Source organism: Budorcas taxicolor, chromosome 19, assembly GCF_023091745.1.
Source record: "Budorcas taxicolor isolate Tak-1 chromosome 19, Takin1.1, whole genome shotgun sequence".
NCBI lineage: Eukaryota > Metazoa > Chordata > Mammalia > Artiodactyla > Bovidae > Budorcas > Budorcas taxicolor.
The window spans coordinates 31467714-31611892 of NC_068928.1; the positions used below are offsets into that span (position 1 = coordinate 31467714).

Consider the following 144179-nt stretch of genomic DNA (forward strand, 5'->3'; position numbering starts at 1 on the left):
TTGACACTGGGGCTTGGCAGCAGAGCATCATCAGTCATTGAGGTCAGGGAGTCAGCAAGTGCACACTTGAAGGGCTGCTTGGTATTAACACAAAAGGCAGCTACTTGTAATGAAGGAGCTGCAAGCAGCCAAACAGAACAAACAGAGAAAATTCACAAAACCAACAAACAAAACCATGTTCCATCCAGCCATTCCCTCCAGGCAGATTCCAGCTTCAGCTCTGGTAAGACTTCTTATATTCTAGTTTGAATTCGCTGCTCCCTGACCTCTCAAATCAATGATTAAAATTAGACACATGTCTAATTTTTCTTAATACGTGCACATTGTCCTGCCTGTTTAGTTCAATGCATGCATGCTAAGTTGTTTCAGTAGAGTCTGACTCTTTGCAACCCTATGGACTGTAGCCCTCCAGGGTCCTCTGTTCCTGGGATTCTCCAGGCAAGAATCCTGCAGTGTGTTGCCATGCCCTCCTCCAGGGGATCTGCCTGACCCAGGTGGCAAAGAGTTGGACATAGCTTAGCAACTGAACAACAACACATATTATGTACTAGATTAATTACTTAAGAAATAATCCCTCCTTTTCCAGGAGTATATCAGAAGGATTATCCACCATCACCAAGTGGGACTTATTTCAGGAATGCAGTGCTTCTTGGTCCACACTGGTTCTCTCCCTCAGATCCAGTGGACCCGCCCCATGCTCTTCTCCCCTCAAGAATACCCAGCAGAAAGGACAACTTAGAACAGACATCCTTTGATTCAGCTATTTATATCACCTCATATGAGAGACTCCAGCCATTCCAAGGGCTTTTCGTCTTATTTCCAACATGCTCTTTCTTTTAGACCACAATAACCCCGGCTTGTTATTTGTCTTTCAAAGGCCTTGGGAGAACCTATTTGATAGCCTCAAGTTTCGCAGAGAGTCTTATTTTATTTTTAACTGGAGGATGATTACTTTACAATATTGTAATGGTTTCTGCCATACATCAACATGAATCAGCCTCAGGTATACATACGTTCCTTCCCTCTTAAACTTCCCTCCCACCTCCCTCCCCATCCCACCCCTCTAGGTTGTCACCAGAGGGTGTTTTAATTTCAGTCTCTGCATCTTAGAGAGGATGTGTTGGCAAGGAAAAAATTTCATCACTTCCATTTGCTTCACTTTATCCAACTAGTAAGCTTCCCAGGTGGCGTTAGTGGTAAAGAACCCACCTGCCAATGCAGGAGACATAGAGACATGAGCTAAAGCAAAACTGTGCACTCAGCAATGAGCAGAACGCCGGGGAGCCAATGATGACCTTCTTGAGTCCTGCATTTGCAACCCACATAATACAAAGTGAGAATTTCACAAAACAAGATGACTCCCAATACAAGTATATAAAACCCATCTCCCAGAAAACAATGTTCCACTTTTCTTTGTGTGAAGTTTAAGAAAATGCCATAAAACATCATCTGATTGAGGCCCCTGCGGTACCTGTGGCTGACACATACTTGCTGTTATCATTTGTTTGAACCATTTCTCCCATCCCACAGAGCAGAGAGCAAACAGCTGGTTAGCCCTTAAATGAACATGATGGTGTAAGAATGATGTTTCGTGTGCACCCAAGGAAGTCTCACCGGATAAATAAAAGGTTGCTCATTTATTTATGATGCAAAAAATCCATTGTGCATTCAGCGAAAAGAAGCATCAATTATTTATTCAGAACTCCTGTCTCCAAGAACAACTTTTTGTGTTCATGAGGCATGACTGCTTTTATTCCTCTAAAACATGCAATTTTCTTTCTGACAGTACTGGGTGGTACTCTCAGAAAGCACGTGGCATTGTGGCGACTTGTGCATTTGATAAAGGATTTCTAGCTGGTCATACCCTTTTTATCTGATTCCCCCCATTGCCCTCAGACACCCAGGAGTCCTGAACAGATGCAAAGAGTTCATTCATTCATTCACTAGCAACCTTGTTTCTTCTCCCTCACCCTGAGACAGACCTACCGCATCACTAAATCATTCATTAAACTCTGGGGTCAAATATCTTCCCATGCATCACTACTTACCCTAACCCTAGTGAGGGCGTGATTAAAGTGACATCATTTCTCAAAGGCATTTAAAAAACAATTCCTTGGAATTGTATTATTTGTTTTCGTGTGTGTGCTCAGTTGTGTCTGACTCTTTGCAACCCCAGAGACTGTAGCCTGCCAGGCTCCTCTGCCCATGGAATTTTCCAGGCAAGAATACTGGAGTGAGCTGCCTTTTCCTACTCCAAGCTACACATATACATACACAAATATGCTTATTTTTTGGATTTCCTTCCCATCCGGGTCACCGCAGAGCCCAGAGCAGAGTTGCCTGTGCTATATAGCAGGCTCTCATTAGTTATCTCTTGTATACGTAGTATCAACACTGTATAGGTGTCGACTCCAGTCCCCCAGTTCACTCCACCACCACCCTCTCTCCCTTGGCTTCTGCGTATTTGTTTCCTATGTCTTTGTCTCTATTTCTTCTTTGCAAATAATATCATGTTTACCATTTTTCTAGATTCCATGTAGATGTGTTCTGGCAGATGTGTTATGAAACCTAATAAAGCAAAGGAAACAGTAAAAATCAAGTTGAGCTCCGTAAAAGATAGCTGAAACACTCGTATTCCACTACATCTGAATTTTACTTGATGGTGTTTTATTCATCTTTATATTCTTGTCACCTATGCCTAGAGCAGTGCTCACATAGTTGTAATAACTGTTGAGTAAAAAACCCACAGAATTTCTCTCTGCTATTTCCCCACTCATACTCTAGCACCTCCTAGTAGCCGGGGACTTGAAGCTTCCTTCTGGTATTTTCTACAACCTTAACATTTACACCCAAATTAGAATTCTCACCACTCAAATTCATTCCTGGTTCTCATGTAAAAGCCATATTAAAATGCTTATTCTATTAGCACCCATGATTCCAGCTACCAGAAATCTGATTAAACTCATTAAGTGGAAAACGGAATCTCCACAGAAGTCAGTCTGCTGTTTTTCCCTAGCAGAACATTTTGGATGAGTAATTCCCTTTTCCTTGGCTTCAGTTTTCTCACCCAGATTACCTGGTTTGTAATGTCTACTTTACATTCAAGGTATTTTCGGAGAAATGAGTTCAGACAACCATCTCACGCTCATGTTTAGCTGTGTCTGACTCTTTGCGACCCCATGGACTGTAGCCCGCCAGCCTCCTCTGTCCATGGGGATTCTCCAGGCAAGAATCCTGGAGGGGTTGCCATTTCCTTCTCCCATTAGAGGAGAGAAAGGAGGTAAGAGCCAGGTTAGGAGTGGCCCAGCTCTCCCCACCTGGTCCTTAGGCAGGTCAGCAGGATGACCACTCCAGTGGGGCTGGAGAAGTACGGCGGTGACATTTGTGTCTGTCTTCCCTGTGGAGCTTGGGGAGGTTAAAACCCTTTTCCCTGATGCTGTAGGGGAGAAATGCCCATGATGGGTGTCTCGAGGACTCAGAGTCCTTAGGCTCAAGAAGGGCACCAGAGGGTTGCCTTACACACTGCCCCCTGCCCAGAGAAACACAGAAAAGGCTAACTGGGAGCTAAACGGGTGTGTATGAAGAGACCTTTGTCTGCAGCAGGAAGGACGAGCAACACACTGGATGGGCAAGTAACTGTAGAAAACGGCGGGACAAGGAAGCAAAACCCAACGAATGCTGGCTCTACTGAGGACCAGACACTCCATCCCCCAACACACATGCGCGCGCGCGCACCCTGCCTGGGCACTTGGCAAGACACTGAAACACAGCGCTATGTGAACTGAAAGATCCTAAAATTTACACACTCAAGAACTTATTTCTTGAGTTTCTATACATAATTTTAAGTTCCTGGGGATAGAAAAAAAGAAAACAGTGGCATAGGATCTTAAAAGAGAAAAGAAGATTAGCTGGAGAAAACAAGATGTCTGAGAAGGTGAGTTTGTGGCCTGAGAAGAGTAACCATTCCTCAGGGATCTCAAGGGTAGGGCAGGAGTCGGGAGACACAAAGAGAGAAACGTTGATGTTTTGCTCTGGTTTCTTAGCCCAGTGGCCTGCCTTTGCCAATGTGACGTAGAGTATGTTTACCTCTCCTGGCTGGGCATCCACAACCAAATTTCTGGTAGTTTAAACAGGTCAGAGGACAGATAGCATCACCGACTTGATGGTCGTGAGTTTGAGCAAGCTCCAGGAGTTTGTGATGGACAGGGAAGCCTGGCATGCTGCAGTCCTTGGGGTCACAAAGCGTTGGACACGACTGAGCAACTGAACTGAACTGAACCTCAGGGCAAGGAAGAAGCATTTTGATAGGTGACTCAGGGGGGACTAAATCAGCTTTCTCTCAGCCCTAGACTCTCCTTTTGGGGAATTAAAAAAAAAATTATTGGAGTATAGTTGATTTGCAACATTGTGTTAATTTCAGGTTCACAGCAAAGTGAATCAGTTATACATATACATATATCCTCTTTTTTCAGCTTCTTATTCCATAGAGGCCATTACAGAACATTAAGCAGAGTGTCCTCTGCTATACAGTAGGTCCTTGTTAGTTACCTATTTTATATATGGAGCGTCCCTGGAGGCTCAGTAAGGAATCTACCTGCAGTGATGCAGGGGATGCAGGTTCAATCCCTGGGTCAGGAAGATCCCCTTGGGAAGGAAATGACAACCGACTCTAGTATTCTTGCTTGGAGCATTCCATGGACAGGGGAGCCTGGTGGGCTACAGTCCAGGGGGTCGCAAAGAGTCAGACACAACAGCAACTAACCCACACACGTCTTATATATAGTAGTATGTATATGTCAATCAGAATCTCCCAATTTATCCTTACTCCTACCTTACCCCCTGGTAACAATAAATTTGTTTTCTACATTTGTGACTCTCTGTGTTGTAAATCAGTTCATTTGTACCATTCTTTTTTTTTTTTAGATTCCACATATAAGTGACATCATATTTTGTCTTTCTGTGTCTGACTTACTTCAGCCAGTATGACAATCTCTAGGTTGGTCAGTGTTGCTACAAATGGCAGTATTTCATTCTTTTATATTCTCTTGATCTTGCCACTTTGGCCCATGCTCACTCTCTTGGAGCTTGTGCATTGGTTCTTCCAAAAGGACTCAACTCCTGGCCCCGGGGCCCAGACACCTTCCAAGTGCCCAACCTCTCACTATGAGAGCCCATACCCCCACCTAGTTTCTAAGTCCCTGGATCCCAGAGGCTGATGGAATAGAGCCAACTCTGTTTTGATGGAAACCATATGTTTGTAACTTCACGTCAGTGTCAGATGGCAAGACTCAGAGTAGAAGCTCTGGCTTCTTGTTCCAAGGGGTGGCTGCTTGCCTTAGGCTGGTAAAGATCTGTCTACAGTTTGCTGGAATAACCCAGTGTCCCCAAACTCCACACAAAAACCCCTTTGGCTGGACATGCATTCTCTCTTGGTTCTTCCAGATGAGGAGTCAGAATAGCCATCTTGGATTTGAAGCATCGTGTTGCCCACCTGACATGTGTCCCTGCAGAGACGTGGTTCACCTAGGAGGCAGTGAGGACAAATCCCAGCTTTGTTGCACAGGGTGGTGGAAAATATGAGTCACTGAACTCGAAAGTCACACTAGTGCCTGCTGCTGATTACAAACCAAGAGGAGAGCCTGAGATGGGCAGAGTCCAGGGCCAGGACCACCCTCTCGGGCCTAAGCTCAAGGCCGGGGGGTGGGGCACAAAGACTCCTATTGTTTACACTGGGGCTGTGTGATGCCCTGTCAGGAAGCCCCCTTCACAAACTGAGTTGCCTCTGCCAGCCCTTGGAGACCTGGGGAATACACTCGCCCGGCCTTTGGTCTGCATGTTTAGACTCATGCCACACTGAATTTCATCTGGGAGGAAAAGCTGTTTCAGATGACCATGAATAGCAGCTTTCATCAGCTGTCACTCCCCATTAGGGCCGGCATGACGTGGAAATGTACAAGAGGCTGGGGTGGAAGCAGCTCCTTCTATCCTAAGCATTCATTGACTTCATTTGAACTGTGGTGCTGGAGAAGACTCTTGAGATTCCCTTGGACTGCAAGGAGATCAAATCAGTCAATCCTAAAGGAAATCAACCCTGAATATTCATTGGAAGCTGAATACTAAGGCTGAAGCTGAAGCTCTAAAACGTTGGCCACCTGATGTGAAGAGTCTACTCACTGGAAAAGACCCCGATGCTGGGAGAAGATTGAAGGCAAAAGAAGGGGGCAGCAGAGTATAAGATGGTATCACCAACTAAATGGACATGAATCTGAACAAACTCCAGGAGACAGTAGAGGACGGAGAAGCCTGACGTGGTGCAATCCATAGGGTCACAAAAAGTCAGACAGGATTTAGAAACAGAAAAACAACAACAGAATCATTTTTAAAAGTTAAACAGTCCATTTGACTTTCCCCCCTCATCTTGCTTAGCCTCATCTGACTCTGGGGCAGAAAAAATATAGTACCTTAAGGCCAGACCCGGGTGGAACTAAGATGCTGATATGGATGGGGGCTCCATTCAGTGTTCTTTCCCTTGGAGAAGTCAGCTGCAAGCCTCAGCTTCCTCATATGGATTTGGCCTTGAAGAGATAGGATACAGTTTCTGTTTCAGGAGAAATGGGGATAACATCCCTGTGGGCAGGTTTCCTGTCTTATATATGTCTTTAGGAGCAGAGATGGACTTCCTTCAGTGGAACTTGGTAAACTAGCTCTCTTAGGAAAAAAAGAAAAGAAAGGCCATATTTGTAGTGTTTGCTAATTCCCACAGTGTAAATACTCTTATCATGGTTGAGTTTAAGGTACCAACATTGTAACCGAATGTGGGGTCTGACTGCTTGCCTCTCAAAAGCCAGTAAAAAAGACCAGGTGGATGGAAAAGAGAGTTTGCTTTATTTTGGATGCTGGCAACAGGAGGGGATGTGGGGGGAGGGTGGACTCCTGTGCAAAGATCATCTCCCCCATCCCTAACAATCAGAGGGCAAGATCAACATCAAAAGAATATATTAAAAAACAGAGAGAGAGATTGTCAGGTGTCAGTCAGAAGAGGCTCACTGAAGGGCTCAGAGAAGGGTAGTAGCTGAAGTCATGGAGTGATTGGAGGAAGAATTATGAAAAAAAAGCATTGCAACAGGGTCATGAAAGGGTCAGAGTGTGACGACCTGCAGAGAAATTAGGAGGAAGGAGAACAAGAGTAGAATATTCCAGAAGGCATGAGCCAGACACGTGGATTGTCAGATGGGTAGCAGGAGAGGAAGAAAGGAATCACAAAAAATAGCATCTGAAAAAAAAAATCCAAACCAATTATGGGAAGATTAATAGTGGATTAATAAAATTTTTTGAACAAGAAGTTTCTAGAATATTACTGTAGTGGTCGGGTGAAGTCAGGGACATAAAAGAAACAGGATCCTTTTCATTGATCTGTCCTTGGACATCAAGGAGATCAAACCAGCCAATCCTAAAAGAAATAAACCCTGAATATTCACTGGAAAAACTGATGTTGAAGCTGAAGCTCCAATACTTTGGCCACCTGATGCCAACAGCCAACACATATATAAAAGACCTTGATGCTGGGAAAGACTGAGGGCAGGAGGAGAAGGGGGCGACAGGATGAGATGGTTGGATGGCACCATTGACTCAATGGGCATGAGCTTGAGCAAATTCCAGGAGATAGTAAAGGACAGGGAAGCCTGGCATGCTAAAGTCCATGGGGTCACAAAGAGTTGAACATGAGTGAGCAACTGAACAACTCTCCAGAAACAATCTGACATTGAAACTTCTGACCAGGATGCTGTGTGCATTAAAAGATGACAGTGGATGTAACATCTGGCATGGATGAAAAGGATACAGGAGTCGTACAGAGCTAGGAGTTGACTAGCTCTGGAGGTCAGTTGACTTGGCCCAGACAGCCTGCCAGCGCCCCAGTACTTGCCACAGAGAAAGGTGGTCCCCATAGCTGTATGAATGAGGGATGAACAACCAGAGAAAGAGGAGACAATAGGATTCACTCATGAAACTTTCTTCGTGGTTTTCTTTACAAAAGTGTGGTCTCTAGGGGACTTCCCAGGAGGTCCAATGATTAAGACTTCTAATGCAGGAAGTGTAGGTTCGATCCCTGGTCAGGGAGCTAAGATCCTACATGCCTCTTGGCCAAAAAACCAAAACATAAAACAGAAGCAATGTTGTTGTAACAAATTCAATGAAGCCTTTTAAAATGGTATACATTAAAAACATTTTTTTTAAGTTCTTTTAAAATGGTCCATATCAAAGCATGCATGCTCAGTCATGTCCTACTCTTTATGACCCCATGGACTGTGGCCTGCCAGGCTCCTCTACCCATGGGATTCTCCAGACAAGAATACTGGAGTGAGTTGCCATTTCCTCCTCCAGGGGATCTTCCCAGACCAGGGACAGAACCATCATCTCCTGCATTGGCAGCTGGGTTCTTTACCACTGAGCCACCAGGGAAGCTTGACTGTAGCCTACTAGGCTGCTCTGAGAGATATAGACCAAAAGGCTTTGACAATGGCCTTCATTATCTTCATCCAGAAAATGTGATAGAAACCCCTGACCCCCTTTTTATTATTATTTTTTTTTGCCTCAAGGCTACAGCTTTACCCGCTGAAAGGGCATTCATGGCCAAGCCTGTGATGACAACATGGCTTTTCTTGGTTGCTCTCGAACATAATGAAGCAGAGAAGAAAAAAGCAGGCCTTTGGATTCCTAGCTTCACCAGTGGCTAATGAATCAAGCATGGCATCCCAGGATTCCATGGGTATTAATGAGCAGTATGTGCAGGATTTATGGGGGCATATGGTGGTGAGAAGGGACTCAGCTATGAACTGTTCCCCTGGAGTCGGGGCGCTGCATGCCCAACGGGGCAGTTGGGTGCCAAGGAACAGATGTCTTCCTGCCCTGGTTACTCACCTGGGTTCTGTAATGAAGGAGGTCCTGGCTGACAAGTTCCTCCAACACTTTTAAAACCACATTTCCTGTGAAAGTCTCTTAGAGGAGAAGTAAGTTAACGGAAAGCACAGTGAGGGGCCAGGATCAGGTTGCCTCGGGAAAATATATTCAAATTCACTCAAGACTATAGACCCGGCTGATGTAGCTATTCTGACATGACGTGGTAAACTTAGAGGGAGTTTTTCACTTCTTTCACATGCCTTGTCCCTATAGCAGGGGTGATGTTCCCCCGAGCCCACACAAGAGAGGCCCCCCAGACCTCACTAAGAGGGGAACTGTTTCGTCCTGAGTGATGTGAATATCAGCGACAGCTGCCATTTATCAAGTACCCATCACTCGCCAAGCCCTGCTCTCAGAACCTGATGCACACAACTTTACAGAATCTTTACAAGGATTCTAAGGATCTGATGTCATTGATATCTCCATTAACATAGGAAAGAGAAGCAAATTAAAAGCACCATCATCTGACTCTGTGCTCTTTGGAAACCCAGATGGAATACCCTCTGGGCTCTGGTATTCCAGATGTAGGTCTGGGGAGCTGAAATGTGATGAAGCTGAACATACTATCAAAGAGGTCTCATACTCTTTGAGACCCCAGGGATCTTGTCCAGCTTTCTTTCTAAGCCCCATTTCTCCATTTGACCCCTTGAGCTCATGCCCTGAGGTCTACAACAGGGATGCAGACAGAGTCATCGTGTGCAGCAGCTTTGGCCAATTGGTAGCAGGTTCTCTAAGCATGTGCCTGGGGAGGATTTTCCAGGGATCCAGGGTTCGATACATCATTGCACTATGAACAGAGAATGGCATCTTCTGTGAGTGTGGGAGGCAGTGGACAACACAAGGGAGCCAGGTAACATCCATTCCCCCACAGTGGTGCCATTGGGCCTCCACTGACCCTCAGTAGAGACCTGGAACAATAAACCGGCTCATTAACTCCGGCGCTCTGAGACGCTGCTCTGTGGCAGCACTGTGCTGTCTCGCACCTTCACATCGCCAGCAACAATCCCATCCATCCTGGGAGGCTCAGGTCAGACATACTCCCCTGAAAGATGGTCCACGGTGATGAGGCTGGAGACTCAGAGAGGAGTTTTGCCAAATACTGGCCCTTGGTCAGAAGTAATTTACTTGAATCTCCACGTAAAATAAGACAGACTGTCCCATAAGTAAGCGCCAGTGAATGCCAGCAACAGATCCTGTATTGTATGAAATGGGTGCCGTTTGTTACATACAATATAAAACACAAACAAAATCTATTTTATTTTTTAACAGGAATAACATGGAACAGAAAGCGGCCAACAAAGTACATACAAACAGATGGTTTTAAACTCTTTAAATCTCTATCACAGAAGACATACACATTTCATGTTACCAGAAAGAGACAGGAAACCTGGTATAGTGATGCAACTTAATAAATATATTTAAAATGGGATTTTCCAGTTTTAAGCTTAATTTTATTTATTCATTTTTTTGCCATTCCCAGAAGCATTCAGGATCTTAGTTCCCTGACCAGGGATCAAACTCGTGCCCCTTGTAGTGGAAAGATGGATTCCTAACCACTGGACCATCAAGGAAGTCCCTTAAGCTTAAAATTTCAATTTATTATTATTGCCTATAATATTCTTTTTTTAACTTTATCACATCAAATGTACACTTAATACATTAAATGTAATTAACACATTAAACATTAGTGTCTAGTTTAAATTACCAGAGTAGATAAGTTAAAGAATTAAGAAAATTCTCAGAGAAACATTTTGAATAAAAGACCTCAGCAGCTTTGTAAGAACTAATCAAAAATTATGGACTGAAAACAGAAGAAAAATTGTATTTGCTCAGAGAAAAAGAAAAGGTCAATTGTCTCAGATGAAGCAAAATTTGCAATACTGAAAAGAAAATTCAAAGCACATAAAAGCTACCTTTTCGATGATTTAGTTATAGAAAAATATTTTTAAGGATCTTTGAAAGGTTTTTTTTTCTTTGTTAATGGTCATCAAATACAACCAAACAACTTGGAACTTCAAATAGAGTGCCCTCTTAATAGCATATATGTAAATATAATTTCTACTCCAACAAATATGAGAAAATAAATTACATTGAATCAACATCCACTACCACCAATGGTCTCCTTTCAGTTGCCTTTGCAATCCAGGGGGAATAAAGTAAATAAACATGTGCCATCGGCTTTAATAAAACCCAACCATCAAGGCAAACGATTAATTTGCTTGTTTTTTATGAACCTTGATACATTTACAAAAATCCCTAGGAAGCCTAGACGTACCCTTGAAAAATTACAACTTTTTATTTCAGAAAAGGCAGAGAAGCTAAAACTCTTTAACCAATTTGATAGATATATAAAATGCTAATAGTTCTAGTCTGTAAAGCCGGGAGCCTTGTAAAGTTTTATTTCATAGCACATAAGTCCTATTTCATGGTAAATATCTTCATTTTATAGAAGTGCTACTAAAGAGCACTTGCGTCATGTTGAGGTTTTGCAATTGTAATCATGAATTAATTCCATGACCTCAAAACAGTCTGATAAATACAACTTCTCAGTTTGATTAACCTAGTTTATATTTGGAGAAGTTGAACAATACCCTTGCCAGTATATGAGTTATCTTCTCTCATCAGGCTTTTTTTCCCTAAAGTTATCACTTGAAAAATCAATATATTCTAAACTTGCAAACCATCATCTTTCTTCCTCTCCTTTTTTTCCCTTTTGACCACAGTGTGCAGTAAGTAGGATCTTACCTCCCTGACCAGGGATCAAACCAGAGACCCCTGCATTAAAAGCGCAAAGTCTTAACCACTGGACCCCTAAGTAAGTCCCTTCCGCTTCTAATAAAAACAGGAAATGTGAACTTATGTTGTCTCCATACCTGATGATTACAGAAGTGGGATGTGGTATACACTGGTATTAAGTCTGCTCAATCCCTGTGCCAGTGACAAGAATTCTTAAAATAAAGACAATATTCTGCCATGTGGTTGCAAAGGTCTTAGAAAGGATGTGCCACTGAACTTAGGGGCTCCAAGGAATAGTCTGTGATGAACATGGAAAGATCCACCTTCAGGGGTGCTGATGAAAAAAAAGTTAATATTTGGCATCAAAAGGCTTGAGCAAACTTTAACATGGACACAATTAAAATGTGTCATCATTAGGGTTCACCAAGCCATCCTATTTTCAAGTTTGACAAAAACAAGTGTTTATCCTTACTGAGAGCTTATGGGAACATTTAAGACCATCTCACCTACTCTCTGAGGAGCCAGGTGAGCCTCTAAGAACTTTAAGGATTTATGGAAAGTCACAAGAGAGAATGGGGACATGAGGCCATGGGGGCTGCTCCTTGTGGCTTCTGACAGCCCTTCTCTGGCGAGACCCATGGTCCCTCCACCACGTAACTCTGAGGGTTTGCTTCCTGCTGGATGATTTAGAGTCAGCAAGCCTAGGTGGACTCCCCGCTGCCCACGATTTGTTTCTGCAAAATAGGGGGTTGTGACTGTGGACTCTCAAACACGAACTCCGTCAGTGGGTTTATGCTACTCCTCTCTCCCTCCATCTCTGCTTCGAGAACTTCAGGATTCAGAAGTTTCCAGTGTGTGTTTGAGCAGCCTTCTAATTTCAGGGTGAAATAATCTTAAAATGGAGAGCAGTTATCCCAAGTTGCATAATCTGTGTGGAGAGGCCAGGAAACGCATAGGGAGATAGGGATATACCTGTGTAAAATTATTCATACAAACAGTCATGTCCTAAAAGATAGAGAGGGAGTCTGTAAGGCTTCTAAACAATAGCTACTAGAAACGCTGAAACTTACATAGTATTTGCTATGTGCCAGGCACTGGGCTTCCCTGGTGGCTCAGATAGTAAAGAATCCACATGCAATGTGAGAGACCTGAGATCAATCCCTGGTTTAGGAAGATCCCCTGGAGAAGGGATGGCAACCCACTCCAGCATTCTTGCCTGAAGAATTCCATGGGCTGAGGAGCCTGGTGGGCTACAGTCCATGGGGTTGCAAAGAGTCGGACACGACTGAGTGACTGGGCACACACGCACTATGAGGTGCCATGAGGAGCCAAATTTACAGAGACAGAGAGTAGAACAGAGGCTACCTGGGGTGAGGGAGGGGAGACGGGGAGTTATTGTGTAGAGTTTTAGGTTTAGAGTTTCTGTCTGGGAGGATGACTTTCTGGAGATGGATGGTGGTGATGCTTGCCCAACAACATTATGAATATGTTTAATGACACCAGATTATACACTTCATGGCTTAAGATGGTAGATTTTAAGTGTATTTTATCAAAGAATTTTTTAAAGATCCCTTTTTAAAAAGAGAGTTCCAAAGATCCCTTGGAAACTAAGTAAATTCCGAAGAAATTTAAGCCAAGTGGATTCAACTATTAAGACCTTAGATGTCAGGACATGAAATAATAGATATTGTCTTTTTGGGTCACTCGATAGTGATCCTTGGGCAAGCAAGAGGCACGAAGCAGAGTCCTCATTTCTAAAAGGTTATCAGTGGTGATTCTCTCAGCAGTAAAGGATTCACAGAATGAGGTTCTATCTCTTTCTCAAGCAGGGAATGGATGGTGCAGTTGGTAGAAAAAGTCAGAGTAAAAAATCCACAGAAAATAGCATATGTCAGTGGAAAAACATGGTCTGTCTGGACCAGATCAAAGTGATGATGGAGGCAATGATTAACACAAGAATGAATAAGTTTCTTCATAGCTATATTTTACTGTTCAAGGTGGGAGGTAGTCTGTAAATTAAAGGGCCAAAAATGGATGGATTAAGAAAGTCTCAGTTTAGAAACTGTTATTAAGGACTTTATTTAAACAGATTTTTTTTTTCCCCAGAATCCAGAAAAGATATGGCCATAGAGTCAAGGATTGAGAACACCAGGGCAGCAGGAAAAAATGGGAAGTAACTCACAGTTCAAGGGTAGTCGTGGCTCCTCTGACACTGACACATGTGGCCAAGCAAGAGAGGAAGGAAATGTCTGGTGGCCAAGCTAGCACTGATTCTTATTAATAAAAGCAAATTTCAGCCACAATTTTTAAAAAATGTTTGGTGAGTTGGACAAATGATTGAACAGATATAGAAACTGTATTTTATTTTTTATTATTTTTTGACAGTGCTGCACAGCATGTGGGATCTAAGTTCCCTAGCCAGGGATTGAACCCATGCCCCTTGCAGTGGTAGCCCAGAGTTTTAACCCCTGGACTTTCAAGAAGTCCAATTGGTGACAGTCTTCAGTGGACTATGGCAAATAGTTAAAGTGATGGAAATGATAATCATTTTAAGAGACAGAAGAAAAATCGTTGTGACAGCCCCAGCCATAAAATGCTTCCAGACATTTCAGTTGGAATAAACTTGACAGTACAGTTTATCCTGTGCATTTAAAGAGAAAATGAGAAAAATTGAGGTTTAGTGGTACTGAATGATTCATGCAAGATTTCATCCTTTCTGGTCAAATCAAAACTATTCACAAAATTATCCACAAGTCCTGGGGTTTCATCATGAAGGCACAGAAAGAGCTGATGAATTGGAACATCATTAAAAAAAATAGAGAGAGAGGAAGAAGATAGGGTTAAGAAAATGGATGGATTGGACAAACCATCGATTCCTTTCATGGTCTATTTAAGAAGGAAGTGTTCCCTAGAGAAGGAAATGGCAACCCACTCCAGTATTCTTGGCTGGGAAACCCCGTGGACAGAGGAGCCTGGTGGCTTAAGTAAATCTAATGAATCTAATGAAGTGTTAGTTAAATCTAATGAATGTATAATCCTATTATTTATCAGTATGGCTATATCTATGACCTGAAGCAATGAATGGGGGAAAATTTAAATAATGTAGGAAATGAGAAAGACTGGTTAGAAAGGTGATAAAGAGTCAGACAAAGGTGGGCAGCACAGTTTTAGACACACAGCAGACATCATGGTAACAATACTAGAAAAAAAGCTGGTGGTAGTGGTTTAGTCATGCAGTCATGTCTGACTCTTTGCGACCCCATGGACTGTAGCCCAGCAGGCTCCTCTTTCCATGGAATTTTCCAGGCAGGAATACTGAAGTGGGTTGCTATCTCCTTCTCCAGGGGATCTTCCCAACCTAGGGATTGAACCCTGAGTCTCCTGCATTGCAGGCAGATTCTTTATCAATCCACCAGGGAAGCCCAGAGAACAATTAAAATGATGATGATAAAGCTGGAGAAACTAGAGTGAGAGTCAGTTAAATAATGAAGGTGTCATTGGAACAAACTGGCCTGAAAAAGCAGGGAAGAGACTGCTGAGAGAGCTAAGGACACACGCTGAACGACTGATGAGGGAGACGGACTCTGGACATTTTGATCACTTGCGAGATTTGCAACTTGAGTTAGGAGACAGGATGAGGCTGGTCAAAAGAGATCTGCTTCCAATTTTTCTGTGTATTCATTATATATGGCTCAGGCTAGTCGAGTTTTCCGTTCTGTTGATACAGAACTTTTTATTAATGGCCTCATCAAATAGCAGGGGCCAAACAGTCTGAAGAGGAGCTCATTATTTACAGCTGGGTGGAGGAAGAGCTGGATGTGTTGAGTACAGAATAATTTTACAGTTGAAAGCCGAGGCTGCTTGGTGCTTTTGCATCTTTGTGGATAAGAAGGGATAAGAAAGCTGCATCCTCAAGAAAGGTTTCGATGCCAGATGCTTGGATACTGGAGGGAAGGGTGTTTTTCTCTAAAAAGAACTTTTCCTAAAATGAAAAGTGTTAGTTACTCAGTCGTGTCTGACTCTTTGCAACCCTGCCAGGCTCCTCAGTCCATGGGATTCCCCAGGCAAGAATACTGGAGTGGGTTGCCATGCCCTCCTGCAGGAGATCTTCCCGACCCAGGTATCGAACCCATGACTCCTGCATTGCAAGCAGATTCTTTACTGTCTTAGCCACCATGGAAGCCCAAAATGAAAAGACACATTCTAATAAAAGTTGAAGAGTATCAGAGAAGGCAGAATAAAGGCCAAGTTTAGAAATAAAAAATAACATGATTTTGGGGCCAGGTGGTTACCAAAAGCAAAAAGTAACAGTAAAGAGTCTCAGTGAAAACAAAGGAATGAATCTAAAAAAAATAAGGATGAAAGATAACTTTTGGTATAGGATTTAGATATAATAAAATGTTGAGGGGTAAGAGGTCACCTAGAAGAGAAATGATATGGAAGCAAGAAGGGCGGGGGGAGAAAAGGGTGCAAAGATATTTGTAAGTTATTCAGTTGATGGGACATGTGGAGTTTGTTGGAAATGCTGAAGAGCTATAACAGACTAAACTTTTTTTTTTTTTTAATTTAGAAATGAAAGAAACTATTCAGACCTAACTACAGTATAAATATGCTTTGAATCATTCTATATAAAGGTAAGTTATTATTATTCTAGAATATTTACTGGGAGTCTTTGTGACAAAGAACAATTGATCTGAGCTTTAAAGGGTAAAATCAAGTGGTCTGAAATAAGAACTAGGTTTGGCTCTAGAGATATCAGTTGAGGTAACTCATCAAGAACTCTTGTTCCCTCTGAAAAACTGCAGGGAAACGACCGTCAAGTTTTCTCACTTCCTACTGTTCCTCGGTTGACCAGCTGTTGCAGGCTTGAAATAAAGAAATCCGAGCTTAGATAAGGATTTGTGGGAAAACAGGTGGGAGAAACATGCCTCTGCCCAGACCAGAGGCAGATGACCTTTCAGGAGTGGAATGCCAAGTCGCTGACCCTGGCCCTTGAGGTCAAGGATGAAGGGTGGGGCCCTGGAGGCCTGGGAAGTGTCCTTCCGAGAACATCTCCAGCTCCCGTCAAAGGCGTGCCCCCAACTTTCACCTCTGTTTCATCCATCTTCCTGTGGGCCCTGGTTTTCCTAATGTAAATACCACTGGGGAAATGGAAATCCATCTGACCTTCATCTCTGCTGGTGTCTATGTCAGATAAACAGACCGCTTTCCCTAGAGCTGAAGCTGAGAGCAGCCGCCTTAGGGGGACTGCAAGTATCTGAAGTGTGGGGTGGACAGCACGTAGCACGGCGCCTTTGAAGAGCGGGTAGAACTTAGACCAGTAGGTGAAGCCCATGAGGACACCAGGGATCCGTGGACACAGGTAGGTGAAGGCGGAGAGAAGGTACTTGGAAAGTGGACGGGAGCAGGGAGCTTGGAGGTAAGAGGGGAAAACCTACATCACTTCTCTTTGCAATGAAAAGAAGCCCCCGAGGATGATAAATACTCGATGTTTACTACAAGAAACATGTGGACCATAGTTTAACAATGTGTGGACTAGACAGCAACCTTGACGCCTCTGAGAAATTAGGAAGCTAGAAATCTAGCCTCCTCACATACCAGCCAGCCAGAGCTAGACCGTTTCATCCTGTCTGACCCTTTGTACCTAAAAGATCAGACCCAGGATGATGGGAATGAAAAGGGCTCAGAGCAGAATGTATGATCCCTCTTTCTTATTACCTTTGGACAGTGGAATTAGAGGAGAGTTAAGATGTTGAGCATATAGCTATTAAGAGAACACAGCCAACAGTTGGAAATTTAACTGGAAAATTAGGGTTATAGCCTGAAATAGACTCACTAAATATCTTAAATGTCCCACAATGGATTCCTATATTAGAAGCTATTTCTATTTTCAGCTTTATTTCCTCCTGACTTAATACAAATCCATTATTTTATTACTCTGTATTTGAGGTTGCACTGCTTTATAATTTTCCCCAATTCATTTTTTTTTTTAAGTTTTAAAGGTTCCAAAATTTCATGATGTGACAAACAGGTGTGTGCTTTTCCTCTCCACTGTTCTTACCTGTGTAGCTGAGACTCTGAATGCAAATCTGTTTTCACATTGATGAAGATATTTCAAGGACCATAAACTCCACGTAACACTGATGCTTCTTGATGTTTGGGTTTTCAAAGTCCCATTCTTCCACACAAGCATAGGTGGGGGTTTTATTTCTATGCTAAGACACATTTTTTAAGATTTTTTTCTGATGTGGACCATTCTTTAAAGTCTTTATTGAATTTGCTACAATATTGCTTGTTTTATGTTTTGGGTTTTTGGCCACGAGGCATGTGGGATCTTAGCTCCCCGGTTAGGGATTGAACCCAAATCCCCAACATTGGAAGATGAATTCTTTAAAAAAAATTTTTTTTTATTTTTTATTTGGCTGCATTGTTTGTTAGCTGTGGTGCTCAGGCTTAGTTGCCCTGTGGCATGTGCAATCTTACTTCTCCCCACCAGGTACTGAATCATGTCCCCTGCATTGGAAGGTGGATCCTTAACTATTGGACCACCACGGAAGTCCCAGAAGGTGAATTCTTAACCAATGGACTGCCGGAAAGTTCCTACACTAAGACTTTCACTGGGGTGAAAAACTCCATATTCTCCTAATTTGGGGAACCGTACCTTCTCTTTGATTCTATGGTGAACACATCAAAGACCTGGTAGAAAATGTAGCAGTAAGAATTCATCTTCCTCTGCTATTACTCATCCACTAGGGGTCAATTATAAACCACCACAGGTCCATCTGAATTTAGCAGATTGACAGAAGCCTAGGCATTGACCTCTATTTCCTGACACTTGGTTGCATCAGGTGACAAGAAATACTGTCAAGGCACTCTCGTGGAGGAGGACTGAAGCTGTAAGCCTTGAACTTGAGAAATACTCTAGAAATGTTTAATGATATTTTTTCATGTGAAGCTGTTTCCACTTCTCAGAAATGCAGCCATCCGTTTGTTACAAGCTGCTTCTGTGTCTCAGTTGTAAAAACCCAGCTCAGTAAAGTTTCTCTTTAGTACTTCTCTTGACAAGGCACACCCTTAAACTCTGATCTGCTTACTATAATGGAGTCATTTATAGAGTGAGAGAGAGAAATGTTTTCAAGAGAAAACCTAGAGTGCTGAGTGAAAGAATTACCAGTCAAGCACTAATTAGAATCTGTCTTTTTAGATCTGGTTTGGACACACACTAGCTGTAACTGGTTTACTTCTTCAGCTGGGAACCATCATTGGAACATCATTGGACATTTTGGGTGTGATGATTCTTTGTGATGAAGGCTCTCATGTACATTATTAGATATTTGGCAGCGTCCCTGGCACTGATTCACTAGGAGTACCCTATACCCTACCATGCTTATTTAGAACCCCGAAATATCTCCAGACATCACTTGGGATGAAAAATTGTTTTGAGAACCACTGTCTTCAACCTTAGTTTTCTTATCTGTACAGTGACGGAATGTGAGTGGAAATAGGTGTTGATTTAAGGAGAAAAGATGCCTTTATGGGTAATCTGCTACATTCATATAAACTATTATATTATTGATTTACAGGCAGATTTTATTTATTCACATATTAAATGCTGTTTATCTTCATAGGTATCAGATTTGGCAGATCTCAGCTGCCAGGATAAAAGTGTTTGGAAGAAACTTATCCTCTTTACCAGCCAGCTTCCCTGGTGGCTCAGACGGTAAAGTATCTGCCTTCAACACAGAAGACCTGGGTTCAATCCCTGGGTTGGGAAGATCCCCTGGAGAAGGAAATGGCAACCCACTCCAGTACTCTTGCCTGGAAAATTCCAGGGACTGAGGAGCTTGGTAGGCTACAGTCCATGGGGTCGCAAAGAGTTGGACACGATTGAGCAGCTTCACTTTCACTTATCCTCTTTACAACTGCAAAAATCAAGAGTTAATTGATAGACACATCAGTGTTTTAAACCCCTGCACAATCAGCAGAAGAAAGGATTCAAGTGTCAAATGGGGATTTAATCCTGATCACTGTCAAGGTTTACTCTAACTTTGAGGATCTTTGAAAATAAGATAATTGGAGTGGGATTAATACTCCAGGAATAATAAATATCCATTCTCTAGAAGCTTACTGATCTCTAGTCAATAGACTAAATTTTCTCTTAGTATTTACTAATCAGAAGAATTTATACACTGTAGACATGGCCCCAAAAGCAAACAATTCAGAATGAAGCTGCAGACCTCTGGTTGTTTTCTACATCTGAGAGGAGAGCAGCAGGTCAGTGGACATGACTGTGGAGCAGACAGCTTGGAGGAGGGGTGACTAAGAGGCTCAAATCAAGAGCACAGCCTATGTCTTAGGTGACGTAGCCAAATGGACATAAGAAATCTGAGTCCAAGTCCACACACAGCAAGGGGAAATATCACATAAAGGCAGAAATGGAAAATTCCTGGTCTGGGGTACACTGACCTGAGATATTCATACACTTGGTTAGGATAAAGAACTTCTACCATTCTTATGAAATCTTAGAAGGTTTTCCTGGAATGCTCTGTAGTCATCCATTTAAAAAGTTGTATGAGAAAACAAAACAAAACAAAAATCTACATTCGAGAAGAAGTTCTTTGCACTCAAATCTGTTCTTTTATTATTTCTTAACACAAATAGATGAAGGCTGCTGAATACAATGGTTAGATGTGCTTGTTTCCTTGTGCAAGCCACCTCTGGGTGAGGCCAAGCAAATGCTTATGAGAGAATCAGAAGCACAGACATAAGAGAAAAGATGAAAAGAGTGTAAAATGCATTTCTTGTTGCTGGTAGTGATGATTCAAGTAGAACAAAAAACAGGCTGTAGCGTCAGGAAGTTGAGGGCACAGAAGGGAAGGAGATCAGCTGGGAAAGGGGACCTGGATTTGGGGTCTACTTAACCCCCATAAAAGAGAATTAATAAATAAATCCAGAGATTTAAAGCAAGAATAGGATACCTAGAAACTTTTTTTTTCTTTCATTTTAATCCTGTGTTAGACTTCTCAAGAAATACATAGTTCACTCAATAATAGCATCTCTGTCAAATGCACAATAAAACTTCATATTTCAAAACAACATTGCGTTCTTTTGATTGACAAAACTGAGAAGAAAAAAGAATACTGTTTTAGAGTACTGGAGTGTCTGGTCCTTTATGTTTTGGCAGACATGGAAAACTTCCATGAGATTGGAGACATTTTCCTCTTGGGTTTAAACCTGTAATAAAATGTTGCTGACAGACTAATTATAAATGTTTTATATAGTTTGTGCATATGTGCTCTTCTCTAAACCAATTTAATTCCCATTAATGCTAATCTGGTTAATGCCCACTCACAGAGGAAAGGAACACTCTTAATAAACTATTGATTTATTTGAGCTATTTAAATGGGGAACAGGCAGAAACAGATGGGAGAATAGAAAAAAAATCACTGTTTTACCCATATCTGCATTTCTTAAGAGTATTTTCCAAATATTAATGAATATTATATTATAATTGGTATAAAGAGGAAATGGGGAAAAATAAAGTGACAAAGTGACAGCCCTCCCTCCACCCATAAAAAACTGAGGGCCTTGTAAATAAGATGATTTTTTTTTTAGTTCTAGCTCCAAGGTTAGAAATAAGATGTTATAAACAGAGGCAGACTTTCTTTGTTAAAAAAGAGGTTAAAAACTGAGGTTGATATTTGCAAACTCTTACTGAAGTGGGTTTTTCTTTAAGAAAAAAAATAAGGTAATCAAAACAAGAATAGGTAAATTCTGCCCCTACCACAGCTTGTCCTGCTCCTAGTGTGAGTAGCCACCTTGTTCTACATGCAACAATCCAGTAATTCCCCTCACTTCAATTCAGTCGGGATTTCCACCTCTTGGGGTGCTTTAGCAAGCCAAGACTGCCTCTTAAAAGAAGTTGTGTCCAGGACAGAGTAGTTTCCTTGACCACAGCTGTGTAAGATGTCTGAAAGCCATAGGCTTGCCTAGAATTCAAAGCAACAGGAAACCCTCCCCAAACTAGCCAAGCATTTCTAAAGGATGTCTGTGCCTTTTCCATTCTCCCTGGGAAGAGCGGCACAAAACAGGGAATAAGTGGAAGATGCAGTTTTGTCAAGGGTCCACCATCTGGCAGTAAGATACATCACTTTACCTCCCTGATACTCAGTTTCTTTATCTGTAAAATGGGGCAAATAGCCTTCCTGATCTATGTTGTTAAATCACAGCTGAGTATAAGGATCAAGAAAGATGTAGTTGAAAACACTGTGATATCCGAGAAGTGATGGGTAACCATACAGAATTATTAATCAGGAAAAGGTTTAAGAAAAAGTGGCAGAGGAACAAAATTAAAGGGAGAAAAACATCAGGAGAGATATCAGTTTTATCTGGGCTGTGTTAAAAAAGAGAGTGAGCTATACTCTCAGGAATTTCTTGAAAGTTTTAATGGTAACTGACACTCATACTTCATAACTGTGCACCTAAAACATAAAATAAAGATGGAAAATGGAGATTCGTGCAGGTTTCCTTTTTTATCGAAACCTTTGCGGTTGGTTGTTCATGCCAATGAGGGTGGAGAGGAGAACAATCTCTTTAACATTCATGGAAAAAAAAAATACTGAAACAAAATATCGGCAGGGCAAATATTAAACTGCTTTTTCTCTACCGATTGGTAAAAAAATATATTATCTTCTGATATTTTCTTTTTCTTTTTAAATTATAAGTTCACCCGTCCCAGCCGAAGTCGTGGCCCGTCATCTGGTAGAACTTGCGGTTGAAGGGCCGGTAGAAATCCCGCAGCTGCCGCAGCACCTGCGCGTCGATCTCGGGGTGGGGTCTGCCCTTGGTCTTGCCCAGGCAGTGGGGGCGGCCGCTGCCCTCCGCCTTCTTGAGGCAGGGGAAGCCCTTGGTCTGGTTGAAGTAGAAGTGCTTGTCCGAGATGATGCGCTTGAGGCCCAGGAAGTCCTGCACGCGGCCCAGCTCGCCGGCCGGGTCGCGCACCAGGCGCTCGCCGCTCACGAAGAGCATCTGGCGGGCGGGGAAGTGGCTCAGCCAGCGCTCCAGGTGCTCGGCGTACAGGCCGATCTGGATGGCGCTCCACGAGCGGTCCACCAGGCCCGCCGAGCGGTTCCGGAAGGCCAGGCTCTCGAAGCTGGGGATGTCGGGCCGCTTGGAGAGCGTCTGCGTGTAGTCCGACACGGCCCGCGTCACCGGGTCCCGGACCACCACCAGGAGCCTGGTGTCCTTGGACATGGCCGAGATGCGCGCGGGCGCCTCGCGCGTCACGAAGTAGCTGGGGGTCTTCTCCATGGTGATCTGGCCCTCCAGGGTCCTCGGCATCAGGTCCCTGTGCGGAGCAAACAGACCAGGGCGGGTCAGAGGTCACAGCTTTTCGGCCACACGTCTCCAAGTCAACACTTATTTAAAAATTGATTGTTAATGGGAGGTTAATTGCTATACAATGTTGTGTAAATTCCTAGTGTACAACAACGTGAATCAGCTATAGATATACACATACCCACTCCCTCCACCCACCCCTTTATCGCACCCATCGGCCCCATCCTACCCCTCTAGGTCATCACAGAGCATCAAGCTGCAATGTCAACACTTTTAATCCTGGCTCCATCTAATGACAGTTGTAGAAACATGAAAAAAAGCAAGCCGAATTTCAGAGCTGAGAGATACAGGAAGGTCCCTCTGAAGCTTGGAGGTCAGATATTCTCTTTCCACCTAAGATGTGAAGGCACCTTAGTTCAGAGTACAAGGAGTAGGAATCGACCTTCTCTGAGATCCTCTCCTGGTGTCACCTCTCCCTTACTTTCTGCCGCATCCAGCTTTTAGAGGGTCCTGAACATCTGACGTGAGAACCTCAGGTCCCTGGGTGGAGCAGAAAGGCACATTAGAGCCTGGAGCCTGAGTGCCTTCCCCAAATGGGCTCTGTGAGCTTCTTTCTAGGAGAGCAAGAGTCTTAGGCACCCAGAGCCAGGCGGCCTGAGTTGAGGTACCAATCGCTCCCCTTACTAGGTATGTGACTGTGGCCTCGGAGAAGCTGCACAGATACTCTGCGCCCCTAGATCCTCGTGGATGTACTTTACGGGAAATAATAATACTATTTTGACCTCCTACGGCTGTTGTGGTGTTGTATAATATTAAAGGTATTAATATACCTCGATAGGTTAGAAAAGTGCCTGGCACAAAATAAGTGCAATGTAATTTTTTTTATAATCATCAATCCACAAGGCTGTAAGAAAATAATCTTACTCAAACTCTTTTAGGTGAATTAGAATATTGTAATAAACACAATTATACAGCAGTGAGATGGTGTTAAAATACCCTGAGCCCTTTTTGTGGTTTTCTTATAAACAAATAAATTATAATCAACATAATATCACTGTGTAGTACACAAAATATTTCTCTTTATAATTTCTGAACTTTCCTATAACAAACAAGACTTATTAAATAATCCATCTTTTATCATCTAATAATTTGAAATGCCACTGTTACAATAGTTTAAATATCATGGTCTCTCTATTGTCATGTTGTTACTATCATGTTATAGTAATATATTTTAATGTACATCAAAGTAAATTCTGACTCTGTTGTTCAAAACATTCTTGATGATTCTTGTCTGTTTATTCTTCCTGACAAATGTTAGAATCACTTGTCATGTGGGGGAAAAAAAAATTCTTGTTGGAGTCCTGTTGGAGAGATTGCTACCTAGTTCAAGCATAAGAAAGGATGGGTTTCAGAGCCAGTCCAAAAGTACAAGCAGGTGAAATAAAATCTATGTATTTTTTGAAAAGTGTACTGCCATTAAATCCACTATTTATCATAGATTTGAAATATGTATCTGTATGTTGTTGTTTAGTGGCTAAGTCATGTCCAACTCTTTTGTGACCCCATGGACTGTAGCCCACCAGGCTGCTCTGTCCAGGGGATTTTCCAGGCGAGAATCCTGGATCCCTGGGATCTTCCTGATCCAGGGATCAAATCTTGTGTCTCATGCACTGGCAGGCAGGTTCTTTACCACTAGCGCCACCTGGGAAGCCCCAAGTCATCTAATACTGGTGCTTTTGGGGGTTGAGGATAAGAAAGGGACTAGAATCTTCAAATACATTTACAGTTTCTTCTGTGGTTACTGTTTTTTTGTAATGATCTGCTTCATCTTCGGTGAATTTTGTCAATTAATATTTTTCTAAAAATCACCCAGTTGAGTAGTTGCAGTTTTATGCCCTGTCTCAACTATAATTTTGTGGAGTTTTTTCCTTCTTTCTTTCTAGTTTGGTAGATGACTTTTCAAATTTACTTATTTGCATTTTACTTTTTTAATGACATTTATTATTTTTCTATTCATGCTTTGCTCTTCCAATTTAATTAACTGAATGTTTAGTCATCTCAAGTAGTAAAAACATTTTGAAGCTACTATTTTCCCTTTAAGCACAGACTTGATCAGATTCCCCAAACTTCAACATGTACTGTTGGCCATTTGCATAACTTCACAAATATTTAGTAATTGCACTTGATACTTTTCCCTTTTGGTCCAGGCATTAGAATTGCTTTTACTTTTATTAAATTCTGATGGTTGACTTGCTGGTTTCATTCATAATTTTATTATTAATTTCTATGTTACCTTTGTAATAAAAAATGCACTGTGTTACATGAGTCTGCTTTTGTTCGATTTCCTGTAATTTTATTCCTCTTGTATACTTGCTAATTGTATATTATGAAAAATTTCAAATATACCCCAAAGTAGACAGTACTATAACATACATCTCACATAACTTACATCCAACTTCAAAAAGCAACTGACTGCCAATTTCATTTCCTTCCTAACCCTCTGTGTCAACTCCCCCATCACCCCAAATGAATTACTTTGACGTTTATCTCAGACATCATGTCAATTGCTTCACAAACAATCTGTTGCCATGTGCATTTATACCTGGCACAAATTCTTCAACATTCGTGGCAATAAGCCACTGATGCTGGCTTAGTTTAGTGATACAGATCTCCTCACCATTTGCTTTCTTTGATATTCTAGTCAGCTTATCTTTACTTTTCTTTTGGAGGAGAAATGATAATTAGATATCTGATTCCCGTTGCTTTTTTCCTTGTTGATTTAAGAAATCTGCAATTCCTTTTTCAGAACTTTTAACTGTGCCCCCATCCCCCATTTCTTAGGCACAGCCGAAGGTCTGGGTAAGAAAAAGCAAAGACCAGGGAGGTCTGTGTTGACACAAGGGAGACACAGACGGTCAACTGCCTGTGTAATGCTGGGGCCACACAAAATCCAGATTTTGTCACTGTGTACGTGTGTATGTATACATATTCACAGTGACAAAATCTGTGGATTCGTCACATATATACACACACATATGGGCTTCCGTCAAGGCTCAGCAGTAAAGAATCTGCCTGTAATGCAGGAGATTTGGGTTCAATCCCTGGGTCAGGAAGATCCCCTGGAGAGGGGAAGGGCAGCCCACTCCAGTATTCTCGCCTGGGAAAGCCCATGGACAGAAAAGACTGGAGGGCTACAGCCCATAGGGTCACAAAAGAGTTGGACAAGACTCAACAACTAAACAATGACGACAACAACAACAACAACAACACACACACACATACACACACATATATTCCCCTTCATGGAGCTGAGAAGTCGGCTAGACCAACCTGCTTTGGAAGCTAAGTTACACTTTTATAAGATGAGCCAGGAGATCTATACAGAAACTGTTGGACTATCTCAGGGAAGAAAATTGGATCAAATGTGTGAAAAAGTTCTGGACTGTAAAAAAGCACACATCAGACACCACTGAAATGATAAGGAGGAGTAGTCCATGATTTTTTTTAAGAGTCAGCATTCTCGCCTCCTTTCCTATCATCTCTGACTTTTAACCACTCGACCTCATATTTTGCCAGTAGAATAGAGATAACACCCTTCAGATGGGAGCTGCTGGTGGGCAATCTCAGCCTTCCTGCCCTCCGGCCCCGGGGAGAAGGAGACTCCCCAGCGGCCTGTCAGCAGAGATTACAGTCATAGATTGTGCCAGCCCAGAGGAAATATTATCCATATCCCTGAAAAACAGAAATGCTATTTTAAATTATCTTGATAGGGTAGGAAAAAGAGCTATCCAAAGTAGGAGGAGTTTGAAGAGGAAACAGCTAAAATAGAATTTCAGAGGAAAAACACATTAATTACTGTCATCTTCAAGATGAGGAAGGCGGACGGGATGGGGAGTCCGAGGGAACCAGGGGCTGCCGGCCACCTACTTTCTTCATAAAGGAAGAAATGCAAGTGCAAGTAAATCCTTGATGAGGCTTATATTGCAGAGAATTGTTGCTTTGTAAAAGGACTCATTTCAGAATTCTTTAAATAGCCATCTCCCTTTTAAATTCTTAGATTTGTTTTCATATTGCAACTTGAATTTTAATGCTCAGAAAAGAGCTCCTTTATCACACAAAGCAAAATGCACATATATGTTGGAATATAGTATTTCAAAGTGTTTAAGTGAATTTAGACATCTTCCTTCCTTACCCAAGTGAAGCATGTACTATGACTGTTCTGGATCAGGGCTCAGCCTGGGACACACAATACAAGAGCCACTCAAGCATGATGAGAGCTTCTCAGAAACACTGGGCAAGTGAGGGGAGCAGAGAGGTGAGTGCAATGAGAAGACATGTGGGTTTGTCTAAAGACCAGACAAGCTGGGGTACAGGGTAAGAAATTCCAGTGAATAATGGACAGGGTGGGTCCTCAGTTCAGTTCAGTTCAGTTCAGTCACTCAGTCATGTCCGACTCTTTGCGACCCCATGAATCGCAGCATGCCAGGCCTCCCTGTTCATCACCAACTCCTGGAGTTCACTCAGATTCATGTCCATCGAGTCAGTGATGCCATCCAGCCATCTCATCCTCTGTCGTCCCCTTTTCCTCCTGCCCCCAATCCCTCTCGGCATCTAAGTCTTTTCCAATGAGTCAACTCTTCGCATGAGGTGGCCAAAGTACTGGAGTTTCAGCTTTAGCATCATTCCTTCCAAAGAAATCCCAGGGTTGACCTCCTTCAGAATGGATTGATTGGATCTCCTTGCAGTCCAAGGGACTCTCAAGAGTCTTCTCCAACATCACAGTTCAAAAGCAGCAATTCGTCGGTGCTCAGCTTTCTTTACAGTCCAACTCTCACATCCATACACGACCACTGGAAAAACCATAGCCTTGACTAGACGGACCTTAGTTGGCAAAGTAATGTCTCTGCTTTTGAATATGCTATCTAGGTTGGTCATAACTTTTCTTCCAAGGAGTAAGCGTCTTTTAATTTCATGGCTGCAGTCACCATCTGCAGTGATTTTGGAGCCCAAAAAAATAAAGTTTGATGCTGTTTCCCCATCTATTTCCCATGAAGTGATGGACCAGATGCCATGATCTTCGTTTTCTGAAGGTTGAGCTTTAAGCCAACTTTTTCACTCTCCTCTTTCACTTTCATCAAGAGCTTTTTAGTTCCTCTTCACTTTCTGCCATAAGGGTGGTATCATCTGCATATCTGAGGTTATTGATATTTCTCCCAGCAATCTTGATTCCAGCTTGTGTTTCTTCCAGCCCAGCATTTCTCATGATGTACTCTGCATACAGGGTGGGTCCTAGGATGCCTTAATGTCCAGGCAAACAGGATTGGCTATTCCATTCACTTTGCAGGAGTGAAAATAATTTGGAGGCATTTTATAGTAGAAATGGGTAGGATAAAGGGGTAGAAACTAGAATTATAAAGAAAAATTAGAGATGCTTATTTGTTTTCTCCTGAAGATGTCAAGGAGAAGAAGGAGTTTCACAAGAAGGAGTTTCACAAGCAAATGAAGAATTATTACCAGGTGCGTGGCACACTTTTGTTCTTTGTCCCCAAAGAAAAAAAGAAGAATTCACCATAGCCAAAGAGTAGAAGCAACACAAGTGTCCACAGAAGGCTGAATGGGCAGACAAAACATGATCTAGCCATACTGTGGAATATTATGCAGCCTTAAAAAGGGAACAAAATTCTGACACCTGCTGCAATATGGATGGGCCTTGAGGCCTTTATGCTGACTGAAATAAGCCAGGCTCAGAAGGATACAGACTGAGTGATCCCACTTGTGTGAGGTTCCTAGAGGAGCTGAATTCACAGAGACAAAGTACAATAGTGATTGCCAGGGCTGGGGGCAGGGGGAGGGGGAGTTTGTATTTGATGGGGATTTTAGTTTTGCAAGATGAAAAGAGTTCAGGAGAGTGATCACTTAGCAATGTAAATGTACTTACTGCTACTGACCTGGGAAACGGTCAGTTAAAATGGTCAGTTAAAAATAGCTAAGATGGCAAATATTATGTCTATTTTAGCCTTATTTCTTTTAAAAAAAAGAACTCACCCAGAAGACAAAGATATCACATTGTATCGATAGAGATGAATCAGACGGCCAGTTACAAAAACGTATACACTAGATGAGTTCTCCTACAAAAAGCTCAAAAACAGGCAAAACCCACCTCTAGTGTTAGATGTCAGCTCAGCTGTTTGCCTTTGGTAGGGGGGCAGGGGCAGGATTAGTGACTGAAAGAGGCCACAGGGGCTTCTGGAACATCAGGAATACCCCAGTGCAGGATCTGGGTGCTGGCGACATGAGTGTACCCACCCTGTGAAACATCACCGAGTCAGATCCTAGGATCTGAGTCCTTCACTGAATGGTTAAAAACTTACAGCACATATAAAAATAAATGGACCAATTTTCTACAATTCTCCAAGGAACACATGGATTTCAAGAAGGGCATTTGCGAGACTTCCTTGGTGGCTCAGTGGTAAAGAATCTGCCTGCCAATGCAGATGACAGGGCTTCAGTCCCTGGTCTGGGAAGATCCCTCATCCAACTACTGCGGCCTGTACCCTGGAGCCCGTGCTCCACAATAAGAGAAGCCACTGTAATGAGAAGTCCATGCATTGCAACTAGAGAGTAGCCCCCGCTCGCTGCAACTAGAGAAAAGCCCGTCAGCAGTGAAGACCCAGCACAGCCAAAAATAAGTAAATAATTTACAAAGAAGGGCATTTGCTAAACCAACTACATCTCCAATTTGTGGAAGTTCAGTAAATAAAGGGACAAGGTTTGAGCTCCCATCTCTAGGAACCAGTGGTCCTCCCAGGGACCCCTTGCCCCTCACCCCGGGTAAGTTATCAGAACAGGAGCTGCCTTGCCTCTGTCCCAGATGAGATTCTCCCAGCACTTATAAGCACCTCGGAGTTCACAGTGTCACGGAGGATGTGTCTCTACAGTGTGGACGCAAGCACAGAGATAGCTGAAGAATGTGGTATGCTTGCAAAACATTTATCAATGGTTTTCTCCCGTAAGATAAGCTAGACATTATGCTCCAGTTTTTCGGAGGAAGAAACTGAGATTTAGGCAGGAGAAGCAGCAGGTCCAAGCTACCATGGTTGTCTATGGGAGAGGATGGATGGTCCTCCCAGTGCCCGTGGCCAGGTTATCCCTGTCGCACAGGATGAGAGAAAAGTCAGCAGACAAGAGCGATAGGAAAAGGACATGCAGAAGGTGACTTGGATGGAGCCAGTTCGATGGATGCAGACCCAGAAAACGTGAGAAAGTTACCCCATAGGGTGGCTGTGAAGAGGCTGAAAGGCCCAAATTGAACACAGATGAAGGAATTTGTCTGTTTGAAACAGGGGAGCTGCGTGAAATTAGACTGAAAAGGGGAGGGTGTGATTAACGTCAGTGAGAGATTAAATCTGAGTCAGCGTACAAGTCAGGATGGATCAGGAAAGCCCTGCAGGTAGTTAGATATATCTGGGGAGGCTCTTCCAGTGTGATCCCAGCTTGAGGAGCTGAGGACCTGGGTTAGGGTCTGATAATGAGGAAGGAAAAGGTGGTGAGAAAGGGAGGAATACTGATGGGGGGACGTAGGGGGCCACACAACTGACTTATGGAACGAACAGAGGCGATGTTTTCAAGGAAGATCCCAAAGTTTTACAGGTGGAAAATGATAGAAACTTTACTTTTAAAAAGCCCCCCAAACAGATAGCAAAAAAAAAAAAAAAAAGCAGTTGTGCTGCATAGCAAAAGGAACTCTGCTCAATGTTATGTGGCCTCCTGGATGGGAGGGTTTAGGGGAGAATGCATGTGTATGGATGGCTGAGTCCCTTTGAGGGTCACCTGAAACTGTCACAATATTGTTTGTTAATTGGCTATACTAAAAAAAACTTTAAAAAATGAGACCATTGCTACACTCATTTTTATTTAAAAAATAACTAATGGAAGAAATACATCACTTAATTTATATAATGAATAGATAGAAGATACTAAAGAATCTTTCATATGAGAAAAAAAAAGATTTCTGCCTAAGAATTCTAATGGAGTCAAAAGACAACACATGATTGCTTTTATCCTAAAACATGGCTCAGATGGATCATACATCTCCATGAAGAAAATGGAGTTTCATAGGAAACTCAAAACTGGGAGTAGAAGTGTGGATTCTGATGTTAAAAGCTATGTGACCTTAAGTGGATCACTTAACTTCTCTGGGCCTTGGTTTCTTCATCAGCAAAATAAGACCACCGTCTCCCATGTCTCAGAGGCCATCCCAGCTCTAAGGTTCCATGTATGTTCAGGGCTTCAACTCATTAGTAACCTGTCAGATTGAAAGTTCCGCCCAGCCTCGCACTTGCTGATCTCTTCTGAAGTGTGACTACCAATCAAATAAAAAGATTTTTGCAAATCATTAAGCAGGGCAACTTGGCATCAACAGAATTGATTTCAGAATCAATGAGGTTGAAGAGAATGCAGCTCCAGTAACAGACACCAAGGCAAAGTGCCGAGGCTGGTTCAGATGGAGGCTGTCCTCGCATCTCCCTGGTGCCTGGAGGCAGCAGAAAGACCAACCAGTCCATCCACCAGCTGAGTAATCTTGCTGCCTTCAGGAAGACAGGGACAAAGGAGACCCACCTCTCTACCTGCTTTTCTCTTTTTTTGGCCGTACCATGAAGCATGTGAAATCTTAGTTCCCTGACCAGGGACCAAACCCTGGGAACCAAGGGAAACCCATCTCTGCACCTCTCATCCTCTGTGGCCAAAACAGCAAAACAAGATGTCACCGCTAGAAAGTCAGATCCACAGAAAAGGACAGTCAGGAATTACCAATAACAGACCAATAACAGGCACAGAACAGTCAAGAATTCAATTCCAAGTGTCTTAGGAAGAATATGATAAAGACAGAAGCAAAGGAACCCATACTTAGCATTTACTGTAGACCAAAATATATTCTTTCTTGCAACTCACAACAGTGAAAAGCTAGAATTACTGGTGTAATTTCTCAGAGGAGGAAATGGGATCAGAGAGGTAACAGGAGTTGTCCAAAGACAGACAGTAATGAGTGAAAGGGACAGAATGAAAATCCAGGTCCATTCTGCCCCGAAGCACACACTCCTTCCACCTTCCTGGACCTGGGCAGCCAACCTGGGCAGGGGTCTGTTGGCAGATGGCAGATCCATTGCTGACCTTAAGTCACAATGAGGGAATATTACAGGCACTACTTCCCTATCCATCTCAAGAGCGTGAATCATTCTGCCTGGAATCTTGTGAACAGGTTGCAGACACTGCCTGTTTTTCAAAGGCTTTCTTCTGTAGGAGAAGGACCTGAGTTGTAAGGCAAAGGTAATTTACCTTGAGAAATAAATAAATCTGGCCCATGTACACATACATTTTTTTCCCCTTTTAGTCTCTGCAACCAAACAGAACTGTGTGTCTGTTTCTGGAAACCTCCGGCAGCAGGAAATTCTAGGGAAAACATGCTCTTTTCATGGCAATGGAGTGAAGGTGGTTCCCAGGGGACCCCCGATGGCGTGAGCCAGGAGCAGAGGAAGCAGAGTAACCCCCGTGCCGCTGGGCCCGCGTCCCCCGGGCCAAGGGCAGCTATGGCAATATTTCTTTTCCTGCTGGCATTATGTGGGACCTCCACTCCAAACGTGCCTTCTGAGGCTGGAAAGAAAACTCCCTCTTGCTGATTTTTTTGAGTTGGCTTCTGTAGAAAAGGAAGATGTATGGTTTTGGAACCGGCTCCCACAATGATCGAATCTCGATGTGCAAATCTGATAAGCAAACTGTCGTCGAGATATCCAAGCATCAGACTTAAAGGCAGATACATTTCCCAGTGCCCTGAAAGCCAGTGTTCCTTCTAAACATCTGAACAATCAAGTAGAGAGACAGAAAGAGATGGTTCTCATCCTCCACGGGCTTATGGACAAAGGAAACCAGCTTATTTCAAGAAAGCAACACAATGTTCCTTGGCACTGCAGGGGAGGAGAGCGAAGTCAAGGATTCTTGGTTGATAATGTGGGGGAGCCTCATGAAAGGGCAGAAAATACATCTGGATCCAGGTCATGGAGAAGGGCAGTCCTGAAGGGGAAGAGGCAAGGGTTATCTGGGATCATACATTCAATCCATAATCCTTGATGTCTGTGTGGGATCTCAGAGTTTCCCAAGCAATTCTATAATTTTTCTCATCTATGGACTCAGGAAATACAAAAATAGACCAGATCTTACAAGGCTCATTGCTCCACCCTCTTATTTTCTCCTTCTAAGTTTACTTCATTGGGAAACTCATGTGTTCATAAGATTGAAAATATCCTTTCTAACCTCATTTACAGCATCCTAAACTCTGTTTTATTTCTTTTTAAAGTTTTTTTTTTAATGTGATCCATTTCCAAAGTCTTTACTGAGTGTTACAACGTTGCTCCTGTTTTACGTTTTGGTTTTTTGGCTGCGAGGCATGTAGGATCTCAGCTGCGGGACCAGGGATTGAACTCACACTCCTGCATTGGAAGACGAAGTCTTAACCACTGGACACCAGGGAAGTCTCCAAAACTGTTTTAAAACGGTGTCTGGCTCTTGGGAACTGATGTACCTCTTCCAAAGTCCTCTCAAAATATCAAAGAATACCCAGAAAGAAAGCCCTAACCCCATTAAAAGCTAGACTTAACAGACCACCTAATAATAGTGGCAGAATCTATAAAGACAACCAGAGTCTAAGAGAGGACCTGGAGAAAGACAGGGACTTTCCGCCTGTCCACAGTGGGTCTATCTCTGGACATCTGGTGTTCTTTATGAATCAGGCTAGGAAGGGATGATCATTATTCTGTCCAGGTGCACAGGTTTCAACACTAAGGGAGACAGTAAACGAAGGGAAGCCTGGCATGCTGCAGTCCATGGGGTCACAAGGAGTTGGACACGATTTAGTGACTGAACAACAGAAATGTCTTAACGTTTCTAAATCTAGTTATAAAAAACTGACCATAGAAAACAGTATTGGAGCTGGAGTTATTGCAAAGAACTGACTCACTGGAAAAGAACCTGATGCTGGGAAAGATCGAAGGCAAGAGGAGAAAGGGACGGCAGAGGATGAGATGGTTGGATGGCATCACTGACTTGATGGACGTGAGTTTGAGCAAGCTCTGGGAGTTGGTGATGGACAGGGAAGCCTGGCGTGCTGCGGTCCATGCGGTCGCAAAGAGTTGGACACGACTGAGCCACTGAACTAAACTGAACTGACAGAAAACAGAGATAAACTGAAATTATATTAGGATCTAGAGCCTAAATAAGATTTATAAACTCTTAGAAGTGTGTGTGTGAGAGAGAGAGAGAGATTACAGAAAGACAGAGAGATCAAGAATAAGCTGAAGAAAGTCAGAAAAAGACAAAGACAATGACAATTTGCTATCACTTATAGGTGGACTCTAAAAAAAAGGACACAGATGAACTTATTTACAAACAGAAGCATACTCACAGACATAGAAAACAAACTTACGGCTACCAAAGGGGAAAGGCTGGGAGAAGAGGGATAAATTAGGTGTTTGGGAGTAACATCCAACGCCTACTATATATAAAATAGATAATCAGCAAGGACCTACTGTAGAGCACAGGGGAACTATACTCAATATTCTGTAATAACCTACATGGGAAAAGAATTTGAAAATGAAGAGATATATGTATATGACTCATTTTGCTGTACACCTGAAATGAACACAGTATTGTAAATCAGCGATACTCTCTGAGTGCTCAGTTGTGTCAGTCATGTCCAGCTCTTTGCTACCCTTTGGACTGTAACCCAGGGGAAACATGCCTGCAAGAAGAGAGTCAAAATACAATCTCTCCAAGTGGATGGACAGCAAGGTCCTGCTGCATAGCACAGGGACTGTATTCAGTACCCATGATAAACCATAATGGAAAAGAATACACGTTTGTATAACTGAGTCGCTCTGCTGTATCGCAGAAATTAGCACAACATTGTGAATCAACTATATGTCAATACAGACTTTTAGATATATGCAGATGCATCTGTATATCTTAGCCCTGAAGCATACAAACTTGCGTCAGTTGTGTCCGTCTCTTTGGGACCCTCTGGACTATAGCCCACCAGGCTCCTCTGTTCACTGGATTCTCCAGGTAAAAATACTGGAGTGGGTTTCCATGCCCTCCTCCAGGGGATCTTCCTCACCCAGGGATTGAACTCAGGTCTCCTGCATCTCCTGCATTGTAGGCGGATTCTTTACCTCTTGAATCACCAGGGAAGCCCCCAACCATATTCCAATATACAGTAAACCGCCCCCCCCCCCAAAAATATGAGCTGGAGAAAAGGAAGTAGATAGACTGTGCTCTTGTGGGGGCAGCATCACTGAGGGATAACTAGAGGGAGTCTCAAAGCAACCCCCCGAGCCAGCCTCGTGGTTTCACAGAGGCAGGAACCTCTGAAAAAACCCAAAGCTAGATAGACCCAAGACTTGGCTTAGACCCTGCTCACCTGAGCCCTGGTTCACTGTTGTCTCCACGATTCAAAATTCTTCTCAAATTCTAGAAATACAACGAGCTCTGGGTTTGACCATGCTAGGGTTTCAACTCCCTAAACAATAAAGTTCATCCCTGCAGGGGAAAGTCCCTTGTGGTCCTTTTGAGGCGGGAATGATGCATTAAATATGAGCCTCGATCAAAGGAAGGGCTGTTCTTCATCCTATCTGGTACTTTTAACCATGTTCCAAGATCAGCCATCCAGAGGAGATGTGGAATTCCTCGTGGGGCGGGCAGGGCCGGGGCTGAGGGTGGGGGCAGCTCTCCTAACTCTGTAGCCACAGCCAGGGCTGCAGCCATGGCCAGAGGCACGCACACCCCCAGTTCAGCTCATTTTGGCTCCAGACAGGCTTTTATAAACGACTGGTCTGAGGGCTGTCAGCTTCTGTGCGGCTGCAGACAGATCCTCTCATCAGCCTGGAATTATCAGCCCTTCACATACGTGCCACTACAGATAAGGCAAGAAATGTGCTTTCGTGGCTTGAAATTGACAATCTAAGGACAGTAGAGCAGCAGAGACACGTGAGGGCAGGATGAGAAAAACCTTGACATTTTAGAAAGCCTCTTTGTTACATTTGGATAAGGATGCATTTTTTTGTTGTTGTTGGTTTTGGTTTCCTTGATTTCTGTTTGTTAGGTTCTGGACACAGAGAGGGTGCTCCGCAATATGCCTGCCAAGTTTATTTATCTGTATGTATTTTTGGCTGCTCGGGGTCTCCACTGCTGTGCATGGGCTTTCTCTAGTTGTGGCGAGCAGGCTTCTCACTGCAATGACTTCTCTTGTTGCGGAGCACGAGGGCACTCGGACTTCAGGAGTTGCAGCACATGGGCCCAGTAGTTGTGGCATGCGGGCTCTCGAGCACAGGTTCAGTGGTCACGACACATGGGCTCAGTTACTCCTTGGCATGTGGGATCTTCCCAGACCAGGAATCAAACCTGTGTTTCCTCCATGGGCAGGCGGATTCTTTACCACTGAGCCACACCATAGAAAGTGAAAGTGAAAAGTAAAGTCGCTCAGTCGTGTCCGACTCTTTGCGACCCCATGGACTGCAGCCTCCCAGGCGCCTCTGTCCATGGGATTTTCCAGGCAAGAGTACTGGAGTGGGTTGCCACTTCCTTCTCCAGGGGATCTTCCTTACTCAGGGATTGAACCCAGGTCTCCCGCATTGCAGGCGGACGCTTTACCCTCTAAGCCACGAGGGAAGCCCACACTATAGAAGTCCCTGCCTTTAAAGTTCAAAGCAGGAAAATCAATGTGAAGCTGTAATTTTTCAGGGTCTGGGGCCCTGGCCTCCCTGGATGTTCTTTCTGAAGTGTGCCATCAGGACCTGCCATCAGCTTCCCTGGGTTTGAGCTGCAAAAAATGACCTACGTTCTGTCTCACTAAGAGAACTTCCAAAATAATCTCACTCTGGTGACATGAGACCAATCTCCAAAATCACGGTATCATTGTCAAGTGAGGCAAACGGACAAAACCAAGTTCGGGAGAGCGATCAGTGAGGGTTCACAGATCCACTCCATCGACGAGGTTGCCACCTGTGCGGCCCAGGAGAAAATCATGGCTCCAACAGGGACCAGGCAGCCTGCGGGTCAAATCCAGCTATTTGTCTCAGTAGCGAATAGTGAACACAGAGCCAGGTCCTTTGCTTACGAAGAGTCTGTGGCTGATTCTGAACTTGGACGGCAGGTTGAGTACTTGTGACAGAGACCAGATGGCCTGCAAAGTCTAAACTATTTATGATCTTGACCTTTTCAGAAAATGTCTGCCGACCCCTGCTTTAGGTCATTATTGCCACCAGAACAAAATTATCATAAAAATCTTGACGGTAATGTAATTAGTATTTTGCTGGAATGAAGCATGAGAAATGAATTGTACTGCAGAAGATGTAATTGCTCATGATGTGTGTGTGTTTCCATTCATTACTCACCCACACATCGCTGGTCCATCCATAGATCCAACTGAGCAATAACAATTAAATCGAGTTACCTCTGGTATTTTGCCTAAACTTTCAGACACATAAAAACAATAGATTTAAGCATCATTGTTTTTTGTTTTGTTGTTATTAAGCAGTATTTCAAATTCAAATATTTCTTCTATCAAAATAGAAGAACAGAATATATTTTGTTTAACCGTTTATTAGCTTGGTTTATCACTTTGGAAATGTTTAGACGCATAGGATGTTTAGATGCGTGAATAGTTCTGTCTAGGGACCTGTTAAGCACACAAAGAAGATGTACCAGGCCTCAGAGAGGTCATCACAGAGAAAAAAGGCAGACAGACAAAGCTTTGACTCCAAACAAGCCTGAGGGTCCCCAGGAACTGGACTTTCGAAATAAAGCAACTCACAGGGAGGCTTTCCACGGCAGAGATGCTTCAGGCGTGTCGCCAGCACCTTCGTGTGATGGAGCAGGAAGGAATCTCCCTCCTATCAGTTCAGGGACACAAACCACCGCAGGTTGCAGGGTGCGATCCCAGAGGAAAACAGCAGCTTTTCAAAAGACCTTTTTTGTTGTTGTTGAACTGCACTGGGGTCTTAGTTGCAGCATTCAGGTTTCTTTAGTTCTGGCATGTGGGAGCTACTTCCCTGACTAGAGATCAAATCTGGGCCTCCTGCCGTGGGAGCACGGAGTCTCAGCAACTGGACTGCCAGGGAAGTCCCCACGGCCTTGTTTAAAAATTAAATTAAAAAAAAAATTAATGTACACATTGAAAAGGTTCATTGTGGAAAACTTGGTTTAGAGAAGCCCCAAATTCTTCTACATTCAGATGTAGTATCTTCAAGTCTATCCATCCAAGGCTATTCTATGCAATTCTCTTTTTTTTAAATGCAATTCTTTATAACACTTGTGAAGTGAGATCATTATGTATGTAAACCATTCTGAACTGCTTTTACGCACTTAGAAATAGGAAATTCCTGACCTTAAATACATACTGACTTAATTTTAAATGACCATGTAGTAGGCTATGATATGAACTGCGACGAAGCATTCAGAGAATTCCTTACTGTTGGCTACTTAGGTTGTTTCCAAAGATAAACATTTCATTCATGTTTAATTATTCCTTTGAAGTAGAAGGGAAGGTGTATATATTTTAAAGATTTTTGAATCATACAGCAAACTGGCCTTCTATGAAAGCATTTAAACTTTATCTCTGAATTTTAATATATTATTTTAGATATCTTAGTTCTACTTCAATATATTAAAGTATGTCTTCTAATGCATTCATTTATACTGTGTATTATGAATATTGCATAATTAATGCCAATAAATATATGGAAATAATTTTTAAATATTTAATACTTATGTTTTAAGCCAGTGAACATCTTCCCAGACATTTATTAAGAATGCTATTTCTAAAGACATTTCCTGGTTATGTATTTTGGCCTATTATTTTCTACTGAGATGCCTTTTTCTTAGATTTTATTTCCTTTATATTGATATAAGGAGTCTTTCAAAACACCATCTGATGTCAAGAAATCACACTGACATTCTTGCCATCTTCCCATTTCAAACACATGTAATTCACAGCACATGTTCAATAACTGTTTGTTAAGTGAATGAACAAGTAAGTATCCGTTGAATTATTATTGTATGGTTACCTTTAGTTTTGACCCCAAGTGTAAGATTTTTATTTCGCAAACCTTTGTCAAGTGTCCACTTGGGTCAAGCACCCCACCAGAAAACGGAACAATGAGAATCAGAAAGACAGCAGCCCTACTCTCAAAGAGCTTGCCCTCTTGACAGAAAGACAGAATAGCAAAGGGGTTTGGGACAATGACTATAATAGGAGTGCTTAGATGTTCAGCGAAGGACCTGATCTGCCTAAGGGATTTAGAGAAGGCTTCACAAACACAGTGGTGCCTCAGTGAAGACTGGAGTAACAGCACAGTTGCACACAGTATGAACCTGAGACCCTGCAGGGTGGGGGTGAAGGCAGTCATCAGTGATGTTACATGCTGCTGCTGCTGCTGCAGCTAAGTCGCTTCAGTCGTGTCCGATTCTGTGCGACCCCATAGACGGCAGCCCATCAGGCTCCTCCGTCCCTGGGATTCTCCAGGCAAGAACACTGGAGTGGGTTGCCATTTCCTTCTCCAATGCATGAAAGTGAAAATTGAAAGGGAAGTCACTCAGTCGTGTCTGACTCTTCGCGACCCCATGGACTGCAGCCCACCAGGCTCCTCCGTCCATGGGATTTTCCAGGCAAGAGTGCTGGAGTGGGGTGCCATTGCCTTCTCCAGATGTTACATGCAGATTCACTTTTTCATGGGTTTCCCTAAAGCTTATCAGTCAAGTGGACCAAGGAGCAGAATTTTAGAAGAAACAGGGTTTGAAGCATGGAGGCGTAGAAGGTGGTGATTCAGGGAATTAGAAGTGGCTCAGTCTTGCTGGAGGATAAAACAGGAGGGATTCCATAGGTTCAATTTACTGAAACAGCAGTGTCAGTAGAGAAAACTTTATGCAAATGTGTGTCTACAGCAGCACCATCTCAAAATACCCAAAACAAGAAACAATTTACATGTCCATCATTAGGGGACTAGGTAAAAACTGCATATGCTATCCAAAAAACACTGTGCAAGGTTAAAAAGATATAACTGTATGTTTCAAATGAAGAAAGATCTCCAGTGTCGCATAAGCCATAAAATGAAGATATTATCTCATATGTGTAAAAACAGATGATAAAAAAACACTCGTGTGTTAAAGGATGTTTCAGTGATTATTGGTCTGAGTGTGTTGATGGCCCCGATTCTTGGTCCCTCGCACTTTCCTCGCCAATTGCCATGACTTTTACAGCTTTTTCGTCATGAACATGGAATCTATTTTCCCATGACTGGATGCTGAGTTCAGCCAGGTGACTTGCTTTGGTCAATGAGCATTAACGTTGTATAGTTATAACATTATACAATGTTATAGTTATACAATGTGTAACATGGTATAGTTATTTCAAGAAGAGGTTTGAAAAACCTCCTGCATATGCCACTCATTTGTCTGGCCACCACTGTGAGGTCATGTCTGGATGAGAGCCTTCTGGAGGGTGGACAATAAACAGAACAAAGTTCAGTCACCCAATTATCCTAGCTAAGTCTACCCAAGACCAGCCTTCAGCCAGCTGATTCCCGAGTCATGTGGGTAGACCCTGGCAAGATCAAGACAGTCATCTGGTCAACTCACAGCTGACCACAGACACGTGGACATGTGAACAAGGCCAGCTGCAATCTCAGGCCAGCCCAGACCAGAAGAACCCTGCAGCCTTGTCAAATAAGCATCCATATGTCTCTGAGGTCTTGTGGTAATGTTATGAAACATGATTTTAGCCATAATAACTGACATGATGTACTGGTATATAATATGGGCTTACCAAAAATCTGGACAGATGCTCACCAAACTATTAACAGGTTAGTGAGTGGAATTACTGATCAACACACATCTCCCAACACGAAAAATATTACTGTTCCCTCTAAGAAATACAATTGCTCCTTCTGTTTTGACTCATCTTCCTTAACTCATTCATTCTTAAAATACTTTCATTTATTTATGGCTGTGCTGTGTCTTCATTGCTGCAAGGGCTTTCCTCCAGACGAGGGGCTACACTCTAGTTCCAGCGCAAGGGCTTCTCATTGGGGTGACTTCCCTTGTTGTGAAGCTCGAGCTCTAAGGCGTATGAGCTTCAGTAGCTGTGGCTCCCAGGCTCTAGAGCACAGACTCAGTAGTTGTGACGCACGGGCATGGTTGCTCCCCAGCATGTGGGATCTTCCCAGCCCAAGGATCGAACCCATGTCTCCTGCATTAGCAGATGGATTCTTTATCACTGAGCCACCAGAGAAGCCCTAACTCAGTCCTAAAATGCCAAAAGCAGAGTAAATAAGAAAATAGACCCCAATCCCAGATGTCTTAAAATGAAGTCTACATGGTGACAGCACTGGTTTGGTTTGCAAAATGTTTTGAATGGCCAGCATTGGTGCCTGTCTGCAACACTGATGGTCTGGACATGAGTGAAGGAGCCATTTAACCTTTATTTTAGCCTATTTTTTGGTAAGGATGTGTGTGGCTCCTGTTGGGGGTGGGTAAGGCCATCAAGATAATGCTTGTGTCTCCTAGGAATGGGAAAAGCCATGATGAGAAACTGTTAGAGCTGCCTAAGACGCTGCACGCACGAGCAAACAAGCTGAAGGCGCTCGGTATGGGGAAGCTGATGATGTGATGCTGATGCGATGAGGTTACTTTTAGCCACAGAAATGGCCAACTGCTATATGATCCCTCAGTCCATGCTAAAGGAAATCAATCCTGAATATTCATTGGAAGGACTGACGCTAAAGCTGAAGCTCCAATACGTTTGCCACCGGATGCGAAGACCCGACTCATTGGAAAAAGACCCTGATGCTGGGAAAGATTGAAGCAAAAGAAGAAGGGGATGACAGAGGATGAGATGGTTAGATAGCATCATCAACTCAATGGATAGGAATTTGGGCAAACTCCAGGATATAGTGAAGGACAGAGGAGCCTGGCGTGCTGCAGTCCATGGGGTCACAAAGAGTCAGAAATGACTTAGCGATTGAACAACAACAATAATATGATATCTCAGACTCCTTGAGCTTGATTTAGTTTGGACTTTCAGATGATGAAAATAAGAGAGATCTTTTGTAAACACCTAGATACTGATGTATATAGTTATTTCATTCCCTTCATGCTGACCGTCTGGGAGAAGATATTATTATTATTTAACCTTCATCAAGTCTAGAAAAAGAGCAAGTCACTAGACACTCATTGATTGGGCTGGACTGTTCTTCCTATTAAGCTTCAACAAATACTGTTAACTGCCTTCAAGGCATTTAAAATAACCATAAAATTCAAAGTATCAGAAGGCCATCCCCTGGTATGAAGCACAGAACTTAGAGGTGGTTGGATGGAAAAATACTGTGAAAATGGGTCAAGTTTGGGACTAGAAGCATCTGGTTCCATTTCCTAACAATTATGTGACCCATAAGTGTCTTAATTTCTTGGTGTCTCAGCTTCCTCTTTCATTGAATGGAAATAATGAAATAACTCCATTATAAAAATCAAATTCAGTTACTTACTGTCATCTCCCTACTTTTGCCTTCAAAACGCTAAGAAGCCGGCAAAAGACCTATGAAGAACTGACTAACATACCATTGCTGTTGGCACTCTCCATAGTTCTTATAATCGAAAGTTTTGACTTGTTATTAAGTCCCCTTTTGCTAATATGCCTTTAATTTCTAATTCAGCTTGGGTGAAGATGTAAAGAAATTATTCTAACAGGACAGTTCTGTTATCAACCAGTTCTCTTCAAGCCATAGTAAGTTCAAGGAGAAACAAAGCTTTACATAAGATACCAGTCCAACCATGCATTTAAATATTACAAAAGCCTGGCTGGGAGACACACAATAATTTGCCCAACACTGGTGGCGCCAGTGGTAAAGAACATGTTTGCCAATGCAGGAGACATAAGAGATGCAGGTTCGACCCCTGGGTTGGGAAGATCCTCCAGAGGAGGGCATGGCAACCCACTCCTGTATTCTTGCCTAGAAAATCCCCATGGATGGAGGAGCCTGGAGGGCTATGTCCGTATGGTCCCAAAAAGTCGGACACAGCTGAAGTGACTGAACATTACTAATCAAATAGGATAAAGAAATCCAGGGCCCTACGCTCTGAGCCAGAGCAGCCTCTAAAATACTTCCTAACCAGTGCACATCTGTAGAACCAATCCATAGTGATTACAGCTAACAACGCTGGGTACTTCGCTGGTGGTTCAGTGGCTAAGACTCAAAGCTCCCAAGGCAGGGGGCCTGGGTTTAATCCCTGGGTCAGGGAACTAGATCCCACATGCCACAGTGAAGATCTAAAATCCTAAGTGCCACCACTAAGGCCTGGAAAAGCCAAAATAAATAAACAAGAATGCTCAAGAATAGGCAACATATTTCCATTTAGATAAATAAAATGCATCACTTATTCATAGGAAAACTAGAACCACATTCCTCTAGGCTGAGTTTGCTGACAGCTTGGTGAGGCCCTCTCACACCTGCCATCCAAAAGCAACATCATCTGCTCCCTTCCAAATTCTCCACCACTTTCATGCATTCTGCTGAACCATTCCAGTCCCACTGGAATCTTTTCTTCCTACTCAGGAGCAGAGGGCACACCTCCCAGGCCTGGGCTTTGGTGTTTCCAGTCACAACCACCTCCTTCTTGGCCGAGTGGGTCTGCAGATTCTATTCCAAGTCTCTCCACTTCGTGTTCTGCTTTCAGAGTCTTTGCTAATCGCTTGTCTCTTTTGAGGGGCACACAACAGCCCTTGCTTCCTTGCCCCAGTAGGCAGGATATTCTCTGCTTTCAGATGTCTCAGCCCTTCCAAATACAGTCTTGATCTTGGGAAAAGAAGTAATTAGCCTGATGGGGAGGAAACTACCATTTCAGCAGTTTTTTCCCTCCTGGGTTTTCAAGTAATAGAAGTCCAAGCCGGTCAGAATGAAGTCGAGGGCTTTTGGGTCTCAAAGCCCCACTAAGCTCCAATGGCTACAACTGGCACCCGGAGCTCATTAGTTCTAACCCGACCCTGCTAATCGCCCCGCGTGCTGAATCAGCCTCTGTGGACACTTGGAGGAGCATTCATTAGTGCTTTAACCTCCAAGTGGCCTTGGAGACCTAAGTCTCACTAGTTGACACACACTTGAAGAAAGGGGATGCCACGCAATAAAGGAAGGAAAAATGAGACTAGCCAGAAAGACACAACTTGTCCTTGTTATTCCTCTTGGAAGAAACGTGGTGTGTTATTAGGGGCAGTGTTCCCCCTTCTTGGTAACCCTGGCAGAGAAGTGTTTTTAGGTCTGTGGACACACCCTTCAGAGAGGGGTTCCTCAATCTTGACACTGTGGGCATTTCAGGATGGATAATCCTTTGTGGTGGGCGACCCTGTGTTTTGTAGGATGTGAGCAGATGACTTGAAGTCCCCAAACAATTGCAGCCAATAAGCCTCTACCTACTAGATACCAGAACCATCTCACCAGGCCCCTGGGGCATGACAACAACCAAACACGTCTCCAGACAAGTGTCCTCTGGGAAGCAAATTCATCCATGGCTGGGAAGCACTGCTTTAGAAAACTGCCGCCTGCACTGAAAAGAATAGACTACAATAAAATACCAGGTAAGAATTTATTAGACAGCATCACATAAAAGAAAGCATTCTTGTTTTTTTGAAAAGCACTTATTTTACTTTTTACTTTTAATTTATTTATTTTTTGGCCATGCTGCATGGCATGGGGGGGGGGGGGGCGGGTCTTAGCTCCCTGTGTGCACGTGTGCTCAGATGCTAAGTCATGTCCAGCTCTTTGTGACCCCAAGGACTGTAGCCCTCCAGGCTCCTCTGTCCATGGAATTCTCCAGGCAAGAATACTGGATTGGGTTGCCATTTCCATCTCCAGGGGATCTTCCTGACGCAGGGACCAAACCCGTGTCTCCTGCATTGGCAGACAGATTCTTTACCACTGAGCCACCAGGAAAGCCCAAACTGAAATAGACATCTGAAATGAGCTAGCAATGCTGAGTGTTTGAAAATGGATCAGAAGTAGGTCAAGACAGGAACTGGAGGCAAGAGGTAAAGTCAAAAGTGAGCTGTTACACAAGTGAGGAGGTTCATAGGGAGAAAGCAGGAGCTAGGTCTCAAGGGTTCAGCACTGAAGACTCTAGAATAAGGCAAAAGATCAAGTTTTATCCATTTTCCTCCAATACTTGATCCTTTCTAGGAAAAAAGTGATGTTAAGATCTGGCCATGTAGTTGTGCAGAAAATGGGTGAAATAAAGAAAAGACAAAGAACCTGGTTAGTTTCTTGAGAAGGAAACAGGATCAGGTGGTTGAGTCTAGGATGCTAACAATTGATAAAACAAAGCAGGGAAGGAGAAGGCTGTTGTTGATGAAAGACAAAACAGGGGATGGAAAAAACCACCTTTTAAAAAGTGGTCCTGACCAACAATATCAAAAATCAAATGCTGCAAAGATGTAAGGATGGTGAAGGCTGGTGGTTCTGACAACACGGTGGGCCCTTGCTGCCCAAGTAGAGAATGCCTGCCCCAAATCCCCTGCCAATTTCCCAAGGTGAGGCAGGCTCTTTCAGTGTCTTGGATAATGATTACAAAGGACAGTGCTTTTCAGGAAAGGTGTGGACACCTTTCCCCACCTCTTGTGATGCTGGGCAAGGTGGCAACAGTTGCCTGACAGCCCCACAATCACAAGGCTGAACAATCCATACACTTACAGCCATCTCGGAGCCACACAACCTTCCTGATTTCCACTTTCTTTGTATGTTTTCTTATTTCGCTGATATATTTTACCGTATTTATTCTCATTGTTTTATTTGCATTTTTCTCATTTTCTGGTTTTTGAATCTGAAGATTGATTTCATTCTTTGGTAATCTGATATTAAAACATGTGAGGGCTTGAATTCACCCTTTGTGTATCACTGACTGGACAAGTGCGACAGGTATCTAGTTTACTGTTTGTCCCTTTCCTAAAAGCCTTTTCCTGCTGATTTGACTTCCTCTTTTATTCAGGGATTCAGGAAAATGGTTTTGAATCTTGCAGTGGTTTCACTCATTTTATTTGTCCTTTTACTCTTACTTTCCCCTTGTGGTCAAACTGTGAGTTTAACATTAAACATTTCAGGAAACCTATTATCCTTCTTGTGCCTAAGCAGATAAACATTTTATCAATGTTTCGTAGCCTTTTGAAAAGATGGCCTATTTTCTGTTTGTGGGATACGTAGCCTTCTAATGCCTAACACACTCTGCTTCTGGCTGAAAGCGTCACCGTTCTGGGGACCGGGGCCCCCTCCCCATGGGTTTCCCTCCCCATAGCATGTGCTGCCCCCAAAACAACCTGCCCCAGTTCCACTCCTCAAACCCTAGGAGCTGTAAGGAGAGAGCGGAGACTGGACCGCCTGGGTCTGCACTCACCTACACTGCTCACGTCCATCCTTTCCAAATGCTTGTTTCCCCCACCTCCCCTTTCTGCCTGGGCTTTATAAAAACACAAAACAGAGACTTTCTGTGTCCACAAAACAATGCTTCAAGGGAAGGGGAGGGAGGGAACGGGGCATGATAAAATAGAATGCTCGAGGGGCACAGAGTTGATTTTGCCTGATTATACTTGGTAAATTCCCCCTAATTGATCTGTTTAATTATTGATGTGGAAAGTGTTTGCTTTGAGAGAACTGAGTCATCAAGGGCCCTCAGGACCAAGGAGACAGACATCACCTGCTATGGGGTTGGCAGTCAGGGCAAGACCGTCACCCCAGAGCAGAGCGGACCTCACAGGAGGGGAGGAAGGGCTGGTGCCCACGGCCAGCGTGTAGAGCTCTCTGCAAGTGTGTCTAAGACCCCAGAGCCCAGCAGCTCCTAGGAAGAGTGAGTGATAGCAGGATGGCGGGCAGACATTCCTGCAATGAACTCTCATTCTGCCACCGATCTTCCTTCTTCAACAAACAAAAATTTGTGCTCAGACTCCCAACCCTTGCCGCAGCTCATCTGCCTTTGTGGGTTCATCTCCCCTTATTGTCTGCAACTGTTTGGGGACCTCAAGTCACAAAAGCCGAATATTTAAAGTGTCAATGCAGTTTTCTGTAAAGGTGTCATTGAACCACTGGGCCAAGTGCTGATATCACAAATAATTCCCTCATTTTCTTCCCTGACATCCATCAGCATTCATTCTCTTGGCTCCAGGGAAAGGGTAGTGCCTCCTGGTGGGGTGGGAGGGGTGGTGAGATGGCTGGAAAAACGGATACTTGAATGTCACTGAAATGGAACAAGAATGGGAATGGTTGGATGGATCCAGCAGATTCTGATTTGAGAGTCAATTCAGAATGGATCCTAAAATGAAGGAAGGCAGTTTCTCTGCCTCTTTGTCTGTAAAATGTAGAGGTTCCACTGCATTCGCATTGAAATTCCTGCGGGTATTCAGGGCAAAGAATAAAAAAACTGACTAGGGCTGCCCTGCTGGCTCAGTGGTGAAGAATCCACCTGCCAGGTTTGCTCCCTGATCCAGGAAGATCCCACATGCTGTGGAGCAAGTAAGTCTGTGTGCTACGATTACTGAGCCTGTGCTCTCGAGCCAGGGAGCCGCACCTGCTGAAGCCCATGCACCCTAGAGCCTGGTGCTCCCCGACAAGAGAAGGCACTGCAGAGAGGAGCCTGGGTACCGCACCCAGAGGGTAGCCCTCACTCGCTGCAACGAGAGAAAAGACCACGCAGCAGTGAAGACCCAGCACAGCCATAAACAAAGAAATAAAATTATGTTAAAAAAAACTCTGATCAGCAGCAAATAGCATGGAAGGCTCAGAGATGAGTTAACACTGATCCCCCTTCACGAAAGGACCTGCAGGCTGCTGTGTGACCAGCAGAAAGGTCCCAGCTGTTGGAGCCCACAGGGTGCATCCCAGTGGGAAGCACAGACTTTGCTCCGGGCAGCTCTTGCTCAGTGACTGGACAAAGTGGTGACACAGAAGCTCAGCCCAAATCGGTAAGCCTCTGATGAGCGATCTTGGCTATGGGTGGACCACTGGGGCTGGCAGAGACTGTCTGGTCCACACTGGGTCTGCCCAATCCAGGTTCTTTCCCTTTTCCTCCACAGGCAGCCTCTTTCCAAGTCATCTTTTATACATGTAACCCCTCTTCAGGATCTACCTATGGGAAAACCCAAAGAATGATGGGGAATGAGATGTAACAATATGGCATAAAACTCAGGAAAGGATGTGGTGAATCCAACCATGTGGGAAAACATGGTCAGGAAGGAAGTGGCATCTGAGGTTTCCTCTGAAGAATGAGCTTTCCAGGTGGCACTAGAAGAGTCTTCCCAGGCGCTTCCCGCCTGCCAATGCAAGAGACTTAAGAGACGAGGGTTCAATCCCTGGGTTGGGAAGATCCCCTGGAGGAGGGTATGACAACCTACTTCAGTATTCTTGCCAGGAGAATCCCATAGACAGAGGAGCCTGGCGGGCTATGGTCCATAGGGTCGTAAAGAGTCGGACATGACCGAAGTGACTTAGCACATCTGAAGAATGAGTAGGGGGTTTAGTGGGTAGACAAAGAAGAAACTCAGCATTTCCAGCAGAGAAATGGATGAAAAGGCACACGATATAAAGATGCAGATGTGGGACTAAGCGCGGTGTGTGGGTACAGAGTATTCCACAACTGCAGCGGTGGAGGCAGCAGGGGGCACTGGAAACGTAAAGCTGGAAAATACAGGATCCGAGATATACCACCGTCACAGAAACCCTATAGGTACGGTCCTGTTAAAATGAAGCAGGACTCTATCATCCTTGCCCCCAATGTCCTCAGCCTGCCTTTAGTCTGTGAAAATACTTTAGCCAAAGAATAAGTTTAATCAGAGAGGTGAGAACATATAGAATCAAAGGAAAACAGTCAAAGGAGACCAAATAATAATAGTTCAGTCATTAAACCAAGCGAGGGACCTTTAGTTTCCCCTCAAGGGTTGCAGACAGTATTCTGAGCCATATCCTGTGAGCTGTCTTATAGATACTGAAGCCTCCACCAGGTGGGAAAAGTCACCTACATGATGACCAAACTGTAGCCACGACATAAGCTGCCACAATTCCAAGAACTGACCTCAAAGAAGTGGAAACAAACCGATCCTGAAACTGAAGACTAACTGTATTTAAAACAATCAAGGTGACACTGGTGAGACCACTGATGACCAATTTCAAGATGACTGTCAGAGCTGACTGTGCTGTTTCTGCATGTAGCCCCCTCCCTCAGCCTATAAAAGCTCTTGCCCACCAGTTTGGGGTAGGGTGGGGAATTGGCCTTTGGACCAGTGTATGCCCTTCCCCAACAGGTTGCCAGCATCCAAAATAAAGCAAACTTTACTTTCCACCAGGGGCTTCCCAGGTGGCACCAGTGGTAAAGAATTCACCTGCCAATGCAGGAGACACAAGAGATGTGGGTTTGATCCCTGGGTCGGGAAGATCCCCTGGAGAAGGGAATGGGAACCCACTCCAGCATTCTTGCCTGGAGAATCCCATGGACAGAGGAGCTTGAGGGGCTACAAGCCATGGGGTCACAAAGAATTGGACACTACTGAGCATGCACACATACACTCCTTTCCACCAGCCTGGCCTCTTTATTTGTTTTCAGTGGTGAGCAGCTGGTAACACTTTCAGTAACACTATTGGTTTCTAGACTATGGAAACGGTAACTCTGGGAGAATAAGCTACCCAAAGCAATAAAATATGGAAAGTTCCATAGCACGGTACTCCTGACAGCCCTAAAAAAAGGTATTTTACTTCTATGTAGGTGGTTTCCTTGGACGAATACCACCTGCTATTTGTCAGGGAGAAAATGAATTACTTGTCCCATGTTACTGCAAAATCAATCATATCGTAACGCCAATCTATCATGTAAAATTTAGCCTCCAGGCTCATGTTTTCAGGAAAGAAACTGGCACTTAATACTCTCATCCCCATTTACTTATTCAGAAGAAAAAAAAAAAAAGATCTGCCCATTGAGATCCAAAATAACTTCCTTAAGACTGCTATCAAATTCTAACAATGAAGTTCATCCATCCTGACAAAGTTTTCATTTTATAAATTAAAATTTGTTCCAATAAAACACAGAACAGCAGACGTCCCTGGTGGCATAGTGGATAAGAACCCACCTGCCAGTGCAGGGGACACAGGAAGATCCCACGTGCCATGGGCAACTAAAGCCCATGAGCTGCAAGTACTGAGCCCACATGCCTTGAGCCTATGCTCTGCAACAAGAGAAGCCACAGCAATGAGAAGGCCGAGCTCTGCAGCAAAGAGTAGCCCCTACTCGCCGCAACTAGACAAAGCTCATGCAGCAATGAAGATCCAATGCAACCAAAAATAAATAATTTAAAAAAAAACAACCCACGAAACAGCATTTGCCAAACTTCATTTGCGAAAACCCAAGAAACACACAGTCCTTTGGGTTTTCATTGTCGCAGGGGAAGCACTGTGCATGACAAATTTCACTTACTTTTCACAGCAAATCCTAGAAACATAACCCGTAAAAGTCCACCATTAAAGTCCACTTAAGTTGGTTGAATCCATTTCCCACTCATATTTGACCACAAGATCCTCCTGCCCTCATAACACCCACAAACACTAGAGAAGTAACATTATAGGGAATATATTTTGCTGGCAGACTTCAAGGATTTCAAAAGCATTTCCTATCGAAATGTCATAGTAGCAAACAAAACCATTGCTTTCACAAAATTCCATCTTTTATTTTTGAATTTGATGCCTTTGGATTCAAGGATAAAGTTAAATAGGCTTCATTCTCAGCTAGGTATGTGGAGGGTCCTTCCAACTGGTCATGGTGTGGAAAGTCCAGGGAATGGTAGAACCAGGAAATATTATATTTAGTATTTCTAGGGTCGAAAGAAAAGCTCCAAGCTGGAAGCACACATTGCAGGTATAATAAATGTCAGGCCTATGGTTTGTTGAGTTGCCAAGCAATCATCTATTGAATGAACTTTCTATTTTGCAAAACTAAAGAATGTTTGTATAGAGCTGTCTTGGTGTCCGTGACCCCATGGCAGTATTCCTGTGTCCATCTGAAGTTTTAGGGATATGAACAAAGTGGCACATTACTAAAAAAAAATGATGCAAATCCATCCCACACAGCTAGAGAAAATGTAAGCCAGTGAGTCATACTTTCAAATTTGGCTGAATACAGTGCTAAAAGCTCTTTGGAAATGTGTTAGGGATGTCCTACTAAGTGATATGCTTACTAATTTGATGCTTTCAAATTGTGGTGTTGGAGAAGACTCTTGAGAGTCCCCTGGACTGCAAGGAGGTCAAACCAGTTAATCCTAAAGGCAATAAACACTGAATATTCACTGGAAAGACTGACACTGAAGCTGAAGCTCCAACACTTTGGCCACCTGATTCGAAGAGCTGCCTCCTTGGAAAAGACTGATGCTGGGAAAGATTGAAGGCAGGAGGAGAAGGGGACGACAGAGGATGAGATGGTTAGATACCATCACTGGCACGAATCTGAGCAAACTCCAGGAGATGGTGAAGGACAGGGGAGCCTGGCATGCTGCAGTCCATGGGGTTGCAAAGACTGAGCAACTGAACAGCAGCTAAGTGAAAAAGGAGGTTAAGCAGGTGGGCTCTGGACACCCACCCTCCCTCATTAGTCAGCACAGATTCTATCACAGAGTAAGAGGAGCCATAGTTTTGTACAAACATTTGAAAACAGAGCTGTAATCTATCTGTCATTAGGAAAAGGGACATGACCAGGGGAAGAAATGTCCTCCTTCTCATTGCTCTAAGTAGATGCAACATGAAGTTCCCAGGGGATTCTCCTGGTTAAGTCCGATGTCTCCAGTCATTTTAAATGTACAGGATGTTTACAAATGAGTGGTCCAAAAACGATGGCTTCATGAGGTCACGGGTCAAATGCCAAAAATCACAATAATAGTAAGATAATTCACATACACTATCTCTAAGGCTTCCACCTTTCTGGATGGTGAACTGAAGTGTTGAGAGACTCAACAACTTGTCCCAAGTTACCCAGAGGGTAAGAGGGAGTGTTGGGACTTAAACCCAAGATGGGCATTGCTATTACAAAGTCATATTAAGTAATTCTAAAACCTCTAAGTGCAGTAACTTCCCATTAGCAATCTGTTTTACATATGGTAATGTATATATTTCAATGTTAGCCTCTCAATTCATCCTCTTCTTCGTTCTCGGGGTCCACAAACCTGTTCTCTACATCCGCGTCTCTATTTTGCCCTGCAAATAGGTTCATCAATACAATTTTTCTAGATTCCATATATGTGTGTTAATATTCGATATTTGTGTTTCTCTTTCTGATTTACTTCACTTTGTATAAAAGGCCCTAGGTTCATCCACCTCACTAGAACTGACTCAAATTCACTCCTTTTTGTGGCTGAGTAATATTTCATTGTGTATATGTACCACAACTTCTTTATCCATTCATCTATTGACGGACATCTAGCAATTATCCTCCAACTGAAAATAAATTGAAAAAACAGGAAAAAAAAAAAACAAACAAACAACCCTAGGTAACACGTGTTGAGATAGATACAGGACAAAGCAGATCAATCCCAATGAAACTCAAGGTGAGTTTGCTTTGCAAAACTTGGAGGAAACTGCTACCAACCAAAATTTAAACGGTACTTCAAAAAGCTTATATCCTCAAATGGCTTTCTCTACATAATCTTCCCAATGGCTACAGTCAGCATCATGCAAAGTCACTGCATGTGGAAACATGTTTAAAGGTTTGCAAATGTGACTTTTCATTTTGTTGGTGTCACACGCAAGGATGAGGGGGCATGACCTCTCTTCCATCCGGTGATTTTACAGCATTAAGTCAAGTCCTTCTCTCCCACCCAAAACCTCTTTGAAGAGGGGTGGTGAGTGTGTGCTCACTCTACTTGCCCAGGAATGATCCCAGTGGCTTCACAGTTTGATAAACATAATCAAGACCTGTTTCCATTTGATCTGCTCAAGCATCTATTCCCAAGGTCACCTTAGTGATATCCAGAATTCAAGAGAATCCATCTACTTCCCTGAATGTCTTGGTCCATTCAAACACTTAGAGAGAAAAGCATAAAAAGGTATCTGTGTACCTTTTACCATGGCTTCTCTCCAGAGTACATTCAAGGTGAAGACCCATGGATTGAGTTTGTTCAAAGAACAGTCAACTCCTTAGACATGCTTATTAGTAAATGCTCTCCTTCAATATCTAGAACCCTTTTCAATGTTCAACCAATTTTTGTCATCGTTGCAATTCTTGGGTGAGCAGCTGCTCCTAAACATGACATACCCTCTCATCAGAACAAGGAATTTGCAAATGGCAGCTGCATGCATGGGGGGTGGCTCAGAGGTGCTGATCTTACCACATCCCAATATCTGCGAGAGAAAACATTGAAAAGGTTTGATTCCCTTAAAATGTTTCAGGCAGGAAAGACTGCCTTGAATGTTATAAACTTGAATAGAAAAAAAAAAAAGTTCATTTCTTCTATCCCACCCCCCAACTCTGTTCCCAGCATCTTTGTCTGAACGAGTCTCAAAAAACGTGTAAATCTTGGCCCAGACTAAGCAAATCACCTTAAAAAGGAAGGTTGGAGAACTGTTTATTATTTGAAATGTCTCTCCCTAGACCTTATTTTTGATAAATTGGCTTCAGCTCCATTACTTCATGATATATCTCCCTTGACATTTAATTATACTTACTCCAAACACATTAAGCGAATCAGTCTGAACAGCTTCTTATTAATATGCAAATTTCTCCTTTGAAAACCCATGAATCTGTGAAAAATCTCTTTAGGCTTCCATTAAACCCACTCAGGAAGTTGTATACCTCACACAGACACTCGCTTCATTCACTGACTCAATGATTCAGCATTTACTAATTGTCTGAGTTAACTATTCTGGCCACATCAAGGGGAGGGGGTGGGGGAAGGACAGGGAACCAAATGGGATTCAGAAGCTGAACACTTAAAAGATGAATGATCAGAAGGCCAGGGCTGAATTAGCGGCTGTAATTAGAGTTGAAATTCAAGCTTCTTTGCAAACACAATCAGCCAGATGAGTTGAGATGGCCACTCTTTGCCAGAGTACCCCAGTCCACCAGTTAGCAACTCCTCTGGCCATTGCTCTCAAGACCAGGGTGGGGCAGCTGAAGGTGGGCTCCTGCATGCAGAGGGAATCTCCTTGCACGCACAAGTATTCTCTGTACACGTGTTTACTTACAATCGCATTTGCGAAAGACCTGGCTGTCCTATAACAGGAGACAGGGATCCAGATGGACTCTCCTAGCTCCCAGAGGAGCGAGATGAAGACTGAGAGGGACCAATGAAAGTTCGGACTTCAAATTGGCAAAAGTGTGGTCCTGAGGCTGTTGAGGGTCAGAAACAAGTTCCAGAAGAAGCCACTGTTCTCAAAATCAGGACAAGCAGGCTACATTTCAGGAGCAAACAGAAATCCTGGTGGGAGGGAGGCTTCCAGGAGGATCCAGAACCTGACGACTCAGAATGCAAGACGAACAGAGTGGAGATCAAAGCAGAAAAGGAATCTGGAGATGCAGGGTTTAGGAGAGAATTAAGGAATTCTCTCTGCTCACAGGACACTTAAGATGGAGAAAGGCCACCACCCTCCATTGTCCTCAGATGAAAGGGTGGGATTTGGGACATCTAGGCAGAAGATGATAAGAACATCTAAAAGCGGCATGCTGGAATCAGATTCTGGTGGTTTTACAATCTTGGTGGCCTCGACTATTTCTAAGAAATATATGCAGTTAGTAAACCATACAGTGACATACTGGTTTTGACTCAGGATGTAAAGGAAGAAAACATAACAGGCTATTTTCATGACATCTGCAAGGGCCACTTCGTAGCTATGTCAACCTGCGCCTTCGTTCCTGTAAACGCCTGATTTTCAGAATGCAAGGATGATGTATTTAAGATACTTGGAATGAGCAGGAGTCATGAATGATCAGTTCTGTCATTAAACACTCCTTAACGATGGGATGCATTCCATTGCCCTTCCGACCCTTCACCTGAACAGGTGGACTCTCAAACATGCAGTCTATTTTTGTTATTCCAGGCACTTTACAACCTCCTTCAACCACTGAATTAGCGAATACTGAACCATGCTGTGATACTGGGTTCCCATGAGTCTCTGATCACAAAATTCCCTTCAGTTAATCAGCATATCATCTTGTCTTATGTGTGTTTCTGTTTAAATACATCTCATTTAATATATCTTGTTGATTCATTAACACTGAACTTGCAGCTAATCGCACACTAACTCAGGCCTGAACAAAGCTTATCTAACACACTGATTTTCTCCATAAGAGCATATCACAGCCTTCCCATGCTCAGAAATATCAAATAGCACTTCAGTCCCTTCCCCACTGCCCCCTTCCCAACTATGGCTAAAGCTGCCAAACATATCAGTTGGTTAAACCATATCATTAAACCAATCAGTTAGTTCAAGGCATGAAAACAGAACCCTCCACAGGAGAAGCAGCTTCTTGTCTAAAAGTCACAGAGTCACGATGGGCTTTGTGGACATCAGATCCGCAGTCTCTCAGGGTCCATGATCAGAAGGGCTCCACCCTCCTTTCAGTGCTCTGCTGTTACAACTAAAATTTCATAATAATTTCTTAACAAGGACTCCTCCATTTTCACTCTGTGTCATGCCCCATAAAGGACACACCTGGTCCTGCATGGAGATAATTAATGACTGAGGGAGGACCCACCCTCAGATCCCTGGTCCAGTGCTTCTCACATCTGCATATAGTGACCCCACCTCTGAGGGACAGCTCACTTATGCAGCCCTGTGGCACATCAACTTTGTGCCCCAAGAATCCATCCATCCATCCATCCACCCACCCACCCACCCATCCATCCACCCACCCACCCACCCATCCATCCATCCACCCACCCACCCACCCATCCATCCATCCACCCATCCACCCACCCACCCACCCATCCATCCATTCACCTATCCACCCACACATCCATCCATCCATTCACCTATCCACCCACCCACCCATCCATCCATCCACTCACCCACCCATCCATCCATCCACTCATCCACCCCTCCATCCATCCACCCCTCCATCCATTTATCCACCCTTCCATCCATGCATTCACCCTTTCATCCATCTGCCCTTCCATCCATGCATCCACCCTTCCATCCATGCATCCACCCATCCACTCATCCACCCATCCACCACCCACCCATCCATCCATGCATCTAATCATTCATCTGCCTATCCACCCAACTATCCATCCACCCATCCATGCATCTGCCTCTCTTCCCACCCATCCATCCATTTATCTACCCATCCACACATCCATCCACCCATCCACACATCTATCCGCAGAGGGTGGGTGGGCTGTAAGTTGATCTCTCTGCACTCCTCGACTCGAACACACTGGAATCACAGGCTCTGCTCTGCACAGATCTGGTTTAACTTTATGACAGGAATGAGCTAACAGACAGGCAGGTTAGGGACATAATCATTTCCTGGATAAACAGCATGGCCTTGGCCCATACGGCTGCATCAGTGGCATATTTTATGCATATGTATTTTTATAAAGTAGCTAGAGAAATAAAGTGACCCTATATCATCTAAGAACAACAATCTGACTTTCTGTTTGGCCGGCTGCCCTGTAGTCCTTCCCTCCACAGCTCCTGAAACAGTCCCCTGCCTGTCCCTGCTACTTTGCACAAAGGTGAATAAATCAACGTAAAACTCTTACTATCTTATTTTTTCTCTACTCCCCCCAGTTGTGTCCTCCCCATCTTGAATGCTTTGAGAAAATTAATGCCCATGTCTCTGGCAAACGTATTGCACCTATAATTCAGCTTTAAAACAAGCACAACAGCAGTGGCCAAACCTTGGGGAGAAGGTTCATTTTTCACACGAGTAATTGAATCCTTCCCTTCAATTTCCTTTCAAGTATTAAAGACAACTGATGCCTCGCTGAAAAAACCTTATAAAATTTCCACCAGATACTTGTCAACTGAGGGTAGAGATGCCTCTTTTACAGGACAGGGATGAGGGGAGTGGGGAGAAGAGACTGGGAAAGCACGCCCTGGGGTTCACATGTAGAAGGTTATTCCAAGGTACTGAAAGTTAGGATCTTTTATTTCATCAGCCTCCACTTTATACCATCAATATTTCAAAAACATGAAAATCCGGACTTCAGTGTTTTCTTAGGTAACAATCTCACTGAATTTAACTGAGTTTTCAATGAATGCAATAAACATTCTTTAGCAGATTGCTTTCCCCTACCACTCTTTTAAAAAGTGTTTTCTATCAAGAAATATCTATTTTTTTGTTAAGTGCCATATTTGTGTATTTTAAGTGACACATCAATTTTATAGTATTTTCTACCCAACAGAAATGACATGTCTTACCCCTTAATTGTCAGACATCCAGCAGCTGTTTTCTGAAACAAAGCTCACTGTGGTACTGCACAGCTCAGTCACCTTTTGTGTTTACAAGGGCAATCCCACCATTTTTTCCAAAAATTTTTTACCATTCCCTGAAATGGCTCAGTGGTTCACTCCCAGTCATTCAGATTATCCACTGAGTAGCCCAGGTCCTCCAGCTCCCAATCCAGCCCCATTCTGGGGGAAGGGAAGTCCTGCAGGGTCTACCACTGAGAGGTCCCTGATGTTTTGTTTTTCCTTCACTTTTCTTCACCAAGAGTCTAGGCAGCATCCAAAGATACAAAAGCAGAAGAGTCTCTCAAGAGGAAGGAAAAGTGCCAGGGAAAATCCTACAAAACCAAATCCATCAGTAACCTCTTGGCCTATTGTCTCAGTTATCTACTGCTGTGTAACGAAGTGCTCACAACGTAAGCTGAAAGCAATACAAAGCATTTTGTATTTTAGGAAGAGCTTGGCTAAGCGGTTCTTCTGCTCCATGTGATGTCAATCGGACTCATGTAGCTTCATTCATCTTGGATCTCAGCTGGGGCTAGAGTAACAACATAGCTTCCATCATAAGTACGGGTCCTCAGCCGAGGGGGACTGGAGCTGGACTGGCTGACCTCCTTCTCCAGAGGGTGGGCCTCCTTGCACTGTGGGTCAGAGTGCCAAGGGAGCAAAAGCAGAAGCTGTCAGGTGTCCACATGGATAACTAAGTCTGGAACTGGCACCTCTGCCTTTGTCTACTGGCTCCTGCAAGTCACACAGCCAGCTCAGATCCAAGGGAGAAGAACCACCTTTCAATGGGAGAAAGGAATGCACATATATGGATGGGAGGAACTGTTGATGGGCATTGTTGGACACAATCCCAGATTATCACCCAGTGCTCCTCTAAACCAAGGTCCTAGCTCAGAGGAAGGTACTAAAGATCAGTGGGGGGATTTGTGGTCAGTCATCTCCATCATTCCACTTCAAAGGTTAGACCTGTTGCTGAGGAGCATCTTTTTCCTTAAACAACACTGCAAGTTTGCTATCACTGAGTCATTTCAAATTTGTTTGAGTTGCAGATCAGTCCTATCACCAGAAGTCAAGTTGTGGATAAAGCAGGAAATTTGTACAGTGGAATCAGATCATGGGCAATTCCTCAACTACTCAGTGATCACGCTCAAAGAGAATGAAACATATAATGTTTTTATGCTGCCCTGTTTGGTTCAAAAGAAACCCCAGCTTCCAACAATGCAGAAAAAGGAATCTCTCTTTGTTTTGTTTTGATTTTTACCATACGCCAATACAAAATATTTTTGGTGTTAAAAAAATTAAAATTAAAAAAAAAGAATCTCTTGGCCAAATTTCCAGGAACAAAAATAATATATGGGCTTCCATGGGTCTAAAAGATTCTTAGATATCATTTTGCCTGTAGTTCAGTGATATTAAAAGCTCACCATAAACCATGAAAGATGAGATTCCATCTTATATGTTTCAAAACAAAGTCACCACAGAACTACAAAGAAAGGGTACCTGCCCTGCCCCCCAGGCTTAGGTGAGTAAGCCCTAATTCCCTCCATGGAAACATTTTAGACTTGCAGGTCCAGGTTGATAGACTTTTGAGTTCCAGCAAAAATTAGTTCCTCGAGATACATCTCTAGTATAGATGACATGCAGTTTTATACAAAGAAAGTAAATGTTCTTTTTAATTTCTGATGGACTCTGATTACAAAGCTTTTCTAATTGATCAAAATATTCTCAAGCAACAATCTATACTGTTCTGGTGTTACTGGTGTCACTAGCTTCTTGACACTGGGCAAGATGTTTTTCCATTCTCTGAGCTCCAATTAACCGATTCAGCAGTGCTCATCAAAGGAATGTTTTATGTCCAGTTAAAGTAAAGAAGTAAACATCATTGTCATCAGCACTTATTCTTATAAAAGGCCTTACAGGTTACAAAGCACTATTATGCAACAATTTCATTTGATTTCGATTTCTAGGGTCCTTTCCATCTTCAACACTGTAGATGTGATGGATTAAAAAATGCATGGTCAATTGATAAAATATACCTTGTTTTAGCAGTTTGCTTTAAACAGCCAAAGAGTTTTAAAAGCTCCTGCAGTGGGGAAAATCTGATTTCTTTCATCTCTACATTTGTGTTGGACGACCACATATCATTTTCAAAATATTTTTCAAAACTTAAGGAGAGGTGTGATTTACTATTTAATGATCAGCTTCCACTCACACATGCTCTGTGGTTCATCAGGAGAAAATGACTGTAGAATAAGAACCTCCCAGAGAAAATGCATTCAATTTATCTTCTTAGAAGATCTTGGCATTTATTTCCACTGGGGGCTACCCAAAAGAGGGAAATGGAAAGGGGGGTGGGTCTCTGAGACTCACATCCTTCTTTGAGCACAGCAACTTTCCTTTTACCAGCTTTGTTCCATTTTGCCTCAGTGTAAAATTTCAGTTGAACCGAGAGTTCTAAGGTCACCAAATATTTGAAATCTACTGCTTAAAGAAACATATGTGGATTTGTAAATCTTGCTAAATCTACTTGTATATTGTGATACAATTCTCCTTACTGATGGTGTAAAAGATTTTTTTTTTTTTACTGAAATCTATGATATGAACTATTCAGACTGACCCTGAATATCCCCGAAGGCCTCCTTTATACTTCTACCCTGTGGTTTGAATGAGTGTTGAATGGATGCCAGACATTTCCTATCTCTGTGCTAAAGAGCCCAACACTACAAAAGAAGTCAAGCCCGGGAAAAAAGAAAAAAGACCCAGCCATAAAGTTTGAAAGAATCCTCAGATGTTAATTCTGGCCCGAGTGCCAGAGTGATTCACTGGTGAGAGCTGCTGAGTAATCGTACTTTAGACTTCTTAATCCGTGTTCTATTAATGGATTTTAGCCACAGCTCGAAAGGTTAGGAATTAAAGACCACATTTCCACCTCTTCTTATTAAATTATTCTAACCTCATCCTCTGTAATTCATCACTGTCTCAACTCACTCTTGGTGTACATGTTGGGAATGGAAGAGCCAGTTTGTATAATTACCCTCTCCACCTTCCCAAACATATTCTAAGAAATTCAGGCCTGAGTCCAGTTTCTTCGAGACTTGAGGGGCCAACTCTTCCAATTTTACATTCTGTGCTACAGAACAGCACCAGTTCCAAGAGACTCATGCTCCTTGAGAACTCTCCTCCTTTAGTGGAGGAGCTTGATTAGTTTCACTGTTGATTTAGGTTGAGTCTTCAAGCATCACGGCCGGGTGGCCATCTGTTGGCTGTTGACATAGTTCTCATTGGGTGGACACAAGTTCTGAAGGTTATTCCAATAAGGAAGATGCATGTCAGGTCTTTTTGCATCTGTGCAAAGTGCTGGTTTTCTCTGTTTTTTTTTGTATGTATAATAAAGCATGGCTGAAGAAATGAAAGCTTTGATCTAATAGTACTTGTTATGGGATCAGTGTCTCTTTAAAGTCCATGTGTTGAAGCTTTAAACCCCAAAGTGACTGTATCCAGAGAAGGTTAAATGAAGTCACAAGAGTGAACCTTAATCTAACAGGACTCATGTCCTTATAAGACAAGACCGAGACCCCTGGGATGCTCCTGCACAGCGGAGAGGCCACATGAGGACACAATGAGATGGAGGCCATCTGTAAGCCAGGCAGTGAGGTCCTGCCGCGATCTTGATGTTGGACTTGCAGCCTTCAGAACTGTGAGCAAACGAACTCCTTCCTGCTGTTTAGGCCGCCCAGTCTGTGGTCTTCTATTGCAGCAGCCCTAGCAAACAAACTGTTTGTTGTTGTCATTTAGTTGATAAGTCATGCCCGACTCTTTGCAACCCCATGGACTGCAGCCCACCAGGCTCCTCTGTCCACGGGATTTCCCAGGCAAGAATACTGGAGTGGGTGGCCATTTCCTCCTCCAGGGGATCTTCCTGACCCAGGGATCGAACCCATGTCTCTTGCATAGGCAGGTGGATTCTTTACCGCTGAGCCACTCAGCTGGGGGGCAGCGAGGCGGGGGTGCTCCCAGAGGTGCAGGTTCAATCTCTGTGTTGGGAAGATCCCCTGGAGGAGGGCACAGCAACCCACTCCAGTATTCTTGCCTGGAGAATCTCCATGGACAGAGGAGCCTGTCGAGCTACAGTCCACGGCATCGTAGAGTCGGATATGACTGAAGCAAGTTAGCACACACAGAGCCACCTGAGAAGCCCCAGCCAACTAATACAGCACCATCAAACCTTAAGATCTGCAATCATCATAAAAGAGATTTTTTCCAGGAGTCATTAGGTCTTTATCTGAGGGGCTAGGACACGGAAAATCTAATTTTTTTTCTCTGTGCTCCTAGGAGGAAATCTAGAATCTGCTAGAACTATAAAGATAAAGATTTGGGCTCAATTATAAAAAAAGAAGTTTTAATGGTTAAAGTCATTCAAAAGAAGAATGAACTCTACACAAAGGGAAATGAGATCCCTTCACAAAAATAACCGTTTGTCGGGATTTTGAAGCATCATGTAGAATGCTGGACTACTATGAGTCTAAGATGATTTTAAGTGATAAGAGTAGGACTCAGCAGACCTCTTATCAAAGATGACTGTTAACCAGATCATAATCTTGGCAAGTTGCATGGCATCTCTTAATCTCAGCTTCCAAAAAAAATTTAAATGTAGTCTTTCTTTTTAAAAAATGTTTATTTATTTGGCTGCATCAGGTCTTGGCTGTGGCCTGTGGATCTAGTTCCCTGAGCAGGGATTGCACACCGGCCCCCTGCATCGGCACCACAGCGTCTTAGTCACTGGAAAACCAGGGAAGTCCCCCAAAATCTCTTTTTAAAGCAAGTACAATTGTTGTGAAAATCAAGACTATTATGGAAGCATTAGATGAACGGAAACAAATCATCACCATCAACATGTTGTGTCGTCAAATGAAATGCCATCCTAACCCTAAACCCTAACCCTAACTAACCCATATATAAACATAGGCATACCTCATTATAGGGGATACAAGAAACACGGGTTCGATCCCTGGGTCAGGAAAATCCCCTGGAGTAGGAAATAGCAACTCACTCTTAGTATTGTTGCCTGGAAAATTCCATGGAGAGAGGAGCCTGGTGGGCTATACAGTCCATGGGATCATAGAGTTGGACATGACTGAATAGGCATGCATTTTATTACACCTGGGAGGCTTCATCGCCCTTGCATTTTTTACAAATTGAAGGTTTGTGGCCACTCTTCCTTGAGCAAGCCTATTGGCATCCTTTTTCCAACAGCATTTGCTTGCTTCGTGTTTCTGTGCTACATGTTGGTAATCTCCATGCTATTTCCAACTTTTTGATTATTATTATATTTTTAGGGTGATCTGTGATCAGTGATCTTTGATGTTAGAATTACAAAAAGATGATCATTTGCTGAAGGCTCAGAGAATGATGAGCACTTTTAGCAACAAAGTATTTTTTAATTAAAGCATGTACACTGATTTTTAGACTTAATGTTATTGCGCAGTTAATAGACCACAGTGTAAGCATAATTTTTATATACCAAAAAACCCACATGACTTGCTTAATTGCAATATTCTTTATCTTGGTGATCTGGAACCAAACCTGCAGTATCTCTGAAGTATACTCATGTCAGCATCACCCAGAACATCCAGCACAAAAAGTATCAGATGAATCTTAAAGAGTACCTTTAAGATCTCTTAAAAGATAAATCCTAAAGAGTATCAGATGAATCTTCATGTCCTGCCTGCATGTATATACAGCTGACCCTGAACAACATGGGCTTCAATTGTGTGGATTCACAGGGAGTTTTTTTTCAATTAATATTATGCAATACTCAGCTGGTTGAATCCACGGATGTGGAAACGAGGATATGGAAGGCTGAGATGGGGCTTGGGCATCTTCAGATTTGGTACCCACGGAGGCTCCTGGAATCAATCCCTCATGGATATTAATGGATGAATGTTTTTATTTCTTGTTCTAGGTTTGCTTTAAAAACATAAACAAGTGTTTATTGAAAAGGGGATCATCTAAACTCCTTGACAGACCAAACCCTGAAACTTCGCATGACGCCAAAAGAAAAAGCAGAGGGGAAGTAGGACAGAGGGTTCTATTTCCCCTAGGTGTAGCGGGATCTGTCTAAGCTGGAGGCGCACGGAAACAAACATCAGTCCTTCGTGATTAGGTCCAGGACGACCTTTGTAACTGAGGCAAAACTGCCTTTGCCATGAGTCACCCTTTGGAGGAAAGGGCTGTCTGCCCGGAAGCAGAGCTGCTGTCTCCCCTGCTTCCATCCATCATTTCTCTGGCGCAGCCCCAGCCTCTTCACTGGCTCCGCTTGGCTCACGTTGCCGTGGAGAAGAGATGTCAGGAGACTCTGACTCAGGTGAGCGATAAGGAGCAGATGGTGCCTCCATCACTCCAGCCCTTCAGGACACCCTGCTCCTCGGAACACGAGTAATTATTATAAATGGGTGGGTGATCGAAGGAGCAAAGATGCAGGTTTTCCAAGGGGACCTGCAAAGCCTCATCTTCTGAAAGGAAACGCAGCCGCAGAGGCAGGCAACACAAAGGAACCCTGATTGGATATTGTTGTTTAACAAGACGCTCCCTCCGCGGGTTGTTGTCTTAATCTGATTAATGAAATGAGGGTGCTAGCAAGGGGGTCAGCTTGCTACATCTCGTGGCAGACCAGGTTGGGCAATTCCCCTCTGAGCACCAATTCTCAGCACTCTTGTCAGATAATTGTTTATGATGAGATGAATGCATGTGGCCACGTCGGGCGAAGGAGACTGATGGATGGGTTGTTAATGACGGAAATAATCAGTTTGGTAATAGCCGGCTCCCGTGTTTGTCAAGTGCCAGTGGGAGGATTAACGTCCCAGAGACCCGGCGTCTTTATCTCCAGGCTGGAGTCTGACAACTGCCCAAGATCACCCATGAATTAACACCGTGCCTTCCCCAGACATCATTAAACTGCCCATGCAGATATGCCTACATCACGCTGATATCTTAATGACACCAGAGAGTATCCAGGTAATGAGACCAGGGGACAATGAGTGAATGGAAACATGGACCCTGTGCCGGCTCCAGGGAGCACTTTCCCCGGTAACCCACCCCATGGTTTGCTTATCATCAGGGCGGAGCTTTCATTTCTGGATTTTTCTTTCCCCTTGGTTTGCCATCATGACCTGAGAAAGCTTTTCTTCCTTCTCTAGACTTGAGGGCTAAGCATCTCTCTTAACAGAAGAGGTTTTCATATTTTCTGTCCCACTCCAGTGGGCCCCATTTCTGTGGCTGAGTGGCCTCTGAAATATGCCAACCTGTGCTCAGGACACGGATGAATGTGGATTCTGGATCTGGGGTGACATCACCTTGTCCATGAGGTCGTGGAAGAGACCTCCGTCCTGAAAGGGACTGCCTCCTGCTTGGTCTGCATCACCCAGGGCATCCAACCCAGTAACTTTAAAAGTATCAGATGACTTGTTATTTCCAGCCTCTTATCAATTTTAGGGGGTGCTTTTGTATGGGATCCCCTATGTGTATTTCTCTGCTTCGTTTCCACCACTCCTTCCACTCTTTCTTGTGTCATCAAATGAGATGACTAGATAGCATCACTAACTCAATGGACATGAATCTGAGCAAACTCTGGGAGGTAGTGGAGGACAGAGAAGCCGGGTGTGCTGCAGTCCATGGGTTTGCAAAGAGTTGGACACAACTTTGCATCTGAACAACAACTATACAGACTCTCTCCTTGAAGCTAGGATATAGGTACTCCCATCTTGTCTCATTCCTTTATCATCACAGGGACAGGGCGGGGGGGAAACGGATCTGCCTCCCTACTTTCTTCCTGCCAGCTCCATGTCACTCTTCTCAGCTTTCATCATTCTGCAGAGAATATCCCCACTGACCTCCCCATGGAAACTGGACCTCCTCTTCAGCCCCTCTCTTTAACTCCTCCCTTTACTGAGCATTCAGAGGCTCACTTTCCTCCGAAAAATAAAGAGTCTGGATGAGACCATCATTTTTCAAACTGCATTCTCTGAACAATTAACCTTTCTAGCACAGGGCCATGTAAGGATGTGCAATAAATAAGTGTTGAATAAATGAAAATATATGTGCATGAAAACATGGATTTCATAGACAGATAAGTTCAAAGAGAGCTGAGATACATGTGTTTAATGTTAAGGACTTTCAGACCCTGTGATGTTCTAAAAAGTACTATGAAGCTCCAAGACCCCATGGTATGCAACTTTTAGTGAACATCCCGCTGTGGAACTTGTGTTTTCCAGGTTGCCTAGGAACCTCACGGAACATACACCAGACTCCAAGATGACCAAACTTCCCACCATTATTCTACGACCTAGTAAATCATACGACCTTGTCTTTTACACAGAAACCTGCCCTCCACTCCCATCCATGTCAGGGAAGAGAAGGAGCCTTCATCTCAAGCCCTTTCCTCAGCATCTGACCCTATGCCTCACCTTTTAACACCTCGCTATTTAATGATACTAACAAGTCCAAGTCTCACTGTCTTCACTGACTCTGTCACTGTATTGCTCTTATATACTGTCACAATCAGTTCAGGCTCCTGTAACTCAATAACACAGATTGAGTGGCTTGAACAACAAACGTTCTTTTCTCACAGTCTGGAGGCCGTGAGGTCTAAAATCAAGGCAGTAGCAGATATGGCGTCTGCTGAGAGCTCTCTTCCTGGTTTGCAGATGGCCCCCTTCTCACTTCCCGCTCTTTCGTCCCCTCCCAGCTGTGACAGTGCATCAGTCTTATTTTGCTATTCTCCATCTCGATATTTGTGAATAATGCTGTTCAGGTATTTTGTGGCTTCCCCATCCATTCACGTTTTCTCATGACTAGATGGGAGTCAAGGATTTGGGGGAAGAAAAGCCCGCCCATGAAGACCCCTCCCTGCATTACACCAGGGGATACAAGATCTCAGGGGCTTCCTTAGTGGCCCAGACTGTAAAGAATCTGCCTGCAGTGTGGGAGACTCGGGTTCAATCCCTGGGTTGGGAAGATCCCCTGGAGAAGAGCATGGCAACCCACTCCAGTATTCTTTCCTGGAGAATCTCATGGACAGAGGAGCCTGGCAGGCTACAGTCCATACGGTTGCAAAAGAGTCAGACGTGACTCAGCAACTAAAACAACAAACAACAAATATTATATATGAAAGCTGTTAAGAGAGTCAATCCTAAGTGAAAGGTTGGTTTTGGTTTAGGGAGAAATTCAAACTGAGGGATTTATTCAGGACCAGGGAAAGATGACTGAGATACTTTCCTCTGGTGTAAAATTCCAAGGGCACCAAAAATTCAGTCATCAGAATAAATAAGATGTTCATGCAGTATTTTCAGAAATAAGAATTGATGCAAAAATATCAATCACGAAGGAGCAATCTTTTAAATAAAGGCAGGGTCACCATTTATTTGCTCAGGCAGCGTGTTCAGGTTCCCCTGACAGGCTTCCACCTTCTACCGAGCATACAGCACTGAACGGTCCTAAAACCCAGCTTGGATCTCACCTCTGCCCTGTTCTAAGGACCACATGCCTGTGCGTTCAGTCTCTTCAGCTGCATCCAACTCTTTGTGACCCAGTGGACTGTAGCCCCCCCAGGCTCCTCTGTCCATGGAAGTCTCTAGCAAGAATACTGGCGTGGGAAGCCATTCCCTTCTCCAGGGGGTCTTCCATCTCATCCTCTTTTTGTCCAGCTGACAGGCACTTACTGGTTTGATTTAGACCTGCGTTGATGGCTATCTGGCTGGCAATCCCTGGTTTTAGTTTCAAACACTTTAATTTTCCCTTGGCTGACCGCGGTACTTATCATCTAAGTGCCAAGGTATGTCAGGGCAAAATATGATTGTGACACTGATCAACACAACTTCCCTGTGAAGGTATGAATCCTCAAGGCCTGGAAAAGTAGACGTGAGGAGGGTGGAAGGGGTGTTCTTTCTACCTCTTCTTAGGTGGCTGGCTTTGGCTGTGTCAGCTCATTTGTAAACTGATTTATAAAAAAAGAGTCCCCATCTGTACTGAAATGTGTTTGTCTCCAGAACTCTGCCTACTGGCTGGGGAGAGAGTGATCCAACCAACTCCAGGATCAGGACCATTCAGTACTGCATTTGTTACTAACTTTTCACAGTGGTCTGGGGGACGGGGTAGGGGAGGGACTTCTCAAATGCAAATTAAAGCAAAGAAAAAAGTGAAAGTGTTAGTTGCTCAGTCCTACCCAACTCTTTGCAACCACATTAAATGTAACCTGTCAGGCTTCTCTGTCCATGGGATTCCCTAGGCAACAGTGGGTAGCCATTGCCTTTTCCAGGGGACCTTCCTGATCCGGTGGTCGAACTCGCCTCTCCTGCAATGAAGGCTGATTCTTTACCATTTGAGCCATCAGATAAAGAAAGGTATGGCTAAAACCTTCTCTCTTCCTGCCATGTCTGAGCCCTTGAACTTGAGAAGGGGAAATGGAAGCTGCAGATTGGGCTAAACAGCTTCCCACATCTAATCTTTCTGCAACAAGCTAAAAATCAGAAACGAGTAACATGCGAAGGCCCGAGCCTCGGTCCTGCCCGGAGCAGATTCACCACTCAACAGAAAGTCTTAGAAACAAAGCAAAGCAAAATAAACAAACAAGAAAACCCCCAAGAATAAGCCTATGATCTGTCGAATGGATAAGATGTCTCATCTATGAGACAGAAAGGCCCCAACTCAGGTTACTTTATAGAGAAGGTTCTTTTTCCTTTGAATCTTTGATTTTCCTTGGGGTCTCCAGCTCCCATATTTCCGTACCCTTGTCTTGTGTCTAATTTTCCTGTGGAATTCTGTCGGGAATTTTTATAGGGAAATTATTAAATCATCCCTTGCTCTGAGGTTCCTATCTGTAAGGGTTTCCAAAGGAATAAGATTCCTCCTAGGTATCATTTTAAGGAAAATCTGATAACAATGAGGGTGGTTAGGCCAAGACGGTGACAATTTTAAAAAAGGAAGTACCTGAAAGGGTGCATATTAAAAAGCAGACACCACTTTGGTGACCAAGGTCCGTCTAGTCAAACCTATGGTTTTTCCAGTAGTCATGTATGGATGCGAGAGTTGGACCATAAAGAAGGCTAAGCATTGAAGAATTGATGATTTTGAACTGTGGTGCTGGAGAAAACTCTTGAGAGTCCCTTGAATGGCAAAGAGATCAAACCAGTCAATCCTAAAGGAAATCAATCCTGAATATTCATTGGAAGGACTGAAGCTCCAGTACTTTGGCCACCTGGTGCAAAAAGCTGACTCATCAGAAAAGACCCTGATCTGGGAAATACTGAAGGCAAAGGGAAAAGAGGGAAGACGGAGGATGAGATAGTTGGATGTCATCACCAACTCAACGGACAGGAGTTTGAGCAAACTCCTGGAGATGGTGAAGGACAGGGATGCCTGGCCTGCTGTGGTCCTTGGGTGGCAAAGAATCATACCCAACTTAGCAACTGAACAACAATAACAACTTGAAAGGGTAAGGGAATGAGGTTAGAAATGATGAATGTAAAAAGAGATATTTTTTCTGAGAAATCAACACTATTTCATATTGTGCCTGGGAAAAAAAACTCTGGAGCATTCAGAAAAGAGTGTATCAGCTGACCAGAGGCACCTCAGACAAGAAAAATCTTCTTTTTTGAAGCAAGGAGTGCTTCTTGATTGCTTCGAGATGTGGACTTTTGGTGTCATTTGGACTTTTGGTTCCCCTGGGACTTCCACTTCCTGGTTTTTCATGATCAAGTAAATTTAAAATCCCTTTTTTTTCCCTTCCCATGGGGCAGAGTCAACTCATGAGCAAGCATCACTGTGGCCCAAAGGCCAGCCCTGTGAACAAGAAGTCCATGTGTCGTCTATTGAGTGGCCAGCCTGTGCACCAGGCAGGACAGAGGCTTGGAGTTTCACGGGTCCAGCTGCAAAGCCCATAGCCTGAGTCCAGCAGTCTGAGCAGCTTGGAGCCTTCGCTGACTGCAGGAAAGTAGCAGGGAAATTCACAGTGCTCAAAGAGGTAATTGCCAGTTATTGCTCTACTGGTTCCAATTTTAGTAGTAAATGAGCAATGTATAATGTATCAGGCTTATTAAAAAATAAAAATGAGAAATAAAAGTGCTCCAAGGGGAACGGCAAACCCGCCAAGTTTTCCCAGACTCAGTCATGACCAGAGCGGCCGTCTGAGCACTCAAGGTTCACATGTGCTGGCGTTCCCGGGCTGCGGTCACCCGCGGGGCACTCGGGTCACTGCACGGCCCTGACCAGTGCGTGGCCTTCTTCACCCAGTGCTGGTGACTCAGGAATTGTCATGTCCAAGCCCTCATTAGAAGCAAATTCGTTAGAAGCATGCTTAGCCTTCCTCCAAAAGAGAGAAAAGGCAAAGATTTCGTTTCTTAAGCAGGAAGATAAGAAGTTCATCGAGGTTTCTCTCATCTGCCGGGGTAGGTGGCGGGAAAGACACTATCCCTGGAACAGATGTCACCTCCCACCAGCATCTGTCCACCCTCAGCTCCTCTCTGGCTTCTTATATGGATTAAACTATGTGATCTGTTCGTAAGTGAACTCCTTGTAGGCAAACCGCCATCATTCTAACCTATCCTGCACCCTCACCTTGCTGAATAGTTCTTCCTGAATTCGCCTTAAAACCATTCCAGGTACCTGGCTTCTTAGCAAATAATAAACCAACCCTTCAGTCCAGAAGTGACAGCTGTCCCCCATGGACTCCCAGCCTACCTACCTCTCCTGGGCCATCACCCACTCCTCCCCAGCTTGCCACCCACATTCCTGCTGATCCGAAACACCTGGCACTCTGAGCGCAGGTAGAAGCCTAAACACCTCTCTGTGGAGCCCGCTGTCTGCATGCAGCTCCCCCCTCCCCAGCCACTTTGTCCCAGGGGCCTTCCCCAAACCCCTGCTCTTGTAAACCGACCCCAGGGTTCCTACAGTGTTAGACTAAGAATTCCCGATGGAGATGCACGGTCCACCCTTGTTTAGAGGGCTGACGTATTCAACATTAAACACCCGTTTCACATACACAGATTCAGCTTGGCAACAGAGAGAGAGGATGCCCTGAAATCCTACAGGCGATTTGTCCTGATATTCGGGAGGGGGGCTTCCTGAGAAAGTAAGGAGGGATGCTATACCTCTGCAATCTCCCCCTCCCCTGGGGGACCCTCGGGGTGGAAGCTCGTCACCCTGCAGCAGTCCAGACCCAATCAAAGGGTTTCCCAGGGGAATGTTTGAGTCTCTAAGAACTTGCCTTACATGTGGAGTTTAAGACCTCATATTCAGGGGACTTCCTGGTAGCCCAGTGGTTGAGAATCTGCCTTGCAATGCAGGGGACACAGTTTTGCTCCCTGGTCTGGGAAGGTCCCATATGCTCTGGGGCAACTAAGCCCATACACCACAACCACTGAGCCAGGGTGTCCCATCAACTAACAGCCAACGCAGCCAAATAAATAAATGAATACATTGTAAAAAATGGATCTCACATTCAAACAAGACACAACCCACTTATGATACAAAGGTGGCCCTTTTGAGTGAAATCATGACAATTAGAAAGATACTCAGCAGAAGATGCCAGGACAATCTTAACTATTTGAGATAAAGTGCCTTCTGTACCTTAAACCACACACAAAGCAAATTCCAGACGGGAAAAGACCTAAGTGTGCACAGGAAGATACTCTGTTTTCTATAAGAACCTGAAAACAGAGCTGCACCTGCAATAACTCCTGGAGCAGGATTCTCTAAATATAAAAGCAAAGGAACCCATCGTGAAGGTAAAAGATACCTCTGACATCATTAAAATCGCTCCCTCTCACATCCTTCATCCAGGCTTAGACAAGTGACAGAAGGAGGATAAAGATCTGGGAACCTTGTTCAGCACTGAAAAACAGTGAAGGGCGGCCTCCGCCTTCAGCTTCAGGGTACTTCTGCAGCCAGGGTGCAAGTGGAATCATGTGAAGGGTGGGTACTGAAGGCCGTGACCCTTGGGCACCTTTCCTAAGTGAAGTGCAGGTATGAGCAGTGGGTAGTGGCTTCCTTGGAGGAAATCCTCAACTCTCCCTAGAAGGAGAGAGGGTGAGACAGCAAGAAGAAATCACAGAAAAAGCACAGACTTGCTCAGACACTCAATGGCAACAGGGTTTGCACTCCGCAGAACCCTCAGGACAGCAGAAATTTCCCTGAAAGAGCACGTAGAGGCAGAGGAAGTATGTCAGACACAGTCACGTCACCTACTTTAGAGACGACTAGGCCAAACTGAATGAAAACAGACAAAATCAGCAAGCTCCCAAGTAGCTAAAGCCCATGCAGAAGGCAGCCATGGAGACCAGCAGGTTCACAGAAACAAACAGGGGGTCAGAGGACAGGCTGGAAATGTTTTTCTGGTAGGTCCTCTGAGATGCCACCTCTTCCCTCCACCTCCCAGCTGCTGAATCACTTAATTAGACTGGATTTTCATTAACTGAACCTCCTGTTTATCTGGGGTGAATCACACCCCCTATTTTTCGAGCAAATTAAAGGCCTGAATAAAACCTTGAATGTTCAAGTATGAGTCAACAGATAAGAACAGACATCAGTTCTAGAAAGAGAAGCCACAAAATTAAAGGAACAAAGCCTTAAATAGAAAGGAAGAGCAGAGGTACATTTTGAAGAGGAAAAAAAGATTTACAGTAAATAAACAAAACTTGAAGAAAGTTTTAAGTGATATCTGCCGCCTAAGTTCACCAAACTTAAATGTAGACTTTACAGAAATGGATAAATTGTGAAATACTAAGGATAAAGACAGGCTAAGAAAGAGCAAGAGTTGCCATATGATTCAACAATCCCATTCCTGGGCATATGTCCAGACTAAACCCTAATTCAATAAGATACACACACCCAGTGTTCACAGCATCACTATTCACAATAGCCAAGACATGGAAGCAACCTAAGTGTCCACTGACGGGTGAGAGAAGATGTGATATATATACAATGGAATATTCAGTTCAGTTCAGTTGCTCAGTTGTGTCTGACTCTTTGCGACCCCATGGACTGCAGCACGCCAGGCTTCCCTGTCCATCATCAACTCCTGGACCTTGCTCAAACTCATGTCCATCGAGTCAGTGATGCCATCCAACCATCTCATCCTCTGTCATCCCCTTCTCCTCCTGCCTTCAATCTTTCCCAGCATCAGAGTCTTTACCAATGAGTCAGTTCTTCACATCAGGTGGCCCAAGTACTGCAGTTACAGCTTCAGCAACAGTCTGTCCAATGAGTATTCGGGACTGATTTCCTTTAGGACTGACTAGTTTGATCTCCTTGCAGTCCAAGGGACTCTCTCAAGGGTCTTCTCCAATACCACAGTTCAAAAGCATCAATTCTCCGGTGCTCAGCTTTCTTTCTAGTCCAACTCTCACATCCATACATGACTACTGGAAAAACCATAGCTTTGACTAGACAGACCTTTGTTGGCCAAGTAATGTCTCTGCTTTTTAATATGCTGTCTAGCTTTGTCATAGCTTTTCTTCCAAGGAGTAAATGAATAATGGAATATTACTCAGCCATAAAAAGAATGAAATAATGCCATTTGCAGCAACATGGATCTATCTAGAAATTATCATACTAAGTGAAGTAGGTCAAAGACAAATCTCATTTTAGAGAAGGTTTTTAAAAAAATTGGAAAGACTCATAATAAAATGCTGAAAATATTAAAGGACTATAATGACTATATGCATAAATGGGAATAACATGTTCAAATACCTTATAGAAATTAAAAAAAAACTGGGCAGTTATTTATAGTATAAAGAGGTAATAAAAATAAAAATATGCAAGTGAATGATTTAAAAAAGCAATTCAGGATGGTGGTTGCCTCAAGGGAAGGGTGGGAGAGGCTGGAATCCAACAGGGACGCAGGCGACTTGCATTAACTTACATGACCAGCTTATGTCTTTGAAAACATCTATATCCTTCTGTACCTATGTCTGCCGCAAATATGGCAAAATGTCAGGTCTGGTACATGAGAAATTATCAGTATTATTTTTATGCTTGATGTATCGTATCTTTTAAAAATAGCTGGATAAAGGAGACACCAGAGAATAAAAGTCTTCAACATCAGACAAGCTAAATACTGAAGTCTGGTAACTGTCATAAAAATATTTACAAAATGCCAAGATCAAAAATAGCACTTGAAAAAAATGGCAAGGTTACTGAAAAGTAATTAGGGCTTCCCCAATGCCTCGGCAGGTAAAGAATCCGCCTGCAATGTAGGAGACACAGGAGATGGGGGTTCAATCCCTGGTCCGGGAAGATCCCCTGGGGGTGGAAATGGTAACCCATCCCAGGATTCTTGCTTAGAGAATTCCGTGAACAGAGGGGCCTGGCGGGCTACAGTCCATAGGATCACAAAGGGGTTAGGACACGACTGAGTGACTAAACAACAATAAAACAACTGCAGGAAAACTCTTTCCAATGTTTTCTCCTTTTAACTGAAAGAGACACCAAAGTTAGGGGAATTCAAGTGGCCTTCCTCACGTTTGTGGGCTGAGAACAGGTTGGTGAAATTCGAACAAATTCCAGCAGATCGTGCAACAGAGCACAAAACCCGAAATGCTCCTAGCCCAAGGGGGTGTGGGTGTAGAAGAGGCACCAAAGACCAGAAGCAATGTCTGCATCACCCTCATTTCTGGTCCTAGCACATCTAAGCAGGGCCGGCCCCCACCCTTCATGCACACGGTCCCAGCAGCTTTGGCCTCCACCTGGAACCACTCAGACAGGAGTCTCTGCAGGAGACCCAGGGCATCAGTATTACCAGCTCCCCAGGTGGCTCCAGGAAGCAGCCAACATGGGGAGCCAGTGCCCTGGGTGGAAGGCAGCCCAGACTCAGGCTGCAGCTGAGTATTCTGGTCTACTGCCAAGAGCCAAGGAGTTTCTTGTCTCAGGAGGTGATGCTGGTCTGGACTTCTCTCTCCCTGCTGCTGATGTTCTCCCAAGCCTTCTTCACAAGGAGTTGCCAGACCAGGAGCATCCCTAAAGGCACTGGCCACAGACCCCCCAGGGCTGGAGGCACTGGGGAATTCTAGCGGGAGATGGGCCCAACCGCAAACAGCAGCCCTTTTGTGCACTGAAGCAGCCACGACGTTATGTATTTTGCCAGCACAGAGGTCCCAATTAGGAGTGACCAGGAGAGGCTCTCGCTGCTGCTCTCAGCCGCCAGCAGCTTCCTTGGAGGACAAGCTCTTTGCGTTGACAGGGTTCACATTGCACTGGGAGCCGGCAGGAGAAACACACCCACAGCTGCCAAAGCCCGCTGCAAATTCAACCCTACAGACAGCTAACTCCTCCAGCAAAGCCCAGCCTGTCAAACACCCTAGAAATGGGGCCCAGTGATGGACTGGCCCCTGCCCCATCTCCTCTACCAGGGCCTTCCCGCACTGTCCTGCGTGGACCGGACCAGCAGTGTCTTTGGCTCTGTGTCCAGGGGAGGGGGGCTGCAGCCTGCAGCCTGCCACAGGTGCCAGAAGATGAGTCAGACACACATTTGGCCCAGAGGAGTCCAGGGTGACTCGCTCTGACAGATCCATCTGCCTCCGACAGACAGATGGACAGGCCCCAGCCCCTTCTGTGAGCACTGTTACATCCTGTCACCAGCGCAGCGGCCGGGCACTCACGGACAAACAGCGGGCGAGGCCAGTAACCCTATCCTATTCCTGACATTGCCGCCCCCTCCCGCCCCCTCTGATCTCCTTACATCCTGGGATTGAATGGCCCTATAAAAATGTCCAGCGTGAAAGACAGATTCAAAAACTGGAGAAACACTATCCGGATGGAGGTCCTTTAACACCCTCCCCCCAGGCCCCTCCGTACCTAACCCTAGCCCCCACCCCCGGCCGGGCAGAGAATTTATGGGCTGTAAGTCCTGTTTTTCTACGTTGATGGAAATCGCTGGCAAACATTTCCACCAGGGCCCAGCTCCATCCGTAGAGTCAAATATCAAGGCACCCAGCTGAGCTCCAGGAGGCAGGGTTTATGAAGCCAGCCGACGTGCCCTGTGACTGTAAACCATCTTATATTTACTATGACAGGAGCGTATTCGAGTTCATAAAAAAGATGAGTTTTCTCTAACTTCGGGTCCCTGGAAGGCCCGAGCTTCTTTTACAAGGGGATTGTGTATCAGGAGTGGATACAGAGCCTGAGGAGCTGAATCGGCCAGCTGTTGTTTGCTCACTTTGCTGGGATAACACAGTCGAGTCAACCCAACAGGGGCTCTCAACCAGGTTCCTCAGGTTCTCAGGGCTGCACTGAAGGTGGGTAACATACCTATGTCTGTGATGCACACTGCAGACGGAAGGCAGTGGGGAGAGAACCCGCTGTTCCCAAACTAGTTCCAACCCTCCTCCCTCTGGGGATATTGCTGTCATCGTTGTTCAGTCACTAAGCCGAGTCCGACTCTTGGCGACCCCATGGACTGCAGCACGCCAGGCTTCCCTGTCCTTTACCATCTCCTGGAGTTTGCTTAAACTCATGTCCATTGATTTGGTGATGCCACCCAACCATCACATTCTCTGTCACTCCCTTCTCCTCCTGCCCTCAATCTTTCCCAGCATCAGAGTCTTTTCTGGGGATGGATGGACCCCACTTGGAAAGGAAATGATGAGCCCTTCAGATACGCCACTCGAACCTTGAGGACGGTTAGATCACAGGTCATCCGTTCAGGGGGATAACCGTTTCGAAAGAAACAAAAGTTGGAGCCCGGGGAAGTGGAGGGCTTAGAAGGGCCGTATGCTACAGAAGAGGATGGCGAATTCTCGGCTCTTGGAGGCACCTGAAGGGTCCGTGTGCTGGCCGGTACCCACGTCCTGTTCAGATTGAGATGCACAAGGATGTTACATCAGCTGAAATCAGGGCAACAGGAGGAGGATCTGTGTAGGTAATCTAGGAGTCGGAATCTGGACAAACTAAGTAAAGGTCACAGATGTCCAGCCATTCTGCGGTTCTACCACAGGCTGGTAGGGGGAGGGATGCTGGGGGCATTTAGCTTCCTTCAGGTCTACAGTAGCTGGATAGGTTGGAAATTCAAAAGGTTCTTCCCAGCTTTGCCTCTAGGAACGACTGATACAAAGACATGTAGTCCGGCAAAGCATCATGAAATGACCTTTTCTTGAGACACGGGTCCCCCATGCTCGAGTTCCCTCGCTTTCTGGCTGTGGAAATGTGACCTCAAAGAGCATGGCTGGAGTGCCTTCATGTCTTGACTAAATGTTTCTGAGCTCTTTCGATGCTTTTCATCAACTATGAGAGGGCAATTTAAAAAGCACAAAACTCTCTGTTTGAGAAAATGAATTCTTAGGGACTTCTCGGGAAATAAGCAATTTTTAGAAGATGTCTGCTCTCTTGGACCTCGGCTGCAACATTTCAGCCTCCAGCCAACCCTGCTGGCTTTGGACCGGGCCCCACAATCTGAACTGGCTCTGGCCAATATATCCTGTTACTGTTTGTTCTGAATTTAGAGTTTCTGTGTACCGACAGACTCCCTCAGTTTGTCTCAAGTCTGAAGTCAAGGGGAGATTGTGTCAGCAGCCAACGGCCTCTGTGCAGTCCTAAATGGTAGGCTTTTTTTCCCTCCAATTTCAGAGCTTTTCACTGTACTTGTGGTGTATAGTTACTTGTTGCTGTTTAGTCACTAGGTCGTGTCTGACTCTTTGTGACCCCACAGACTGAAGCACGCCAGGCTTCCCTGTCCTTCACCACCTCCCAGAGCTTGCTCAGACTCACATCCATTGAGTCAGGGATGCCATCCAACCATCTCAACGTGTCGTCCCCTTCTCCTCCTGCCTTCAATCTTTGCCAGCATCAGGGGCTTTTCCAATGAGTCGGCTCTTCGTATCAGGTGGCCAAAGTATTGGAGCTTCAGCTTCAGCATCAGTCCTTTCAATGAATATTCAGGGATGATTTCCTTTAGGATGGACTGGTTTGATCTTCTTGCTGTCCAATTATACCATCCCCTAGATTGTCTAATTGCTAAATATATTGTGCAGTAGTGACAAATACATTGCACCCTGAAAGCTGTCCATTTTATCTTCCTTTTAAAAATGTGAATGTGTGGCAGGCAGATACTTGAGCTCCCTCTTAGTGAAAATTAAATGTTAATAAAACAGTAAACCCATTTTAAAAAGTCACAAAATCCTAACTATTAGCACTGACGCTGGGCACAGAGTTTTTGTTAATTAATTATTAATGAATGGCCCAAGATACTCTTATACAATGAAACATTTGGACTTGTCCCCCTGACCAAAATCAGCATCACCACTGCTCTGTAGAAAACTAAAAAGTTCAGGATTGATTTTAGGAAGCTTTTCATGTTAATCCAAGAAAACCCATTCTTCCATCAGCAGCACCTCAGGACATGTGTTAATGATAATTTTTCTACACTCTGATCTTTATTCAGTCTGTGCACAGCAACATGTATTTTTAATGCCTTGGTGTAGAAAACAGAAGTATGGAGGAAGTTTGAAAGGAGTAGAAATTTTCTCCAAAGATCCAGGTTCTTTGTGATGGAGGCTTCCCTTTCTGAGAAACGTATCCAATCTGAGAATCTTTCAACGTCTGAGTTTAATCCATTTGCATTTAGCTTGATTACTTATAAATTTGGACTTATTTTATCCCATCTTATCTGCTGCTTTCTAGATTCTATGTCTATTTGTATGTTCTACTGTTCCTATACTATGGGGGGGGGGGCGGGCAGGGTTGGCTCATTTTTTTTGCCTTCTTTCGGGTTGACTGAGTTTATTACGTATTTTATTTTACTGTCCTCCAGTTTGAAGTGATTCTTTCAGTGGTTACATGTAAATCGTTTGCCTGATGATTAACTTAAGAAAATCAAAAGTGAACATCCCTGTCAACATGGCCCCCACTTCACCTCTTAGTCTCACTAATAATCCAACCCACTTATTACTTTCATTAAGTTTCTTTTAAATGCACTAGCATGTTTACCCAATTCTTGGCTCCATGTGGCTTTTATTTTTAATACATCATGCTTTCCTTATGGATTCAGTCTTTCTTGATAAAATATGTCATTTAATAGCTGTTTCAGCAAAAATCTGTGCGTAGTTAACTCTATCTGAAAGTTCTTCACGTTCTGTTCTCTGGACATCTTATTAAATGTACCTTGGACCTAGCAAGTCTATTATCTGTGGCTATAAACCATCCTCTTCCAGTCCCCCATCCTGTTATCTCTTTGGTAATTTCATCGAATCTTTTAGTTATCTCTACGTTCTGGCTGTTTGGCTCTTGTGTTTGGTAAACCTATCAGATTGATCTCTTGGTTATTACTGCTTGTTTCTTCTGTTTCAATCTGCAGCTTAGCCTAGCCACTGAGTCTTTCCTTTCAACTCCAGTGTTCTTCCCACACTCTCTTTGGTCCTTTCCCAAATCTTTTTCTGCTATCACACTTTTTCATTGTAATTTTTACATATTTTAAAACGTCTTTAATAATTTAAAACAAGCTGTAAGCACCTTTCAGAGTGTTATATCTTTGAGGTCTGCCTGGGGTTTGCCAGATTTCCTGTCTTTCATTCACGGTTGATTACTTTTCTCAAGTGACTGAAATTGCTAATGGTGTCCACACCCTCTACTGTGGTTGTTCATGCTGGGGAATTCTCTTGGGAACCAAGCTGTAGAAAATCCAGAGCAGTTTCTGCCCCCATCCCACCCTGCTCAAGACAGCAGGGGTTTCAACAGTCCTGAGACCAGCTCTTGTGTCGGCTTCTCAGTGTGTACTTCTCACATTCACAGGAAGTATAAGCTCAGACCACATGCCAACATACAGAACTGCGGTTTGAGTTTTTTGTGGGTGGTTTTTTTTTCTTTTGCCCAAACCCCTGTTGAGAAGGCAAGGTTCTCTGCCACATTTTTCTGAGCCTGGGAGGTGAGCCATGAGGTCAAAGAGCAGGGGGTTTGTCAAGGCATTGGGCAGAAGGAGGGGTCACTGTACTGTCTCTCCTGGCAAACACAGGCCGCATCCCAGAACCCCACCTTCTGGCTGCAGGTCCCCCGTCCTGGGCAATCACCACGGTACCACAGCCTCAGTGTGCACTGCTCCGGCAGGCGGGAATTCCCAGTCTCTGGACTCTGGCTGGGTGCACGTGTTGTTGTTGTGTGCTTAGTCGCTCACTCGTGTCTGATGCTTTTCGACCCCCATGGACTGCAGCCGGCTAGGCTCCTCGATCCACGGGGCTTCTCCAGGCAAGAACACTGGAGTGGGTTGCTATGCCCTCCTCCAGGGGGTCTTCTCAACCCAGGGATCAAACCCAGGCCTCCCACACTGTAGGCAGATTCTTTACCATCTGAGCCATTGTGGTGGTGGTTGTATTTTAGGCAACATTCCTGTGTGTTTATTGTTGAAGGGTGGAGGGTAGGCCGAAAGGAAAGCATGTCTTTTCCCATTTTGGCTTGTCCCTTGCAAGTGTTTCTGAAATAATTACAGGCTGTTTTTATGAGACTATATTGGTCCCACATCTCGTGAGTGAAGTCAGCATATGTTGTGGGAACACACGGCAGACGCACACAGCACAGAAGTCCCCCAAAGCAGACTCCTTGAAATGCCACTGTGTGCACAAAGCCTGATGCTCGCTTTGACTCTAGACTGAATCTGGTGAGTCACCACTCCTGTTCCTGCCAGCTCATCCCACTCCCCTCTTTCTGTATAACCAGCCATGATCTATACTTTATATTCCAGCTCAATTTTTTTTAATTTTTGATTTTGTATGGGAGTATAACTGATTAACAATGTTGAGGTAGTTGCAAGTGGACAGCAAAGGAACTCAGCCACTACATATACATGTACCCTTTCTCCCCCAAACTCCCCTCCCATCCAGGCTGCCAGCTAACACTGAGCAGAGTTCCCTGTGCAATACAGTAGGTCCTTGCTGGTTTTCCATTTTAAATACAGCAGTGTGTACATGTGCATCACAAACTCCCTAACTATCCCTTCCCCCCAGCAATCATAAGTTCATTCTCTAAGTCCGTGAGCTTATTTCTGCTTTATAAGTAAGTTTACTTGTATCATTCCTTTTTAGATTGCACATATAGGGGATGTCGTACGATATCTCTCCTTCTCCATCTGACTTACTTGACCAGTCAAGATTTTTAAGATGTTCATTTCACACAACTAGCAACTTCTGAAATTTTAATGCAGGAAACTAGACTGGAAGTAAAATTCTGATGTACATCCAATCCCCTGGGGTAAAGAAGGCAAAACAGAACTTCCAGAGAGCATACTCAAGACTCTCAAGGATGCCTGCCCTTGCCACCTGGCTGGTATCCACAGTCTCTGCTCTAAAATTCTAAAACGGGTCTTGGCCATCTCCCACTCCTCCCACCTTCCTGCTCACAGAAGCTGGGACGTGGGAATTCTATTCCAGGCACTGCTAATCCCCCCTTGAAAGTGGCACAGCACAGAAGACAGGAGCTAGTGGGTTAACCTAATGGTTCATCTAACCTCTCAAAGTCTCTCAACAGCTCCAACCTGATAAAACCTTCCAGAATTGACAGTCAAATATTCTCAACACATTTGTGAGACTCCAGCTGTTACCCAGGGATGCAAAGTAAACAAACGCTCGTAGGCTGCAGAAGGTATAAATCAGCAGTCAGGGCTACTAGCCGGCAAAGGAGGTTCATTTCTGGGATGTTCCAGTCTCTCCCCAAGAAGACTGATGGCTTCCCTCTTCCACTGGCTACTACAAAAGTCACTTCTTGCATTTTGTCCTAAGATGATGAGAACAACAGATGCATAGTCCTAATACACTTTTTCATGATAAAGGTAGGAAGTCCCCTACATGTATGAATGAGTTCCATTCTGAGAATATGTTTTGAAGTCCAATTTGTTTGTAAGTCCAAACAAGCCAGCCTATGAACCAAACTAACACAACTGGCTACATAATACTATACTCTATTAGGTTTACAACATGTGTGTGTGTTAATCACTCAGTTGTGTCCAACTCTTTGTGGCCCCATGGACTATAACCCACCAGGCCCCTCTGTCCATGGAATTCTCCAGGCAAGCACACTGGAGTGGGTTGCCATTTCCTCCTTCAGAGGATTTTCCTGACCCAGGAATCAAACCCAAGTCTCCTGCCTTGCAGGCACATTCTTTACTGTCTGAGTCACCAGGGAAGCTCTGGTTTATAATACTTCTCACACAAATAATACATTAGAAGCAAACAAACGAAAACTAAGACATTTTTATTTTTACCATACTTTGAAAAGGACAGCAGTAGCAGCTACATCACCACTGCTGTTACGCTTGCTTCTGTTGGGAAGTTTGGGACAGCAATGAAGATACTGCGCTACTGTACTTCACACAGCGCTGCACAGTGAAGGCCACAAAAGCACAGCCACTTGCAGAGGATGCACGCACGTGACAACGTGCTCCGGACACATCAACCAGCTGATGGGACTGGACGTGGAAACGCACGTCCCCATCTTTGAAAGCCCACAGCTTGAAGCTTCCCCTGTAGGGGACTTACTGTCTAAACAATTTTGGAAACAGGAAGAGAAATCATCACTGGTACTTAATTTCAGCATGCTAGCATTTAATGTATCTTCTTTTAATCTTTTTTTTTTTCTTTTTGCCTTACTTTATTTCAGTATCATGTGTGCTGTGCTAAGTTGCTTCAGGCATGTCTGACTCTTTGTGATCCCATGAGCTGTAGCCCTTTGTCCATGGGATTCTCTAGGCAAGAATACTGAAGTGGGTTGCCAAGCCCTCCTCCGTCGGTATCACAAGCTGTTATTTAAAATCATTTTACCCCATGTACTTTTCATATATTTACAGGAGTTTGGGATTCCCAAGTATCTCATTTTTAAAAAAAAAAAAATCACAACAACCCTCTAACTTGAGCCAGGTAAAAATTCTTGGCCATGTTTTACAGAGAAGGAAAGGCTGACATGGGCATTTGATGGTGAGTTGCTCAGCAGCACAAAGAGCCAAGAGAAGCTCATTGTCATCAAAGCTCTCTCCCAGATGTCTGCAAACCCAGGGAGCTAGGGTTCGTGACTTCAGCCCACACAAGCTCATGGGTCATGAGAACAAGAGCCACAGCTGGAGTTAACGGGAGAAAGTGGAGCCTGGGAGTGGCTTGGAGGACGAGCGTCACTAGTCTAACTAGCGTGTGCCTCCCAGAGCAATAAAGCCAGTGTTCTTGTGAGTTGTATGGTCCTCAGGGGAATTCCAAAAGAAAAAAATCCCACCCGCATACTCTGTGTGGTGGCAACTTCGGAATGTCTATAGTGAGATGGCCTTGATGACCTTGGCTCATGTGGATCTACAGATCCTATGTTGTTTCTAATCCAGTCTCCTCAGTTTTACATTTTACACTCTGCAGCTGATGCATTATTTTAGCATAAGCACTTCTCTATGAAACTGCAGGGAGAAAATCTCCCTCAGAGGGCATCCAAGACGGCGCTGGGTACCAGTATGCCAACTCCAATGGTTTCAGTGACTGCTAAAACTACTCCAACTTTCCCAGAGCCCCGTGGTGTCTGAGGAGAGTCGCTGTGCCCTGAGGCATTGTGAAAACAAAAGAGAATCCACAGTCGTCGGAAAAATATGGGATAAAACAAGCACAGTGGGACTTTCCTGGCAGTGCAGTGGTTAAGACTTCACCTTCTACTGCAGGGGCCACACATTTGATCCTTGGTTGGGGAACTAAGATCCAGGATGCCACATGGTGTGGTCAAAAAAAATTTTTTTTAATTACTAGAAATATTTTAAAAAATGTTAAAAATAGACTCTAGATAGTGAGTAGATGGACACTTACTATAAAATCCTTTTAACTTTATACTGAAATGTTTCATAACAAAATGCTGTTCTGCAAATCAATCTTCCCCTAAGTCATGGAGGGATAGATGTTTTCCATCTGCCTTCATCTCCCTTCTCCTCATCCTTCACCATTTCTTTCTTACCTCTGTGAATTCCTTGAGAACATGTCTCTAAAGATGGCCAAATATGTTCAGAAAACACTGAGTCAAATCCCCTTTTTTAAGAAAATAAGGGGAATGGACTTGTCCCAGGTCATCACCTGAAGGGTTCAGGAGCAGGCTTCCCAGGGGATGGACAGCTGGACCTCAGTCTCCAGGAGGTGATTTGAAAGGACTCGACAACACTCCTGGACACTTTAGAATGAGATTTAAAAGAAGCCAGGACGCTAAGAACAAGGTAGGAGCCAGCAGAGGCAACGAGAGAGCAGTTTTGAGCATCTGATCCTGCAGGTGCAGGGATCATGTCTTCTTGTTCAAATGGAATTTTCTCTCTGTGTTTGAGAATCCTGGAAACAGTGAAACTTGATCACATTTCTACCTGTACAACACTGCCAGGAGTATAAATTCACACCATCATTTTGGAAATCAATTCAGCAATATGTATCAAATATTAATAGCCTTTGACCTTGTGATTCTACTTCTCAGAGTTCATGCCAAACAAGCTGGATTCAATATAACAAAAAGCTCCACAAAGATATCCATCAAAGCACTGTGTAAAATAGCCCCAAATTAAAAAGTGATTAACTGGGCTTCCCTAAAGACTCAGTGGGTAAAGAACCCATCTGCAACACAGGAGACATGGGTTTGACCCCTGGGTGGGGAGGATTCCCCGGAAGAGGAATTGGCAACTCACTCCAGTATTCTTGCCTGCGAAATCCCATGGACAGAGGAGCCCGGCAGGCTACAGTCCAGGGGTGTCGCAAAAAAGCTGGACACGAAGGAGCAGCAGAACAGGAGCAAAAAGTGATTAAAGGCTAAATGATAAGTAAATTATGACGAATTCTTAAAAGAGGACTTAGAAGTCATTACAATATTTATCAAAGGTCTAACAAGGTAGTTAGAAAGTGTGTATATTAAACTTCTAAATGATAAAACTCCTAACAAATTGTACATATGCCCTGAGTCTAATTAGACCAACAAAATTTTTAAAATATATGATACACAGTAAAATGCCTGAGGAAAAAATACATCAGATTGGTACAAAGCTCGTCTGCAGCACATCTGCTAACATTTTCTGTGATGGTATATAATCAGCTGTGCTGTAACTCACGGTACACATTCCCAGATCCTCCACTATAGAAAATCACATCATAAAAACCACAGAGCTTATGTGGAAAACGGAACAAGGGTACAACACTCTCGAACGTTATCGGGGCACGCTTTTTGGAAAGGTAGGAACCTAACAATAAGGGTAGCAGAGTTTTCACACCTGAACTGGTTAAGAAATTCATAGATACAACAATAAATATGACACTCAACCTTGAAAAAGCCCTGGTATTTTCCATGGAAGTAGGCATTGGGAAGATTGCAGCTTGGGAGTTATTGTGAAGTGTTGAAGGAAGGTTGTCAAAAACGCGACAGAAAGTTGCTGACCAGACACGGATGAATGTGGGTCAGAACTGGAGCTGAGCCGAGGTGGCTGGTGGGTAGGAGAGGCACGTATCTGCATGTGTACGTAGACTCACGTAGACGTACACGACTCAGTTCAGCTGAGGGCACTTTTCTGCATTCATCTAGTGTTTCTTTCCGGAGAAGGCAATGGCACCCCACTCCAGCACTCTTGCCTGGAAAATCCCATGGACGGAGGAGCCTGGTTCTGCAGTCCCTGGGGTCGCTGCGAGTTGGACACGACTGAGCGGCTTTGATTTCACTTTTCAATTTCATCACTGGAGAAGGAAACGGCAACCCACTCCAATGTTCTTGCCTGGAGAATCCCAGGGACGGGGGAGCCTGGCGGGCTGCCGTTTATGGGGTCGCACAGAGTCGGACACGACTGAAGCGACTTAGCAGCAGCAGTATTTCTTTAAGGCTTCCACGGTGGCTCAGTGGAAAAGAACCCGCCCACAATGCAGGAGATGAGGGTTTAATCCCTGGTCTGGGAAGATCCTCTGGAGAAGGAAAGGGCAATCCATGTGGCTTGGTGGTAAAGAACTTGCCTTGGCAGGACACAGCTTCGATCCCTGAGTCAGGACAATCCACTGGAGTTGGTATTCTTTGCCTAGAAAACTCCATGGACAGAGGAGCCAACGGGCTCCAGTTCAGGGGGTCGCAGAGTCTGACACCACTGAGAGACAGCACACATAAACGTTATCAGTGTTTTAAGATGTATCAGGAGATGATTTGTTGACCAGAGTAGCTATGGGGCCGTTTTAATATTAATAAACTTCAGTCTATCAGATAAGTATTGGGCCAAATGACTCAGAGGTCATTTCCAATGCTAATATGAGATTTTACCATCATGTACTTATTTCTTAATAATTGATCTTGGGATAAGTACAAACAAGGTCAGTTTCTAGAGACAGCTTTAGTACAAACTCTGTGAAATTCAAACAGGAATTAAATACAATAAAAGTAAATTCAGTCACACTGTTCTGAGCCTAAATTTTTCAAGTTTTCAAAAAAATATTTACAACATATTTTTTATTTAGTTGCAGCTGTGTCGAATAAAGCTGCAACTATGCCTTATTTCCATCCTTTTTACATGATCGGGTGCTGTTAAACAGTCTGCATTATTTTTCTGTGATTATAGATTCCTCTTTAATTAATGTCTCAGCATTTCGGTGCAGACAGAATACAACCCATAGACTCAGATTCGTGAACATCGCCTGCGAACGATATGGAAGCCAACTTGAAATTTTCCTCTGATTTTCAACTTACCTTGACTTAAGAAAACAGACACATACACATGAAAAGGCCTTTCCTGGGAAACAGTTTGTCCTGCAGGACACTTCCCCTTCTGATGGATGTGATAAACGGGGAAACGACTTGTTTGGCAAAGTATAGGACATCATTACTCAAGTCTGAGTTCAACAGTTCAGATCTGTAAGGCCTTGGGGAGGAATGAAAAGTACTTTCTTTACGGAAAATGATTTTGCCCACGCTTTCAAAAACTGAGCTAGCATATCCTACTAAGTTCTGATAAGAGGCAATCAGAAGTCAGACACCCACATCACTGTGTTGAAATTGTTTACATATCTAATGAGAATGCAATTTTTAAGAACTTCCTGTTTTGAACCATTTCACTTGAACCTTTAAAACTGTGCTAAGACTATAAGACTAGTTGCATGGAAGTCCCATGTTCAAGTCTATGTACTAACAGAGCTGTTAAAATGAACTTTTATTTGCTTTTTTTTTTTTGTATAAACAAAGGAGAAACATGCCTGCAAGAAGACAGTCAAAATACAATCTATCCAAATAGATGGACAGCAAGGTCCTGCTGTATAGCACAGAGACTGTATTCAGTACCTATGATAAACCATAATGGAAAAGAATACGTTTGCATAACTGAGTTGCTCTGCTGTATCGCAGAAATTAGTACAACATTGTGAATCAACTATATGTCAATACAGACTTTTAGATATATGCAGATGCATCTGTATATCTTAGCCCTGAAGCATACTAACTTGCTTCAGTTGTGTCCAACTCTTTGGGACCCTCTGGACTGTAGCCCACCAGGCTCTTCTGTCCATGGGATTCTCCAGGCAAGAATACTGGAGTGGGCTGCCATGCCCTCCTCCAGGGGATCTGCCCAACCCAGGGATCAAACTCACATCTCTTCTGTCTCCTACATTAGCAGGCAGGTTCTTCACCACTAGCGCCAACTGAAAGCCCTATATATATATATTATAGGGGCTGGTACAAACATCTCTACATCTGGGAGTTCCAGGATGCACAAGTATATATTATATATATATATATGTGTGCATATATATATATATATGTGTGCATATATATATATATATATATATATATATATATGTGTGTGTGTATCTCCATTGATGTAGTTTGATAACAATCAGGGGATTGGTCATGGCATGATTCATGTACAACAGATTCGTAAGTGAAGTGAAAGTCACTCAGTGGTGTCCCACTCTTTGTAACCCCCAAGGACTATACAGTGCATGGAATTCTCCAGGCCAGAATACTGGAGTGGGTAGCCTTTCCCTTTTCCAGGGGATCTTTCCAACCCAGGTCTCTCACATTGTAGGCAGATTCTTTACCAACTGAGCCACAAGGGAAGCCCAAGAATACTGGAGTGGGTAGCTTATCCCTTCTCCAGTGGATCTTCCTGACCCAGGAATCGAACTGGGGTCTCCTACATTGAAGGTGGATTCTTTACCAACTGAGCTCTCAGGATTTGCAAGGACTTCATAATAATCACCTATGACATCTGTATATCTCTGTTCACACATCATATCATGCCACTCATGATTTTCCTGTTCCCTCCCCCCAAGAAATCAATAATCTGTTACAAGAAATCACATTTGACATTCTGTCATATTTTCCCCAAACCCGCTTTTTCAGCTCTGCTGTCTCGGACAGTCATCCCAGCAAGCACGCTGACAGAGTGTGACTTTCACTTCACTTACAAATCTGTCGGACATGAATCGTGCCGTGACACACAAAAATCCCCAGAGGAATCTGCCGAGAACAAGGGTGCCCACCAGCCAGACCTGAACCACCTTTCCCAGCTCACGCCCCTCCACGTGGGTCTCCAGGCCCCTTTATGGGTGGCCTCTGAGGCATTCGTTCTAAAGTGTTTCTCTTTCTCTTTCCCTCAAGCGTTCTACTTTCTCCACTGCTGCAATCACGTAGTAATCTGGCCACACACTGAAACGCTCTCCAGTTCTGTTGCACTAATGCAGATGGCTATGGGGTGACTGGTTTCATTTTAATCAGGATATTAGCTGAGTGAAGATTCCATGCAGTCATTTGCATACCCTTACTCCTTGGAAGAAAAGTTATGACCAACCTAGATAGCATATTCAAAAGCAGAGACATTACTTTGCTGACTAAGGTCCGTCTAGTCAAGGCTATGGTTTTTCCAGTGGTCATGTATGGATGTGAGAGGTGGACTGTGAAGAAGGCTGAGCGCCGAAGAATTGATGCTTTTGAACTGTGGTGTTGGAGAAGACTCTTGAGAGTCCCTTGGACTGCAAGGAGATCCAACCAGTCCATTCTGAAGGAGATCAGCCCTGGGTGTTCTTTGGAAGGAATGATGCTAAAGCTGAAACTCCAGTACTTTGGCCACCTCATGCGAAGAGCTGACTCATTGGAAAAGACTGTGATGCTGGGAGGGATTGGGGGCAGGAGGAGAAGGGGATGACAGAGGATGAGATGGCTGGATGGCATCACGGACTCGATGGACGTGAGTCTGAGTGAACTCCGGGAGTTGGTGATGGACAGGGAGGCCTGGCGTGCTGCAGTTCATGGGGTCACAAAGAGTCGGACACAACTGAGCGACTGAACTGAACTGAACTGAAGCCCTCGAGGGCACCGTAGGCTCAGAATGGTGTGACTGGATTCGGTTTCGTGATATTCAGTTCCTGTTTGAGTTTCACAGACTTTGTACTAAATCTCAACTCTCTAGGAACGGAATTTGTTTGTTCTTATTGTTTTTGTTTAGTTGCTAAGTTGTGTCTGACTCTTGGGGACCCCAGGGACTGTAGCCCGCCAGACTCCTCTGTCCCCAGGATTTCCCGGGTGAGAACGTTGCAGGGGGCTGCCACAGTTTTCTGCAAGTCTCACACACTCCCCTCCCCTCCTCTTCTCCAAATTGATCCCCTGGATCCATCACCATGCTTTTTAAAGGCCCCCCACCTCAATTTCTGAGTGACCTGGAAAGGACCACCACAGTGAAACAGATTAATTAGTTACAACATTCCAAGACTAAACCTAGAGAGATGCCATGAAAATAGCTTCTGAACTTTAGATACTCGAGTATCCTTATTTTAAGCCATTTTCAACTTGCAATGTCCTCCAAGTCCTTTCTCCATGAGCCTCTAAATCAGACAGAAACGACTGCCATCAACTTACATGAGAAATGAACACTACAGAAATAATTTTTTCCCACAAGCAACAAATTTGTGAGTCAAACAGTAGGAATACGTTGGTTTGCTTTTCTCAGTTTTTTCTTCCCCTCCCTTTTTTTTAATGCTTTCTCATCATCACCAAAATTCCCAGCGAAAATGAAAATATCAGAAGCATTACAATGTCCACTATTAGGCATTCATCGAGAAGAAAGAAGATGTCAACAATGAAAGAATATCCATGGCTGCAACTTTGAATTTCAGTGTTGGTAAGAGGAAACACAAAGTATTCAAAGATCTTCATTCTTTCAGGGAATTTTTGAGTGAGTTTTCAAAAATACAGGGATTCTTAAAGCAAGTTTATTTTGCTTTCTGCCCTTGAACGGAGTTTAGAATAGGCTCGTGCAACACTGCCTTGGAAATTAGCCACTGCACTTTTCCCAGAATGTTGAAGAAAATTAAATAGGAATATCAATCAGATGCTACTTGTGTGCAAAAACTAACGCAGGAAGCCTTAAGTATCCATCCAAAGAGCACAATCTGCAATTAAAAGAAAAAAAAGGGATTTCTCTGGTGGTGCAGTGGTTAGAAATTTGCCTTCCAATGCAGGGTGCATGGGTTCAATCCCTGGTCAGGGAACTAAAATCCACGTGCCATGTGGCACAACTAAAAAATGTAAAACTTAAAATTAAAAAATAAAGTGTTAAAAAATAAAATGCATCTGAGAGTTGGAAGATTTTGCATGAAAAATGCAAAATATCTCATTGATAATGTTTTACTGTTGATTATGCATTGAAATTGTAATATTTCAGGCATATTGGCTTCTACCAAAATATTATTAGTCTCCCTACACATGCCATGAAATAGTCTCAAAAATCCTTCCCGACACTTTGATCCCAGTTTGACGTCTCACTCCTCACCTGCAAACTCAAACTGTTGGCTGAGACCACAGGGTGGGAATGCATTTCAGGACAGAAGTCAAGTGACCCCATCACAGGATGCCCAGCCATCCAAATGGAGACGTGGAGGAAGACGTAAATTAAACACATACTCAAGTACAAAGTCAAGGAAACAGCAAAATGCATTATTAAACTGTTTTTATATTTTAAAAAAAGACCAAAGCTTGGATGTGTTTATATGATGGCTTTTCTAAAGTAAAATATTTGTCATTGAGCACATGAATCATCTTTACATGAAATGCCATCGTCCTGCACAAGTCTGCATATGTCAAAAAGTTCCCAAAGGTCACTCCCAGGATGGACTCTTCTAGCCTCATCTGGCCAAGAGGAGCTGTAATTTCTGAGTGATACCTTGTGGGGAGTCCATCAGCTACATCACGCATCCTCAACACCTCCCATGAGTGTTCATGATGGATACTCACCTGAGAGTTACATAAGTAAAGTAAGGGAAGGTCCAGGGACATACATGAAGCTTTTAGCCTGTCCTAGAAGTCTTAAAAGCATGTCCAGTGCACCAAAGGCTTGTTTTGGTCAATACAGTTTGACTGGGACATAGCCAAGCCCATTCATTTACATATTGGGAGGTAGCCACATCCATCATTTACATAAGGAAGCTCCAATACTTTGGCCACCTGATGCAAAGAGCCCACTCATTGGGAAAGACCGTGATGCTGAGAAAGACTGAAGGCAAAAGGAAAGTGGCAGAGGGTGAGATGGCTAGCATCACCAACTCAATGGACATGAATTTGAGCAAAGTCCAGGAGACAGTGGAGGACAGGGAAGCCTGGCGTGCTGCAGTCCATGGGGTTGCAGAGAGTCAGACACGACTGAGTGACTGAAAAACAACAAGGCTGCTCTCCTGCTAAGAAACCGAGTTGAATACTTGTGATGGAGACCGTCTGACTAACAAAATCTAAAACATTTACTATCGGTCCTTTCCAGAAAAAAACTGCTGACCCATGACCTAAGGCATCATTTTTGTTTCACGAAACAAATAGTGAATCTCTCCTGTGACAGGTAAAGTTCCAGGGCCCAGAGTCAGAAGGTGGACAAAGAGTGAGGTGAGTTTCTGGAGGGACACCCCCAGCATGTTCACTGCAGTCTTTTCACGCAGGACCTCTGCTCACACTGGCCAGTGTTTTTCAAAGTTTTTCCTAACGAGATCCACTACTGACAAGTACATTTGATCTCCAACCTTCCTGCACACACCTGATCTACTTGTCTGTGTTCATACCTGAAGCAAGTTTGTCAAGGTAACATTTGCCTGGGTTACTACCTGGGATTCACTCTCCTATTTTATGCTATTATAACCCTTTCCATTAAAAAATAATAATTGGCTTTATTATACACCAATGTCTTGCAATTCAGAGTTTGAAAAACTCTTAGTACACACCAGATTTTTGCTGGTGACGCGGATCTTCACTTCAAGCCAAAGGTTAAAAACTAGCAGCCGCTCTGGGTCAGATGAGGTTGATTTACTCCATTCTTTGCAGAATTTTGGGCTTTCTGAGTTTTTGTTTTGAATATGTTGATTATTTCTCACTCTGGTTTCTAAAAAATCAATATCCCAAGATTCTTTAGAGAAATCAGAGGGTATGTCAATTAGAAGTCTGCTGCTGCTGCTACTAAGTCACTTCAGTCGTGCCCGACTCTTAGCGACCCCATGGAGTGCAGCCTACCAGGCTCCTCCGTCCATGGGAGTTTCCAGGCAAGAGTACTAGAGTGGGTTGCCATTGCCTTCTCTAAATTAGAAGTCTACCTTCCTGTTAACTGTCAACTGGAGCCAAGAAGTGGTTTCTCCAATATTTGCTTCCAACTTGCCACCCTTTGCCACAGAGCAAGAGCACCTGAAAACCCCAAGAATTTTCATCACAAGCATTAGCTCCCCATGACCTCACCCGGTATAAATATGAAACAGATTAAATGTATTTTCTTTCCATCATTAAACCTTAGCAGGGCATTTCAGCAGACCCTCTGGCTTTGGGGAAAGCCTTTTTAACAGATACTGTTGTAATCTCAAGTCCTCCTATAGCAAGAAGAAAGAGAAAGACCTCATTAGAAAGAAAAACAAGCAGCCTTTATTTCTTAAAAAAGAAAAAATATCCTACAACATTTGATGAAAGAAAACTACAAGAATAATTAAAGTCCAGCAGAAAATTAAGAAAAAGAACCAGATGCCAGATGTTTACTCGACAGCTTTGTTTGTAAAACGAAATCGCTTCATCACTGCAGCCTGTTTGTAGGGCCAGAAATTTTCAAAGCATCCACTGGGAGCAAACATGGCTTCAGTTAAGAAGGTGATGAGGGGAGGGGAGCAGTTAGCTCTGGGAATGTAACTTTCACTGCAGCTTAATCCAGCTCCCTTTTAAAAATACCTGAGCGTAATGAGTATCTGCAAAGATTTATGACCGTAACAAACATACCATTTTTGACTTTGTCACTCAAACCAGCCTGGCAACTTTGATATTTCCTATTGAAAGGAGAGCTCTAATCCAAATGAGAACTCTGAAAAAGGGAAAGGAATTTTATTCCTGTAATTTGATTGATCACTTCCTACTCCAAATGCTCAAGAGAGAAAAAGAAAACATTCTCCTGTCTGTACTTGGATTTCTCCCACTAATCTTTTACAAACAGGTAACAACCATAAAACAAATTACTTACTAGGATCCATAGGCCAATGGTGCTAGCTGGGTTCCAAAATCTGTAAGCATCAAAATATTGGTGAAAACATCTGACATGAAAGCCAGAAATGCAAAGATGAATTGATCACTGACTCAACTTGATTCACTGTTTTAATCACCAGTCTTGGAAGGAGAGAAAATAATGCTATCAATTGTTCCATTCTCTGGAATATTTTTGCCATTGATATAAATCCTCCAAAATAAAATTTACGTAATTCAGAGCAAGCAATGGTTTCCCAGTTGTAGTCTTCAGAATTTTACGATGAAAAATAGAAGTTCTGAGTGCTTGTCTTTGGTTTAATCTTAGGCAAGGCACCCTGTTTTTTCATAGGCAGAAAACAATCTCTAAGATACCTTCTAATTCCAATTTTCTTTACAGTTTCTGATTGTTAGAACCAAAGAAATGCAAATCGACAGTCATGTCTTATTTGGCAATGACCTGACCACTATAGTATAGAGCCTGGCACTACTAATGACCAATTGGCAGAATAATTAGATAAAAGTTATTAATAACAACAATAATGAAGATCAACAGAAGAGTGCTGGGGGGTAAAAACTGGGCTATGGCCTGACTGGGAGTATTAACACTTCTAAAGAATAAAAGTGTCAATCTGAAATACTTCAGAAAAGAGTAAGGTGGACTTTGGCGATGACTCAGCCATGTTCAGGGCAGGATGGTTGCGGGTTTCCCACAGTCAAAAGAGAGAACAGGGTTGAAGATCTTAAGGAATGAGTACAGCCACCAACTCACCCTGCCCCCTACTTCTAGGAGCAGCCAGCCGCCTTCTCATTATATTTCTGACAATATTTTGGCATCCCCATGCAGCCATTTAGAAGGAGGAAATTTGCTCATCTGGACCACTAAATAAAGAGGATTTTGTTTTCCTCCATGCTGATTGTTATATTATAATGGATGGGTGATAAATCAATTGGATGGCTCAGGATTTCTGATATGCCTACAGATGAACTCTGTGAACATCACAGAACATTCTCCTGGGTGGGTCATAGGCTGGACCACGAATCTAGTCTTAACACATTTAAGAAGCTTGAGATCATGATATGTGTCTTTTCGGACCACAGTGGTATGAAGCTAGAAATAAGTGACAAGAAGAAAAATAGAAAATCCACAAATATGTAGAGACTGAACAACACGATGAGTCAGAGAAGACATCAAAAAGTAAATTTTGAAAATAACTTGAGACAAATAAAAATGGAAAGGAAACACACCAAAACCTTAGGGGATACAGTAAAAGCAATTCTAAGAGGGAGGTTCATAGTGACAAATGCCTGCATTCAAGAAAGTCAAATGAACAACCTAACTTTACCCTGCAAGGAAGCAGAAAAAGAAGAACCACCACAGTTATTAGAAGGAAGAAAATAACAAAAATCAGAGTGAAGATAAATGAAATAGAAACTCAAATGACATTTCATCAAATGTACATTGCAGGCTCAAATATTTTGGTATATTTATAAGGTTCCAAACTGCATGAAGAAAAGTGTATGCCACCTAAGGTGGAAAAATGCCAAACAAGCCCAGAATAGCATTAAAGCATAGAAATTATTTTTATCTACACAAGCATTTAATAACTTGTCCTTGGCACGACACAGGTTCATAAAACAGGTTCAATCAAGGTAAGTGAGTCAAGGATTAAGAGGCAATACTGTTATCTTCTTTGACTCTCGAGATGTAGCCAGAGTTGTTTTCTTGTTTTGCTTTAGTAAAAATGTAATTTTTATTTGATATTTTGTTAAAACTATCAAAGGAGTGTTCTGAGGCAGATTTTCATAATTTTATTAAGTCAGAGCCTCCAATGCACAACTGTGTGCTTAAAAACAGAAGCAGAAAACGCCAGCATGCTGCCCAGACGGCAACTTGGAGTCTGACAACACTGGCATCCCAGGCTTAGTTGTTCCAGCAGGAAGAACCACCCAGATTGCCCAGGTCCAGCCCTCCAGCACTATGGAAACTGGACTTTCTCCTTTCCTCCCTCGCCTTCACACCTGCAGCTGTTCCAGATCTGCATCGCTGCTGCAGTGGGTCTCACAAGCCAGGGTCTAAACCAAAGGTTAGAGCACAAGGTCAAGTAAGGAGATAGACTATTTAAACTGAGGGGACTTCCCTGGCGCTCCAGTGGCTAAGACGCCATGCTCCCAATGCAGGGGGCCGGGGTTGATCCCTGGTCAGGGAACTAGATCCCACATACTGCAATTAAAGAGCCCATTTGCCCCAACTAAGACCTGGTGCAGCCAAATAAATAAGTATTTTAAAAAAAGAATATTTAAGCTCACCCCTAAAATCTAGACTGTGTTGTCATCCTAGCTTAAGGCACATCCAACAGGCACAGGTCTGCCCATCCCTCTAACCAACATCACCAGCTTCCCCACCCCTGACAACTCCTCCTCCTTGATTGGAAGCAACAACAGACAAAGCCAGATGCCCACGTCAGATTTTCCTCTGACTCCCACTTCAGCCCTTTGTGTCCTCAAAAACCCATCACCAACATCAAAGCTTTTGCTCTCCAGCCTGAGAGGGCTTCAGTCAGGGCTGGGTGACTTTACACCTTTGTGGCGTGACACTTGCCAGCCACAAAGAACAGAAAAAGAATACAAAACCATCTCTGCCCATGCTTCAGAGACAAGAGAGAAGGAAGGGGAGCCCTGAGCCAACTTTATTATGAAATAAGCTGAGGGAAAGATCAGCATGTCTAGAGCAACAGGTGCTGGCGTGGAGGGGAGCTGGCTAGCCCATGCTGGGGGGCGTGATGGGGGGTGGAGGGAGCTGGGAGGAGAGGAGCAAAGGGCTCGCTTGGTAGAGGGTTTCAGAATGAACCCTCGTGCCCTCTGCCTTCTTTTTGTTTTTCTGTTCCTTTTTTTTAATTGGAGTATAACTGCTTTACAATGTTAGGTTAGTTTCTGCTATAGAACACACTGAATCAGCTGTAAGTACATATATAGTCCCTCCCTCTCGAACCTTTCCTGAACCCTCATCCCACCCCTCTGCCTTCTTTGTTAATGATGCTTTTTCCCCCTTGGTTTTGGGATCATTCTAGACAAGAAAATTGTAAACAAAACAGTACAGAAACTTCTCAGAAACCCCTTCACCCAGACAGCTTCCCCCGAGGTTATCAGCTTCCCTGGTAAAGGATCAAACCAGGAAACTAACCTTGCTATGACACCATGAACTTAAACCACACACGCCAGTCACATATCCTCAGTTTTTCATCAACGCCCTTTTTCTACTCCCGGGACCCAGTGGACGGTACCAGATTCTACGTGCTCATTAGTAATTAGTCTCTTTTGTCCGCTCCCTTACTTTGCTAGTCTCGATCGGGACGTTTGTGAAGAATGCTGCTCAGGTATTTTGTGGCTGCCCCATACGTTCAAGTTTTCTCATGACCAGACGGGGGTTGAGCATTTGGCGGGGGCAGACAACCCTGCACATGAAGCCTTTCTTCCTGCACTGCACCAGGGGATACAGGATCTCAGGGGCCTCCTTGATAGTTCAGATGGTAAAGAATCTGCCTGCAATGTGGGAGACTCAGGTTTGATTCCCTGGGTTGGGAAGATTCCCTGGAGAAGAAAATTGCAACCCACTCCAGTATTTTTGCCTGGAGAATCCCATGGACAGAGGAGCCTGGTGGGCTACAGTCTATGCGGTTGCAAAGAGTTGGACATGACTGACTGACTGACTGACTCACACACACACACACACACACACACACACACACACACATAGATCTCAATAGGAAAACAAGGGGATGTCACTCACATCACCTGGATTGGGTGGGGTCTGCCAGGTTCCTCCACTGTAACATTCCTATAAGCCCCTTACCACCCATGCTTACTTAAAAAAAAAAAAAAAGAAAAAAAACTGGAGTTGAATTGATTTACAATGTAGCATTAATTTCAAATCTAGAACAAAGTGATTCAGATACACATACGTATCTGTTTTTCCAGGTATTTTCCCCATATAGGTTATTACAAAATACTGAGTAGAGTTCTCTGTGCTATACAGTAGGTCCATGGCTGGTTATCTACTTTATATATAGTATTGTGTACCTGCCCACCCCGCTCCCCAGGCCCTGGACAGCTTCACAGGAAGCTGTCTCCTGCTGGAAACTCTGAAATGACCTTCCTATAAGACTGTCTCACACGGATAGATCTTCCAAAGTGTATCTCAGGCATGTCAAGGGTTAAACAGGCTTCTGGGTGCCACCCCATAAGAATCCTGGGACCCTCCTCAAGACCCTGTCCAACAGGGTGGAAGAAATAAGACTGCATGACTGATGTTGAAATAAAAATCATCTGGAAGTATTTTCATGTGAAGCTGGTTTTCAGAAACAGAGGCAAAACACACTAACAAAACTAATCTGGGGCATATGGTATTTCTTTCAGGCATGCACATTTCTAATACAAATCTCCTAATCACTTCTACCTTGTTTTTTAGGTTTATTGTCAAGGCAGGTCTTTTTTATTTCTCTCTAAAGGATAACCTCCCTGCCTGAAAAAGTGGGCTCAGGCAGAGAGGCTGTAAGTGCTACCCAACATGATTTTCCCTCCTTGTTTTTTGTTTTTTAAAGACAGGGAGACCAAATATACTCTGATCATGATGAAGTTTTCCAGGTTCAGCCCTTTGGGTTCCTTGCTGACTCTCCCTCCCACTAGGTGGCGCTAAATGTCACATTCAAAGTGGGCTGCTCTCAAGAGTCCCTGAACAGGATTTTTTTTTCTTTTTTTAAATTTTGCAAGAATATCACAAGCCTAGCGTCAAGTATTAAGTTTCCTTCTTACTAAACATTTCCTCTTTTCTTTTTTTAAACATTTACCGCCTTATGCGCGTGTTTGCTCATTAAGCCGTGTCCCACTCTTTAGGACTTCATTGACTGTAAACAGCCAGGGCTCTTCTGTCCATGGGATTTTTCAGGCAATAATACTGGAGTGGGTTCCCATTCCCTTCTCCGGGGGATCTTCCCAACCCAGGGATGGAACCTGGGTCTCCTGCACTGACATGTGGATTCTTTACCACTGAGCCACCTGGGAAGCCCACGTTTATAGCCACCCGATAGCAAATCTGAACTTCTGGAATACAGCTTTCAAAGGGTCACAGATTAAATGTGACAGTCAAGACCACATGAGTGATGTAAAAAAATCAGAAGTTGTACCACTGGAGGCAAGCAGCTGGGAGTATGCTTCAGGTCTCTGAACTCAGCATTTCCTCAATTTCTAGGTTCTGGTTTCATGTAAGTTTATTTCATATAGGCTTATTTATTAACTGTATCAATATCCCTATGCCCATAGAGACTTTTTAACTGTATCAAATTAGCAAAGATTTTAAAGTGCTGGCAAACATTTTAAAGACATTCTTACAAACGCAAAGACTAGGGAGCCAGAATATTACTGAAGTGCAATTTACTCTGGTTATAATATTAAAGGCATATGCCTTAATAAGAAACCTCATTTCCACAATAAGGATTCATCACTTAAGGAGAAACAAACTTTCTCAAAGCTTCAAGGCCAGTATTACTAGGAAGCACACAGAAAAATGAAGCTCTTTATCAGCTAAGTTCCTGTTCCTTGGTGAAGAAAGGGAAAGCTTTTCCCTAAGGAAAAGCGCTACCTCTATGAAGTTTCCGACCCAGCAACCGGATGGTAAGTGTGATGTACAGTTGTTCAAATGCATCCCATAGAGACAGGCAAGCCTTCATTGTTTATATCAAGTGGGTTTGTTTGCTCTGTGACACTCTCCTCCTAAGACGGGAGCTTCTGGCCTGTGTAAGGTCACTCCCTCTTGTCATTAACTGCAAAAGCTTATTTTGTTCTCATGACCCTTCCAGAACACAGATTTGGCATGTCCTCTTTCTGGGCCCATCCACAGACATTTCCATGAGACAAATATTTAGGCCAGAGCGTTTTTAGGTTTTTTTTTTTAGGGAAGGCAGGAGATGACAAAAGGATTTTCGCTCCTAGATGGCCGTGCGCTTCACAGACGCTCTATCAGCATGTGATGAAGCTCATCGCTCGAAGTGAATAATCACTCACACCAGGCATTCCCACTCTAGGCTGTACCAAGCATGGCTTTGCTGTTGTTGTTTTAATGGCTGGACTGAATATCCTAGACCCTGTTTCACTTGAGTCTGATACTGCTCAGAAGTTCCCTAACCACTAAGTAACATTCCTGTTATCAGTTCTATCACTTTCTCCACCTACTGGGTGCCTCCTCTTGAATGTGGGTTCATGCACAAACCTGAGTGCGCGTGCACACACACACACACACACACACACACACACACACACACACACACACACAGACGAGACTGTTGAACTTTTCTTGCTGGGGAGGTCTACCAGGGCATGAACCCAAAACAAAATGGCAGCATGAGGCGTCTCGAAGGCACTGTTTGCAATCTCCCACTCAACGGAACGAGTCCCGTCACTGAGGACTCCTGGGAGCAAATGAATGAAAGACATGATGCCCTTTCCCCCTCCAAAGACACAGGACTCAGTGCCCAAAGCTGCTTCTCCCCTCTTCCCCCCTCAACCTTTCATCCCTTCCAAGGTCCTTCACTCCCCTCTGAGGACACAGGGCCTCTTTGGACGGCAGCCCCCAGGACCTTGCATGGGTGGCCAGACTTCTGTGGCTCAAATTTCATCCCCCACCCTTCCTGCAGAAGGGCTGGTGGCTCACAAGGGTGGGAAAGCGAACACGGGGGTGCTCTACAGCTGCTCCCAGCTGCTCTGAGACGCCCATCACCCCCGATACGAACCGAAAGTGCCTCTGCTCAGCCTGCCTCTCCCGGGGATGATAAACAAGGCCGTGATAGGGAAGGGCCAGAGAGCTTCACATTCTGAAGCCGTGGAAAGAATCATCTCCTGAACTCCAAGCTGAGTCACCTCTGATCTTCCTGGATACTACACGGGGGTCCCCAAACTCCGGGACCTAAAGTCTGATGATCAGAGGTGGAACCGACCTAACCATAACAGAAATAAAGTGCACAATAAATGTAATATGCTTGAATAATTCTGGAACCACCCCCCCACCCCAAGTCCGTGGAAAAATTGTCTTTTATGAAACCTGTGCCTGGTGCCAAAAAGGCTGGGGACCACTGCTATAGAGTAAAATAATATTGGCAACATTTTTCTCTGTGAAAATCATCCAGTCTCACTGAAAAAAAAAACTGAATCAAAATATAGGAATGAGATATGCTAGCATAAGAAATTAGACAACGAACACTTAACTATCTTGTCCCAAAATAAAAGACTGATTACAGAATGCAAACATATACATACATATATAAATACATAGTATATACATACTATTTATATATACATACATATATAAATACATAGTATGTATAAACACACACGTATCTTTAAATACTTTATAAATAGGTATTTTTTATCTTAGGAGGTAAGATAAAAGCTAAGGTATCTTTTTAGGAGAAAAATAACCATACATTATAATTGGTGCAAATATACAAGCAGAGTGGGCGAGGGGGGTTCTTATTGAACTCCAAGTTCACCTGGTCTTGAACTACAGCAGAGGTGTCTGGTCTTAGCTTTCAGAAGAAATCTTAAAGTTTTGAAATTAATGAAATAATTCCCCACTTTTCTCGAGGAACCCGCCACACATCCGATGGACGAGGAGACACAGTATGGTGAAGACTGCTTTCCCGTGATGCGTGAGCCAGACATTTGTCGTCGTCCTTGATAGCATGTCGGCTAAATTAAGTCATGCGGAATGTTTTCTAAACCCCATCAGGGCGGAGTTTCATACCCAGAAAACTCCACTGAAGCTTCCTAAATTATCATTAACAAATTCCCTGACATACTAAAATGTCCCTACGTTTCACTGATTTGAGAGTACTATTCGGACATTTTAAATCAATATGAATAATTCCCTTTTTAGAGATTTTGAATAAACTTGTTTTCTTAAGCTTTGCTACACACTTGTCCAAACGAAGAAACCATTGATTACACTATTTCTGGGATGTAGTTTAAAAAAGTACAATTAATTTTCTTCCATAGAGAGAGAAATAATGTATTGACACGTCCCAGCAACAAACGTTTTAAACTATCAACTCAATTTCCAAGAGATTTTTCTCCCAACTTCCCATCAGCAACACATTTGTGCCATCATCAGGACGGTAGGGGGCGCTGCCACAACAAACTATTCTGGCAAATGGAGAGAAACTTCACTGGGTGAAAAAACAAGGCAAGATTTAGATGATTCTCCCATGTCAATGAGCATCTAAAAAATATTGTACAGATTACTATTTTTTTTTTGCTTGGAATAACTCACTTCAGGGCTCAAATAATAGGGTTTTCTTTCTGTTCCTGTGTGTGTGGGGAGGGGGGTGGCATTTCATAAGTGTGTGTTAGAAATCCTATATTACAATTTTGGGACTGAATCAGGAAGGTCTAAAAGGAATCCCTTTACCTAAAATACTGGCTAAACACAAGAGCTAAAACGTGCCTAATAGATGGTGTTGTAGGTGATTTTCTTTTTCATGTTTAAGTCTTCAGTCTTTTCCACAAACATCTAAATTCAAATTCAGAACCAAGATGAAAGAGAACTGTGGCAAAATTTCATTAAATAATCGCATAATCCAGCCTCCATAGATAGGTTGGACTTTTTTAATAAGAGTTTTCCATGTAATTGAGTTAAACTTAAATTTATGCATCCAATAAAAGACCATTGCAAATGGTAAAACAAAGACATTGCTCCAACACTTAGAAAATTAAATTCACCAAACCATGAAGTCTACTGTGCAGTTATGTTTGTAACCACCATAAATTGCTTTCTAAAACTCCTCTACCCAAGTAAACAATCCAAGGAGATATTTACTCTACAGCATGCATCCAGTTTCCAAGCAAGAAAGCAGCCTAAAAGTTTATGACTTTTTCTTCTTTTTTTAAATTGCCCCTCCCTTCTAAAAAAAAAAAAAACCAACTTGTGTTTCTAGTTACCTTGAAACCTTCCTTCTCTTACACAAGCTCAGAAAGGTCCACGGAAAATAAGATCCAGCTCTCTGGATATACTGTACCCTCAGATATTCATCTCTGAAACAGGAAGAAACAATCCTACTTTGTGGAAAAAAAAGTCTATGTGGCGAAACGAAAATACAGGGGGTTAGTACTAAATATTTCACTATACATTAAGCACCTCAGAGTCCAACATTGTCTTAGATGTTTTGGGGCAGTCGGCTTGAAACGTGTTCACTTACAGCCATGTACTGGGCCGCATTCAATGCAAACTGCTTTAGATAAGAGTTTTAGGGGGTCTTTAATCACTTCTTTCTTGTGTCCTTGATGGAAAAAACAGAGCTGCCTTTGTGCTAAGAAGAAGGACCTGTTGTTTCCAGATTCAACAGGTCATTTTTATAAGAACTTCCCAGAGGATACAACAGAAATGACAGAAACACAAGGGGATTTTTTTAAGTGGCTGATGATTTTAAATGATATATATCCCATAGCACGGGAAGGCTGTTTGTTTTTCTTTCCAACAAATGGAAAGTTACTGTTTGAAACATGTTTAATGTTCAAGTTTGACTTTTAGGACAAAACCGTTTTCTCCTGAGTTGGGTTACTGTAAATTTGCTTCCTGTGCTTGACTCTCAAGTAAATAAACTTGTCACATCATGTCCATTTCTCTTTGGGGGATGAATGGCTAATTGAGTGGGCTTTTGAAATATACTTAAATGGTGTTGTAACTTTTGTAGTATCATTTCAGTTAAAATAATAAGGAGAAGGCACATTTAATGAACAAGATAAAACTTTAGAAAATGGGAAATTCCAGCATATTTTTCCTTATGCTCTGAGGAGAGAAAAAAAGCACCAATATTTTATGGCAAACAAAACCCAGGTGACACTAAGATTTATTCGAGTTTGGCTTATTCTGTTATTAAAGGTGGTCTGAATTTGAGAAGACTGGCAAATTTAAGATTAAGATCTAAATCACCCTTGTTTCCTACACTGCATTAGGAGGGTTTTTTCACAGCGTTACCAAAATTCCTATTTTTCCTCCACTTTTCTTCCTTTAACAAAAATTTCGGCTACCTCATTTATAAAGGGAATTGTTCGAAGATCTTTAGAATAAAGTTTCTACCAGACCAGAGACAAAAGGTACTCTTTTCCACAAATACAGAAGGCATTTTGTACAATTTCCTTGCCCTAAACAAAAGTTATTGCCAACAAAGCCTTTTTTAAAACACACTCACATACATACCCCCAAACCTAGAGTCTAGTTTCCGACACTTTAAGTGTCTGTATTACTTACCACTCGGAACAATTATCTATATTACTTACCACCCAGGACAATTCTCTGGCAAAGAGTTAACGTAAGTAAATAAATAGGCGATGGCAAAGACTGCATTAACCCCAGGGAACCGCCCAGAAGATAAAGGAGAAACAGAAACAGGTTTCTTTGGGGAAAGGATCCACTCACTAGGTTACTTATCTAGTAATTGGTGAGCAGGTTTCTAACTTGGCAGGGACATTTTCTCTCTCTCTCTCTCCTTCTCACAGAGTAGGAGAAAATCAAAAGATGGGCTATTTGGGGAGAAAGGAATCCGACAAACTGAAGAAAAATATCTCTAAGGCCAAAATATCCACCGCCCCCCCCCCCGCCCTCTTCCACTTTACTGTGGAAATAATGTCTATATGGCAAATCGAAAATACAGGGCTTTAGTACTAAATATTTCGCCATATTTAGACAGAGGTAGGGTGGGGGAAAGACCTCTCGTCTTAAGGACAGCTACTGGTGACCCTCTGCCCACTGAAGAACTCTGGGAGGGAGATGCACTCGGTGAGGGTCGCCACGGGCTCCTGGGGCCCCCTCCGCGAGCCCCGGCCGCCCCCTCCCTGCCCCACGTCCGCTCACCGGTACCAGGCGAGGCCCTTGTCGTAGCTGCGGTCGAAGAAGTGGGGCTCTGCGCCCACCGCGCGCACGTCGGGGTGCACGCGCAGGAACTCCAGCAGCGCCCGCGTGCCGCCCTTCTTCACGCCGATGATGATGGCCTGCGGCAGCTGTTTGCTCCCCTCGTCCAGCAGCAGGGCCAAGGTCCCCGGCGGAGTCTCGGCCACGCTGCTCCCGGCCCCGGAGCCGCCGAGACTCCCCGCCAGCCCGGGGGGCTCCTCTTCCCCGGCCGCCTCCTCGCGGTCGTCTCGTTGGGAGGGCGGCCGGCGCCTCGGCCGCGGCCGCACTTGCAGGAGGCGCTTCCTTCGCGCGGCCGCGGGCCACGCGGCCAGCTCCCCCGGGCCTCCGGCCAGGACGCCGCGGCCCGGGGTCCCTGCCTCCTCGCCGCTGCCCGACCGCCCCCCGACGGGGCCCGATAGGGTCTGGCAGCGCTCGGCCAGGCAGTAGAAGACGTAGAGGGACGTGAGCAGGGAGCAAAGCGCCAGCAAGAGCTTGCGGGAGACGCTGCGGGACAGCGGCTCGGCCGAGGTGGGGCGGGCGCCGGCCGGGCCCGGAGGGGCCATCCTAGCCGGAGGCAACGTCGCGCAGCGCGCGGGCCATGCTAGGCCGGGGCTCCGCCAGGTGCCGGGACATCCGCCGGGGGCTCCTGCGCGCTGGACCGAGGCCACATCGCCCTGCGCCCGTGCGCCCGTGCGAGCTGCCCCGGCGGCAGCAGCCGGGGCTCCTCCGGGAGGTGGAGGCCCCGGAGCCGCGCGCGGGATCCCAGCCTCCGGGCGGTCGAGGGGGCGGGAAGGGGGACGTGATGCCGTGCTTAAGAAACCATCGTCTTAGACTCGCCCAAGTCCTCAGCCCGGGGCCGCGCTCGGCGCCCCAGGTCCCCGAGAGTTGCCGGAACGGGGATCTCGGCGGCGGGTGGCGAAGGAGTGCGTCTCAGCCCCGGGCCGGAGCAGCCTCTCAGCGCGCGTCCCAGCTCAGCGATCGTGCATCCCTCGCTCGGTCCCGGAGAGCGGACGCGCGGCTCCCGGGCCACTGGGCTTCGCGCGCTCCAGACCGCGGTGGGGACAGCGCCTCCAAGCCGCCGCTTGCTCGGTCCCCGGCCCGCCTGGGTGCGCGCTCCCGGCCCTGGGGCGAGGTCCCCCGCGTCCCTCTGCCGGAGCGGGAGCCAGAGGGGCCGCGCCCAGTCGTCCGCTCCTCCCCGTGCGCGCCCGGCCGCTCCGGCGGCTCTCGGCCCCACCTGGGAGCGGCGCGGCTGAACCGGGATGCGCGGGACCCGTCTGCAGCCGCGGCCACCGCGCTCCCCGCCTCCCCGCCGCCTCCCGGGCAGTCGCCGCCGCCACACGTGGAGCTCCGAGGGCAGCAAACTTGTCGCTGACGTCAGCGGCCGGGGCCGGACCAGCCCCCGGAGGAGCGCGGGGGGGCGGACGGGTGCGCCGGAGAGAAGGTGGCGCGGACCCCGCGGCGGCCGCCCAATGACCGCGGAGAGGGCGGGGGCGACCGAGGCGACGCCCCTTCCCTACTCCGCCCCCCCCCCCCCCCCACCCCAGCCGGCTGCCTCGCCCCCTCGGAGCCAGGCCGCGTCTGCGGCGGCTCCTGGGACCTCTGACCGGCAGGCGCGGGGGCCGGATCCCCGGGACCTGACTTCCACCCCGCGAGGCCCGCGCTCCATCAGGGGCTCCCAAACAACTCCGACGCCACTCAGCCCAGCGCAGCCCCGACCCCTCCGATGCCTGTCCTCGGGGTCCCTCCCTCCAGGGTCGCTCCGTCCTGATCCCGGAGCCGCCAGCTCCCCACCTCCGCGAACCTTCGGAAGTTTCATTGGCGGCTGTTCCCGGGACCGTGCCGCGCGCCGCGCCCCCGGCTGTCCGGGGCGAACTGGATTCCTTCGCTGCGGCTTCGCCTCCTACCTACCCTGCCGTCCACTGCGGACTCCTGGGCGAAGCCTTCTGCCCGCAGCAGCTTTTGGTGCTTTGTAGTTTTTTTCATTTCATTGTTTCCCGAATGTTAGTTTAGGATGATCAAAGTTTCCCTGGACCTGGAAAGGACCAACCTCTTAGGAAATGAGCCAATAACTGAATCAAATGGAGAAATTCAGAATTTTTTTAAAAGAAATCAACTCCGATTCCAAATCCATAGGCCCAGTTTTTGATGAAGGAATTCTTTTAGTGTTGTTTGTACGTGTGTGTGTGTGTGTGTGTGTGTGTGTGTGTGTGTGTGAGACTTCGTGCGCGAGCGTGCGCGCGCCCCAGTGAGGAGTTAAATGTCTTCTCCCGCAGCGGTTTCCTGGTTCGCTTGCCCCCCCTGACCCTACATCCTCTCCCCGCGCTCCTCAGAGAGCGGGTCAGAAAGGCCTACAAATCGCCTTGCTGTTTAATGGAGGGAGGTGGCCCGTGGAACCTGCATGAGGTGGTTTTTAATTCCAATCCGATTTGTTCCTGATTTCTTGGTTTCCTGGTCTCAGCAGGATGCCCCGCAATGTGGGCGATAGCCTGGCCACCTCACCCTCACCCTTGCAGGCCATGCGGGCGGCTTTCAGGGCGTCCGGTGGGTGCTGCCCAGGGCTGGCCGCGGCCGCCGAGCTGGGGTGCGGGGGGGCTCCTGCTACCCAGTGTGGGAACTTGGCCCGCTTGCCTTCCCGCGTTCCATCTGACGTGGAAGTGAAGTCTTTATAACCTTTCCAGGGCGATCTGGCGGTTTCTGACTCTGGGTGCCTGGGTGGAATTGCTGTATGTGTGCCAGCTGGATAAATACTCAGGGCTGAAGGTGGTTTTCTGTTTATGAAGTGCCAATCCCAGCCTTTTCTGTCCACTGGTGAAGAGTTTGTTAGGTTCTGCTGCCATAAAGCAATGAGCTTTTACAAGGATGAGCAATAAGTCCTGCCAAGCTTTAATGCCTCATTGTGTCCTAATACTGGATGTCAACAATCTAGTTGAGCTTTAATATATTTTAGTTTATCTCTAGGTGTTTCAGTCTGACTTGCAGAAGTAAGACCAGAAAAAAAAAAAAAAAAGAAGAACATAATTTTAAACTTATTCTGAAAACATGTGCAATCCCATAAATGTTTACAAACATGGTTGGGTTTTCCCATCTGGAAATGGTGGTGGCCAAGTTCCCTTCTAGCTTCAGCTCCAACATGGCTTTCACATTCCAAGTACAGGTATTTCCTTTACATGGGTATTAAACACACACCCTGTGTAGGAGACTGGGGTTCTCAGAACCACTCACACCATATCTAGCTCTAGGGCAGCCCTGTACCTTAGAAATAAAACATAAGCCGTGAATACAAGCCCCACAGGTCGTTTTAAATGTCTAGTAGCCACCTTAAACACGGCAAAAAGAAACAGCTGAAGTTAATTTTAGTAATATATCCTGCTGCTGCTGCTGCTAAGTCGCTTCAGTCATGTCTGACTCTGTGCGACCCCATAGACGGCAGCCCACCAGGCTCCCCGTCCCTGGGATTCTCCAGGCAAGAGTACTGGAGTGGGTTGCCATTTCCTTCTCCAATGCATGAAAGTGAAAAGTGAAAGTGAAGTCGCTCAGTTGTGTCTGACTCTCCACAACCCCATGGACTGCAGCCCACCAGGCTCCTCTGTCCATGGGATTTTCCAGGCAAGAGTACTGGAGTGGGGTGCCGTTGCCTTCTCCTACATACCTAGAAATGAGATTTTAACATGTCAATATAAAAATGACTGAAGTCATTTATGTTCTTTCTTTTCATACAAAGTCTTCAAAATCCAGCATGTGTTTGGCACCACAGTGGCCAAACCATCATGGAAGCCAGAGAGCTTGGAAGCCTGTTGATGTCAGCTCTCCAGGTAAGCCTCCTGGAGCAGAAGCAGGGGGTGACATGGATCTGGATGAGCAAGCAGCCGATGTCCTGCATGTGGGGAAACACAGGTCTTGCTGCTGAGTCGCTTCAGTCGTGTCCGACTCTGTGTGACCCCAGAACGCTGGAGTGGGTTGCCATTTCCTTCTCCAGTGCATGAAAGTGGAAAGTGAATGTGAAGTCGCTCAGTCGTGTCCGACTCCTAGTGACCCCATGGACTGCAGCCCACCAAGCTTCTCCGTCCATGGGATTTTCCAGGCAAGAGTACTGGAGCGGGTTGCCATTGCCTTCTCTAACACAGGTCTTAGGGGCTTGTAATCTCCACGAGACAAAACATGCACACACTCTTTAGAATGCAACAGTACACTGTTCCAGCGAATGACTGAGTGCTGCCCACTCACCAGATTCATATCCAGCTCCTGGATGTGCCCTGAAAGATGGCCAAGATTTCCCAAAGTAAGTGGAATTGAAGAAGGACCTTGTTGAAGATCGAGTAAGATTGTTGCAGGTGGAGATGAGCATAGTGGTATTTCCAGATTGAGAAATGAGCAAAATTATTATAAGACCATATTAAGAAGTGTTTTTACCACTGTTTTTGTTGTTGCTTAGTCACTAAGTCGTGCCTGACTTGTTCGCGACCCTGTGGTCTGTAGACTACCGTGCTTTTCTATCCATGGGATTTCCCAGGCAAGAATACTGGAGTGGATTGCTGTTTCCTTCTCCAGGGGATCTTCCTGACCCATGAACTGAACCTGTGTCTCCTGCATTGCCAGACGAATTCTTCCCTGCTGAGCCACCAGGGAAGCTGTCTTACTGCCGTTAGTGGCCAGTATTAGTCTCTGAAGTTTGGAAAAGAAAGGATGATGAGGGAGAGAGACTAATGATATTTACTAAAGGCCAGGTAGGAGCTGGGGCTTGCTCCTAGCAGGTCTTACTCTGAGTGGATGCGCAAGCCTTTTCTTGACATTTCCAGTGTTGAAAGAGGCCAGAGTTTCCCCAGCTACATCTCGAATCCTGGTGGGTATTCCATAGCAAAGTATTCTGCAATAGAATAAATTCGAAAGACTGTACCCTCTTGGGTATTCCCAATAGACATTAACATGTTACAGTCTCTGAGATGACGTTTTAGTAAAGATACCAGTTAAATTTGCTTCATCCAATGTTTTCCAAGCCTCTTGGACCATGGACTCCTCTTACCCATGTCCTATCCCATAACATTCATTGTTCTCAGAACATGCCTCAAGAAATGTAATCCTAAACTTTATAAAGGCTCGCTGTTGTCAGGAACCTCAGAGGACAAATGTTTTCCGAACAGACAGGGGCCTCAGCTGCAGATAGTGAGGGCTGGCTTTACTTTGAGACCAGGTGGGGGACATTCCACCCATGTATCTGGAATTTTCTTTGTTCTATTATTTCTCCAGGGACCCACCTCCCCTGAGGGATAGGACTTTAACTAAGGTCTTGACAAATGGTCATTTTCATGAATTACTGATTTGGCAAAAAAAAAAAAACGTAACTGGAAAGGTTGATAATTACTCCTGTATCTTGCTTCTGTTCTGTGTCAATTCTTTCTGATTCTGTGACATATGAAAGAAATGGGTGCAGGTTTGGAAATACACCTTATCAAGAGGTGAATTAACATGCAAAAGGATCAAGAGACATTTTCAGTAGACTGATTGCTCAGGTTCTCAAAATCTCCTGGGTACAATAAAAGCTAAGCATCAGAAGAATTAAGAACAGTTAATTGAAAAATGGTACCTATTTACATAAATTACAGGGAGCTAAAAGTTGAATCAAGGTGGGTTATGTGAGTTTTTTGTTTGTAATGTCTTCTCTGTTTCTTTTCTGAAAGTAGAGGATGCCCAGTTCAGTTCAGCAACTGAGTTCAGTTGCTCAGTCGTGTCCGACTCTTTGCAACCCCGTGAACCGCAGCACATCAGGCCTCCCTGTCTATCACCAACTCCATAGTCCACCCAAATTCATGTCCATTGAGTCAGTGATGCCATCAAACCATTTTATCCTCTGTCGTCCCCTTCTCCTCCTGCCCTCAATCTTTCCCAGCATCAGGGTCTTTTCAAATGAGTCAGCTCTTTGCATCAGGTGGCCAAAGTATTGGAGTTTCAGCTTCAACATCAGTCCTTCCAATGAACACCCAGGACTGATCTCCTTTAGGCTCAGTACATAATTTTCTTTGTTTCACTATAATATTGGTGTTTCTTTTATTTAAAAGATATCATAGGGACTTCCCTGGTGGTCCAGTGGTTAAAACTTTTCTTTCCACTGCAGGGAGTGTGTGTTCGATCCCTGATCAGGGAGCTTAGGTCCCTCTCAGCCAAAAAAAAACAAAACAAAACAAAACATAAAACAACCGAAGCAATACCGTAACAAGCTCAATAAATATTTTAAAATTGGTCAACCTTAAAAAAAAAAATAGTTTTTATGGTAGAAGATCCAAACTGAGTTAATCTTTTAGGTGAACTTTAGAAGGATGTGAGGCATAAACAATAAACGTGAATGATAAGGTGATTCTGAGTGAGTTTGCTTAGTTCTCCACTTCTAGAGAAGATTTTTAACCTTTCCTGTGTTGCAGGAGAAGATATGAGTCAGAAAAAAAGTAGAAGAGGAACAGGCTGATGCTTCCTGTCCGCCCTCCTCCAGAGATTATGTCTGGCAGGAGCTAGACTCTCTAGATGAGCCGAGGGAATCTGAGAGCAAAGGAGACTTGTGCAACGGCCTCCAGGGAAACCCAGAGAAAGGGCAAGCCTCAACGATATCCCCCACCTCAGAGCAAAGGAGAAGGGCTGTGGGATTCCTTAGCAGGAAGCACCAGCAACAACTCCCCCCCCTCAAAACGCCAGAGTCATGGAAGAAGCAACAACCAGGAGGCAGTGGGGTCCAGATAAGGATGCAGGGTCTGGAGAAGCCTAGAGGTCAGGAACAAGGCATGATGCAACTGTAATAGGCATGCGCTGTGACCAAGGACAGGGAGGACAAAGGACAGGGAGGACAAAGTACAGCTCGTCAGATGCCCAGTGGACAGTAACAATGGCCCAAGCTCAGATTGTCTGTGATGTCTTAGCATCTCTAAGACCAAACAAGAGATAACAGAGTGGGAGCAGAGGGATTGATAAGAGGATGGGAGCAGGGGAGACAGAAGGAGACCCCAAAGTTACCCAGAATGGACTATGATTACATTTTTGCCACTTGTTAAAGTGAAGTCACTCAGTTGTGTCTGACTCTTTGCGACCCCATGGACAGTAGCCAACCAGGCTCCTCTGTCCATGGGATTTTCCAGGCAAGAATACTGGAGTGGGTTGCCATTTCCTTCTCCAGGGGATCTTCCCAACCCAGGGATCGAACCCAGGTCTCCCACATTGTAGGCAGACTTTACAGGCTGCCTCAAGCTTTACAGTCTGAGCCAATTTTTTTTTAATACTTTAGAAAGCTGAACTGAATTTCCATTTTTAGTGTGTATTTTAACAAATGGCAAAAATGTAATCATAGTCCAAGGGTACCCAGAATGGACTATGATTACATTTTTGCCACTTGTTAAAATAGGCACTAAAAATGGAAATTCAGTTCAGCTTTCAAAAGTATAAAAAATTTACTTTGTGAATACTTGATTTCCAACTTGAGATTTTTTTGTGCCCACTACATTCTCTTAACTACTACAAACCAGTCAATCCTAAAGGAAATCAGTCCTGAATATTCATTGGAAGGACTGATGCTGAAGCTGAAACTCTAATACTTTGGCCACCTGATGGAAGAACTGACTCATTGGAAAAGACACTGATGCTGGGAAAGATTGAAGGCAGGAGGAGAAGGGGATGACAGAGGATAAAATGGTTTGATGGCATCACCTATTAGGTGATGGACATGAGTTTGAGCAAGCTCTGGGAGTTGGTGATGGAGATGGAAGCCTGGCATGCTGCAGTCCATGGGGTCACAAAGAGTCGAACAAAACTGAGTGACTGAACTGAACTGAACTGAACACTGAGGGCTTCCCCGGTGGGGCAGTGGTGAAGAATCCACCCCCCAATGCAGGAGTTTCAGGTTCAATCCCTGGGTCTGGAAGAGCCCTTGGAAGAGAAAATGGCAAACCACTCCAGTATTCTTGCCTGGGAAATCCCATGGACAGAGGAGCCTGGTGGACTATGGTCCACGGGGTCACAAAGAGTTGGACACAACTGAGCGACTAAACAACACTCTCTGAAGTAGGTATGGACCACTAGGCTTAGTTAGCTCATTAGAACATGCCTTGACATACTGAGGCAAAGTACTTCTTTCAACAAATGGTTTTTATTTTACTTCTTAGTTCCAATTATTGTTTCTACACAATAGTATACCTTTTCCAGACATATTATTAAGCAACTGGGTGCAAGATTCATTCCTGCTGATAGTTTCTGCACATGGACTTGGTCATTTTATCCATCTGATCACACCCCATCTCTTTAGCATTCTGCCTTTCAACTTCTGGCATAATATTAGCTGGGGCTGCAAAGATAAAGCTTATCTTTACTAATTAAACACTAAAAGCCCAAGCTCATGTCTGAGCTTTTTACAGCTTAGCCTCTGACACAGCTCTCACCCTTTTAAAGAATGTGGGATAATTTCAAATCCTGGACTGTATAAGAATGTGGTTTTTATAGACCCATTTGCCCAGAAAAAGAAATAACATTCTAGACATGGCTCTATAGTGATTTTAAAAAGTAGTTTCTTCTTTGTATATCATTAGATCTCTTTTTTCCCTTTATAAACAGGGAAATTCAATCTAGTATACTAAATATCCTAAGAGATCATGAACAAGACAGAAAAATTACCTGGAAAGGGGTGTTCTGAGTATGTTTCTTACCTAAGCAATTTCTCTACTTACTGCAAGTTAACCTTCAAACTTTACCTTCTTAAAAGATGAACTAGTTTTCCTAATAACTATTCTTTCCTTGCTGACTTGAAATGACATGCTTCTCCTACATTCAACTTGAAAAGTGTTAGTCTCTCAGTCCTGTCCAACTCTTTGTGACCCCATGGACGATAGCCCACCAGGCTCCTCTGTCCATGGAATTCTCCAGGCAAGGATAATGGAGTGGATTGCCATTTCCTTCTTCAGGGGATCTTCCCAACCCTGGGATCGAACCCAGGTCTCCTGCATTGCTGGCAGATTCTTTACCATCTGAGCCACCTGGAAAGCCCACATTTAACTTGATCCATATTCATATCTGTCCTGGAACATTTTACATTGTTCTATGATGGCTCAGTGGGCAAAAAATCCACTTGCAATGCAGGCAACACAGGAGATGCTGGTTCAGTTCCTGGGTTGGGAAGATCCCCTGGAGGAAGTCATGGCACCCTACTTCAGCATTCTTGCCTAGAGAGTCCCACGGACAAAGGAGCCTGGGCTACAGGCAGGGCTACAGTGTTACTTCTGTACTATCACTTTGAGACTCTAAACCCTGGACTAGCATTTCAGAATGTGTTGACTATTCTCACATCTTTATTTTCCTAGAAATTTGAAGTTTGTTGTATCAATTACCACCCCCCTATATGCTGTTTTGGAAAAGGCAATGGCACCCCACTCCAGTACTCTTGCCTGGAAAATCCCATGGACGGAGGAGCCTGGTAGGCTGCAGTCCACAGGGTCGCCAAGAGTCGGACACGACTGAGCAACTTCACTTTCACTTTTCACTTTCATACGTTGGAGAAGGAAATGGCAGCCCACTGCAGTGTTCTTGCTTGGAGAATCCCAGGGACGGGGGAGCCTGGTGGGCTGCCATCTATGGGGTCGCACAGAGTCGGACACGACTGAAGTGACTTAGCATATGCTGTTTACATTTTTATTGGACTTTAATTCAGTTTACTGAACTTGAGAGGAAATTCACACACACAAACACACATATATATGTATATACATATATATAAATGTAATCCCTTCCAAGAACACTGTAGCACCACAATTATTCTGTTCTATTGAATTATATTGCATGGCCACAGGATGAATTTTTCATTGTCTTCATAACATTCCTGCGTCTTTTGTTACGGTTATTCCTATGTGAGTTAGATGTATGATCGTTCTGTAAATAAATCTTTCTTCAAGGTATTTTCAGGATTTCCCCCTGATATGTAAGCAAGCTAGTGCCTTTTCCGCGTATGTTCAGTAACTAGCACCCTTAGTGGGCACTCCTACTAGCTTCATGGTTTTTCAGTTGACAGTCATTTAATGTCTAGTAGACAAAAATTTTAAATCTGCTTTCCAAATTGTCCACCTCATTCATCTTCCTTGCCACATTGAATTGGTTAGAACTGTAATAATAAGGCAAAATAATAATAAATATCAGATGTCCTGCTGTTTGTGTTATTTATGGAATACTTCTGTATTTTGACCGTTAAAATGTAATATTTGTTCTTTTTCCATTATGGATTTTTTTAATCTTATTAAAGAACTAGATAACTTCATTTCAAATGTAGAAGTACAGATTAACTGGGATTTTGTTTAATATGTTTTACAGATACTGAGATACCTGTTCTTTTTTATTTGTTTTCTGTAATGTTTCATGTTACATCAATGTGTGTCGAAGTGGAAGTGTGTGCACATTCACCTTCTTAGTAATGTAGTATTGTTATTATTATTATTTTATTTTGCTATTGTATGTGTTTAGCTAAAATTTTATTTGGCATGCTTATGTCAATATTCATTCAAAAGGCTAAACTTCTATTGTATTCAATTTTATCATTTTTTAATTATGACTAATCTAGATGTCTAAAATGATCCCCCAATTCTATATTTTTCCAAATAGTCTATATTTTTCTCCACACTCTGCAAGAATAGAAATAATTTATATGAGAGCAATATAAAAATTATTCACAAAGCAGTTTGGATCTGGAGCCCTAATGGGAAAGGGTATGCATTGACAATTTAAAAAAATCATGGTTGCTATATTCAGATTTTCCACCATTTCTTGATTCAGTAATTATTCCTTAAAATTATTCATGAAAATTTAGATCAATGTGGTAATCTGAGCACTCATTACCTTTGAGAGGAAAGGAAAAAGTGTAATGAGTAGACCAGAATTGTTGCTGAGTGTGTGAAAGGAAGCCAGGAGAATGGAGTAGACACAGGGATCCAAGTGCTACCCAACATGCTGTACGATGAGTATGCTGCGGTGTGGTCCCAAGGCCACAGTCACAGGTGGGTTTGAAGTGGAGGAGTAATTCCTCAGGGTGACGAGACAGGAAGAGATGCTCAGCCTTCTTCCTCTGCCCCTCCCACCCACACTGCTTGCAGTCTGGTCCAGCAAGGGGAAGCTCTCAGAGGCTCTGGGTCTCAAGGCGCCAGCCCACCTCACCTAGTAACCCTATCTGTGCCCAAACCACATAGAAAAGCATAGGCAGAGAAACAGAGGATCTTACAAGACTTGAAAGATATGAATTCACTGTGTTCATAGGCTACAAAATAGCCAAACATCAGTGATGACATTTGGTTAACCTTTGAACCACCAGGAAAGATCGATACTCAATTGCATTAAAAGAAGAAACAATATCTGTAGGTAAATTGTAGAAAAGAGAAAAACAACAACAAAAGCACTTTTCAATAACAAATTTAATTCATCAGTGAGGATCAAGAGAATATTGTATTCCTAAGAAAGATTCAACTCCATCTCTCCCTTGAGATGGAAAATTCTTCACAGAAAATCTCTTTCCCAGAAAATCTTCACAGTAATTTCTTTTACTCATTACCTAAAGAAAAGGGTAAAAATTGAGAAACAAGCTACTTTTCTCCCATTACAAAATTTACCAGAGGGAAAGAAAGGAAAGAAAAAGAGGAAAACGAATTGGAATAGAGCTGGGCAGTAATGTTTGATTCTGCGCCTATGTTTGTTTCAATCCTTAGAGACCATTCTGGTGAAGGGACATAAGCCTGAGAAATTTTACTAATATTCCCAAGTCTGGAGAGATGAAAACTGAGGAAGCAGTTTTATCTTTTGACTCTTCTGATCAATATGTAATAGAAGTTACCGCTGGGGAGCAGTGAAAGCCTGAGATAAATTACTGAGTGTCCTCATCCCATTGGCAGAGTAAAAACATCGATGACAAAGAATATTTTCAAGAATAAACAAAAAGAAAATTCAAAAGAGTTAGTTGTTGACCTTTAGGAAGACAAGTTGCCACCCTCCATCAAAATAAAAACCTTCCAGAAATTTATTCCAAAGAAATACTTGCTCTGAGCCCAAAGATGCAGAGACGCTCATTTTTCATGTTTATAAGAGGAAAGTTGCTAACATCCTAAATGTCCATCAACAGAGAAGTGGTTTAAGTCATATAAAAGGCTACCTTCCTAAGGAACATGCTGAAGCTGTAAAATCAGATGAGATAGATCTACATGTCAACACTAGATTTATCATCAACTCATTTGCTTAAGTGAAAAAGTAAGTCCCAGAGCAGTGTGGATAATATTATCTCACAGGTAGATTTTCCCATATGACACCGAAGACATAAATGCATACATATGTAAAAGTACCAGTGGAAGAAAAAATGAACTCTTGACTCTTGATGGTGGTTATTTTTAAGAAGAGTGCTAGAGAGACAGAAAAGGGAGTGTTCTTGTTTTTTGCTGTACGTAATTGATTTTTTTCTACGACAATATGCTTATGTTTCCTTTGTATAATATTTGCTCAATGAACGTTAAAAACATGCTAAAATCATTCTCTTCATCAAAATATTCAAATGGTGGATAATATTCAATAATAATTTTTAAAATATTGTACCTGTTTATTTCATGATTCTAATTCTTATCTAGTACACTTGTGTTTAGCCTCCCTTCAGGTGGCTCATTGGTAAAGGATCTGCCTACCAGTGCAGGAGGTGCAGGTGATGCAGGTTGGATCCCTGGGTTTGATGTCTGGGTGAGGAAGATCCCCTGGAGTAGGAAATGCCAACCCGTTCCAGTATTCCTGCCTGGAAAGTTCCATGGACAGAGGAGTCTGGTGGCCACAGTCCAGGGGATCCCAAAGAGCTGGACATGACTCAACACACACACATCACTTTTAACTAAGCTTGCCAGAGTTATATATGTTCATGTACTTTATATATAAAAAAAAGAGAAAACAACTGAGGAGTAAACTACTGTTTTCTATTTTCTGATTCATTGATTTTTGCTTGTAACTCTATTGTTTCCTTTCTTCTTCTTTCCTTAGATGTATTTTGTTGTCTGTTCTAGAATCTTGAGCAAGAATAGAGATCATATTTTATTTATTTTCATTTTCTTTTGTCGTTCAGTGATGCAAGTTTTTAGTTTTTAGCTTTTTATCTAAGTAGAACTTTGTCTACATCCCAAAGCTTTTCTATGTGCTGTTTGCATCGAGCTAATGTTCCTTTGCTGCGTGCTGGGCATTGTGTTATGAGCCTCATATGCAAAGCAAGAACAGTCTGTCTCATTTTACATTGCAGGTACCCAAAATATCTCTTTGGGAAAAGAGCACCCCCTCATTCTTGGTCCTCGTGGCCTGGAAAGCCTGGATCCAGCATGATTTAGAGGGGAGAGCACAAAAGCCAGAACTTGGCCATAGTAATTGGCTCATGAACAGGCAAAGGACCCAAACCCAGTTAATTAAAACCTTTCATGAGACCTTTACTAAGTGTCAGAAAATATATACTGTTTATCAGTCTTTAGCTGGAGTCTTTGGCTATATAACAAAATGAAGACAGGTACCTTAGCCTCCTTGTGGATAGAAGTTGCCTGAGAGTGAAAACAAACACAAAGGTGTGAAATGGTATTGTCTAAGAGTAGGAGAGTGAGTTTATCGGGAAATGCAGCAAGCACAGCAGCCCGCTTGGCACTTGTCATGAACAACAGATCAGCACAGTTGTGTTTTCTTGAGTTGTGTTCAGTCAGTTGCCTGGGTGCAGCTGAAATGCGTCAAGATTAGGGACTCCGAAGTAGAGGTTGTCAAATACTCCGAAGTCCAAGAAGAAAGGGGAGTTAAGGGAGGGACTGTAGGAAAACCATCCCATGGAAAACTGTAGAATCTAAGCTGAGGGGGAGAAAGGGGAAGGTATGAGTGGGCGTCAAACAGTGAGAAATAGTGGACCCAATGCATTTGAGGAGAGCGACTAGAAACATAACATGTGCCGATGCAGGGCTTTTGGAGATGGTGCGATTGTTGGTCACGAGACGACCTAAGGGAGTACTTTTAAAACTGGTTTTGACCTTGAAAGTGAAAGTGAAGTCGCTCAGTCGTGTCCGACTCTTTGCGACCTGTGGACTGTAGCCCACCAAGCTCCTCTGTCCATGGGATTCTCCAGGCGAGAATACTGGAGTGGGTTGCTATTTCCTTCTCCAGGGGATCTTCCTGACCCAGCGATTGAACCCAGGTCTCCCACACTGCAGGCAGATGCTTCAACCTCTGTACCACCAGGTTTTGACCTTGGCCTAGAGTAAAAGGTACATTTTTAAAAGTCACAACCCCATACACATATGTGTATATGCATCTTTACATCCATTTTTCTCTCCATATATTTTATTTATTCATTCATTTGTTTATTTAAAGGAATTGGCTTTTGTGAGTATAGAGGCTGCTTTTTTGGAACTGTTTGTGTTAGTCAGTCGAGTCTGACTCTTTGTGACTCCATGGTCTGTAGGCCACCAGGCTCCTCTGTCCGTGGGATTCTCCAGGCAGGAATACTGGAGTGGGTTGCCATTTCCTTCTCCAGGAGATCTTCCTGACCCAGGGATTGAATCTGGGTCTCCTGCATTGCAGGCAGACTCTTTACCAATTGGCAAGTCTAAAATACTAGCTATATGAGACTTCCCTGGTGGTCCAGTGGCTAAGACTCCACCCTTCCAATGCGGGGGGCCCAGGACAGACCCCTGGTCAGGGAGCCAGATCCTACATTCTGCAACTAAGAGCTCATATGCCACAGCTAAAGATCCCACGTGCCACAACTGAGACCCAGTGCAGCCTAGTAAATAAATAGATATTTTAAAAACAAACAAACAACCCCCCACCAAATACTAGCAAGATGCTTTACCTGTATCCACTCTAAACCTTACAGGTCTCCTTTAGCATCTTCGATGCCGGACCACGCTTTGTACGCTGAGCAGGTATCAGTAAGGATGCCCTGCTGATCAGCCTGGCTGTGCACTCCTCTACCCCACGGCTCTTGTGTGACCTGGGGGCCAACAGTGTGTCCCAGAGGCTTGTTACCAAAAGTTCTCTATCACTTGAGCCAACACACGTGACCTCACAGGGCAGCAAGTATTTGCCACCAGTCTCACTGGTTCTTTTGCAGAAGTAACCTTGCCAGGTATACCTCTAGCATCCTTGGATCGAGTGCCAGTTATAACTGAAGTGCAATGTCGTTAGTCACACAGATTTGAACTGCTGAACTTTCACTTCATTAAACTGACATCACCAAACTGACATAATGAAGGACCGCTGACAAAAAGAAAATCAGTTCAGTTCAGTTCAGTTCAGTCACTCAGTCGTGTCCGACTCTTTGCAACCCCATGAATCACTGCACGCCAGGCCTCCCTGTCCATCACCATCTCCCAGAGTTCACTCAGACTCATGTCCATCGAGTCCATGATGCCATCCAGCCATCCCATCCTCGGTTGTCCCCTTCTCCTCCTGCCCCCAATCCCTCCCAGCATCAGAGTCTTTTCCAATGAGTCAACTCTTCACATGAGGTGGCCAAAGTACTGGAGTTTCGGCTTCAGCATCATTCCCTCCAAAGAAATCCCAGGGTGATCTCCTTCAGAATGGACTGGTTGGATCTCCTGGCAGTCCAATGGACTCTCAAGAGTCTTCTCCAACACCACAGTTCAAAAGCATCAATTCTTCGGCGCTCAGCCTTCTTCACAGTCCAACTCTCACATCCATACATGACCACAGGAAAAACCATAGCCTTGACTAGACGGACCTTAGTCAGCAAAGTAATGTCCCTGCTTTTGAATATGCTATATAGGTTGGTCATAACTTTCCTTCCAAGGAGTAAGTGTCTTTTAATTTCATGGCTGCAGTCACCATCTGCGGTGATTTTGGAGACCCAAAAAATAAAGTCAGACACTGTTTCCACTGTTTCCCCATCTATTTCCCATGAAGTGATGGGACCGGATGCCATGATCTTCGTTTTCTGAATGTTGAGCTTTAAGCCAACTTTTTCACTCTCCTCTTTCACTTTCATCAAGAGGCTTTTTAGCTCCTCTTCACTTTCTGCCATAAGGGTGGTGTCATCTGCATATCTGAGGTTATTGATATTTCTCCTGGCAATCTTGATTCCAGCTTGTGTTTCTTCCAGTCCAGCATTTCTCATGATGTACTCTGCATGTAAGTTAAATAAGCAGGGTGACAATATACAGTATTGACGTACTCCTTTTCCTATTTGGAACCAGTCTGTTGTTCCATAGGTCTACAATATACCCCCTGTCCATTTGAATCACAGTGGAGTCACATCTTAAAATCACTAAATGTAGACATTCTTCATTCAGTAAAAGTTATTGTAAAATCCTTGGAATTTATACAGAGATGAATTTCTGATCATATACCCATTATAGAAATAAACTTGGTTACATCAGATCAAATCTAACACTCCCATTTTACAGATGAGGAACTGAGGGATTATATGAAAGGGTAACTGATGTGTGTATTATGCTGAGTTCTGGAGTTGAACTACCTGGGTTTAACCCTGAGTCCACCTCCTGTCTGCTGCCTGATCTTGGGCAAGTTAACCTAATCTCTTCTGGCTTCAGTTTCCTTATCTATGTCAAGAGGATAACAGTAATATGATTATCTATGATGACTGAGTTGACATGAACAGTAAACGAGTTAATACAGATAAAAGGTTTTATAGAGTGACTGACTCAAAGAAAATGCTCTTGCGTTCACAGTCGTATCCAGCTCTTTGCAACCCCATGGACTGTGCCCGCCAGGCTCCTCAGTCCATGGGATTCTCCAGGCAAGAATACTGGAGTGGGTTGCCATTCCTTCTCCAGGGCATCTTCCTGATCCAGGGGTCAAAACTGTGCCACTTGTGTCTCCTGCCTTGGCAAGCAGATTCTTGACCACTGTATCGCCTAAAGGGAGGCTAAACACAAGTGCACTAAAGAAGAATTAGATCATGTAAGAAACAGGTGCACTATCTTAAAAATTACAATTAAATACTATACACTTACTGTCTGTGTGTGTGTTAGTCACTCAGTTGTGTCGGGCTCTTTGTCACCCCATGGACTGTAACCCACCAGGTTCCTCTGTCCATGGGATTTGCCAGGCAAAGATGCTGGAGTGGGTTGCCCTTCCCTTCTCCAGGGGATCTTTCCGACCCAAGGATTGAACCTGGGTCTCCTGCATTGTGGGCAGATTCTCTACTGTCCGAGCCACCGGGGAAGCCCATACACTTGCTGGACTGTATATTTCATCACCAAATGTCCCCGTGCCCATCGTTCTACAAGACAGAGACCGAGGACCAGGTACCAGGAGACAAAAGCCCCAGGTAATGGCAGTACAGTGAAAACAGGCGTGCCAGGTATCAGAAGTCACAGGTAGCTAAACACAAGTGTACTGAAGAAGAATTAGATCATGAAAGAAACAGGTGTGCTATTTTAAAAATTACAACTAAATACTATACACCCAAACACCTGCCCAACAAAAGAGGACAGCATTCACAGAGAAGGGGCAGAGGGCATGCAGCTCAGGTTGCATGCGAGACCCCTGCTCACCCCACGATTGTCGCAAACATGCTCTTTTGGACAGTGTGATCCAGAGATGTCTGCTGATCAGAGTCGCCTGGGACTCTTGGCAGGTGTGCTAGGACCCCTGCCTGCTCTCATCTACTGAATAAGGGTCTGTAGTGGAGGGCCCTCTAGAGAGGTCTTTGTGTAACAAGCATTCCAGGTTCTTCTCACCCCTAGGGAAGTCTAGACAACTCTGACTTCAGAGACTTCTTGAAAGATTCAAGTGTGGAAGGCGGCAGTCTGGTCACTTAGCATGAAGAGGCTATTGACATGGCAGAGCCGTTAAAGTGAGTGATGCTAGCTGGTGGCCTGGAGAGGACATCTGGGGGAGAGTTGTAAACAATTTTGAGTTGGCATACTTTGCAGACGTCAGCCTGTGTCCGTGGCGTGCATTAAATAGGTCACAAATTCTGGGCAAGAGGGACAGTCCACCATCAGCAAATGCATCGTAAGTCTTTCTCCTTAAGAATTTTCCTGATGACAGTGTAGGAAACAAATCTAGATATTTCACAGAAGCGATGTTGTCATTAACAGATTTACAATGTAATCAATAATATAGGCACTTTAGTCAAATGAACCACACAGGAATAACAGTATTAAATGCCTGACAGCTTTGAAAGTTATTTATCTGTCCTTCTCTCTATAAATCTATACATATCTTTTTATTGATAGAAAAAAGGAAATGCATATAAAAATAGAGACATAGTCCTTTGAACAACTACCAGCTTCCCCTTTAACTTATCTCAATTTTCAAATGGCATTCTAACTATAAAATGAAGGGTGCCGTAAGTTTGTCAAGCAATCTGTGTGTGCGTGTGTACACTCAGTCATGTCTGACGCTTTTGTGACCCTATGGACTGTAGCCCACCAGGCTTCTCCGTCCATAGTATTTCCCAGGCAATAATACTGGAGTGGGTTGCCATGCCTTCCTCCAGGGGATTTTCCTGTGTTGGCAGGCACTGGTTGGTGGATTCTTTACCACTGCGCCACCTGTAATTGTTAGTGGCTGGAATAAAGTTTCCATGCCCCAGAAGATAAAGTTTTTGCACAAGACAGAGAGAAAAAGACTCATGAGAGCTTACTGGGAGAGAAACTTCTATGCCTTTCTGCCTTTGCATTCTATGAATATTGTCCACTTTGCAAGTTGGAGGTGTCCCACAGGTTTAATAATCACATTTCCTGTCCTATACTTCTTTGGTTAGAGTTTGCATGAACTGCATGCAGTGCTTTGCCCACCAAGAGAGAAAGTCGTTCAAGTAAACTCTTTCTTTCTGGAATTCACGCCGGTCCCCTCCTTTTCCCTCTCCCCCTTCACCTTCACCCTTCTCTTAGCCCAACCCTGCCCTTCCCTTTTCAAAAAGTTGCATTAGTTCTTTACAAGCGCGCAAGAACAGAACCAAACGCCTCGCATCTGCTCTCGAGTTCACGGATTAGCATGAGAATAAGTAGCCAGTGTTTCAATGATGCACAGTCCACTGGGTGAGAATGGGGGCTCAAGCCCGCTATCAGAGGACTCGCTGGCTCCTGCCAGATGTCCAAGGCCCAGGACACAAAGGCGGTGAACCCAGGGCTTTAACAAATCACCTTTCTCTGGGGCTAATCACTCAAGAAAAGGTTTTGTTGTGGGTTTGGAGAGGGTCAGGCTGGTCTTTCTCCAGTGATCTGCAGCCTCGCCCGGCCCCTCCAGCTTTCACCCTCTGGCCTTTCTAAAGAGACCTCTCATTTCTTTCCCCCTCGAATGCAGGACTCTGAGGGCAAAAGCCGCATGCCAGGGTCTCCCGAAGATGCAAGGGCTGCAGGAGGCTCATTAATCAGTGGTGGCCACGTCACTGGCCTGGCACTCACTTGCTCTCTCTGAACAATAAAGAATTTAGCAAGAATAAAATGGCTCAGTGGGCACGTAGAAGGTCAGACCTAGTGGCAAGATGGTTCCAGTGTAATCACAGTCAGAGGAATCCTGTACTTTCTGGAGGGGAGATCTGTAAACCGGAGAGCGGTGGTTTTCAAAGTGTGGTCCCTGGAGGGACCAGGAGGAGCAGCATCACATGGGACCTTGCCAGGAATGCAGATTCTCCACTCTACCCTGACATCCACAGCAGAAACTGGGGTGGGCGTGGTTGTTGTTCAGGCACTAACTTCTGTCCGACTCTTTGCAACCCCATGGACTGCAGCATGCCAGGCTTCCCTGTCCTTCAACATCTCTCCAAGCTTGCTCAAACTCATGTCCATGGAGTCAGTGATGCCATCCAACAATCTCGTCCTCTGCCGTCCCCTTCTTCTCCTACCCTCAATCTTTCCCAGCATCAGGGTCTTTTCCAGTGAATCAGCTCTTCGCATCAGGGGGCCAAAGCCTCGGTTTTAGCATCAGTCCTTCCAAAGAATATTCAGGGTTGATTTCCCTTAGGATTGACTGTTTGGATCTCCTTGCAGTCCAGTGGACTCTCAAGAGTCTTCTCCAACATCACAATGTGAAAGCATCAATCCGTGTTTTTAGCACATCTTCCAGGGGATTGCCATCTCTAGAAAGTCTCCTTAGCTCCAAGGAGAAGAAACTCTAGGAAAAGCTTTTTCACACTAATTTTACAGCTTTACCCCTCTCTATTCTCATCTTAGAAAGATAGAGTGACTGACCCTCCTGATTTGTCCATGACTGTGGGGTTTCTCATTATGTAGGACTTTCAGTTCTAAGGCTAAGAAAGTCCCCAGGCAAACTGGAACAGTCAGTCTCCCCGCCTGAGGAACAGAGTCTGGCTGACCATTCCTGGACTGACCTGCCTGCCTTTCCACCTGCCTGCTGCTGCACTGCTGTTCCATCACCTTTTGGGCTGGAGAAGATACTAGAAGAAAACCATCAAAGGAGAGAGTTTTAATAATGCAGACGCAACAGAGGGTCACAACTCGAGAAAAGCTTACACACGGCAGTGAAGATCCAGCATAGCCAAAAATGAACATATAAATAAAAGTATACACACACACACATATGAAGGTGACAATCATGCAGAGGCTGTGGATTTTATATCAGAAAAAAAAAAGGCTTCTTTGAGAAATAGGGTTTTGCTGCCTTTACAGAGAAAAGGCTCAGAAGCTTCTTCCTGGACTCAGAATGAGAAGGGATATTTTTGTCACCTTTCCATAATCTTGGAAAATCATTAAACCAGTTGGTTCTCTATGCTCCCCATTCTGCATACTATCTGTTTCAGTTAGGATGCTCTGCTAGTTTGTCCTGATATCTCCTCTGCTGCTCTTTAGAAATTATGTATCTGGCACCTGAGGTCAATGGAGAGATTTGAAAGAGATGTGTAGTTTGAGGGGTTCCCTGAATTTGAGGACGTCTGTGGCAAGGTGGAGCCTGGCTTTGAACATCAGGGATCTGATAACTGATGGGATGCAGGACACAGGTAGAAGGAAGGGTTACAGGTGGTCACTTTGGATTGCGGGGGGTGGGTGGCATGCTTATGGGTTAAGTACGCAAAGATCACAACACAGCTGCTTGACCCAGATGTCTTCCATCACAGGAAGTGATTGGACCTGGCAGGTATGTAGGGCTTGAGAGGTAATATTTGGTCCCTGAAATAAGGAGAGAAGGTCTGGGTAGGGATGGTGAGGATTATGCTCACTTACAGCAATGGCAGCCTATTGTCAAGCTCCTGATGGAATTTGGGAATGTTTTGTTTAAAACTTACAGGGAAAAAGAGAGAGAGAGAAAGGGGGAAATGAGGGTGTAGTTGAAGGAGCATAGTTTTGGAGCTCCACAAATCTTGTTCAAATCTTGCTCTTTGTCTTGCTGATGTGACCGTGGGCAAGTTACTAGAGCTTCCTTTTGCTAGCAATTGGGATTAATATTATCTGTCTCCCAAGGGTTCTGTGAGGATTAAATAAGCTAATATGTGCAACATGTTTGGCAGAGTACCTGGTACACAGTAGATACTCCATAAACGCTGAGAAACAATGTGAGATAGTAGCAAGGACGTGGATTTTTGCTTCCATAGTTAGATCCCAACATCTAACTCTGACCTTTTGAGTACGTGACTTTTGTCATTGAAGCTCCATCTGCAAAACTAAGTTCATCTCTGAGAATGACATTTACATACACAAAGCGCTCAATGTTTCACTTCCCCAAACCGCATTAACCACATCCTTCTTAGAATTCCCACACTGTGTGCTTAAACGGCACCCCCAACCATGCACGGTAACCAGGTACTCTCCAGGTTTCCCATTTCTAAGTTCCCCGTGTACTTCTATGTATCTCCAGCGAGGCACCCAGCGATGAACTCTGAAATGAACTGAGACTTAGAGAATGGACATCTAGTAACTAGGAAGAGGACCAATTTAACCTGAGCCCTGGATCTGGGAAGGGGAGGTCAGGGCACGCTTAGAGGGTCACTGGCTTCTCTGGCGCAGAGCCAGGCCAATGGGTGAGGGGCGGGGCTTGGACTCAGGACTCCTCGCCCTGTCAATGCTCCTTCTATAGGCAGGCCCTCTTTTTTCTTTTTTTAATTGAAGTATAGTTGATTTATAATGCTGTGATAATTTCGAGGTGATTCAGTTATACATATATATGTGTGTGTGTGTGTGTGTGTGTGTGTGTGTATTCATTTCATATTCCTTTTCTTTCTGATTTATCACAGGACATTGAATACGGTTCCTTGTGCTATACAGTATGACCTTATTATTTACCCATCCTATATATACTAGTTTGTATCTGCGAATCCCAAACTCCCTGTCCATCCTTCTCCCACCCTCATCCCCTTGGCAACCACAAGCCTGATCTCTGTCTGGGAGTCCATTTCTGTTCCAAGTGTACAGATGCTAAGCTGCCTCAGTCATGTCCAACTCTGAGTGACCCCATGGACTACTTAGCTCCTCTGTGAGATTTCCCAAGCGAGAATACTGGAGTGGGTTGCCACTTCCTCAGGTCCCTCTATCCACAGATAAGTGATATATGGTATTTCTCTTTCTCTGTCTGACTTACTTCACTTAGCATTATCATCTTTAGTTGCATCCATGTTGCTGAAAATGGCATTATTTTGTTCTTTTTTTATGGCTGAATAGTATTCAGTTGTATACATGCACCACATCTTTATCCATTCCTCTGTCAACAGACATTTAGATTGCTCCATGTCTTGGCTATTGTGAATAGTATTGGTATGAACATTGGGGTTCATGGATCTTTTTGAATTATAGTTTTGTCTGGATACATACCCAGAAGTGGGATTCCTGGATCACATGATAGTTCTATTTTTAGTTTTTTGAGGAACTTTCATGCCGTTTACCATAGTGGCAGCCCCAAGTTACATTGGCAGCCCCTTTTCTTGTTGCCCCCATTCCTGTGACCCACCCTGGCTCTCAGGGTTTGGAAAACATGTTGGGTGAAGTCCAGGCAGGGGGCTTCACTAGACCTCTGCCTTTATTTTTCATTTCTGTTCTCCAGACAGCAGACAGCAGGGGAAGGCCTCGTGGAGCTGGAGTTAGTCTTCAGGTCAGACTTCTGGACTCCACCGCTTCAGCTGTATGAAACTGGGTAAGAACAGCTGCCCCACCTCTGCCCAGGAAGCACTCACCATGCCCAGCACATCACCCAGGGGGTCTTCCCTGCACTTTGTGAGGCAGGCAGGAGGTAGGACCCTAGGTGTGGGAATCTAAACCTAGGTGTGATTACTGAGCCCTCTGAAGTCAGGGGCTGTTTTGTGGCACAATTAGAACTCTCAGCAACCTCTCTGATTCAGGCTGCCCTACTACATGGCACCAACCAAAACTGTCTCTTCACCCCTAGTTCCTGCCTCTGCAAAATGAAGGAGTTCAATGCAACTAGGCTGTAGAAGGTTGAGCCCAGCTCAGACCGTCTGGCCCCAGGACTGTCCACCTCCATGACTCTGAGTGGTGGAGGGTGGTGTGGTTGAGATCACATACTGCAAGCCAGTAGGGCAGGCATAGGATCCAAGGTGACCTGAGGAGTTTCCTTAATGTCCACAAGGCATCAGCCTCCCCATTAGAGAAATGAGGAAAATGATACACATAGTTACAACCTCCCAGGGCTGTGATGAAATTGGCAAGCAGTTAATATATGTGACCTGCATGGAGCCGCGCCAGGCACCGAGGGCCACCATGTGTTAGCCGGGGCCCCCTTGTCAGGGCGTGGGTCCACCTCACACTGATTTCAGTGGGGGCTGGCACACAAGCACTGGCCTTAAGCCCACTGCTGGGACTTTGTGCCCTGGATTTGCTTGACCCTCCTGTTCCAATCTGGCTCGCTCACTGTGGTCAGAGTGGAACCCCACCTGGAGATGATAACTAACATCTCCTGCTTCTGCTACGTGTGCACCGTTTAATGCAGTCCATCATTCTGGGCACAGCCACAACAGGTGCAGCACAAAGATGAGGAAACAGAGGCACAGGATGGTGAGTGAGGAGTCCATGGTGACAAGGAAGTGGCCGAGTCTAATGTGAGACCCTAGAGGCAGGCAAGTGAGGGGTTACCCAGTGGCTTTTCTAGAAGGCATTGGTGGGAAGGGAGGCCACTTGACTTGAGCTGGTTTCCTAGCAGACTTCCTGCTCCCCAGAGCTGCAAATAGTACCTTTGTCCTGGAAGAGGAAGAAGGAAAGAGGTGGGCTGATGGCTGCTCTCTCAGCAGAGGTTGCTTTATGATTATTTCCTCTTGTTCATAAATCATGAACGGAAGTTGATGCCTTTGTATTCCCAGCAGTGATATCTTCGGGCTGGCCTCTGGCTCTGCCTGGGTTCAGGATAATGCTGGCCAGCTGGTGTGAAGCCTCTCTGGCTTGCTGGGTGCATCTCCAGGGCAGAGTGGACCCAGCAGCCTCACTGAGGGAAACAAAATGTTGGGTTTTTGTTGCAGTGTTGCAAGCAGATGGCAGCATGTGTCCTGACGTGGATGGGTCCAGTGGAGTGATCTTTAGCACCTGCTCACCTGGGGCTCCCTCCCCACTGCAAACCAGGACAGAAAGAAGCCCGGGGCCCCATCACCCATCTAAATGCCCCAAGCCCAGGACCAAGAGGAAGTGGAACAAAAGGAGGCTCCTTGCAGAACGAGCCCAGAAGAGGAGCAGCTCAGGCAGACTTCCACTGGCCTCTAAATCTTGAATCGCGTTTCAAATGCTATTTAGCATCAGTGAATTGGGACTTGAAGCAGAATTAATTGCCTCCAAATTGTGTCTTTCCTCCCAGCCATCCATTAGTTGCTCTGGCAGAAGGATAATGACACTTCATGAAATACAGCCGCAGAATCGAGCCGTGTTCATCGCATCCTTGGAATGAGCTCAAAAAAGTAAAAACTTTCCAAGAATATATTTTTCCCCAGGGTGAGAATGAATATAAAACACTTAGGTCACCGCTGCCTTCTCTTAAAAGAAAAACATGTTTGTCTGTTTGCAAATGATGAAACTTCGGGACCTTTCAGATTTTACGGTAGAGGAATGTTTCAGTTTCAAATCGTAGTAAAAGAGTCTGATCTTTATTTCTGCGGCAGTTTGCTTTAACCCAAGGTGCATTTCATTCTTGGTGACTCTCGCTGCACAGAGAGAGGGAACTGGAGACAACTGAGGTCAACACTGTGCTTCAGGAGTCTTTTCAGTCATTTTTGGAAATTGGTGTTAATGTCAGAGCTGAAAGCTGGGTCCAGTAGAGGATGAGAGTTACACTCATGAAGCCACTGGCTCTGCTAGGGAAAGAGTGATGCCCACAGAATTTTAAATCCCCTTGAAGATATTTAGGGTTCAGAATGAGTACCAGGAAGATGTTAGTGAGGTATTTAACGCCTATATTCCAACTGGCAATGGACAAAAAGCTGAAATACTATAGAATCAGTGATGCTCAAGTGCAGAAAAGAAGGGCTGAAAAGATCTAACCATTAGTGCCTGTGTGAGGGTGTGTGTATGTGTGCATGTGTGTGTATGTGTGTGTATATATATGTGAGTTCTGCTATGACCAGGTCTAGTGGGAGCAAATATTGCCATCAACTGGCAATAAAGAAATCTAATTTTAAAGTTGTTGTTGTTGTTGTTTTTTAAATTTCAGGGCATGCTGTAGTTGTAAGCAGAAAATAATATTATGTAATTCATGTCATTTTTTTAAGCAAGGGCCACCAGGTCAATTGTCCACCGAGGAGACAAGTAATGTGAGTGAGTGAAGCAGTGGAGGAGAGAAACTGAGTTAATTCAGCTGTCACCAAGTCACAATGCAAGGCCTGTATCGCTGTGTATATTCACTTCTCAGAAAAACCTGGACGCCCTATTTTTTTTTTTGCAATGTGAAACTTCTTCTCATCCCATCTATAGGCCTCAAAGTGAAGTTGCTCAGTCATGTACAACTCTTTGAGATCCCATAAACTGTAGCCTGCCAGGCTCCTCCATCCATGGCATTTTCCAGGCAAGAGTACTGGAGTGGGTGGCCATTTCCTTCTCCATGGGATCTTCCCGACCCGAGGATCAAACCCAGGTCTCCTGCATTGCAGGCTTTACCCTCTGAGCTACCAGGAAAGCCCTCATCCCATTTACAATTTGACCTCTCATCTGAAACAATGCTTCTGCTTGAAGAAGTGATAAAGCAAGTGTTTTGTTGATATTCATGGAGTCTTCTTACTTATGCCTGGAGGCAATGGGAGCAGTGGGCACACGGGTGAGCTAACGCTGTTGTTTTCAGTCACTTAGTCGTGTCTGACTCTTTGTGACCCCATGGACTACAACATGGCAGGGTTCCCTGTCCTTCACCATCTCCTGGAGCTTGTTCAAACTCACATCCATTGAGTCAGTGATGCCATCCAACCATCTCATCCTCTTGTCATCCCCTTCTCCTCCTGCCTTCAGTCTTTCCCAGCATCAGGGTCTTTTCTAATGAGATGAATCTTTGCATCAGGTGGCCAAAGTATTGGAGCTTCAGCTTCAGCATCTTCTCTAAGAATCTCAAGAGCTAACGTGGGAGGAATCAAAAGCCCTTTCCAAAATTGGTCCTAAGCCTGAAAGCCCTGAAGCCAAGGCAGTGTTGCCTAAAGTCAGTGATTTTTCTCTTCCTCTCTGTTCTCTGCACCTGCCCCACCCACTCTGATACCAAGTTTATGTTGTTTCAACATCATGCCGATCAGCTCTTTGTATTAATAATTCAAGAGAGGAAAATAAGAGCCACATAACTTTTCTGCTTACATGTTGAGTCTCATGGCTGAAACTAAGGTGGGGTCTTTAAAACCCTCCTCTGCATTTTCCAGGAGGCTGTGAGATGTGGGAAGGATCTGTAAACAGGAGGGTAGGAGTCTTGAGAGTCCCTTGGACAACAAGGAGATCAAACCAGTCAAGCCTAAAGGAAATCAACCCTGAATATTCATTGGAAGGACTAATGCTGAAGCTGAAGCTCCAATCCTTTGGCCGCCTGATGCAAAGAGCCAACTCATTGGAAAAGATCCTGATGCTGGGAAAGACTGAGAGCAGGAGGAGAAGGGGATGACAGAGGGTGAGATGATTGGATGGCATCACCAACTCAATGGACATGAGTTTGGGCAAACTCTGGGAAATAATGAAGGACTGAAAAGCCTGGCATGGTGCAGTCCATGGGGTTGCAAAGAATCAGATACCACTGAGCAACCAAACAACAAGGAGTCCTGGGGTCCAGTTCTGGCCCTGCCACTAACTAGATGTGTGACCCAGGTGAGTCTCATCTTGATTATAGCCTCCACCTCCCCTGATTTCCAAAGAGCAGGTCCAAACAGTAGCAACTGTTTAGCAAATCAGAGAAGGGAGGGGAAGTGGAGACAAGGGAGGAGTGGTCAAGAAACCATAGTGAAGCCTCGAGGCAGGTCCTGGTTCCACCTCAAGATATGCACAGAGCCCTTTCGCAGATAAACCCTCTCCAGGAGGGGGAAGTTAACTCTGTGCAGCCCACAAACACAGACTGTCTGGAACAAGAAGGTTGATGATGCTGACCACATATCAACCGATCAGAAGAATGTCCACGAGCTGATCACACGCTCCTCTTTGAGCCATTACTATTGATGTAAATCTCCTCAGTACCCTCTCCAGGTTGGGATGCTCAATTATGAGGACATTAAGACACTATGGATAAAGCTATTCTTTTCTGCTAAGCTGCTAAGTCACTTCAGTCGTGTCCGACTCTGTGCGACCCCACAGACGACAGCCCACCAGGCTCCCCGTCCCTGGGATTCTCCAGGCAAGAACACTGGAGTGGGGTGCCATTTCCTTCTCTAATGCATGAAAGTGAACAGTGAAAGTGAAGTCACTCAGTTGTGTCTGACTCTTAGCGACCCCATGGACTGCAGCCTTCCAGGCTCCTCCGTCCATGGGATTTTTCCAGGCAAGAGTACTGGAGTGGGGTGCCATTGCCTTCTACTTCACCCAAAACTCTGTCTCCGAGATTCCTCTGGGTACGCGTGTATAGAGGCTGAGTTTTGGCTACAGCTCTGCTGCTCTGTGGGAGTCTTGACCAGCCCTTTAGTTTACATGGGAGTGTGTGCAGAGAACATTGATGAGCAGACTGCAGCTCTGTGACTTACAACCATCACAGAGCAGGTATCATCATGAACTGTCAGAAAGAAGAATGGTTCAAATCAGCCTATTACCTTCTACCATGTTTTACTACCCATTTGGCATGATTGATGTTATGGAGAGCTCTTAAGATGACACTCAAGAGATCTGGTCTAGATAAGTGATGCAGAAATCACAAAATGAAAGAATTTTCCCCAAAGAACCATGCTTCCAAGATCAGCCACTGGAACCTCATCATTCGGTTACACAAATGATTCCTTCTTTTTACAAAAAGATTCCATATATTCTATGTCTGAAAGGCTATTTCCTATTTTATGTTTATAAAGATGTAAATAGGAATATACATTAATATTACTATATGTTACAAATAAATATATTAGCAATATCACATTGTATAATTGCACTTACAGCCCTTATGAACAGGCACAGGTTTCTGAATCACTGTTATCAGTTATTGACTATCCTTAAACTGGAAATTTTTATTTATTGAAATGCCTTCTGTCTTAGCTTGGGCTGCCATAACAAAACACCTTCTCCTGGGTGGCTTAAGTAACAGAATTAATTGTTTAGAGTTCTGCAGGCGAGAAGTCTGGGATCAAGGTGCAGTCACGATTCAGTTCCTGATGAAATTTCTCTTCTTGGCTTGAACATAACCACCTTCCTGCTGTGTCTTCAAATAGTCCTTCCTTCACCTGTGCAGGTGTGTGGAGAGTGAGAGAGCTCTAGTCTTGGCTTCCTCTTCTTATAAAGACATTAACCCTATCAGGACAGTGTCCTATACTTATGACCTTCAGTTCAGTTCAGTTCAGTTCAGTCGCTCAGTCGTGTCTGACTCTTTGAGACCCCATGAATTGCAGCACACCAGCCCTCCCTGTCTACCACCAACTCCCAGAGTTCACTCAAACTCATGTCCATCAAGTGGGTGATGCCATCCAGCCATCTCATCCTCTGTCATCCCCTTCTCCTCCTGCCCCCAATCCCTCCCAGCATCAGGGTCTTTTCCAATGAGTCAACTCTTTGCATCAGGTGGCCAAAGTACCGGAGTTTCAGCCTCAGCATCAGTCCTTCCAATGAACACCCAGGACTGATCTCCTTTAGGATGAACTGGTTGGATCTCCTTGCAGTCCAAGAGACTCTCAAGAGTCTTCTCCAACACTACAGTTCAAAAACATCAATTTTTCGGCGCTCAGCTTTCTTCACAGTCCAACTCTCACATTCATACATGACCGCTGGAAAAACCACAGCCTTGTCTAGACAGACCTTTGTTGGCAAAGTAATATCTCTGTTTTTGAATATGCTATATAGGTTGGTCATAACTTTCCTTCCAAGGAGTAAGCATCTTTTAATTTCATGGCTGCAATCACCATCTGCAGTGATTTTGGAGCCCCCAAAAATAAAGTCTGACACTGTTTCCACTGCTTCCCCATCTATTTCCCATGAAGTGATGGGACCAGATGCCATGATCTTTGTTTTCTGAATGTTGAGCTTTAAGCCAACTTTTTCACTCTCCTCTTTCACTTTCATCAAGAGGCTTTTTAGTTCCTCTTCACTTTCTGCCATAAGGGTGGTGTCATCTGTATATCTGAAGTTATTGATATTTCTCCCAGCAGTCTTGATTCCAGCTTGTGCTTCTTCTAGCCCAGCGTTTTTCATGTTGTACTCTGCATATAAGTTAAATAAGCAGGCTGACAGTATACAGCCTTGATGTACTCCTTTTCCTATTTGGAACCAGTCTGTTGTTCCATGTCCAGTTCTAACTGTTGCTTCCTGACCTGCATATAGGTTTCTCAAGAGGCTTATTTAAATTTAATTAATTTCAAAATGGCCCTGGCTCCAAATATGGTCACCTTGGGAGTTAAAGCTTTAGTATATGAATTTGGCGGAGAAGGCAATGGCACCCCACTCCAGTATTCTTGCCTGGAAAATCCCATGGACAGAGGAGCCTGGTAGGCTGCAGTCCATGGGGTCACTAAGAGTCAGACACAACTGAATGACTTCACTTTCACTTTTCACTTTCATGCACTGGAGAAGGAAATGGCACCCCACTCCAGTGTTCTTGCCTGGAGAATCTCAGGGACAAGGGAGCCTGGTGGGCTGCGGTTTATGGGGTCGCACAGAGTCGGACATGACTGAAGCAACTTAGTAGCAGCAGCATATGAATTTGGTGGGAGGACACAGTGGAGTCCATAACACCTTCTGCTGACACAAGGTCTGAGTATCAGTTCAGCTCAGTCGCTCAGTCGTGTCCGACTCTTTGGGACCCCATGGACTGCAGCTTGCCATTACCCTGTCCATCACCAACTCCCAGAGCTTGCCCAAACTCATGTCCATTGAGTCAGTGATGCCATCCAACCATCTCATCCTCTGTCATCCCCCTTCTCCTCCTGCCCTCAGTCTTTCCCAGCATCAGGGTCTTTTCAAATGAGCCAGTTCTTCGCATGAGGTGGCCAAAGTATTAGAGTTTCAGCTTCAGCATCAGTCTTTCCAATGAATATTCAGGACTGATTTCCTTTAGGATTGACTGGTTGGATCTCCTTGCTTTCCAAGGGACTCTCAAGTCTTCTCCAGCAATACAAAAGCATCCATTCTTCAGCAGTCGGCTTTCTTTATAGTCCAACTCTCACATCTGTACACGACTACTGGATAAACCATAGCTTTGACTAGACGAATCTTTGTTGGCAAAGTACTGATATGCAGGCTATCTATGGAAACCTCTTTTCCATGATGGATGTTTGTACGATTCTGCTGTAAAAAATACAAAGACATTTTTCCCCCTTAAATCTCTATTGCATAAATAAAGTAATTCCCACACTACTCTCATCAAGTGAAAAATGTCATTCTAAAGCCAGATCTCTGGGAGACAGTGAAGGACAGGGAAGCCTGCCGTGCTGCAGTCAATGAGGTTGAAAAGAGTCAGACAGGACTTAGCAACTGAACAACAACAACAAAAGTCAAATTGAACATGACCAAAAAAATACACTACGACATATGGAAAGCAATACATTTCAAGTTATTTAAATTGTGTTTTCATGTGTAAACTTTGCACATGACTTCATGGCAAATAGATGGGAAAACAGTGGAAACAGTGAGAGATATTTTTTTGGTGGGGGGACTCAAATTACTGCAGATGGTGACTGCAGCCATGAAATTAAAAGATGTTTGTTCCTTGGAAGAAAAGTTATGACCAACCTAGACAGCATATTAAAAAGCAGAGACATTACTTTGCCAATTAAGGTCCATCTAGTCAAAGCTATGGTTTTTCCAGTAGTCACATATGGTTGTGACAGTTGGACTCTAAAGAAAGCTGAGTGCTGAAGAATTGATGCTTTTGAACTGTGGTGTTGGAGAAGACTCTGGAGAGTCCCTTGGATGGCAAGGAGGTCAAATTAGTCAGTCCTAAAGGAAATCAGTCCTGAATATTCATTGGAAGGACTGATGCTGAAGCTGAAACTCCAATACTTTGGCCACTGGATGTGGAGAACTGACTCATTCGGAAAGACCCTGATGTTGGGAAAGATTGAAGGTGGGAGGAGAAGGGGATGATAGAGGACAAGATGGTTGGATGGCATCACCAACTCAATGGACATGAGTTTGTGTAAACTCCAGGAGTTGGTGATGGAAAGAGAGGTCTGGCAGTCAATGGGGTCACAAAAAGTCGAGCACGACTGAGTGACTGAACTGAACTGAACTGTATAAGCTTTTGCATATTAAGGGAATGGCTATTCAGGGTGTTGTTCCAAATTGATGGTAAATAAACTTTAAAGATTTTGTAAGTTATACTTTGTTCAGAACAAAGCACAAGATAGTCATTCATGTAATAAATGCTTCTGCTGGTCCCTAGAGAAATGTAATAAAAGTGAACTTTTTTTAAACAGAGTGTACATCCAGTTGTGTCCAACTCTTTGCAACCCCATGGACTATAAGCTACTCTGTCCATAGGATGTCCCAGGCAAGAATACTAGAGTCGGTTGCCATTTCTTTCTCCAGGGGATCTTCCCAACTCAAGGATCGAAGGTGCGTCTCCTGCGTTGGCAGGCAGATTCTTTACCATCGTGCCACCTGAGAGGACTAGCTTGCAATAGTGTAGCCAAAACTGATCTTAGATATAGAAAAGCCCATCACGGTGTTCGAAGCAGAACGTTAGACCGTATGGTCTCCTTTTGTACAAAGCAAATATGCTCAGGGTTTCTTCACTCTATGACCAAAACTGGTCTCCATTGCTCTTCACTGATTTCTCTGCTCAGAACTGTCTCATCACTAGCTCATTCCCACCTCATATCTCACTTGATTCCCAAGGCCATCCCAGATAAGTCTTTCAGGAAGCTTCCCTGAGCCTGCACAGATCCCATGGGGCAGCCCTCTGAACCTTGCCTTCGCATGCAAGGCCTCTTTCCTGTCTGGGTCCACTATAAGGTTCTTCTTATATCCTAAGATGGCTTCCTTTGATCCAGATACTCACCAAACATTCATTCGATGGGCTTCATAAGACTTTCCAAGAGGGCGAGAGTCATGTTATTTACAACTAAAATTTTGATTCCTCAGTAAATATGTCAGCATGCCTAATGGCTGAATGAGTTGCATTCGAAATTCCACATGGTCTTTGATGAGGAATCACTTTATTTTTTCTAAGGCTCTGTGGCCTGCCTCAAATGCTCTTGCAGACTTTCATGAGTGTCATTGTGGGGGGGAATTCCAGACTATCTGACCCCATGTTGTATGGCCTCGTACACATGCTATAAGTTCAGTATGCATTTTTTGAATAAACAACAGAAATGGGATGAGAAGACATGCATCACTTACACTCCCCTCCACACTCAGCAGCCTCAAAATCCTTGGCAACTTAAAGCAGCATTAAAATCTGCCAAGTTGGGAATTTCTGGCTAGCACCAGATCTCATACCAAACTTAGATGTCCATCAGGGGATGTCACGAATAGCTGTTATAGTTGTAAAAATGCCCGAGGATGCCACACACATCCCTCCCAAGGTTGAATAATCTGTTTAGCACCTATTGTAGGAGGAAGTTTTCCTTAAAAAACAAAATAAAACCAACAACAGCAATAATAAAAAACTTTGGCATCAATTAGTAGTTTCCAGGCAGCACTTGAAGTAAGGATCCCTGTTAAGGGGCCCTGACCTGGAAAGATATTTACTAGAAAGAAAACCTAAGGACTTCACTGGCAGTCTAGTGGTTAAGACTCCACACTTCCAAAGCAAAAGGCCCAGGTTTGATCCCTGGTCAGGGAACTAACATCCCTGTGGTACAACAGGAAAAAAAAACAAAAAGTTAGGAGACAAGGGAAGACAAGGCTTGCATGGTTAGAAGCTCAGGTAGGCTGTATGAGCTCTGACCTACATGATATCCAAGGGAACTTGTAGGTTAGGATAATAAACTTTAGGAGATAGGCTAGTTTGGGTCATTAAGAGGTTGACCAGGATTTAGAGTAATGAAAGAACATGTTAAACTACTCAGTTCCACTACTTCAGAGATAGTTGATTTCATGAACCAGACCTAAAGGGCAAATAAACCAATGGACCACAGACGTAACAATGACCTTTGTGTGATGGGATTGGGATTGACAGTGATGCTATAATATCTTGATCTTCAATTTGGTCCCTTGAATTGGGATTGACAACAACAATCCCTTCATCTGGGATTGACAATGATGCTATAACATCATGACTTTCCAGGAAGACCTAGAAATTTAAAAATTATGTTCTCGTCTTGGTTCTGAAACTTGAGGTCAAAGACTTCCCAACAGTGAGGGTGTTTCTCTATTTGTAAGGTTGCTTCCCAGGATGAATGTTTATTGACAAAAGATGGTCCTAGCTGAAAGGTTCCAAGTGGAGATAGAGGATTTTGATGGACACACAAGACTAGACTCTCCCCGTAGCTGATCTCAGGACCTGCTGGCCTGGGGCTCCCTCCTTATCCCATGGACCACGAGCCTGATGACGCTGGGCTTCTGTCCATTTTCCTTGCACATGCTCCCACCTCTGTAGGCTGGAGAAGGTCTACAGACCCTTGTTAGCATCTCAGCAAGATTTCCTGACTGTATGAACATGGAAAACAGAATATCAAGTTTTCAAGACACCCACAAAATGGGCATCTTTACAGCATTTTCTGGGGAAGAATTATCATTCCTTTAAGAATTCATGTCTATCACTGAAACCCTAATGCACTTTCTTTCCCACTGAATGGTTCCACTTTTCTGGGATGATATCTGCCAATAACTTCCCCATTAAGCTAAATCTAGGAGAGCCATTATCCAGAATTTTCTTGAATTTATTTATGGACCTTAGATTTGGAGGATTTTTTTGAAAAATAATTTTTAAAAAGTCCCAGTCAATTGGAAGTCAGCATGTTCAGCTCAGTTGCTACAGATGTTGAATGGTTTCAAGCCAGTCACTTGACTTCTCGGGGACTCAGTTTATACATTTGCAAAATGAGAGTGTTGACCTAAAATGCTTCTTCAGGCTTCCCAGCTCTGGCATTCAATGTTTCTATGTTTCCAGTATTTGTTGATGTTTTAAATAATGTTACTCCATTCCCAGAGGCCCCCAGATCTGCCATACCTCTCTCCAGGTTCCCGCGCAGATAAATAGTCCCAGGTGGAATTCGTTTAGATTTATTATTATTATTTTAATAGCTACCATATATCCAGTGCTTACTATGTGCAGAATATATATTATCTGACATAATCCATGTGTAACCCAAGTACTGGGCTTACCTTCCTCCATATTTTGGGAGAGGGGAATTTGTCTTAAAATGGTTTCTTACTCCAACAGGCAGCTGCTTCTCTGGGTTGCATATTCCTCTTGGCTGCTCTCTGCTGCCTCTTGGACAACTCTCACTGCACTGCCAGCTGGTACTGGAAACTCTGAGACTGTCGTCCTTCTTCAGGTGGTTCTGCTGCTGCTATGCTGACATCAGGGGATTGGAAAATGTGGAGTGGTACTTCCCTTTCCTCTTGTATTTCTTAATTCCTCCAGCCCAACCATACAAATCTTATAGCAGATATAATGACAGCCTTGGGAATAACTATTCTTATCCAACAGAGGAAACAATAACTTAGAGTGGGATATGAAATAGGATTGTGCCCAGAGCCCCAGACAAGACAACGAATGAAGAGAAGACAGATGGATGGGTGGATGGATGGATGGGTGTATGGATAAGTGAATGGGTGTATGGGTGGATGGAAGGGTGGGGGGTGAATGGATGGGCGGGTGGATGGGTGGATGGGTAGAGGGATGGGTGGGTAGATGGGTGATGAAGGGGAGGTCTTTGCCGTATCCTTTAGGAAGTATATTTCAGTTCATAATCTTGTTCTCTTATCTTGAGAGCCTCCTTTCTTTCTCTCTGAGAGAAGTATATTCTTTTATTCTTATTTCAAATAGTCTCTACTTGCCTTTCAGAAAACCACATCTGCAGTCCACAAGCATTGATCTTAGCTTAGATTTCATCACCTTCCTCCTCCAGGCAAACAACATGTCACACTAACCCACGGCGATGTCTTTCCCAAATGTCTGAGTTACTAAGCAGAGAATCACATCACAGATGGTTTCATCCAAGCAATTCAGTTATAAGTCTCCGAAACATATCAGACAAATTCAGGGTGAGCTTTGACCTTTCAGGTTCCTTTCTGTTCAAAGCCTCTCCTCTCTTGTGAGGTCTAGGTAAGCTTTCTTCACTCTTCATATGGTTTTCTTAACTATAATAAGGCTGAAGATTTACACACAACTTCCAACACAAACAATTTTTTTAATAGGACATATGGTCTATAGGAAGTACTTTTTTTCCTAAATGCAGCATAATCTAAACAGATTTCTTGGGCCACCATAAAGATGTGGTACATTTGTTACAATTAGTGAACCAATATCAATCTTTGATGTTTCGAAACATATATAAAACACATATTTTATGCAAATTTCTTTGGTTTTTAGTTAACATTCTTTTTCTGTTCCATGACTTCATCTAGGCACCCAAAATATCACATTGCATTTAGTTGTGTGTTGTCTTAGGTCCTCTTGGCTGTGACAGCTTCTCAAGATATTAATTGTTTTTGACAACCCTGACAGTTCAGTGAGTTTGGGTTAAGTATTCTGCAGAATGCTTGAACTTTTCCTCAGGATTAGGCAGAGATTTTAGCTATTTGGAAGGAAGACCACAGAGATAAAGTGCAATTCCATCACACTGTCAAAAGCCTACATAGTATCAATATGTCATCAATATTGATGCCAACTCTTATCACCTGGCTGAAGTAATATGTGTCAGGTAGAGTGGTTAATTCCAGTGAGATCTTACAAGTTGGCATGAACTGCCTGATAAATACTCTCCCATCCATGATGTGGGTCTCTCCTTGGTAGATTCAGAAACCTGATTATGCCAGGAGGATCTATTTATAGTAACCGATCACAAGACTAACATATAAAATCAGAACGCCATTTTATTAATCTCCCAAGATAAATAAGACTTGGACCAGAGTCCTTGAAGCTGCTTGGTCAGCAACTTTCTTTTCCTGTAGGCAAACCCACGTGGAAGTCAAATTACAACCAGGGGTTTGTTTGTTGAGCATGAAATCAGAAAAAGAGAAGCTGGTTGGATGTTTGATGGAATCGAGTTAATATAGCCTCAGGTGTACATTTCCACAAAACGGAGAACCTGGCAACGGACCAAAATTCCTCCAAATTCATTGGTCGAGTTTCTTCTTTTCCCCTGACAGCTCTTGTTTATCTCTGGGTCCCTCTTTTGTCTGAACTTCTGTGGCTGATCTGTACCTTTATCCAAAGACACTGTTCTTTAGTAAGAACATCAATTAACATGAACATGATTGCATATTATGCTTAGCTAAACACCATTCTTCCCTTCCCTGGTGGCTCAGATGGTAAAGCGTCTGCCTACAATGCAGGAGGCCTGGGTTCAATCTCTGGGGAGGGAAGATCTCCTGGAGAAGGAAATGGCACCCCACTCCAGTATTCTTGCCTGCAAAATCCCATGGATGGTGGAACCTGGTAGGCTACAGTCCATGGGGTCACAAAGAGTCGACACGACTGAGCAACTTCACTTTCACTTTCAAACACTATTCTATCTTTTTCTTGAGACTTTTCATTTCTACTTGAGTCCTGTAAAATTCATTAAAAGTTTAATTCTAAAAGATAAATCTTATTTCGTTAAAATCTTAGCGAGGATGTCCCAAACAAGGACCACGGTATCTACACCTCTCTGAGTTGAAAGATAAAGTGGGATAACATATGTAAGCTTCTGGCACTTACTTGATAAGCATTAAAAAGTTCTTTCATTTCCTTCCCCTTGCTTAATGAAAACAGGTGTTGAAGAAAACACATCCATTTTTTCCTTGTGTATTCCCCACATGAGAATCGTTTTCGTAAGTTTTTTTGCTGGCCAGGAAAGCAAGGGTCCTGAAAGCATTTTTCAATCACAAGCCTGGATGGAGATTAAAAGACAAAACAAAACAAAAACATTAAGACTTTCAATGACCGATTCTCGTTCACAAGACCCTGGTAAATCAGAACCTGACTCCCCCAAATTAACATCAGCATTAGGACATCATGCGTTCTGCCTTCCATCCGTCACAAGGGGTTCCAAGCCAAGGATCTTGGGCTTTATCTTGGTGGCGAATTCAGAAACTGGGCTGCCGATTTTCTGTGTAAAACAAAAAAATTTTTTAACATTTTTTAACAAAACGATACAGGAATAGGGGGTGAAGGATGGAGAAAGTATGTGGGGAAGATTTAGAAGTTTCAGAAAACTGATCGCTTATTTTGAGCAACTCAACAGAAGCATTGTTCTCAAAAGAACTTACAACATACAGTGAAAATGGTTTTAATAGGATGTGAGGTCAATTAACAAGCATATTCAGTAACTACGTTTAAAGATTCATTGGGAAGCTGTCAACCCATCTTTAATTAAGAATATACTCCAGATAGTGTAGTGGTAACATCTTGTGTTATAATTTCCCTAATACTGGCTGAGAACCAATTATGTACCAGTCTCCATGCTCCGGAGTCATGAATTAGGACTATATTGTAATTTTTGAATTTATTTTTTGATCTCTCAAAACCTGTTCATTGAGGCCTACTTATATGTTTGTTGAATTTAGTCTGAAAAAAAAGGGGCTGTCATTCCCACCAGCAACACATGTAAATTAAATGTACAATAATGATATACATGATAACACATCTCTTTTTACACCTCTTGATATTTACCATAAGAATTAACTGCCTGCTATGTGGAAAACAATCAGGTGATATCTCTAAATGTAATTTCATGTGATTCTCATGACCCTAATAGCTAGTGTTCGCTCTCATTTCCAGATGAGACTGCTACAAAGTGGACTGTACATAAACGTTTGAATGAATGTGGGTAAGTGGGCTTTAGGAACTTGTTCAAATTTGTATGTCCACCTGCATCCTTTGTAACACCTCACAGTTCCTCTTAGTAACATATCTCCTCTCAGTCAAGACTTGTGGAGATCACAATTAAAGAAAAGATTAGGATTTGGGGACCTGGAGCAGCTTCAGAAAGATGTTTTCAGAAAGGCAAATGTTTTGGGAGGCTGCCAATCAAAAACAAAAGCCAAATCTCATTCATCGTATTCTTGGACCAACAGAGATGAATTTCAAACTGAACTTGTGTCATTTCCAAGCTGATGCAATTATTATTTACACCAAGAAAAGTGATTTTTTTTCTTTTTCTAGAAAAGCATTTTGTTAAATGGAAAGAGCACGGGACTTCCCTGGTAGTCCAGTGATTCAGAATCCATATGCCAATGGATGGATTATCAGGGGCCAATCCATCTGACACAGTTTGATCCCTGGTCCAGGAAGATCCCATATGCCTTGGGGCAGCTGAGCCCATGCATTGCAACTGCTGAAGCCCATACACCCTAGAGTCCGTGTTTGCAACAAGAGAAGCCACTGCAATGAGAAGCCCGTGCCCCACAACTGGAGAGTAGCCCCCACTCGCTGCAGCTAGAGAAAAGCCCACGCAGCCGTGAGGACTCAGCACTGCCCCCCAAAGCGGTAAATGAATATTAAAAGAAAGAGAAAGAAAGCGAAAGACAGTCAGGAATCCTTGACTCAGTCAGAGAACCCATTGGCCTTGGTTTCCTCATCAATCAAAGATGGGCATTGGCCCAGATGACTTTTAGGGTCTAAGAGTTCAAAGTGCCTTGCCTCAATCACAGCCATTCTTTTCCCGTGACCCACTTTCCCAGCTGCGTGCTTGGGGAACAGATCGACAGCAGCAATCACAGAGTCAAATTCCCATTGAAAACACAAGTCTTGTTATTTTGGTACCAATTACAAGGTTATGGATCATGCTTAAAGGTGTTTAATATGCTGTAATGTTTAGACACGCTTGGCTCCAACATTTATGGGAGCTGTTTGTAGCAACAAAGCGGCATGCTGTCACTCTGTAAGTATGCAAGGCTGCTATAAAAACAGTACAGATGGGCCGGAAAGAAAGAGTCTCCAACCGGCTACAGAGAAAGGCAGCAAGTGTTTTTGGCTGTGCTGAGGGTTTACCTATGATGAATCTCTCATCACCCGGAGCCTGCTTTTATAGGTGTACATTTTGTTGTTGCTTCTTGCTTTGTTTCAGTCACTGATATAGACTGTTTGTAAAAATGGATATATATATATTTTTTTTTATGAGACCACAGTTCCATGACTACTGTGTTCCTGTTTATCTCTTCTCACATGTCAAGGTGACAGGTGGCTACTTCTCAGGTGTTGGGAACATGTCCAGAGATGTCAGGTGATGCAGTGATAATAGGAGAGAGGGGTGATTGCCTTTAACCCCCCAGATCATAGTCCTGTTTGGGTCCTAGAGGGATTGTATTCCTGAGGCAAACTCAGTATATCTCCATTTTAAAAAATCTACTGAAATATGCTTTTAAAACAGAGAAGGAAGTGAAATGCATAATCCGTTTAAGAACCAGATTCCTGGCTGAAACTGGGTTTTATAACTTGGGGTTGGGAGAGCTTCCACAAAGAAAACTTTCTCGGCACTCGTTAGTTCTCAGGGACTGGCCATGCCAAAATAACCTTTTCCATGTTGAAAATAGGCAGCCATGTGCATGCTTCTATAATCTCTCTCGAAAAAAAGAAAAAGAAAACAAAAAACCTCACGGACTTCATGGCAGAGCCTTGCACTGAAGGCATCATGTTGACAGAGGAGCAGCTGAACTTGA

At 44.0% G+C, this 144179-nt stretch overlaps 1 protein-coding gene across 1 annotated transcript; it reads right to left on the reverse strand.

The window, feature by feature from the left end:
• Nucleotides 1-22419: 22419 nt before the first annotated feature.
• Nucleotides 22420-104474, reverse strand: HS3ST3A1 (heparan sulfate-glucosamine 3-sulfotransferase 3A1). Its single transcript, XM_052658564.1, has 2 exons — nucleotides 103876-104474; nucleotides 22420-23041 (listed from the first exon to the last, which is right to left on the reverse strand). Exons 1-2 carry the CDS (start codon nucleotides 104472-104474, stop codon nucleotides 22420-22422), a joined length of 1221 nt encoding a protein of 406 aa, XP_052514524.1.
• Nucleotides 104475-144179: the final 39705 nt, after the last annotated feature.

Bases quoted from the DNA above. Each gene is read 5' to 3' on its own strand.
- HS3ST3A1 (XM_052658564.1), bottom strand. From the start codon at position 104,474: ATGGCCCCTCCGGGCCCGGCCGGCGCCCGCCCCACCTCGGCCGAGCCG. The intron at 23,042-103,875 runs GTGAGCGGACGT...TGCTCCGCACAG, and splicing joins AAGGGCCTCGCCTGGTACCG to GGACCTGATGCCGAGGACCC.